This window comes from Muntiacus reevesi, chromosome 8 (assembly GCF_963930625.1).
Source record: "Muntiacus reevesi chromosome 8, mMunRee1.1, whole genome shotgun sequence".
In the NCBI taxonomy this organism is placed as follows: Eukaryota; Metazoa; Chordata; class Mammalia; order Artiodactyla; family Cervidae; genus Muntiacus; species Muntiacus reevesi.
The window spans coordinates 57,606,953-57,751,131 of NC_089256.1; the positions used below are offsets into that span (position 1 = coordinate 57,606,953).

Genomic DNA, 144,179 nt, shown 5'->3' on the forward strand with positions numbered 1-144,179 from the left:
AGTGAGGACTAGAGCAAGTCACTTTACTCCCCCTCAGATCAGTTAGGTAACAATGCCTCCGTTTTAAGGGTTGTGAAAATTAAGGATTAGAACAGACAATGTTTGAAAAAGCATTAGGAAGTCAATAAAGGACTATATAACTATCCTGCTTCAATAAATGACTCATGATTTTCCTAATCCAAATGTTAATGATGATACTGTTTACACTATTTTACTCTAAGCCTTCTCAAATATGTTGATTAAGTGGGTAGTCAATAGCTAATAAGTGCATGAATAATTAAAACCTTTTATTAGACTTTTTTATCTGACATTTACTAAAAAAGAGGAAACTGGCTTATAGCTTATAAATGCATATATATATATATACATATATATATAATTGTGTCAAGATGGTCATATAAACAAAAATATCACTGTTGTCATACTAACAAACATTTATTGAGCACATACTATGTGACAAAGACTGAGCTAAGTACTCTATTCTCCATCATCTCATTTAATTATCAAGGAAGTGAAAGTGTTAGTCACTCAGTCATGTCCAACTCTTTGCAACCCCTTGGACTGTAGCCCCCCAGGCTCCTCTCTCCATGGAATTCTCCAGGCAAGAATACTGAAGTAGGTAGCCATTCCATTCTTCAGGGAATCTTCCCAACCTAGGGACTGAACCTGGGTCTCCTGCATTGCAGGTATATTTTTTACCATATGAACCATCAAGGAAGCCCGAATTACCAAAGGGACTATAATTTGGTATAATTACCTATATCAAATTACCAATAGCCCCAAATACCAAAGGTACTATTTTTATTCCCATTTTATAGAGGAAACTGAAGTCCAAGGCATCTAAGTAACTTGACTAAGGTCATACAACTATTAAATTTAAAAAGAAAACTTTTTAGATGTATACACAGTGTATTTGATATTACTTTGTACTACTGTTGTTGTTTAGTTGTTAAATTATGTCTGACTCTTCTGCAACCCCATAGACTGTTCAGTTCAGTTCAGTCGCTCAGTCATGTCCGACTCTTTGCAACCTCATGAATCGCAGCACGCCAGGCCTCCCTGTCCATCACCAACTCCTGGAGTTTGCTCAGCCTCCTGTCCATCGAGTCGGTGATGCCATCCAGCCATCTCATCCTCTGTCCCATTTTCTTCTGACTGTGGTATTTCCCAGGAAAGAATGCTAAAGTGGTTTGCCATTTCCTTCTCCAAGGGATCTTCCCAACCCAGGGATTAAACCCATATCTCCTGCACTGACAGGTGGTTTCTTTACGAGTGAGCCACCCTACTTTATACTGAATCTGTCAAAATAAAACTTTTGAAATGTCTTGAGTGACATGAAGTCGAGGTCACCAGCACAAAAGAACATAGGCAAAATGTTAATACACAAGTAGTGAATTTGTGTGAGTATGTATGCATGTTTGTCAGAAGGGATGGGAAAAAAGCAAAGAAGCATATGAAAATTCTAGTTAAAGAAAATCACTGGAGTTGCCTACAAGTTGTTGCTCTGCACTTCTTTACATGGAGAGACACTTGCCAGCTTACTAACTGATTTGCTAATCAACAAATATACTGAGCACTTACTATGTGCAAGGACAAGTGTTCAAGTCTAGGGAACAGAGAATACTTAGTCACAGAACCTCCTCACTGGACCACACAGACTCCTGGATAAATTGTGAGATAAATGCACTGTGATTATTTCTTATGTATATGTGTACTACCTAAGTAACTTTCCTCTGGGGTAATGCTCTTAAGTTCAGAGAAGGCAATGGCACCCCACCCCAGTACTCTTGCCTGGAGAATCCCAGGGACGGAGGAGCCTGGTGGGCTGCCGTCTATGGGATCACACATAGATGGACACGACTGAAGTGACTTAGCAGCAGCAGCAGCAATGCTCTTAAGTTAGTTCTTACCCGAACTGTCCTTTTACACAACTGCTCAAGAAAAGAAATAAGGGAGAATGTCCAACTTTGTAGAATATGAGGATAGCATTTGGAGAAGAAGGTGAGTTATTTAAATTGGTCAAGATGTTGGGACATAGGATACTTTTATCTTCAGTGGTACTTCAAGCTTTTGGGGGAAAAAAAATCCAATGTCCTGAAAGCTAAATAAAGGAAACTGGGCCTCTGATTCCCCAAGGTTCAGATTAAGGGCCCAACTCTTCTGTGGGGTTCGGGAGGGATGAGAGACTAGATTTCCATTTTAAGTAACCCTGGAGTTCAATCAATGTGTATTTCTTCTGAAGCTCTTTAAGATACCTGGGATAAGGCCAGAGGGGATGTACCCAGAGGGGATGTAGGTCGAGTCAGGAGAGCAGGGAATACCTATAGCTGATTTTCTTTGCACAGCATTTACTGCTGCAAATCACAGCTAAAGAAAGCAGCCAGTGGTGGCAGAGGTAACCCCCTGCTGGAGGCCTGGTCATCAGACTGTCTCTTTTCCCCCATGCAGGCAACATGGGCTTGGTTTGCATGTGCAGTATATGTGCACGTCCCCACCTCAGAAAGCAGAAGGTCTTGCAATTAGAGGCCATGACATTCATAGCTTAGCCCATCTAAGTACCAGTTCTTGCTACAGGCAGGTTATCTTACTCATGAGGCTGACTACACAGAGCTACCGCGTCACTCAGGTGACATGAAGGACATTCATCTGCAGTCTGTCATACAAATGGAGTAAGTCAGAAAGAGAAAAACAAATATCATATATTAACACATATATATGGAATTTAGAAAAATGACACTGATGAGCCTATTTGCAGGCCAGGAATAGAGACGCAGACATTGAGAGCAGATTTGTGGGCACAGCAGGGGAGGGAGAGGATGGGACGAATTGAGAGAGTAGCATTGTGTATACACTACCAACTGCAAAAACAGATAGCTAGTGAGAAGCTGCTATATTGCGCAGGGAGCTGTTTGTGCTTTGAGATGACCTAGAGGAGTGGGATGGGGGAGACAGGAGGGAAGCGCAAGAGTGAGGGATGTATGTACACATACAGCCGATTCACGCTGTTGTATAGCAGAAACCAACATAACTTTATAAAGCAATTATACTCCAATTTAGTAAATAAATAAGCACACTGGGAGCTGGTCAAATTTCTCAAACATGAAAGTGTAAATAATTTAAAATCTAAAAAGCTTTGAATACAGATGACCATACCCATCCACCATCAAAAACAAAAATGAAACTAATGCATGATGCACATAAAGCCATGGCTACACACCCTGTTGACATAGAACAGAACTCAGACTCACTCACTGATTTTCAAGATCCTCCGCAAGATATTTCTATCATTGCCTCTTTCCCTAGCTCCCTTTTGTCTCTTGCAGTCTTGTCAAATCAACTGCTCAATGACTCAGAAGCCCAGAATACGGGCTTGTTACACCTCCATTTATCAACTTGTTGGGCCATTTCCACCCCCTGGAATGCTTCCCCCTACACATCTGCATATCCAAACCTGTTTAAACACAGTCCTCTCGAGGAAGGGTACCATCTCTGATTTTTCCCTGTTTGCAAATCATCTCTACGTAATCTGAGCATCCCTAGCGTTTTTATTTGTACCTCGTACACTAAAAAACTTATATACCCATGAATATGCTGGTTCCTTGAGAAGGATTATGTCTCACTCCTCTTTGTTTCACTTACCAGGGAAATGATAATAGCTAATGGCTAAGATTTACTGAGCACTTAACATGTGTGATCTCTTTTAATCCTCACAGTTAACTGAGGATGCTAATACTATATTTTCCTCACTTTGCAAATAAGGAAATGGGGTACACAGTGGTTACTAAAGTTGCCCAGGTACACAGTTATTAAGGGGTGAAATCAAGTTGAAAACCAGGAATTTCCAGTATAAATCTACGGTTTTTAACACCCATACTTCTACTTACTGCAAATTCTTAGCATAGGAAGTACTCAGTAAATGCTGTTGAGTGAATGAACACATGGATGAATGGAGAAATGTGAGTCTTTAAGCATGAATACTCCCATTCTATGTATAGGACTTCAAGTTCTATTTCAGGTCATGGACACTCAAGGAATACTTGCAGAGCTAATAATTGAAAGAATCAGTACTAAAGCAGATGTAGGGGGCTACTTAGTCTAGAAGGTTCTCAAAGGGGAGTCATTTGCTCCTTCTTTTAACATTTACTCACCACACTTTATTCTTTCAGCATTTATCAAATAGCTGCCAAATACTAGGAAGATGACATGGCCTGCTGCCTGCTAAGTCGCCTCATTTGTGTCTGACTCTCTGCTACCCCATGGTCTGTATCACACCAGGCTCCTCTGTCCATGGGATTCTCCAGGCGAGAATATTGGAGTGGGTTGCCAGGCCCTCCCCAGGGGACCCTCCCATTCTAAGATGACATTGAATAAAGAATAAATCAGACATGAGTCCTGGTCTATGGATGCTTATGTTTTGGTAAGTGAGAATCGACTGGTGTTTTTCAAGTCTGAAAAAGACCAGACATTGGCAGAGTAAAGGTAACCCAAGCCCAGGGAATGACCAACGAGACATTCAGAGGTGACCAGGAAGGTAAGCCTGGTGCCGAAGGGGCAGGGGCTTCCCCTTAAAGAGGACATGCAGCTGAAGATCATGAAGTGCCTGATGACTCACCCATCAAAATAGGAAACTCTGTCTGTAAGGAAGGTGGTGGCATCCAGGCGGCTGAAACCACGAAGATCCTACACAAATACTCACCACAGGCGACTTCATCCTTGCTGCTTGGGCTAGTGTCTGAGGAGTGGAGGACCCATTCGCTGGCCAGGGCTGGAGGCAGGGCAGCAGTGTGGTGAGAGGCCCCAGGCTCTTAGAGTCACTGTCTGATTCTGAACAAAGACTCCCTCATGCAGCAGCTCTGCAGATTCGGGCATTCAGGAAAGCCGATAATCACAACACCTTTTCCACTACGTTGTTGGGAAGATTGAAGAGCTAATACCTGAAAAGAACATAGAACGAGCCTGGCTTACAAGGTTAGCTATTTTTATTACACTTCTATCATTGATTCTAATTGTTTTTATTGAACAAACAATTCAAACAATATATTTGAATCGAAGAACCCCTAGTGAATTTTCAAAGGAAGAGAGGATGTTTGTATTTTACTTGGGTATGAATCAGGAGTATAAATCACACATCCAATACCTTATAACTACTTCATTCCTAAGATGACAGTACTCTCATTGCCCCAGGGGTTCGCTTCTCTAAACTGCCATGCAGTTTCTTATGTGGCAGAACTCCAAGTAGATGTTCCATGTTGTGAACTTTAACCCAAGACTTTAAGAGCAGCATAGGATAATTCTGCCAAAGTTACACAATTATATTTTCTTTTACTTTACCAGAACACTGCATCTATCGGAATCCACGTTCTATTTTTTGCTATTTAAATGTTACCCTAACCTAAAAAGTAGATATTTCTTTATTAAGGCAAGTGCTGATATAATCCCTATATTTGTTTTCCACTTAAAATATCAAATATATATCTTAAGACATATATATTATGGAAAATTTTTTTATTTGTGTAAGGAATTTACAAACAGATGCTGGACCTAACTCTACAGAAAAAAGAATTCTGATTTTATATTTCACAGTCTTTTCATATAAATATGTTTTAGTACAAACAACAGTTTTTAAATTTATGACCAGTGAATAAATTTTTTCAGGATGTTATTGTTTCTGTTTATTTTTGTTTACATATCGAACATTGCAACTTACCACCAGATGCTAGGGTCTTAGTTTGCCCTGTTTTCTACAAGATTCCTTAAATAAAAGAACACACCAGTAAAAGGGAAAGAGACTTCCCAAATTGCCTGAAGGGATAACTTAGTTGAATAGTCAAGGAATTAAAAAAAAAAATCTCAACTTCATTCCACACTAGCACCAGTCATAGAAAATATTTGGGGCTAATTTAGTAGGTGAGGCACAGGGGAAGGTTTGAGATAATCTAGAGAAGGTAGTGGCTATGGTGAAAATAGCAGACTTTGGTGTGAAGAGGACTAGGTCCCAGATCTTGACTATGCCACACTGGCTATGTGACTTCTGAGCCTCAGTTTATTCGCATAAAAAACAATCATAATAGCATCAACCTCACAAAGTTGTTGGGAGGCTTAGAGCTAATAAGTTATTTAAAGTGCTTGAAACAGAGTGTGTGTGCATGCTCAATCTCTAAGCTGTGTCGGACTCTTTGCAACTCCATGGACTGTAGCCCACCAGGCTTCTCTGACCATGGATTTCCCAGGCAAGAATACTGGCATATGTTGCCATTTCCTCCTCCAGGGTATCTTCTATACCCAGGGATTGAACCCACATCTCCTGCCTTGGCAGGTGGATTCTTTACCACTGGGCCACCTGGGAACATAGTAGATGCACAAATAGCTAACAGGTCTTATGATGAGGATTATTTTGATATATTTGCATGCAGATACAAGTAGATGGTGTTCACAGTGTATTTTGTTGTTGCTGTGTATTGATAATTTTCAAAGGTATGTTAGCCACTTCCATGAGATTGCCACAGTGGGATCTGAGAGAAGTTGGCTCATTCTTGTACTCCATAAAACTTTCTATAGAGCCTGACCCAAAGCACACTGGAGACAGCGTCACTATTTGTACATGCTCAGCATGTCACCACTGATAATGAAGATCAGAGCACTCTACTAGGAGTAGGGAGACCAGTGATTTCGTCCTGACTCCATCTCAAAAGGACTCTGTGATCTTGTGTCAAATGCCTCCTCTTTCTGGGCCTTTGCTTCTTAGTTTTAAGATGGAGAACTCAGATAAGATTTCTTCTGGGAATTTTCCAGTCCTAAAACTGGATTAGGCACCCAAATCTATAATTTTTCTTACCTAGCTATAGGTCCAAGAGGAAGAAAACCTGTGGAAATGACTAATCTGATGGGAGAGATTAAATGTCCATTGGTGTCTGGAAAACTATGATATTGACCTGAATTTCATATGTTCTCTTGAAAGTCAAAGGCGATTAGATCAAGTTCTTCTCTGTGACCAATGAAGAATTTTCACACAAGCTTTATCACAAATACCTAAGATTGTCATTTGAAAGTGTATCACTATCCCTGGCACTGTGTGCAGCAGCCAATATTTTTCTGTTCACTCTGCTGACTGAAGGCTTACATATGGGTTGGGATGTGGGGTATAGTCTGTGATCATGGATCCTATTTGCATCCATTATGGTCACCAACCTACACACAGCCCCAAATATCTTTGGTGAGTGCTATCTTGCTGTGATTAATCACTTCCTATAATTGACTCAATAAATAAGTCCAAGTTTAACACACCTAACTTCTAAATCTGATCAACCATAGAATGGGCCATCTTGGGAGACAGAAAGTTCCCAGCCTGGAGATATCTAAGAAGGAGCATGATGGACACTTTGTTAGGGGTATCATGTAGAAGATTCAGGTATGGAGTGGTCTCTGAAGTCCTTCTGAACCCAAAAATTTTATGATTTTTGGGTTCTACCTAATATTATCAGGCTAATCCTGGAAGGTGGGTTATATTAAAGAACAGAGCTATTTAACCCTACTGAAGAAGAGAGGCCAATGCTGTACACGGGATAACTGAGTCTTTTAACACTAAAGACATTAATATTCCAGGTTTCTGAGCCATAAATTATAAAATTTGATTAAGTACTAAAGGCAGCATTGTGCAAAAAATGTTCAGTAGAGGAAACTGACATGCCCAAACCTGGACTTGGCGCACAAGAGTGGGCATGATCACCTAGCTGGTATTTGCTGTGATGCTCAACTATTACTTGCCAGCCCACTTCTCCCTGGATCTTCTGAGAATCCCAGGAGCCGACTTGGTTTGTGCCCAGCTCAATGTCCATGCTTCAGAAAATTGCTCTCCTGTTTAATTCAGTCCTCCTTCCCTTGGCATGCTGCCTGCTCCAACTCAGAAGTTAAAAGGTTGCACTTCCTTAAAATGTAGCATTTCCCAACTGAATCTGCATCAATCAACCGATTAGTATAACTACACATGCATGGCTCAAGGCACAACACTGGCTAGTGATCACTGACTTTGCTTTCTACCAGGCTGTTCTTTCCTTGATCCAGCGGAGAACTGACCATTGGAGAAAAATGAGGCATGTGAAGATCTAAAAGGCAACTAGGAGAAGACCGTGTCGAATTGTCATAGCCATTGGAGGCAGTGTTTGCAGCATCCACTGAACTGGTAAGTCTTGGTTTGCACTGCGGGGTGTGGAGAGTGACTCAGGAGTTAAAGAATGGCTTGGAAAAGAAGTCACTGAAGAGGTTTCCTGCTCTAACTCTTTTCTTGGGCTCTCTGCACGGCCTGTGCCCCCCCTGTAAATTTTTCTGATTTGCATGCCTTACCTTGGGTTTGCATTGATTTGCTGGCTGGATGAAGGTGTGCGGTCCAACACTGGCAGGCCTGGCCGCTTGGTCTGTGTGGATCAAGAGGGTTCTGAATCTTTACAGGACTCACCCTGGCCTCAGGCAGGATCCAAGACGAAGGGGAGTGGCCCATCCCTGGATGGACTGTACCTGACAGGCCAGGTCCATGCTTGTTCGTGCAAGGCAGGTGTTAAGGCTTGGCTTGCTCCTCTGTTCTGTCTTAGGAATCACAAATGGGTGGTAACATCACTAGCTGGAGAGCAGTCAGGGCTCATGTTCCTGCTCCTGCCTACTCCTGTCTGGAGTTGCTCTAGCCTTCTGTGTTTGGGGGAGAAAAAAAAAAAACTGTTTGGCTCAAAACAAAAATATAGGTCTCATTAGCTACCCTCCTTCCAAAGAATACAACCCAACCTTTCTCTTTCTCCTCTCTCCTATTCCTTGTCCTCTGTCTTCCTTTCAGTTGTTTTGGTTATTACAATCATTCAAGGGGATTTAAATGTTTAACATGGTCACCAGAGAAGCCCAAACATAAAGGTTTTGAATCTGTTGGGGAGAAAGGGGAAGTGAGACTGGCTATGGGGTGAGGGTGACATCAGAGAAGCCGAGCTCTATTCCCTACAGTGTGGTTGGGATTTTTTATTCCAAGAAGAAAATTAAACAACAGAGCTTTCTAGGAAAAAAAGAAAAAGAAAAAATTGCTTCTTCTACATTCTTTTCTCAACCCCGTCAGAAACACGCATGTACATTTGATACCTGGAGACCCATTTCATTTTGTGCAGAGGCCTGATGCTGTTGAAAACTAGAACTAAAACTATAATTAATGAAACAATAGTCTTCAAATAGTCTTAAACCTACTGTGTTGGTCCTCTGAACATCACACCAGAGTTTGAAGGGAGAAGTACGAATATTACCCCGGGTTTCTGGGAAAAACAGGGCCCCAAAGTGAAATGACTTACCCGGGGTCATACACCTGACGGATAGAAACATCAAAACAGCATCACTTTGGGACTTCCCTGGTGGTCCAGTGGTTAAGACTGTGTGCTTCCAGTGTAGGGTGTGTGGGTTTGATCTCTGAATGAGGAACTAAGGTCCCACATGCTACATCACATAGCCAAAAAAAAAAAAAAAAGAAATTACTTTTTGGACTTTAGGTTCAGTATGATTTTTTTTACTACATCTTTCTGCCTCTCCCTACACAATAATCTTTAAAATTAAGTCTTTAAACTCTAGAGCTGAGTCCATGGAGTTACTAAAAAGGACTCAGGAAAAAAAGGAGCTTTCTGAAGGTTATATTGTCATCCTTCTTTCTCTGCTCAGTGTCTGGGAATCAAGGGAAGGGATTATTTTTTAAGACTGCTTTGAAAATTTGCTGGCCCACGATTACTTGACTAATGCCAATAACAAAATCCTGTATATCAAAACCATACTCTTTTCAGTTTTTCTTGGCTCATTACTTGTCTTAGTTGAGTGGCCAGCTATGCGCAAGTTTACGGGTAGGGAGGTTTTCTGGGAGCAATGACTGGTTATGTGGTTTCTGTTGAGATTCAGGAGCAAATTTAGGCAGATCCACTTGTGTTATCAGGGAGAGGGACCTGATACGGAGCACACTTTCAGCTGGTTGACCCAGGAGCTTTGTCTAGCAGAGTCTAGACTGATCACACCTGGACCACACCTGGACCACGCCTCTCACTGGGGAGAGGAGTGCAGTTATTAATCAGAAGCTCTGATGCTGCTGTATCTGCCAGATGTGTGACCCTGGGTAAGGCATTTCACTGGAGCCCAGTGTCTGCTACTGTGGGCAGTCTGAGATCTTGAAGAAAACTAACAAATTTAGGGTGGCTAACCATGGGAGAAAATTTCCAGTTCCTACCAAGTAAGGCTAAGATTAAACGGCTCTTGCTGTCTTCTCTCTCAGTCATGATAAGCATCATTAAATCAATCATGAGTGGGACCTTGGAAAAGTCAAGGTATGGTGGCAGGTGCACTCAACTAGGAGCCTCTTTCTCTCCAGGTTCTATATGGTCTTAGACAAAGTGATCTGCCTTTATGGGTTTCAGTGTCCTCGTCTTAAAGATAGGGATTGAACTACATAGCCTTTGACATTTCCAATCCTGACATTCTTTGGCTCTATCTAGAATATCAGATTCTGGCCCAGACCTGCTTCACAGAGAATGTTAAAAGATCCTCAAGCTTCTTGCCTTTGGTTTGCCTCTCTCTTCTCGGGGTTACCAGGGTGACAGAGGACAGAAGCAGCACATTACCCCCCACAGTATTCAGAGGCCTTACTGTGATCACCCAACACTCACCTCCCAACTTCCCTAGGCCTTCCATCTGCCAGTGACCTTGTGGGTACCTGTGTATGTGCTTCATACACATGCTTCTGTCTGGTCCGACTCTTTGCAACCCCATGGACCGTAGCCTATCAGGCTCCTCTGTCCATGGGATTTGTCCAGAAAGAATACTGGAGTGGCTTGCTATGCCCTCCTCCAGGGGATCTTCCCAACCCAGGGATCAAACCTGCATCTCCTTTGTCTCCTGAATTGCAGCTGGATTCTTTACTGCTGAGCCACTGGGGAAGCCTTCCCGGTGACCTTAGGCTTGGGCAAATAAAACACACAGACATGACAGGAATCCCTTTATGCCGAGGGCTCTCACTTTAGAGAGGAGAAAGGGAGTCACAGGGAGGGTGAGAAAGTCAGTTCCTTAGGGGGACTAGGATCCAGCCCAGACACACTGACATCCCAGTTGAGTGCTTATTTCATGGCACCATCATGCTGGGTATTTTCCTCTTTAAAGCTCTCACTTGGATATGATAGTATCTTCTGTTCATGACTTTTAGAATCCTGAGGAAATACTTTTTAACTTAAATCAAGTTCAAGTAACTATCTGCCCTGCATTTCTATGCTATGTCCATTCTAACTCCTTCTTCTTGTCTCTTCCCCATTATTAGCGTTATAATCATATGTGATTCCAATAATTTATCTTGTGGTTTTTTAAAGAAAAAAAAATGTTAGGTAAGAAAGAAGTGAACAATAAATAATTAACAATTAAATAATTTCTTATCTGAATACCTGTTCGGTGTACAAAATTAGAAATCAAGTAAATGAAAGTAAGTTAAAACCTCTCACTCTCCCATTACTCAGAAATATTCACTATGAACGGTTCGATGAGTTTCCTTCCAGTGTTTCTTCTATACATACACATGCATACTCTCTATTTTTATCTTTTCATTGGTATTTCAAAGAGGTTTTCTTTGGTTTCCTATCAGTTGTGTAAGAGCTAATTCCTGTAATTCCATATTACTTTTCTTTCCTAGTTGAATCTGGATTGATACAGAGCATGGTGTTGAAACTCCTAAAATCTGTCAGGTTTGGATTTTAGCATTGACTTCCACACCTGGACATATTTCAGAAATAAATTTTGAAGCTTCAGACAGTATGTTTCAAAACAGCTCCAGGGTTTGTTTTTTTTTTTTTCCTAAAAGGTCAGTTATTGACTAATACAGTTAACATTTATTGAACATCTGCTATACATATCAGACACTGTGCTAAATGACTTACATATATTTTGTTGCTTAATCTTAACTCACTGCAGGTAAATATACTATTGTTCCCATTTCATAGATGAGGAAACTGGGGCTTAGGGAAGTGCTATGGCCCAACATTGCATAGCTAGTAAGTAGCAGTCATGATTCAAGTCCAGGCAGTTCGGTTGCAGAATTCATACTCTGAACTCAAAGTTAAGTCACTCTCCAACACACCAAGCTGGAGGGGAGTCACCTATGGATAGGAAGGCAGGGTCTGGGGCAGTCAGTCATACTGTCAGAATATATAACCTTGTGAGACTGACTTGCCGGGAAAGGCAGCAGGTGTGCTGGGTGAGCACTGGACACCGAGTCAAACAAGCATGGCCTCCATCCCTGCTCTTCCAACTCTCCAGTCATGTGACCCCGGACACGTCACTCTCCAGTCTGAGCATCAACTCTCACCTGTAAGAATGGGTACCAGGATCTGTCTTAGAGGTGGTGGTAAGGATGAAGAATGATAACTTGTAAAAGCTCCTGACATGTTTCCAGGCATATAGTAAATGCTCTTGGAGCTTAGTTGAATCTGATTCTGATCAAAAAGTTTCAAGTTGAGACCTAATTTTTAATCTTGGATCCAACACACTTGGTATGTGATTTTGAACAAGATGCTGGGAACTTTCTAGGCTCAAGGGCCTCATCTTTCAAGGAGATGGTTAGACTAGATGATCTCTATGATCTTGTCTAGGATCCTGGGCCTACAACTGGTCTTAAGAGGAAGGAATATGGCAGATGGTGTCTCTCCTTCTCAAATCAATATGAAATGAGGCCAGAGTCTAACAGTATGTTACTTCTTAGCCCCTCTGACCAGTGGATGTTCTTGACTAGATCCAAGCTCTCGGAGCTTTCTGAAGTGTCTGATGGAAATCTCAAATATTTCTTAGAAGAAAAGGGTGAGGCCTTTGGTTGCCAGAATGCTGGTTCTTTTATTAGCCCTTCTAGGAAAAGAGAGGCCACAGCTTTATAGGTTTCCCAATGATGAAAGAAAAGAACTCTCTGACTTGCTCCAAAGAATACAGTTGGGAAATCATAGAACCAAATGATTTCCTGGGTCCCTTATGCTCAGTCATTCTGTGATTCAGCTGTAAGCCAGCCAGCCAGCCAGCTGCGTTCTAACTGAAGGTGCTGGGCATCATGGACTGTGGAGAAGTGATGTGGCTTTCACTCTAAAGATGCCTGAATCTGCCTCCACCCAGGAGCATAAAGCAAGAGTTAAAGAGGATAGACAAGTTTTTTCAGGATTCCACAGATAGGATATCAAGGTTTTCACCTATCTCCCTGGCCATTCCACATTCATCTTGGCTGGTGAACTTCTTCCAAACCTCTGACCGGAAAATGTCCTAAGGCACCTTTTCTTGTTTGTGCTCGCTTCCCTGAGGATCTTATTCAGTTTCGCAGTTTTCATAAAATCTGAACAGCAACAACTCCTAAATTTCTATTTTTCACTTTGATTTCTCTCTGGGACTCCAGACTCCAAATTCCAGCTGCCTAGTCAGTCATTAACCTTTGCCTGTATATTTGACTTCTCTGGCTGAACACCTCCAAGTTGGGGTTCCCTGTGTGCCCCTAGCTGTTTCAGATCTACTCCACCTTCAGCCCGTCTTTATTTTTTTGGTAAATAACGATTCCACTTGTTACAGTGGCTCAGGTCAAAATACCTAGAGCTGTGTTTGACTCCTATTTCTTCATGAGCTACAGCCAAACTATCAGTAATACTGTTGGCTCTGCGTTAAAAAAAAAAAATAGAATTTGAACACTTCTCACCATTTCCTTCTCCAAGCCACCATCATCTTTCTCCAGAATTATTATAATGCTTCCTAAATAGTGTCTATACTTCCACCTTGCCCATCTCAACAGAGCCTCCAGAGGGATTCTTCAATGGGTTTCCATCTCATCCAGAGTCACAGAAAGTCCTTCCAGTGCCCAATGAGATGTGCACAAATGTACTTCACTTTCCTCTCTGTCCTCCTCTCCCACTGCTCCGGCCTCTGCTCTGCTCCCATGACACCAGCCTCCACGCTGTTCCTCCAACACCACACACACACTGGTTCAGGGCCAAGGTCTTGCACCCTCTGCCTGCTGCTCTTACCCCATAACCAAATGGTCTGTCCCCTCATCTTTCAGCCTCTAGTAACCTGCTCAGAACATCTACACTAGCAGCCCCTCTCACTTTGCATCTTTCTCCTTCACACATGCCCTATACCTCTTCCCTGCTTTTTTCCCTTTTTATCTTTTATTATCATCCAAGCTAGTGTGCGTATTCTGGAGAAGGAAATGGCAACCCTCTCCAGTGTTTTTGCCTAGAGAATCCCATGGACTGGGGAGTCTGGCCAGCTGCAGGCCAAAGGGTCACAAAGAGTCAGACACGACTGAGCGACAAAACACACAACACAGTGTACGTGTTTACCTTGAATTTATTGTCTGTTTCACCCTGCTAGAAGACAGCAGAGCACAGTGTCCAGCGTTCAGTATATTTTAGATAATAGAGTGGGTGGCTGGCCAAAGACTTCGCGGAGGAGCGTGGGTTTAAGTGACGCTCTGAACCACAGGGAGGACCTGAGTGACCAGAGACCGAGAAAGGAGTGACTGGGAGAGAGGAACACTGGGCAAGGGCCAGATTCGGGGAGCATCAGCCTAAGGAAATTATTCTCTGTCAGTCTATTGTTTCTTGGTTTTATTTCTCCCAGAAGATCTATTGTCTGTCCTTTCATTTTTTTAATTTAAAAAAAATTTTCTGTCTGCGCTGGGTCTCCTTGTGGTACACAGGCTTTCTCTAATTGCCCCCAAAGCATGTACAATCTTAGTTTCCCAACCACGGATTGAATCTGAGTCCCCTGCATTGGAAGGCAGATTCTTAACCACTGGACCACCAAGGAAGCCCCTACTGTCTGTCTTTTAGTATGCAGCAAAAATCCCATAACTGTTTGGTATAATAGAAAACTCACGGATGGAATTCAGAGTCACAGAAGACCTGTATCTAGAAGTGTGACCCTGGACTAGCCACTTAACCTCTTTAAGCCTCGGCTTGCTCATCTCTCAAAGAAGTATCATACCACTGTCTTGGGTTCTGATATGGCTGCTGTGAAGATCACATGAGGTGATGGATGGGAAAGTGCTTTACACTCTGAAAGCAGGACGATTGCAGGGGATTAGTGGAATGCATGAGGGCATCGCTGAAATAATCACTCAAACTCACATGTAGATTAGCTGCCTCAGTGGCTAGGAAAGTGGGGAAGGGCTCCACACTGGTGATGAATTCAGAAGTCCTTTATCAAGGCTTTAAGATACGGGAGGGACACAGAAAAGGCGATTTGAAGATGTACCTTCTTGAAGACAAGGAGAGTGCTCAAATGAGGTGCTATTTATCCCCTGTGCTACTGTTAAATGACAATTTCATTTGTTACCCTTGCTCAGGCCAAAAGACTTGGAACCATGCTTGACTCCTGTTAGCCCTTATATACCAGGTTCTGGAAATTACTTTTCTATTTATCTTTACATACATTTGTGAGTAGGGTACTACTCCTCCTTTTTTCAGCGCTAAGAAAACCGAGACTCAGAGAAGTTAACTTGTCCAGGGTCACACAGGTATTTGGTGTCAGAGCCAAAAGAAACTAGCTTTGTTTAAAGAGCCTATGCTCTTTCCACGGGCTGCCTTTTCAGAGATCTAGATGCAGCTAATTCAGCAACCAGCAGTGCTGCCTTAGTCTCCTGAATTTGGTCAAGTGAATAATATACGAGTTTAACATCAGGGGTCCAGGCAGATAATAGACTAAGCTGTTAAACATAATTCAGAAAGTGAAAAAGAAGGTCCCTGAGCCACCTGTGAATCTAAACCCTTCTCTAGGCCACTTCCTTGTGCTATGAACGTGCTATGTGTGGCAGCAGTACATGGTAACAATCAAGAAGAGACCAGGATTTTGAGCTAATTTTTCAGTAGAGCATAAGAATAATATAGCCCATGGCAATGTCTTCTGGTCTAAGTATCAGAATTTTTTTTTTTAAGTGACAGTATTAGAAAAGACTTTTTAGATAGTTAACAATCCAGTCTAGATTTAACCCTTGACACTTCAAGCTAGGTAACATATGGGATTTAATCAATGCCCACTGAATATATACAGGCATCTTCATGCACATTTATGCCATGTATATAGTAGGTGTGATTTTGATAATTATCTATATAAATTCATGTGGATGGATAATGGACATACAGATGGATGGATACTGGGGCCTCAGGTCAGAGAAACACAAAAAAATGAAAAGAAAAGAAAAAAATCTGTTACAGTATATAGGATGCTCTTAGAATTAATGTTTGCTTTACCAATGTATGCTTCCGAAAGTATATTAAGCACCTACTGGGTGCTGGTGGAAGGAAGTGAGAGGCATGTCTCTTTGCCGGCCTCAGGTAACAAAAAGGAACATATGGAGATTATTTTAAAGAAGTTATTTTTATAGATAAGAACTACTTGAATTTGGAGGCTAAGGAGGACCATTTTCTGATTGGTGTGAAGCACCAATTAAAGTATTAGGGGTGAAAGAGGCCTAACACTGTTAGGGGCAGCCAGTGCACTTGGACAATTTAGACCATAAAACTGAGTTGCATAAAGTAGGGTTACACAGTGATTCATAGACAGACTTCTAAAAAAATAAGAACAACCCCCTCTCTAGCCACCAGTGCTTTCTGAAGGTGATATGGAAAACTTCCTTCAGTGCAAGGAAATAGAAAACCTGGTGAGATGGTGTAAGGTCAAGACCATGGGCTTTGGTTTGAACTCAACCAGGCTTTGAACCACCCCCTCATCTGCTTATTAGCTCTTTGATCTCAGGGAGGCTATTTCCACTTGGAACCTCTGGGTCTGACTTATGAAATGAAGACCCTGCCTAGGTCTCCTGTCACTATAAAATTAGATTATGTCATAGGGGCTCCCTCCTCCCCACACCCTCTCCCCCAGCCTCTAACTTCCTCAGGCAAGTGCCTAACCCTCAAGCAAGGCACTGACTGCCTTCTCCCTCCTCATCTACTGCATTCAGGTATTGGATCAGATGATTTCTAAGTCTCTCTTAAATGAGACTAAACTGTCTAGTGCTTTTCACCAGATGGGATAGCCAGACAGGATATCAGTCTATTTTCTACGCATTTATGTTAATGAGCCATTTACTGGGCTTTACCGTATTTAATCCTCAAAAGAATACCTGTGAAGTAGCAGTTGCTTTCCTCTTTTATAAATCAGCAAACCAAGGCCAGAGGCACCAGGAGAGACATCTTAGACCTCTGGTCTGGCATCCGGCTTGCTGGAAAGACTCTTTTGAAAGGCATGACAACAGCTTTAAAAAACGAACCCCTTCATTATATTGTTGGTCTTGAAAATCAAGTGAAAACTTGCAAGTTTCACTCTATCTATTACCCGCTATACCCGCCCCCCACCCCCACACCCCTGCATTAAAAACTCTAGCCATTTTATCTCTCCTTTTTTTCTGGTCTTTTTTCAATGTTGCCCTTCGAGATTGAGATCATGACTCTCTTAGAGCCTTCATCAAATCTGGAAGGCAACAGGACTGAACACAGAGTCTTTCCTCTTCCCTACCTGATTCTCCAACTGAACATGCACAAACAAAGTTGGTGCTCGGGAATCCAGCCCTTGCTGCCTCAGGCCATGGGGCTAGCTGTGAAGTTTTACCAGCTCTTGCTTGATCGGCTTTCTTTGGCATTTGGCATACTTGTCACCGGATCCATGGTACAGCCAGTCTTTTTCTCTAGCCACTAATTTACACTTCCCCAGAGGGCCTAGAACTATGCCTACACAAAGGGTACTGGAGCTGGAGTGGCACCACTAACCAGTGCAGACCCAGATTACGTCAAGAATTTCAACGATTGCACCAAATTGCTGGCCAGCCTTGAGGGTTTGGTCAGCCTCATTCCTAGTCTTTCCCCTCAAAGATTCACAAGGCCCAGGTGTAACTAATTCTTAATAATGCAATTAAAGTTTTGGAAACTGAGCCGGGTTTCGTATTTAAATGTTGACTTTCACCACACAGGAAAGGTTGGCCAAATGCAAGGAGTGATTGGAAGCTTTTGGCAAAGAGATGAATTGGCTTTTTCCATTTTTAGAGACACCTCTTGGGCTCACACACGGGTAATACTCCAGCCTCAGGGGTTCCCAGGGACCAGAGAGTAGACAAAACATGAACTCAAAACTCAACATGCTTGTAGGGAATCATTAGTATTCTCAAAAAAAAAAAAAAAAAAAAAAGACGTAGAGGCAGAGTTGAAATATTTCCTCTTTGAAAATGCAATAACACCTACCTCTCAGGGGCATTGTGGAGATGAAATTAGAATATATACAGAAAGAGAACGAACTTTCAGTTGCCAGGAAGGAAGAATGGGGGGTAGAGACAGTTAAGGAGTTTGGGATCTACATGTGCATGTGTGCATGCTCAGTCATGTCCAAGTCTTTGCAACCTTAAGGACTGTAGCCTGCCAGGGTCCTCTGTCCATGGAATTTTCCAAGCAAGAATACTGGAGTAGGTTGCCATTTCCTCCTCCAAGGGATCTTCCCGACCCAAGAATTGGACCCATAATTCCCTTGGCAGGTGGGTTCTTTATCACAGAGCCCCCTGGGAAACCCCCTGCCATCTACATGTACACACTGCTCTATTTTAAACGGATAACCAACAAAGTTCTGCGGCATAGCACAGGGAACTCTGCTCAATGTTATGTGGCAGCCTGGATGGGAAAGGAGCTTGGGGAAGAATGGATACATGTATACGTATGGCTGAGTCCCTTTGCTCTTCACCTGAAACCATCACAGCCTTGTTAACCAGCTATGCGTGCATGCTCAGTCGCTAAGTAATGTCCAACTCTTTGCGACCCCAGGTACAGCAGCCTGCCAGGCTCACCTGAACTCCAATATAAAATTTAAAAAAAAAAAAACCTTTTTTAAAAAAAGAAAAGCCTAGCATGGGGCCTGCTTAGAAATGGGAACACTGAATATATTTAGTTGCTTACACTACAACATGGGAAAGGGCACTGGCCTGAGGAGAAAAGACTGGGCTTTGCCTCTCACAGTACATCTCACTAGCCCAGCTGGTGCCTTCCCGCCCTGGCTCCCAATTTCCTCATCTTTCTAATTGGAATAATAATCACGTCATACTTCACAGGGTCACAAGGACAAGCATATTAAAGACTGACTGAGAAAGTTGTTTACAAACTAGACAGCTTTCTAGGCAAAATAACGCATTATTAAGTTATACCTAATCTCTGTGCTTTTGTTTCAGTTCTCCTCTGTCTGAAATGCCCCCCTTCCCCACACCCCTTCTTCTGAACCTGGCTGTTGAAGTCCTTTCATTCATAAGGCAGGAGAGCATGAGACTTCCATCACTAGGGTTCAAATCCCTATCTCTGCTGTGTGTTAGCTATTTGACCATAGGGAAGGTACTGTCTGTGCTTCAGTATCCTGTCTCTAAAGTGACGATAATAGCACCACCCAATTATGGAAGATCGTTGTGAGGACTGAAGGCTTCCCTGGCAATCTAGTGTTAAGATTTCACCTTCCAATGCAGGAGGTGTGGGTTTGATCCCTGGTCGAGGAGCCAAGATCTCGTATGACTCGTGGCCAAAAAATCAGAACATAAACAACAGAAGTATTATAAAAAAATCCAATAAAGACTTTTTAAAAATGGTAAACAGTAAAAAAAATCTTAAAAAAAAAAGATTGCTGTGAGGATTAAACACACTCACAAATGTAAAGTACTTACACCAGTATGTACTAAGTCCCACGTATGTGTTAATTCTTACTATTTCAGAAATTTATTATTTCAATATTTATTTCAAGGATGTGTTCATGATTTTACATTACTTTATTATTATGTTCAAACTCCATCCCTCCAAGAAACATTTTTAGATCTCTCAGTTTGAAACAATCATGCCCCCATATATTTAACCAAGGACACTGGTTGTAACTCAGAGATGGCCCTCGACATGACTAGTGTCCAGTACGTCTCTCTCCTGCACTGGCCTAATAGCCCTGAGTGACAGAGGCTTTTCGACTCTATACGCACGGTTGATGCACAATATTCATCTAATCAGATGGAAGGTATACAAATGGGTACAGATGAATAAGCCTAAATAGACTGGACAAAAGCTAATCACAACTATAACATGATACCTGTATTTAAAGACTGAACACAGTTGTAACCTTTAGCATCACACCTGACGTATAGCATGTGCTCTGTAAATGTATTTCCTTGGAAGAATGGAAAGATAACTAAAGGTGCATTAAATCTGATGGAAGGTTTCCATTTATCGGGTTCCTCTGATTCAAAACACGTGTTAGATGAGTAAGTTATTGCAGGTGTGAGAGTGAGATTAAGATACATAACAAGAAAAGTAAAAGTAGCTCCTGACCTTCAGGGACTCACATTCGGGAGGAGGGATGGTCCAGTTCCTAAATAATTGCAGGGACCACAGGTGCAAAGCTGAGTAGGATGGAGCTACACAGGAATGTGGCTTTAGCAGCTTGGTACCCACTCTAAGACATGGACCCTCTCGATAGCAAATTGCCAGGCATGTTCGTTTGGGATGACTGTCTTTTCAGTAAGTAGGGAACCAGCAGAGACAGAGATATGACAGCATGAGTCAAACCTATAGAATTATGTCTTACACAGTTTCTCAGTCTACATCAGTTTGATGTCAGATGTTGACAGAACATTGTAAAATAAAAAATGTGATGCTCCAAAAAGAAGACCCAGTCTCTTATTAACTCCATTTCTACCAATGGCTTCACTTAAGTTCCCAATGTTGCTTCCAATTGAGAAATGAGTTTGGACTGGAGTATTTCTAAGACATGTTCCACCTTTACTATTTTTTATTCTATTTTTCAATACCTGGTCTGATATGAAAACCTATTTTTTCTCCTAGCTTCAAATACTAGCTCTATTTTGATGGATCCCAAATTGATATCTCCAAACCAGACATCTCTTTTGAGATCAGATCTTAAATATCCACCTGCTTACTTTGCCAACTACTCCAGAGACATCTGAAATATACTACATTCAAAACAGAGTTCTTGATTTCCAGCAATTATCTCCCAGCAAGCTCCCCCTTTGCAGTATTTTTAATTCAGTAAATAGAAACATATCCACCCAATTACTTAAACCAGACCCTTGGGATTCATTCTTGATACCCTTCTCTCCTTTACCACCCACTCCTACTCAACCCAATCTGTCTTTCAATCTTGTCAATTCTACCATCAAAGTATGTGTCAAACCTTCCCATACCTCACCACCTACACTGCTACTTCTACAGTCCCAGCTGTCTTCATCTCTCACTGGGATTCTGACCATAGCCTCTTCAAGAATCTCCTTGTGCTTCTTTCTAATTCACCTTCCACACAAGAGCTGGGGTGCTCTTCTTAAAATATAAGCCATATCATGACATCACCTTGCCTGAAAATATTAAGTAACTTCTCACCACATTTAATCTCTAAATTTCTGACCATCATCTACAAAGACCTACATAGCATAGCTCCTGATTCTCCCTCCAAATCCATCTTTACTACTCTCTCTGTGCCATGCTGGCCTCTTTCAGATCTCCAAATGTGCCATGGTTCTACTCCCTTTAGGACTGTTGATCTCTGTTCCCTCTTCCCAGTATACTTTCCTCCTCATTCTTGACCTGGCTAACCTATCCTCTTTTTTCAGATCTCAGCTTAAAGTTGACCTTAATAGAAAGGCTTGTACATTAGGTAAGTTCCCTCCTTCTCCCATGCCAGAGCACCTTACCTATGCCTGTATTTCAGCTATCATAATTTATAATGTATACTCATCTGTGAATTTGCTTGTATAATGATTGTCTCCTTGACTAGACTACAAGCTTTTCTTAGGGCACGTCTGCAGTTGTTATTTGTGTGTGCAAAGTGTAGCCTAGTACTTAGCATAGGTGCTCAATTCATTACTTTTGTAGCTGTAAATTGATAAGACCTGAAAATATCAACACATATTTATTCCATGTTGAAAAATGTCCAACCAAATGAATAATAAAATAAAGGAATACAGTTGAATATTTTCTGTTTCTCCATCTTCTCAGTTTCTAGTTCCTAGAATCTTATAGCACTCCTTCATTTTCTTCTGAGCCTTCCCAGCTTTAAATGTTGAAAAGGGAAGTATCTTTATGTTACTTTGCTCTCTCCCAGGGCCATCCCCCTCCCCCACCTCCTACCCACCACACACACACACATTGAGCTTTGTGCAGGAATGCAACTTCACAGGTATGCTTGGGTTAGAGGTGTTGGGAAAAGGAAGGGTAGAAAGGAAAAAAAAGGAACCATATGGGGGAGGTGGCTGCCCTTGAACAACTTGGACATCGTCCCAGCCCTCCCACGTTGGAGGTTTTTTTTTTTTTTAATGCCATATACATCCAGTATTCTCTTCTTCCCACCTCTAGGAATCCAAAAATAAGTTAGCTGTTCATCATGGGTTTGGTGCTGGCAAAACTGGCAAATATGGGCAGATGAGGTCCTAATTCTAGGAAATTTCTCTTGCCACACATCCTGGCCCTTTTGAAGATTGTCATTTTATTTCCCCTGAGTTCACTCGGTATTTCATTCCTTTTAGGTACCTACTGTCATAGATTATAAGAAGTTGGGTCTAGACTTTTGAGTAGTTTTTTTTTTTTTTTTCTTTTTTAATTCTAACAAAGGTCTGTTGCTTATCTTACACGCTGCTTGATGTGTTACTGGAGCGAAGCCCTTACCTTCTCTCTAGTACCCATGCTCATGTTTTGTTTCCTCCTCTTTATCAAGACCAACTTGTTCCTAAATCTTTTTTATATTCATTGTCACATCCATGAACTCTGCTCTACGTTTGTTGTGGAGGCAGAAGGGATAGAGAGATGCATGGATTCTCTTACAGGACAGAGGTGGTCCAAGGTTCTCTCTGTCATTTGCTTTGGGCCTTTGGTAGAAAGTTATCCTACCTCCCTGTTTCAGTAACTCACCCATCAACTCAAGAACTTAAAAACCGTTATAGAAATCCAACTTGTTGCTCCTAGAAAACAGCCCTGATGGATTTGTGCTTTGTTAACACCTTTCTCTAAGATTGAAGTTAGCTCAAAACAAAAGACTTATTCCATTTGGGTGCAAGGGAGGGGTAGGGAGGGGCCAAGGTAGAAAGAGGAGGAAGAGGAAGAAGGTATCGAAAAGGAGGATCTAATACTGGATTTCAGTTCCCATTACTGGGAAATGGGTCATTTCCAATTCTGCATTTCAAGAACATAAAGACTTTCTGATGATCTTTTTTATTCTCTATGGATGAGTATGAATCCTCTGCAGTAATTTATGTCTTCCTGTACTGAAAGAGTTAAATTATTTCGGGAAGTGAAATAACCATATTTAAGGATGGTTAAAAGTCAAGGCAGGACACTGCACACACATTGTTCCCCAGATATAATCTGAATCAGAAAATCGGTTATGGAATAACCTGATGGCTTCACTTCACTGTGATGGTTCACTCATTAGTTTGTCCATTCACTCAACAGTCAACAACTACTTTGAATTATGCATTATAATTTCCAAAGTACTTTCCCCTCCATGGTACTTGACTCTCATGGGAATCCTGTGATGTTGTCCCTGAACAGAAATTACCATTTTAGAGAACAAGAAACTGAGACTCACAGAAGTTAGTCAGTTGTGGGACTTTAACTGGAACCCAGATCATCAGATTTCACATCAAATTCTCTTTCAGTTCTACCTACTTGAATTCAATCAACATTTCCTAAGTGAGTACCATGTGTTGGACGTAAGTTCAATACAGCAAAAATGAGGTATTCTTGTCTTGTCTTCTAGCCTATCAAAGGCAGTGATCAAGCCCTGGGTGTGGAGTGGAGGTAAGTGTTTGGGTTCTTGGAGAATGCTAAGAGTCTGGGGTAGAAAATTGTTATAGGAGATAAGACTGGGAAGAAGTCTGAGGGCCTAAAGTGCTTGGTTATTGATTTACCATCACCATGGTCAAGTCTTCTCAATGTAGATTTCCAAATTATGACCTTTATTAATGTCATTATTAATCTTTTTCTGTCCTATTTTCTTTTGAGCATTCTGCCAGCATTTCAGTGCCAGTGCCACCAAAGGGTGAGGTGCAAGCTGCCGCTTCATGCGCCTTCCAACTAATTGAAGATTGTTGAAATTGTATCAGGAATTCTTATGCCATCTTTATAACCAACTCATCCTTGCCTGGCCATAGAAAGGAAATGGTTACGACTTCTGGACATGGGTCCAACCCTCAGGCAGGGTGAGCCTTGGCAACTAGCGTACTATGCAAAGTGGTCAGGGTGCAGGACTGGTACCTGGTTTTATAACTTGTTAGTGTATTACCCAAAGGTCCAGGATGCCCAGTGGCTTGGGGTAAACTTAGACTTAGTTGAGAAGGCATCTGGATCTATTAGGTGTTTAAATCCTGTTAGATATGGTATTGGGTTCTGGATTCCAGGCTGTGGACATTACTTAAGGCTGTGTGCTCTGGAATAGCATGAGGCTGTGTTCATGGTAGAACTGGTCAGGCATGCAAATATGTAAAAATCACAGCCTAGGCAAAGTTCTGGCCTGCAGGCTGAGCTGACCTGGTGTTGGGGGTGGTGAAGCTGCATGTGCTTCAGGCTCTTGTGGATTTTTCTGCATTGGGTACTGGGTGCATTGCATAGTGCTTCCACCATTGCTGGATGGTATACTGAGGCAGCTGAGTGATATTTTGTCCTCATCAATACTGAATGAAAAACTCAGAGGCTGAAGCTGTCCAAGGAGGCAGTCAGTGCCTAGCACTGGTTTGGAGTGGGAGGTAGACACAGCATCTGAGAAGAAGCCAGAGAGTTTTATTTGGCTCAGAATCAGGAGACTGGGGCCCAACCTGGCATGGGGACTATCTTTTGCATGACCTAGAATAGCTTTTGCACCATTCTTGGCCTTTGCTTTCTCAGTAGACTATGTGTCCCCTAGACCCAAAGTCCCCTATTATATTCATATTTATTTTCCCAGTATACAGTGAAAATAGTGTCTATTCCACAAAAGACTCCCAATGAACTGTGTGCTGTGTGAATGAGTGAATGAATGCGCTTGAGTATGAGGAATTAGATCAGTGGTCTAAGGGAAGAGGGCTTAAGAGAACCGTGGTCCTTACCTCACCTCCTAGATCCTGCCATCTCCCCCCATGGCCTTTTCTGAGAACCAGAGATTCAAACAATGGTAATCATCCACCCCCCAGAAGTTCCTAACAACCCTGTGATTCTCTGAAGAAAAAAAACTTGATAGAGTTTGTTCTTAAATTGTTTTCCTTAGAATTCACTAGTCAAACAGGTTATAAGATCTCCCGTAGTCCCAGGAGGATCTCAAAGAAGGTCTCTTTGCCAGGAGATCTCCTGGGTGGCCTCAGAGAGACAGTGAAGCAACCGGGAAACCCTTTGACATTTGCAAAGGCTGTGAAACACCAACAAACCAGATATGCACACCAAGACCCAGGGGCGGAGATAGATCAAAGATTTACAGGATCCATTCAACCTCTTTATGGTCAATGTGCTCAGAAAGGGTGATGTTTTGTTGGTGTGGAGACAAGTGTCTCCCAGAGTGAAAGGTCTTCTCCAGGACTGAGTGGGCAGTTCTCACTTTTGCTCTAGGCCCCAAAGATGTGGGAGGCTTCCACTTTAGGTCAAACATTCAAAACTGAATTGCAGGACTAATTTCTTGCTTTTAAAAGTCTTCACTCAGGGCTTTTCATGGTCTTGAGTATGTGCTTATGAGATAGATAGCTATCAAACTGACATATAAACATTATACAATTTGGAAGACAAAAAATAAAGGAGAAAAAAGTATCCATGATCCTACTACCTTGAGAGCCAATGTAAATAGTTTTTTTGTTTTGGGTTTTTTTTTTTTTTGTAATTGTGTACTTTTATTTATATCTAGTTTATTTTTTATGTATCGTATTTTTAAACAGAGTTATAAATACACTGAGCTTCCCAGGTGGTACTAGTGGTAAAGAAACTGCCTGCCACTGTAGGATACATAAGAGACAGAGATTCTACCTCAGGGTCAGAAAGATCCCCTGGAGGAGGGCATGGCAATCCACTCTTTCCTGGAGAATCCCATGGACAGAGGAGCCTGGAGAGCCACAGTCCATAGAGTCACAGAGTCAGACACGACCAAAGTGACTTAGCATGTACCCACGCATAAATACACTACATATACATTCTATCTCTTTTCACTTTATCTGTTACCACAAGTATTTTCCAATCCTGTTTTTTTTTTAATTAGCTGCATTTATATTTAACCATTCTGTGTTCAATCCCTTTCCTCTAACCCATCATAATGGGACATACAGATTGTTCAACCTTTTTGTTGCTAGATATAATGCTTGGATGCATATATTCATTCAAAGATTTCTTTTCCCCCTATATGTTGAATTGTGCCTTGAAGATAGATTCCTAGAAGTAGAATTACTGGGTCAAAGGGCATGACTACATTTATGATTCTTGAGACATGAAATAGATTGCTGAGAGCCATGCTACCCAAATTGGACTGTGAGAGCATTTAGTCTCGCCTCATTTCACCAAGAAGTATTTAAATATCAGCCTCCATAGTGAGTATAGGTGTCGGTCCAAGGATCTTATAATCACGTGGCAGAGAGGTTGATGCAAGTGGGAGAAGGTGAGAAAACAGGGAAAGAAGGAAGAGACGCTTAAAATGCAGTGCAGTATCGGAACTGGACACCACTGATAACTGACAGAAATAAATGTGGCAATTCTGAAATAATGTATTAATATACTAATGCAATAGTAGTCCTCAGTTTACTAAAGAGAATACTGCAGCAAAAACACTTTATTCAGGGTAGGTTGGTTGATGGGAATCAACTCTACCACTAATTCGTGGGGTGGTCTTGGCAAACCATTTCTCTCTCTGGCTTTTTCTAGTTTAGGTAAGGGGGTCATAGTCAGATAATGAAGACAAACTCCAGAGTTATGGGGTCCAGCCAGCACTCTTCTCTAGAGCCAGAGTTTAACTACGATGAGATTCACAGATCTTTTGGAGTTGTACAATGAGATGGCAGACATTCTGGAAGGTCCTGGAGCTCCCCCAACCTCAGTGGTCAATCCCTAAATATTGTGTGTCCTGTATGGACTGAAGGCTAGATCTTTCAGGACCTTGTTTCCATGGAGGGTTTTCAGAGAGAAATGTAGAATAAGTAGATTAATGAGGTGGCCTGAGTCATCCACCACCATGACAACACTTGGTCTTTGGTGCTTTCTCTAGTGTTCTGACAGTTCTGTGTCCAGATGGTGACATACAGAAATTAGCTAAATTGCTTTTAATTTAGTAAACTGAAGAATACATGCAGGTTCCCTCATTTTCCTGACTGTATTTTGGAGGCATGACTGAGTGAGAAGAAAATCTCCTAGATTTCAAGAGACCTAGCTCATTTTTGGAAGTTTCTCATATTGAAGGAAAAAAAAAAAAAGATATATCTCCTAAATATTTTTTAAACAGAAATACTGAGTAGAAAAATGCTGTAACCATTTTCTCGTAATCATTAACATTTTATATTACAATGGAACATTTGTAACAACTAATGAAACAACACTGCTAAAATATTATTAACTAAAGTCTGTCAATTATTCAGATTTGTCTGGGTTTACCTTATCTTTTCTGTTCTATGACCCCACCAAGGACTCTACATTATACTGTCACATTGTGTGAGGTTACTCTTGGCTGTAGCAATTTCTCAGACTTCCCTGGATAGTTTTGAGGAATACTGGTGATGTCTTTTGTAGGGTGCCCTTCTGTGAAATCTGTCTGATACATTTCTCATAAATAGTCTGGATTATTGGAGACAGACCACAGAGTTAAAGAGCCATGTTCAGATTCCTCATATCAAAGGTACACAGTCAACATGGCTTATAATTGATGTTGACCTTGATGAGGTGGCTGGTGTAGTGTTTGCCAGATTTCTTCATGTAAAATTATTCCCTCCCCCGTCCCTTCCTAAACTGTACTCTTTGGAAGGAAGCTGTTACCCATAGCTCACATTTGAGGAGTGAGCAGTTACATACCCGCCTATTCCCATCCTTGACAGCAGTGTATCTACACAAATTCTTTGGAATTCTTCTGCAAGAGATTTGTCTCTTTTCTCCCATTTGTTAATTTATTTAGTAATTAATTTAGATCAGTGTGGATTAATGGATATTTCTTTTATACTTTGGGTTGTGATCCAATATTATTTGATTTCTTTTTCTTGCTCCAAATTTTCCAGCTTTGGCCACTGGGAGTTCTTCAGGTGACTCTGGTCTCTTTGAAGTACCCCCATGGATGCAGTTTTTGTCTGTTTTTCAGCAATTCCTTATTTACAGTGCTATATCATGTTCTATTCTAATGTCGTATATACTTCGTGCCCCAGCCCTGGCCTGGAACCAGCCATTTCTCCGAGGAGCCTTGCTTTCTGTTGCTTCAGAAAGTGATTGGAAATCAAGAAGGGGCACCAGGTGGGCCCTTAGCTATTGCAGCATCATTGTTTCTAGGCCAAAAATATATTAAAGTTTACATTTTTAACACCAACATACACACAATTACAATGCAATCGCACTACTCATAAGATAATTACAGGTTTATTAACAGTGATAAGTCACAGTACCATAGGAAGCTGTGGGGACTCCTATAGGGCATCTTACACTGGGACCCACATGCAGACTGTCATGGTCCTCTTAAGACTGATGTAGAACCTCAGTGGAGATCATCTCAGGAGTCCAAAAGTGGGGACTTCTCTGAAAGTCACAGAAAATGTAAGACCACAGAAAATGGCTCTTTGGCAGGTCTGCCCACCCCATAGCCTCTTCTCATGATAAGCTATGGAAAAACAGTAGATTTAGAACCAGGACATCAAAGTTCTGGATCTGACTCAGCCTGATCCAGTGTATGTGGAAAATACATTCTGTGTGGGCCTCAGTTTCCAATGATACAAAATCAGTTGTGTGGGATTGAACAATTGCTGAGGACAGAGGGCTTCCCTGGTAGCTCAGCTGGTAAAGAAGCTACCTGCAATGCAGGAAATGCCAGTTCAATTCCTGGGTCGGGAAGATCCGCTGGCGAAGGGATTGGCTATGCATTCCAGTATTCTTTGGCTTCCCTGGTGGCTCAGCTGGTAAAGAATCCACCTGCAATGCGGGAGACCTGGGCTCAATCCTTGGGTCAGGAAGATCCCCTGGAGAAGGGAAAGGCTACCCACTCCAGTACTCTGACCTGGAAAATTCCACGGAATGTATAATCCATAGGGTCGCAAAGAGTCAAGACTCCACTGCGGGACTCACTTTCACTTCCCAGTGCTAGCCGATTAGAACCTTCAATAGTTTTCCATTGAGAGAATGTAACTGGCTCCATCTCTCCTTGTAAACAGGCATCAATATTTCAAAAAGTTTAAATGGAGGCATGGTGGTGGTGGGGAGGTCACTGTTAATAAATAGAAGTTACCTTTAAAATTATTCCCTGAAGATACCAAGGTCCGTTAAAGGCCTTTTGCTTAAGACAATCAGGCCTGAGAAACTTTAGACCTTTCTTTTTAAAGAATGGAGATCATAGAAGTATAGGAAATATAGAAAGTTATCTTTTTCATTGCCTTTAAGTTTGTTATGCTAAAGGAAGACTTTTTTTTTGTAAAGTCAAACTCCTCATCTGTTATTTCCTCTGACTTCAAATAATTGCTTTTAATGCAGTGATGGCTGAGCCACCTCTCAGTTTCTTACCAGGAATTTCTATCTAGGTTTTTTATTTTTTCTCTTCCTTCTGTATGAATATCATGACGTATTTTTTACATCCACATGGGACCCAGTGGCTTAAAGTGTGCCTGGTTTACAAGTGTCAACTCCTTCCTGTCATTGACTAGGATGGATTCCAAAAACAAACAGAAGTAGTGGTGGGGCGGGACAGACTGTGGTGCAGAAAAGACACTTGGGAACTGTCACATCTGATTAGGAATGCAGGAGATCAAAGGTACAAGGTCTTAGAACTGGCACTTCCAGCTCTTAACATTTGAAATCTTCAGTTGGCTTTTGGACCTATTCAGCATAATCTCAGACTTTGGTCTACAATTGTTTAAAAATTGATAGAGGTGAGGATTCTGGGACTGCCTTCTTTACTTAGAAGTTTACATTTTAACTCTTTCTCCCACCCCAGGGACACAAGTATACTCAGCTCCTTTCCATTCCCCTCTCCATCTTAAAGTTACAGATATATATATTTAGACATACAGGTATCAAATTTAGAACTGATAGATACCCTGCAAACACTTGGCTTATACCTTCACACAGTTAAGGAAACTGAGTCCTGACAAGTGGTTCTGTTCCACATCAGATAAGGAGTTCCTGGCAGAACTGTAATTAGAAACCAAGGTCTTCTGGCAACAAATCCAGTTTTGTTTTGCTTCTTCCCCTACCTCACACTGTGCCCCCGCAGAGTTACAGTTTTCTGTGTGTGTCTCTGTATGTACATGTGTTACATAGACGTTGACATGGATGAAACATGCACGGGGGCATCTGTGGTCTGACCTCAGGGAACAGTTTAATGACTCGGATTTCAGGCAGCTCAAAGGGTTCTGCGGGTGGAGGCTGAAATAAACAAGAAAAGCCACTGTGGAGATGTGAATGGAAAAGTACCGAGTACTCCCTCCCTCCCCCTCCGCACATTTTTCTGCTCTCCAGCTCTCCCTGCCATCAAGCCGGCTTCAAATAGGCTTTGGCATGGTCAGGTGTGCAGAGGGCGGTGTGGAGAAGGAGAAAAAAAAAAAAAAATGCAGGCACAACACGCAAATCAAGTTTCTCCACTTCTAGCCTTAGGTAGTAAAGACAGCTAAGTACTGCAGCCGGCCGCTGGTGGCAGGGTGGGCCAGCCACCCTGAGTTTACAAACACTCCAGTGCCTTCCTCCCTCCAACCCCCTCCTGGTCCAGCTGTTGCTTTCCCTCATGCTAAGGTTTCAAAGGAAGTGAAAACCCTGCTATTCAAACCAGTGATCGAATGCAATAAACAAATGATTATGCACCCCCAATCACTTCTCTATTTTAAGCTCCCGATATTTATTTCCATTTTAAATTAGTGAGAAAAGTATGGAAAAAATCAGTGTTTTGGGGGTAAACTCTGAGCTAGGCTGAAAAGGTTTCTAAAGGAAAAAAAACCTCTCAGAATAATACAGGCTGAAAGCAGGCAGCATATGGATCAAAATAAACGTTGACACTTCTTTTTCTGAAGGTAGTGACTGGAAATCATCTTTTTAAAAAAAAGTCTCAAAACTTTCTGCTCAGTTTCTCTAAATCATACCAAGAAAATGCTTTTTTCTCTCCAAGGATAATATAAGGTGCTTGTTTACAATAGCTCTAAGTGAAGGATTTGAAATAAAATGAATGGGTACATAAAATCTCCCATACCCATCAAAAGTAGTTGTTGAGTACCACGGTACAGCTGACAAGCACCACCAAGTCCAAATGACCGTCAAAACTCAATACTCATCGTGACTTGGAGTTTGTTTTGAAAACCAGTTTACAATTCACACAGAGCCCAAAGCAGCCTTGCTTTCCTCAATTCTGTCGGAAAACAAGACACCCACCTCAAAGCCCAGGTAGTCAGATCTCCCTGATTCTCTAACACAGGACCATAGAACCACAAAGACCTGTTTTCAGTTGTGTCTCGGGGTCCCGCATGCCTCCAGTGATGGCCCTCCTGTCCTCTTGAAAGAAGGAAGCCTCGAGGAGTTGAGTGATTGATCCGCAAAGTTCCTTCCAGTCCTAAAATCTATAATTCTCTTATGTGACAGTTTCAAGACCTACCAAGGTGCCAGAAGTTCCTGACAGGTGAAACCAATTTCCTCTTGGGAGTCCCCTTAGAAAGAGGACAAGACAGTGTTTACTCCAAGGAATAGTTTCCTTTTCAGCTGTGACTGTATTGTGGGGAAGTTTGTGAGGGAACTGGATGCAAAATCTGTTCCTTTCCTTAAACAGATGTAATATTAAGACCAAGCTATTTTATTTTGCAACAAAGTTTATATTTATCCAGAAGCTGTGATTAAGAACCTATTACTATGCCCAAACCACCAGGCAAATGGGCTGACTTGATCCCCTACTCTGAGTATTAATAGCCAGAAGCCATTAAATCATAGGACTGGTCTGATACATAACCCTCCAAGTTCACAAGAATCACACATAAAGACCCCAGACATGAAATCTCTCTTTAGGGTTTCTTATGGATGATTTGAAAGAATTTGAATATATTCAAGTCAATCCTTTTTTTAATCCTATCACTGCTGGGGTGACGGAGGTTCACAGAGTGATGCCAACTGGTTACTAATGGGGAGAAATCAAGAAATGAGAGAAGGCAGGACATTATGGAAGAAATTCGATGGGTATAAAGTTTCATAAAGTTACTTTCTTAGTAACTGAAAAGAGATTGAGAGGTGGGTGCACAGTTTTCCTCACCATTCATTTGGAAAAGAGAAGGGGACCTACAAAAATGTAAATCCTTACTTTTAAAATATTTTCAATAATTTTTTTTTTCTTTTAACATCTCCTGGTTAATTTCTTTCAATTTGGGGGCGAGGGGTAAGTATTAGAAATGTGGGACTCTGGCACTTGGCCCCAGAAAGGGTCTGAGGACCCTGGTGGTGGGATTAATTATCTATAAACCAGGCCTGGTGGGGTCTTCCTTCAAGGATTTCTCGCAGAGAATCAAGAGGGCTGAGGCACTAGGAGGGTGAATTCATTCCCAGCCCCCACTCTGGTTGGTTCTACGGCTAGAGAGAGCAGATCTCCCTCTGCTCTGCAGCGCCCCCACGGGGCCAAGATTGGAATGGCAACAGAACGCGAGAGGGACAGGCTGTTTAAAGTGGTGGTGGGGAGGAACCCATGAGGCTGGATAGCAACTTTGACAAGAAAAGGGACCCCACATCACAAAAGTTATCACAATGCAGAATCAGTAGCAGGGCAGAACCACACAATTCACATTCCAAACCACACAGATACACCTGAGAAACATACTCATAAAAAATACAAAAATTATCACCCATAGAAATACACAAAGACGATCGCTTCAGCAAAATCGGTGTCATTTAGAATCCGGTGGGATTCCTTTCAAACTCTTTGGAAATCAGGGGGAAGGGGACAATTTAAAAAACAAAATGAATCTGCACTTAACGATAACGTGTGTCTTCGGGGGTAAAATGTTCATTTCGACAACGGTGACAGGATTAGGCCTATGTATATTTTTCAAAAATCCTTCACAAGACAGGCTTTTCTGCAGAAGCTGCAGTAATCCATCTGTCAATAAGTATTAAAATATTCAGATTTCAAAAGGACAGACACACTTAGGCATTTTTCCTAAGCTCCAGCCCTTGTGGAAAATAATAGACCCCTTTGGATCTCTCCTGGTTCTAAAAACTCCCACACGGCCTTTTCAAAAGGGGGGCTGCGCTGACATTTTCAGCAACAGATCTAAACTTCTTACAGACTTCTGGGAAACAGATCCCCAAATATCCAGGAAACAGTCAGTAATCTCTCTGCTCACTTCTCCACTATAAACCCAAATCTGGAGGTAGATTATTTGGGGAGATATCTTTATTGAAAATTAACATGTGCAGAAATTTTGTGGAACCTTTAAGAACTCGTCTGTAATTTAATGAGTCCCTCCTGAAGGACTTTCATAGCCAAGCTCAGAACAGCCTGACCTTTGAAAGCTGCTTCTGGTCCAAACATTTTGGTTAATACTTGAGAATCTGAAATATTATTTTCCCCTCACACCCTTCTTTTAAGAGAGAGACATAAAAGAAACAAGAGTCTCCCTCATTCAGGGATGAGTAGGAGGGAAAAAACCCAACCAACATTTAAATAGGGAAACTGGCAGTTCTGAATAAACAAACCAAGGCCCACAGTGAAATGATTCTGCACTGCATTTGCTTTAAAAAGAAAGGAAGGAAGAAAGAAAGAAAGATTTCCCCCCTTTTCCTCTCCTCCTAACTCAGCTCTAAAGCTAAGAGGAGTGTGCTGCGTGAAGCGCGTTGTAGTTGTAGCACAGTCTGTTTTAAATCCACGCAGTATCTGTGATACTGCATCGCAGGCCTTTAGAATTCCCTCCGGCTGGTCTCTTTAAACACAGACAGGAGAGATTTTTAACAACGACCTTGAAACGAGCTGGGAGGGAGCGGGGGGAACCAAGACCTAAAGAAAAAGCAAAACACAAACATGATTTGGCTCACAGAATTTTGTAGAACACACGCGTACGCGTACACATACACACACGTTTCTTGCAGCAAGAATTTTCCTAAGAGTCAACAATAACAGAAAGAGTAAACCCACCACTTGCTGTCCTGGAAAGAAACAAACCCAAACAAATCCTTTGAACATTTCTCTCAAGTGCAGGAGAGCCGTTCTCTCAGTAAAAGTCCAAGGGGAAAAGGAAAATTTAAAACCCTCCCCCGCCCCCCCGAAAAAAGTGGGGGTTGGAATTGTTACATACGACCAAAAATTCAAGCTTCTTTCTACACTATCAGTATTAAAATAACACGTCTTCCTTAATTCGCTTGAGAGATTTCGTAGGGGTAAAACAAAACAAAATCCAACCGATGCGGGATCCTACGATTTACGTAACATCACAAAGTTGCAAAAGGCAAAAATTAGAAGCAAAAATACGAAAACCATCATAATACAACCACCCCAAATCCCAAACCACCACACCAACAAAGAAAAAAAAAAAAATCCCAAACTGTCCCAAATAAAAATAAAGCAAATGAACCCACCGAAAACTGCTTGGCAAATATTTTTCTCGTGGTGCCTAATATTCTAGCTGGAAAGAGCTGTGGTGTTTATTGTTTTTTTGCTCTTACTCGCCCCGAAACCTACTATATATAACAGACTTTTCCCAAAGGTTCGAACCTCTCGCTTCCTTTTGTGTTTTGAGCTCGGAGGAGCTGAGTTTATGGGGAAGAGAGGAGAAATGAGCCCCAGACCCCGGGAAAGCGAAGCGCACTCCCCTTCTTATGTCACCGAATAGCAAATTAGTTCTCAGAATTCCAGAGGCCGAGCTTTGCTACAGCGAAGACGCCGACGTCACAGAGGGGGCGCCCACGTGACGGTGGCGGAGCAGGCTGTACCACCGACCGGGGGCCGGGGAGGGAGGGCCACCGTCCGGCCCCTCGACCCTCGCGCCGAAACCTCCAAACCCGAGACGTCCAGCCTGTGAGGACCCCGAAACCTGCCTGACAGTGAGAAAATATTTTGGCTTGGAGGGCTTTTTATGGCCCGGAGGAGGCAAAAGTCGCAGAGAGCTGACACCGAGTCCTCCCCTGCCACGTAGCAGTGGTAAAGTCCCCAGCTCAAATTCCGAGAATTGAGCTCTGTTGATTCTTAGAACTGGGGTTCTTAGAAGTGGTGATGCAAGAAGTTTCTAGGAAAGGCCGGACACCAGGTGATTATTGCTGTTGCTGCCGCCGCTGCTGCTGCCGCCGCCGCTGTTGCCGCTGGTGCCGCTGCCGCCGCCGCTGCTCATGATCATTATTTTACCTTTTAATTCTTTTTTTCTGCTCTTGCCAAATGCTTTGGCTCCAAGTTTCCTATGTGTATCTATTGATGTAAATGTATATATTTATTTATTGTAGCTGTCAGGTGTTAAAATAAATGCCGAAGATTAGTCCCACGTCTCTCCCACTCTAGGATGTAGATTTTTATATTTTTATTATTTTATTCTTGTTGTCTTTGAGTGAATTGGCCGGTTTGGGGAGGCTTTTGCCACCCTCCCTTGTGTTGTTTTGGTTTTTGAGGAGGAGGTGGAGGAGAGGAAGGAGGGGAATTAGGGGGCGGCCGGAGCAGAAAGGACGAGACAGTGCTTGGGGGGTGATTCGGGCAAGTCTGGGGGCTGTCTGGCCCCAGACGGCGGAGAGGACGCGCGCTCGCGCTCTCGCTCTTTATGCTGCTGCTTGCGTACGGCTTGTGATCTCGCTGGATTCGTGCGGCTGTGTTTTCTTCCCTCTTTTCTCGCTTGCAAACTGCCTTCCTTGCTCCCTCGCTCCAGCCTCGCCTTCCCTCCCTCCCTCTTCTTTCCCTCGCCTCTCCTTCCTTCCCCTCTCCCGTCCTTCTTGGTCACTCCGGGAGGCGAGGAGGGAGGCTGCCCTTTCGCTCGCCCCGCTGGCTCCCTTCCACCGGCCTCGGTCCTCTAGATTCCCCACCCCCACCTCCAAGCCGAGATTTTGGAGGAGAAATGCAAGCGAACTCCTCGTGGTTATTTATTTTTTTTCCCTTCATAAACCCAGATGAAGTATGGGTTCTACTGTTTCCTTTCTGAGCCGCGATCTTCCTAACGAGATCCGAGCGTTTTGGTGTCCCCTTCCCCTGCGTTTTGGGGGAGGTTTAGCTTGCCTGGGGGCGGGGATGTTGAATAGTTTGGAAATTATTCTTTCTTGGTTGCAGTCTAGGGAGTCGGGAACCCCCGCGCGCTCCCTCTCCCGGTCCTGGGGAGAGAGGCTTGGGGCGGGATGGGGATTTGGGGGTGGGGGTGGGAAAGGGGTGCGCGTTTGCACCTGCGGTGCTGTTCGGAGTGCGGGGACTCCGGGAACCTTCGCAGGACGGCCCAGCCAAGCGGGAAGGTGGCGGGATTTCTGGCGGTCGCGGTGTTTGTATTTTGGGCGCTGCGTGACTCGGTGTTAGCTCCCAATGGCTGTTTCCCCGCTTTCCTAAATTTTAATTTTTCCCATGGTGCAAGCTTTGTGAAAACAAACAAAACCAAAACTGCGGGTCGGAGAGTAGCGGCGTCAGGCATCAGATTCCCGAGGTCCTTGCACAGGGCAAGGGAAAAAGCAAACAGCCCCAGCCCGCGTTCCTACGTGCAAGACCCGGGAGGAGAGAAGGGCACTTTGTGGCCCTGGCTGGGGGACCTGGCGCGGGAGGAGGGGGCGCGGGCGCGAAGGGGAGATCTTTGTGAGTGATTTTGCAGAAATGGATTGCGAGGCTGGTCGGATTTGCAACCTGTAGCTCTCCTCGAGGGAGTAGGAATGGGGGAAGGCGCGGCGGCGGCGGCCGGGGGCGGGAGCCGGTAGGGAGTCGGAGCCTCGGAAATCGGCTGCGCTGGGGAGCCGCGGGAGCGAGGGGGCCACTCCGCTGCCGGATGTAGTGACCGTGGTAAATGTCTTGAGAACTGTAGATTGCGTTGCCGTTATGCTGCCGTGTTATTGGAACTCTGGCCAAAAATGGAACTCGTGTTGCAATAATTGAGTTTTAAAAGCTATCCCATGGAAAAGAAGTACACAATCCTACAAATTAAAAAAAAGAGAGAGAAAAAAAAAAAAGCTTGAAAAAGATCCTGTTTATGTTGTACCCTTTCTCGAAAGGTTTGTCTTGGTGGTGGGGGTCCTGACAGCTGAGCCGAAGGAATGGCCCCAAACTGGGCGCTCAAAGTCGAGAACTGTTACTGGGTCCCTGACCTCTTCTCTGAGCTCGCTATCCCCTCCAGGAAACTGATTTAATCCTTTCGGGTTTTTTGTTCAATCAGTTTATAGTTTCCAGGAGAAAATCCTGTAATGCTTTACCCCCTCCCCTTTTAAAGTACAGTGAATGTCAGCAGATGCATGTTTTTACTGTCAAAAAGAAGAAAAAAAAATGGGGCAGGAGAGAAGGAACCAGGGAAAGGGCTGTTTAAGAAATACAGTTTGTGGCTCAGAGCGATGCCACTGGCTTCCTCTACAGAGACTGCCAGTTTCCCTTTTTCTTTGCAAGGTGTGTGTGGTTTTGATAAATAACTTAAGAAAAAAATTAAGAGGGGGGCCGGCAAGATCCGTCAGGAGACAGGTATCTATTTTGCTCACTATTTACTACCAAGAGCCTTTGGCACTTGAACAGAACCTCGTAAATCTGCAGCCCAAGTTGAAGTTCATCTGGCCCTAGTCCACACGCTATTCCTGGAGGTAGCAAACATGAGCTCAAAGGAACGAGGTGAAATCACATTCTCGCTTTAAAATATATGCTTTTTCTTTTAAAGGAGAAAAGATAATGTGTCTCTGGAGGAGGAGGAAATGGAAAGGGAGTACCAGGAGATGGGCATTCCCTTCCTAAAATGACTGTAGTCGAGTTTTCAGGCCAAAATAGAAGCCTTTGGATGGGAAATAGTCCCCTCTCTCCCCGTTTATAAATAGAAGTTTCCAATATCCTACTTGGAAGACTTTCCAATAGTGCAGGCCCAAGCATTGACTGATTTTAAGGGTCTGTTGATAGTGACGATAAGGCTATCTGTAAAAACCGAGGAACTTGAAGGAGAAAGCAGATAGAAGTGGGAATTCTCCAACTGGTTATTTCCTCTATGCTCAGTTTCTAAGGGTTCTACCCCTTGCTTTCTTGAAAAACAAATGTCCCGTTTTTATTCTGGGTTTGGGACAGGAATGGGACTCTAAACTCTTCAGCTGTCGTTAGCTGAGCCTTAAAGAGTTCCAGTTATTGGTTGAGTAAATGGTAGCCATGACTAGATGTCAAAATTCTTCCTTCCCTCTCTCCTTTGCTGGGTAGCCACACTCACAACCCACTTTGTTGTGAAAAAAAATCAGAGATTCAGAGGAGGTGGTGCGGCAGCGCCACCCCTCGGTGGATGAAACTATCTATTTGCAAAAGTCAAATATTTGAAAAATATTGTGAAATGACCTTATGAAGATCTTTTTTTTTTCCTTTAGGAAGGAGAGATAAAGCTAGCTAAAAAAAAAAAAGTTGATTTCTCAAAAGGAGGGAGAAAAACGGTTTTCCAGCTAGGATGGTGTCAAAATAGGCGAAGTAGTTCGAGTGTGCAGTGTATTTGTGTGTGTGGTGGGGGGAGGGTTGCCTGGTTGGCTTTAAGTAGGCGAGTTTTCCAGGCGGCAGTAGCCACCCCCCCACCCCCCCGGACTTGACTTCTCTGGGCACCCGAATTCTGCTGCCTGTCTGATATTGAGATAAGGAGGAATGTTTTGGTGTTAAAAAAAAAAAAATACTGACTGGAAGTCCTGTAGTTTTTGCTGGCGGTGGAGATGGTGTCTGTGGGGGGTTGGTTGGGGAGGGAGGGTTGTGGATTGCCAGGGGCAGTGGCAGGTTGATCTGTAGCCGGTTTGGAGACCTCTGGGAGTTAAAGTAGTGTGGCGCGTGCCAGTTTCCTGCACTGCGCAACAAGTGGGAAAGCTGCCGCAGTGATCGGAGCGAGAGTGCTGGGTTGTGGGAAAGCTGGCCGGTTTCTCCTCGCCCCACTGGAAGCCAGAACGGCTCCTCCCTACCCTGCCCGCCTCCCACTCCGAGACCACAGCCCCACCAGAAGACCAACTCGTCCCCATTCTCCCATCCCCGATTTAGCCAAGTGCTATAAGACTGGGTGGGACCCTTCTTCTGCCCTTGGCCTCCAGGGTCCTTTTTCTCCGTGGGAATCAGTTTATTCCCGACTTTTTTGGTGGTCGACAGGAACCTCTGCCAATACTGCCGGGTGCCATCCTGCTCTTTGAAGACAAGTGCATTCTTTCTGTTCCCAATACATTTAGGGCTGGAAAAATCTACGTATAATACACGCACGCAGCTTCAGATATTGCATTGTGGTTGCTAGAGGTGTGAGCATGGGGAAAAACGAATTACCTTCTGTAAATTAAAATGTTTTCCTGCTTTGTCCTATGGAGGCAATCCCCTCCCCCTGATACATCACAGCAGAAAGGTGGGGGGCAGTCAGGGGTGGAAAGCTGTGGTCGCGCGGCGGTTTTCGGACGGACTGAGCCCGCCACCTAGTGGTAGGTCTTGGCCGAGTTCCCCGCTTTGGGCATTAGACCGCTTCACCTTCGGGTCCCCAGATATCTCAACCAGGTGCTAGGACTAATGGAGGGCACCCTCCAATGAGGATGACACCCGACCTCCAAAGTTTTGGTAAGGCGGATGAAAATTAGAAGGCCTGAGGATGCTTACCCCATCCAATGTCGCTCAGCGACGGGCAGATATCTGCATCTGCTTAGAGAACCAAAAAGCACCCCCTTTTGAAAACACTGTCTCCCAGTCCCTGTGGCCTTTCCCGGGGCAAAGTCTACAGTGGAGGGATAGCACAAGGGCGCTAGGACATACAGCTCTTTAAGGCTTGATGTGAGGGTTAATGGTGAGTTAGTAACCTAACCGGAACCAGATTTTAAGCTTCTGAATTCCAGGTCAGTGACTTAAAGTCAAAGGCGAGTTTGTCTCCGCCCCTTCGAGGTAGCTGAGAAAAAGCAGCAGAAGTCAGAGGGAGCCATAATTTTAACCTCTTAGGTAACCGTAATGGGAAAGGGCTCCTTACCCAGGTTTTTCCGAGGAACTTGTTTAGAAAGTATGGCCCAAGATTTTCAGTAACAGACTTTGAAAAGCCCACTGAAGCGCTGAGGGGTTGGAGCCTCAGATCTTGGGGAGGGGGTTGTGCGTGTGTTAGGGCGTGATTAAAGCCCCGTCCCTAAACTTGCAGAGATTGCACCTCACTGTGTCGGAGGCTCACATTTGGATCCTGAAATAGCTCTGACCACTCCCACCCCGCCCCACTTACAAACTTTGATTAGTGGATTGGCGAGAAATCAGTTGTGTGCGTGGGTCCTATGGACAGGCAGAGTGTAATCCGCAACAGCTTCTCAGTAAAGTTTTCTCGCTTGGAGTTCACAATTTAAGATGGCAAACGCGCATCCGCGTCCTGGCGGCCCCTAGCGACCACTGGCGCGCACACCCGCGGGAGAAGCCGTAGATTCCACCGCCCTGGTCAGCAGGAATCAAGTTCTGCCTCTCCCACTGCGGGAGCTGTTGCAGGCCGCGTTGGAGAAACGCGCTTCTGTTCGGGTTGGAAACGAACCTGGGGACGTGTTTGAAGAGCGGTCAAGTTTGACTCATCGTTTTCCAAGGACAGTTAGTGCCTTCCATCTTCATTAACGTGAATAAAGACCTTGGCTGACTTCTATCCAGATCGGATTTTTAAAGGCATTGTTTGCTCGGGGAGATCATGCTTCTGTCCTCCCCCGCCAGCCTTTTTGCAAAGGCCGAGCCCGCTCCAGCCAGGATGGCCAAAATATCTTTGCTTGTGGTCTCTTGGCATTGACTGCTGGCCCTTTCTGGAAGGCAGTCGCGAGCTGGGAGCCCGGGGAGTGTCCCTTCTGCAGCTCCTCTTCAGATCTTGATGATAAAACACATCCCTCTATTTTATTGCATTTCCTAGAAGCTTGCAGGCTTGCAAGAGCGCTGTTGGCAGGAAGTATGATAGAAATGAAAGTCAGGACATCATGTCCCTGAACACCTCCTCGGTCACCCAAAGCGACTGCAGAGGCCACCGCGTTATCAAATTCACTTTCATCTACGGTGTCCGAACCCTCTCGCCCCCCAGACAAAAAGCGCGAGGGGCTGTTTCTCCCTCAGCAAAAACAACTGGGCGGTTTGACCCTACCCCCACCCCCGCCCCAACCGCCAGACCCCCGAGACGCGACCCGGGCGGCTCCTTAGCTGAGACGCTGCGGAGAAAGGGGGCGAGGCGGCCAGAGCCCTGATGCGGGTTCCACTGCGGCGGCTCCGGCCTTATTAAAATGCCTCGTCCCTGCCTCTAAAGAGTGCTTGGCACTTCCAAGTTCTCCTCTGGATTTCTCAACGAGTTATTGGAGTTATTAGATTACCAATAATCCAAAACCCGACCGGGATAGAGAAGGGGGGAGGGGAAAAGGCTTTCTCCAAATCCGGAGACTCAATCTAAACTAGGTCAATGGGAAGGAGGGGCGGGGCGACAAGGAGGAGTCGGTTTTAAGTCTTGATGGAGGGCTCCCTCTAGTGTCAGGCAGCGGTAAAACAGGATTAGGTTTGGGCTCCCGGAACCACGGGGACTCCTAATTTCCAACAAATGCATTTACTGAATTTTAGCTTCCCTTCCTAGATTCTCACCCCATCCCGCATTAAATTGCAGCCTTCGCTTTCACCTTTATTCTACCGGGCGAAGGGATGAGAAAGTGGGATTTTATGAGGCCAAAGAGGCCCAGTCTTTACTGGCCCCGCCCCCGCTGCTGAGGCGCTGCGCGGCGCAGTGTGACGCTACCCGCCAGTTTTAGGACTGGGCTGCGGCCTAAGAGGCTGCATCTTTCGCGTCCCCTACTCCCTACCCCCGGGTCCCGCAGGTGCCTCTCGGAGTCCGATGCTGAGACCGATTAGGAGATGGCGCCCGAGAGTTCTAAGTCCCAGGAAGGCCCGGGGAGGGCAAGGCAACCTTGGAGCGCGCCCATGAACACGCTAGAGTTTGAGTCCAGGCTTGTGCCGAATCCTGACCTTTTTAATCTATGGTTTCAGAGAAATCGGATTCGGAAATTTCGAAATCTAGCCAGGTTCGGCCTGGCAGCTTCTATTCTGGGCGGAAATCGAGCCGAGCTGGGTTCTCCTTCTTGCCAACGTAGGCGGAAGGGGCTTTCGGTTTAGTTTTCCTCCAGCTCGGCTGGGGCGCGCTGGATGGAGACCCTCAGCTCTAGGGACTCCATCTTTTTTGACCTTGAGGCCTCAACCGGCCACTCCCTTTCAAACGAGGGGACGGGGGCGGAGGGGCACGCAAAGAGAGAGAAAAAGATGCACCAGGCAAACAAACGCCGTAATGGGGCAACTTGAAGTCAAGCCTGGGATAGAACGCGAAATCCTGGCTTTTAGAGCCGGCTGTGCTGCTAACTTGCCTGACTTTCCCTGTTTATAAAATTGTTGTGGGGGAAGGGTTGGGCTAGGTGAACCCTAATAGACTCCTGGACCTGGCACGGACGAGGGATTTAGGGGAAAGTGCGCCGTATTCCCCGCGAGCCTCCCCGGGCGGCCCCCCCTCGCCGGGTGAATCCCCGGCGGCCCGAGCGGCGCAGGCAGCGATCCTGGCTGCCGTCGGGCCGGCAGCTTCCTGGAAAGTTACTTCTCGTTGGAGCCGGCGATAGGCAGAGAGTGTTCTGTGAAATCCGCTGAGTTGAGATCGACTGTGTTCCGGGAATGAGAGGGCTGTGCCATTCCCCTCACTGCCCCCTGCCTTGACGGCGTAACAGGAAAAAAAAAAAAGGCACACATAATGTTAGCTACCGAGGTGCACGAAAAGTTTTATTTGAATGTAACCAAATTCACGGCTATCGCCGGGGCTCCGCCGCGCCTGCGGGGGGCTTCGAGGTGGACGCGCCGCGGTGCAGGCAACTCGCCCGGGGGTGGGCGGTCCCTAGCAGACAGGTACGGAGTGACGGGGGTGGGCCAATCTGCCGATCTGCGCCGGCTTGCCCGGCAGCGGGGCTCGAGTTTGTGCCCTTGTGTGTGAGCAAGAGAAGAGGGCCACCTCTGGAGGTGGGAGGAAAAGGATGGGATCTTTCGTATAGGCTGGCTTCGCCCTTCCCACCCCTTCTCTCTCTGTCTTTCTGTTGTCTTCTTTACCTTTGCCCCCCACCCCCTTTTTAAAGGGAAATTCCCTCGTTTTTCATCAAACCCTTTAAAGGGTCTGCCTTCTCAAGGTGCCTCATTTACACAGGGAAAACGCCAAAGGAGACGAGTGTATGGAGGTGAAAAAGACCAGTCTAACTTTCACTTGGCGGTCACTGCGGCTGGGGCTGGGATGGCGTCGGGAAAGGTCTGGGCTCTTGCAGATGTCAGCTTCTTCTTGACACCTCTGCTCTCTTGGTTGTTTCTGTGGAAGGAGTCTTGTGCTGACATTGGTGGGATGGCTGAAACTAGTAGGCAGGGTTTCTTCTGGGTTTTGCTTGGAATTAGTTCTGAGATCCTGGGCAAGACTTATCCCCTGGAGCCTCACTGTCCTCCCAGTAAATGGGGCCTGTTATAAGGATCAAACACAATAATGGATGCGAAACAGCTGAGTGGTCTGTGAAAAGCAAATCAAATGCCAGTGGTGCTCCCACACCTGCAGCATCTAGTGGGCGCCCACACCCACCATGACCTATATACTCACTGTTTTGGGGTGTTCCTAAGATAAAGCTAGCTTGGAAAGGAGTGGACTTAATAAAGACAGGGGCCTTGGTGTATGTGCATTATTTGGTCAAGCCAGGCCGAGAGGTTTACAGTGGAAAGTGCCCAGCCTACAGCCTGACTGACAGTCCACCCAGGGGGATTGTTTTGTTTGTTTGTTTCATTCCGCATCAGGAGTGAGTCATTGGCACTTATCAAGGTGAAATGGCAAATCTGCACTTCCTGTGGTTCCTAGAGTCTGTGTGACTGGAAATCCACAAGCGAGAGGGTGGTTTAAGCTGCTTACAGGACAGCCTTAAGTATTCCAGAGTTGTTGAGGGATCTCTTCCATAGGGCAAGAGGAGAAGGTTTATAAATAAACCTCACATGTGTCTGCAGCATTCCTTTTCCAAGGAGACAATCATTGAACTTTGGTTAGGACCCATTCCATGTATCTCTCTTTGCCAACCCAAGTTGCCAACCCAAGTTGGATGGGGAGAGGAGGAAATAGGTTCTTTTGTCTTTTTCTATCATCTCCCTTCCCCCTTTTCCTTCCCTGCCTCCACTCATTCACATGCACACATTAACCTTGAAGCTGATGAGGTTGAGTGACTGGCACTTGGGACCACAGAGAAATGTCAGAGTGTTTGGTTACAGACTCAAGGAAACCTCTCATTTTAGAGTGCTCATTTGGTAAGACTCAGCAGCCTGGAATGGGGGCAAAGTGTCTGTGTGGGGGAAGGAACTTAAAAATGAGATTCACCCACATCAGGGTGCTGTCTTGCATGTTCTACAGCACGTAGGCTGATTTGGAAAGGGGACAAGAATTTGAGCCAGAAGACCTAGGGCTGGGTCACTCACCATTTATGTGGCCCAATATGACCTCCTTGGCCTCGGGTCCCTTTACTTGGAAAATAGCTCTGAAAAGCTGCATTTTAAAAAGAGACGAGTTGGGGGAGGGTTCAGATATTGTTTTGTTTCTGCAGCCCACTTGTGATCATAAATGAGCCTTTCACCTAGACTTTAAATGATTTTGTTTTAGAGAAACCAGTTTGGAGAGGGTCAGTATTTCTTGAGTGCTCCCTAGCCAGTTCTCAGCTAAACCACACAGTTAAATCTCTCACCAGCAGGGGGAAGCACAAACTTGGTAGTTTGTGGCACTATATCTGATCTTAGACCCAGGAGAGATGGGATTGGAAACTTTGAAAAAGAACAAAAGAGTAGATAAACCATCTCAGGTTGGATTCTGCAGATTCCTTATTTAGCCTTAAGTGCTTCAGACAGTCAGGAGATACTGCCTGGCTGTTTGTCCTGGGCAAGCCACTTGAACCCAAGTCTCAATTTTGTCCTCTGTGAACTAAGGATAAAGATATTGATCTTGTTGGTCTTATGGAATTATTCTAAGTTTTAAAGATAGTATTTTGGCAGGTTTTGAAAATCATCCAGAGTTTTTAGGCCACTGAAGGATCATTTCATTAATATTGAAAGAATCACTTTTCTTATTTTTTTTCTTTCCCATAAACTCAAGGACCTTTGGATGGCATACATTTTTTTACTTTGAAAAAGGAAGTAAATGTGTATATGTGTATGTAATTAATGTATGAAATCGTATTCTGAGTACTCAAGGTAAAAACATTTTTATCGCATAGCTTCGGGTGCCTGTTGTTTCCGTCAGAGCCGAGCTGGATAAAGTGTTTGCTCACTTGTGGTAAAACCGCACCAGCTGGTAGACTGCAGCTATCAGAGTAAAACTAAATATATGTGTCCTAAAATAAGACTATAGTGGACAATCTTACATTCATTAAATCAATTTCTGCTTGTTTTTTCTCTTCCCTGCAGGTTTTAAGCAAAATTTTGGACTGTGAATCAAGGCACTGGGTAAGTAAATTGAATTATACACTTTACAGTATTGTGGACAAACTGTTTCTTCTGAATTTACCAGTGCCTGTGTCTCTGTGAACGGTGCCACTTTTCTTTAGATGAGATAAAGGACAGCTGATTGCCTCTCCATCGCACCCCCCCCCCCACCCCTTTGCCCCTGCATTTGACTATCTTAACAGTGTCATGTGACCAGGGCTTCCCTTACTTGTTGCTTGGTTCACATCAATTTTGCTGCCTACTATGCACCAGCAGTTCTGACAGTTGCATTCTGACAATTCTGAAGTTTAACAGGGGAGAGACAGATGGTGGCTAGGATGATGAGATGAGATACTGATGAGAATAGTGATGATTTTTGAGAATCTAGTGTGGACCAGGCACATATCTCTAAGTTTTCCCACCACAGAGGAATTAGTACTCCCCATTTGGGAAAACTGAAGCCCAGAAATCGTAAAACAACCTGTTCCAAGTTACACAGCTTGCAAGAGGTATGGCCCACGTGCTAACCTTCAAAGCATGCTTTCTCTCCCCTGTCACTCACTCACTGCCTCTCAATGCTGGCGGCGTGTTTGGTATGTGGGAAAAACGTTCGACAAATACTCATTCCCTTCCTCTTTCCCCTATAGGGTTTTCTATTAACAAGTCAGGCAAAGATGATAATCTCCTAGTACAGACATGAAGAGAAATGCCTAGAGGTGGGCCATGAATTGTTCAAAAGCAAACACAAGGGAGCAGGCTGAGTCATCTGCTCTCACACTCCTGGTGAGAAGGAAACAGGTTCTAGAGGACTAACAGGATTTTGACCTTTTCTTTCAGGTGAAGAAAAAATGGCCTCACCGGCTGACAGCTGTATCCAGTTCACCCGCCATGCCAGTGACGTTCTTCTCAACCTTAATCGCCTCCGGAGCCGTGACATCTTGACTGATGTGGTTATAGTGGTGAGCCGGGAGCAGTTCAGAGCCCATAAGACGGTCCTCATGGCCTGCAGGTAAGGGGTCTGGAAGTGGAAGGCAGATGATGGATATAAGGGGAGCGATGGTTCTGGCTGCCAGGGTGGAGGGTGGGGGCCTCTTGCAGTGTTTGGGGCCACATCTCATTTGTCTCTAGGTCCCTAGCACATGGCCTGGCAGAGTGGGTTCCCAGGCAGCAAATGAATGAATACACTTTTAGAAAAGAAAGCGTCTCCATTCTGTGGGAATAGAGGGAGAAGAAATCAGAGACTGTCTCCAGAAGAGATGTGTTTGGGGCAAACAGAATGACTTTAGTGAACCAGTGGGAAAAAAATGAAAAGTGAAAGTGAGTTTTTAAATATTTCTAGCAAGTTAATTTGAGATCTTTTGCTCTTTTTTTCTGTGATTGTATTTATTTATACTATGATTATATTTCCGTGGGTGTTTCAGAGAATATGTGAGTTGGTGAAAGTGAGCTGGCTAATTCGTCATATTTGTCAAGTATTTCAAATGTTCAGAGCAGTTTTACATTCCATCACCTCCCTGGATTTTCAAAGTGGCCTGTATTATGGATGGCACAATTAACTCTATTTTATAGATGATAAGATGAAGACGTTTATAGGTGAGCTGATGTAGAGTCATGAATCTTGATTGTAAGTAGAGGACATATAGAACATCTACAACAAGCACCTTTTAAAAAAAAGTGGAAAGGTTTATAGAGAGTTAAAATAATAGATGACACTAACCAAATGCTTACTGTGCTCAGGCATCAATTTGTCCCCTTTACATTTTCATTCTTGCCACAACTGTGTAAGGGAAACACTGTCATTCCTGATTGCAGATAAGGAAACCAAGGTGCAGAGAAGTGAAGTCCCTTACCCAAGGTTTCATAGCTACTTACTAAAGTCTAGTAAGTCTAGCTCATTTCTGGCAACACGCTCGGGAAGAGTAGAATCCAGATGACAGTTCAGAATTCTGGTCTCTCACTGCATGCTTCTTCCTGAACCTGGCATCATGGTACCAGGAGGTATAGCTTGACACTGACTTGGCTCTCCTGGGAGTATTGACCTTGTGATGGACTTTTATAAAATAATCTATGGACTTTTAGAAAACAATCTATGGACTTTTAGAAAATCAGTAAACTGTAGAAATAGGTATCATTTTATTTGTCGTCAGTACCCAATTTGCTTCTAAAAAATACAGTAAGATTTTTAGAATAAGGATAATGTGGTGGAGCAAGAAAGGAAATGCTTATCCCAAAGATGTAAGCTAAAAATAGTTACTGCCAATGAGTGCTAAATTTAACTTTGGTAATCTGTGCAGTGAAGACCAAAAGTAATACAGGTTCTGTGACTTTGAGAAAGTTACTTGACCTCTTTGATCTTAGTTCCCCCATTTGTAATGGGAGAGAAGGATAGAATCTATCTTATAAGGTTGTGAGAAACACAGGAGAGTAGATGTAAAGTGCTTAATGACTCTCTGACATTGAGTAAACTCTCCATAAATAGCAGCTGTTGTTAACTGGCATGGAAGGTCCAGAGCTAGGTCCAGGATAAAGGGGCTGAGCGCCTCTGCTAACCATAATTGATGACTGTAATTGATTGTTTGAAACAATTGATAGTTTCTGTAATTGCTGTCTGCTATAGTGAGACATTCCTTTGTTTTACAGTGGCCTGTTCTACAGCATCTTCACAGACCAGTTGAAATGCAACCTCAGTGTGATCAATCTGGATCCTGAGATCAACCCAGAGGGGTTCTGCATCCTCCTGGACTTCATGTACACATCTCGGCTCAATCTGCGGGAGGGCAACATCATGGCCGTGATGGCCACAGCTATGTACCTTCAGATGGAGCATGTTGTGGACACTTGCCGGAAGTTCATCAAGGCCAGGTGAGCTGCCACCCGGATGGAGGCCTTGGAGATGGAAGGGATCACAAAAGATCAGTAACCCTTGATAATGCATGCACGTAGAAAAAATAATCCTCTGTGATACATCATAGCCTACTTTCCATTGCTTCTGCATACTCCTGCTATTCAGATATGCCACGTGCATCCCCTCTTCTTGCTTCCTTCCATTCATTTGATTGACCCTTTCCTCCCACCCATCCTGTTGATCACGCCTGGATGCCAACTTCTTCATTGATGTTTGTGCAGTTATCACTTTGCTCTTTCTGCAGCTCTTCAGTTGTGTCCCAAAGCCCTTTGTGTTCCCGTTAGACTTTGCTTCTATTTCACTATTTGCATGCATGTTTTAGTTCTCCTTTAGGCTTCCATTGTAACTATTTACATACTTAGTTCCCCCACCAGACTGTGGGCTGCTGTACTCATCTCTTATGTCACTCTGCTCCTAAACGAGAGAACATTTATTGAATTACATTTCGTTCACTGGGTCTAACCCCTACCTGGGGTCTGGTGAGATAGGACCATCATTGAAAGATGAGAAACCTGAGAGCCAAAAAAGTGAAGAGCTTTGCTAAGTAGAACAGACACTTAGGCCTTGACTTCTGTAGAATCATTTGATTCAGCTTCTCTAGGGTGATCGCAGCCCTTCTCCAACAGAAAGGTTTCCAGCCTCTGTTTGAACACCTCCAGGAGCAAGGAACTCCTTGTTCCCAGAACCATGCAGTTCTACCTTGGACAGTTTGAAAGTTGAAATCTGGCTTCTTTCACCTTCATTCCTTGGTTCTAGCTCTGTTAACTGCACTCAGATGGAGCTGGCCCATTCTTCGCCCATGTAATGTCCCTTCAAGTATAGGCAGCTTGAGCTCTTTGTCTCCTGTGGGTGATAATGGTGGCAAGATCATTTATAAGTGCTTTCCCTGGGTCCAGCCTGGTGCTGGGAGCGTTCAGTAACTAGCTGCAGGTCACATAGCTGCTGAGCGGCACCACAGAGACTAGAAACCCGGTCCTGTTGCTGCAGAGTCAGGGCTTCCCACTCTGGCACGTGCTGCCTCTTCTCCAAAAGGAAACTTCCCTAAGGCTCCAGGCATCGTACAGGGTGAGTTCCTTCTTCACAAGCACCAGTTTGATAATGACCCTCCAAACATGTGACACCAGCATCAAATAAATACTCGCCTCCCTGAAGCTCAGGTTTCACATATGTAAAATGGAAACAATAATGCCTTCTCAACCTTCCTTGCAGGATTCTGTAGGGATGAAATGAAATAAGGGCTCCAAAAGCTTTCCATTTTATAATAGGGGAATAATTAGAGATTCACATGTATACGTACATATGGGACTTACACAGAATCACCTCTGAACAGGCACTTGGCTTCTCTGGGCTAGATTGCTAGACTTTTAGCAGAACTGCCTTGTAACTGCAAGTGTTTCCCTAGTCCAGGGCCACGTTGCCTGTGTCTAGCTGACTCTCATGCCTGTGTGGGTTTCATAGGCCAGTGTCACTTGGAAGGTTCTGATTAGAAGGCCGGGGTCTTCTCTCTCTTTCCCTCCTGCAGTGAAGCAGAGATGGTTCCTGCCATCAAGCCTCCCCGTGAAGACTTCCTCAACAGCCGCATGCTGATGCCCCAGGACATCATGGCCTATCGGGGCCGGGAGGTGGTGGAGAACAGCCTGCCGCTGAGGAACGCCCCCGGGTGTGAGAGCAGAGCCTTTGCCCCCAGCTTGTACAACGGCCTGTCCACACCGCCAGCCTCATACCCTGTGTACGGCCACCTTCCAGTCAGCAGCTTCCTCTTCTCTGATGAGGAGCTCCGGGATGCCCGGATGCCTCTCGCCAACCCCTTCCCCAAGGATCGGGCCCTCCCCTGCGACAGTGCCAGGCCAGTGCCCAGTGAGTACAGTCGGCCGGCCATGGAGATCTCCCCCGGCGTGTGCCACAGCACCATCTACTCGCCCAAGGAGGCGGCTCCCGAGGAGGCGCGGAGTGACATGCACTACAGTGTGGCCGAGGGCCCCAAGCCTGCTGCGCCCTCAGCCCGGAGCGCCCCATACTTCCCCTGTGACAAGGCCGGCAAGGAGGAAGAGCGGCCCTCCTCGGAGGATGAGATTGCCCTGCATTTCGAGCCCCCCAATGCACCCCTGAACAGGAAAGGTCTGGTTAGCCCACAAAGTCCCCAGAAGTCTGACTGCCAGCCCAACTCACCCACGGAGTCCTGTAGCAGCAAGAACGCCTGCATTCTCCAGACCTCTGGGTCCCCGCCGGCCAAAAGCCCCACCGACCCCAAAGCCTGCAACTGGAAGAAGTACAAGTTCATCGTGCTCAACAGCCTCAACCAGAACGCCAAGCCGGAGGGGCCTGAGCAGGCAGAGCTGGGCCGCCTTTCCCCTCGGGCCTACGCTGCCCCAACAGCCTGCCAGCCACCCATGGAGCCTGAGACCCTTGACCTCCAGTCCCCAACGAAGCTCAGCACCAGTGGGGAGGACTCCACCATCCCACAGGCCAGCCGGCTCAATAGCATCGTCAACAGGTGATTTCAGAGGCAGTCGGGACTTGGGGCCGGGGCTTATCTGAGCAGGGTTCTGGGCTCACTTCTGATGGATGCAGAGACTGTGTTCTCTTGTCTGAAATGCTCCAGTATACTGGAGGTGTGAGCTAAAGCCTATTGACTGAATTTGCCTAAGTAAGGAAGGTCCTTAAGCTTCAGTATATTTTCATAGTGAGAGAATTTCCCCTCCATGGTAGATGAGCATTCCAAGAATCCCAAGCTCCTGCGGTCTTGGTCTCGGTATGGCACAGGGCATCCTCCTGCTGTTTTGGACAGAGGGTGGCCGTGGACTGCAGCATCGGGGGTGGGGAGAGGCTGAGCCTGGGAGTGAGGTTTGGGCTGCGTGTGACCCGCATCAGTGATCGCGGTGTGTCTGCTGTTTACAGGGAGGCTTGGGGATAAGTAACTCTGTGGTTCCTGATCTTAAGTGGCCTCTGGACTGCCCTGAGCACAGGGAAGAGGGGTGCATGGAGGCCAAGTGGAGGCTCTGCCCTGCTCCATCTGCTGAGGCTCTTTCCTCCTGCCCACAGGTCCCTGACTGGCTCCCCCCGAAGCAGCAGCGAGAGCCACTCACCGCTCTACCTGCACCCCCCCAAGTGCACGTCCTGCGGCTCGCAGTCCCCGCAGCATGCGGAGATGTGCCTGCATGCCGCTGGCCCCACGTTCCCCGAGGAGCTGGGAGAGACCCAATCTGAGTACTCAGATTCCAGCTGCGGTGAGTCCCTTCCCTGCCCTGGCCTCTGCTCCAGAGGTTTGTGTGTCCATTCACTGATTGGAAGGAGCCCCTGACTGGAAGTCCATTGGCATTTAAATCACCAGCCCAGATTCCCACTCTTGGAGACCTCATGTAGGGAATGAGACTGACCAAAGCAAGGCATGAAGAATCTGAGTTATTCTTGGGGAATAGAGAAGGACCACACAGCTCACTCAGCTTCCTTCCAGCGAAACTAGCAATGGGGCTGGCTACCACTAGCTTCCAAAGCCTTCTCAGGCCCTCTGGACGCAAACTGATTGTATGCATGTTAGTTCACCTTACTTAGACTGTACATTCTTGAAGGAGAAGCATCTGGCCTTATTCATGCTCGTATTTTCCACAGGGCCTAATGAGTCTAGTGCGGAGTAGGCACTCAGTTAATATTAGCTGAATTTGATTCACTGAGCAGATGGTTAATTGACATTTTTGGAAAGCTTGTGATTGGCACCCCCAGTTTTCCCCTCTTCCCCCAGCTCTGGCTCCAGTAGGGTGGCCCAGTAATACTTCTTTTAGGGGTAAGTCACCATGATATGTCATTTCCAAATTGTTAAGACAAAAAGAAAAAGATGGGTTCCTTACACTGAGAGGCTTGGCACAGAGCCATGGGCCAACAGTTGGAAGAGCAGGGACTGTCCCATCCTGGCTCCCCGGCTGTTCGCTCTGCACTCCAGTTCCTTTTCTCTGGGCCTCTGTTTCTACTTCCACCATCATCTTTTGTCTCCCTATCTCAGAAGTGCTTGGGAGACATGAAGTCTAGATGGGTGCAAGGTTGACCACAGTCATCATTAATTCCTCCTTCGATGACCTCAAAGTATTTTTGACTCTGATTCGTATCTTACATTCCTGTGATGCTTGATGTTATACAACGTGCTCCTTTGAGGTAGGCAGGACAGGGGTTTGTTATCCTGATTTTGGAGATAGAGACACAGACAGAGGCTGTCTCACCTGAGGGCTTCTGTGCATGAATGTAAGCTGGTGCAGGCCACGTGGGTACCTTGGGTGTGAGTTTCCTTTTCTACCTTAATATTTGAATCCGTCTCCTTTCTCGGTTCCATGACCGAGACCCTAAACACTAAGAAAGAATTCTCACAGGCCCTTTGCTCTGGGCTCCCATGAACAATGGGCAGATGGGGCATTGGGGGCTCAGTTTGGCCCTGGGAGTGGCTCCAGAGGAGAGAGGCCATGGGGCCCCACCTCCCTTTCTTGAGGTGCTGACCCTGGTGTTCCTCTCATCCTCCAACAGAGAATGGGGCCTTCTTCTGCAATGAGTGTGACTGCCGCTTTTCTGAGGAGGCTTCCCTCAAGAGGCACACGCTGCAGACCCACAGTGACAAACCCTACAAGTGTGACCGCTGCCAGGCCTCCTTCCGCTACAAGGGCAACCTTGCCAGCCACAAGACCGTCCACACGGGTATGGCTCTGTGACCCATCCCCAAGCTCGCTAGGGTTCCCCGGGGCAGGATGGGGCAAGGATTCTAGGGAAAGCAGTGTGGGGCTTTGGAGCCTGGTGGGGTGAGGTAGGGAACAGGGATTGTCCTGGCCTGAGTGTAGGCCTGGCCCTGTCCCTTCTCGGCTTAGTGACCCAGCCACTCTGTATTCCCTGTCTTTCCTTTGAGATGCTCTGTGTTGCTTCTCCACCTTCACTGGGGTCAGAAGTGTTCATCCCACTGTACAGGGGATGAACCTTGGCTGAGAGAGGCAGAGCTAGGTTGGTTTTTATAAACCAGAAAAATGCTAAAGCCTCTCAGGTCTCTCCAAGGGTTTGTTCCTTATCAGCTCACATTCCTTCACCAGGTAGCATCCCATAACCTGATTGTTGTCCAAAGTTGCCTCTCTCCTGGCTTTTTAAATGGGCCCATTATCCCAGAAACTTTCCATGAAGGAAGATGTGGCCCTTCTATTGATTTCCTCTGTTTGAGCATCTTCTCCAACGCAGGCCCCACCTCTCTTGCAAATAGAATCCAGCTGTAGTTGCAGCTAGCAGAAAGGAAAAGCATGTTTTTTTCTCAACGACAGAAACTAGAGCAGCCTGAGTGTTATTTCTCTGAGGAATGGGTTGACTGAATCAGCCTTACCCAAGGGAGGAGCTAGCAGAGCCTTCCTGGGTCATCTCAACTCACCCCTCCGGTGCCAGAGAGGGAAACTGAGGCCCAGAAAAGGCGAGTAACATGTCCACATCCCGAAGTAAGATCATCCTGATGACAAAGCTGGTTCCTGGGACCTCAGGCCCTCCCTGACCCATGCCTGACATTGTTTCTCCTCCTCCACGTCACCGCCTGCTTCTTGACCCTGGTCATGGGTGAGGTGTGCTGGTGTGTGTGTGTGAGAGAGGGGTGGCAGGTAGGGATGGCAGGCCCCTGACACCTCTCTCTGACCCCTTCCAAGGGAAGGAAAGCCGAAGTGGCACAAGGAAAGGCCAGTTGCTTTGCAATCCAGGGCTCAGGGACTGTGGAGACTTCCTCTGATTATGGCTCTCCTGTTCTTTTCTCTGCAACAGGTGAGAAACCCTATCGTTGTAACATTTGCGGGGCCCAGTTCAACCGACCGGCCAACCTGAAAACCCACACCCGAATTCACTCTGGAGAGAAGCCCTACAAATGCGAAACATGCGGAGCCAGATTTGTCCAGGTGAGCAGGGGGCGTGGGCCAAGGACCCCCACCCAGTGTGCTGATAAGAGGCTTCCGGGGGCCTGCAGCCCACCTCGACCAAGCCTCTCAGTTCGTTTGCTCTGCGCCCTTCCGTGCAGGTGGCCCACCTCCGTGCCCATGTGCTCATCCACACTGGCGAGAAGCCCTATCCCTGTGAAATCTGTGGCACCCGATTCCGGCACCTTCAGACCCTGAAGAGCCACCTGCGAATCCACACAGGAGAGAAACCTTACCATGTACGTGAGCCTCTTGGGGCCACTGGCTGGCCTGGGAGGCGCGGGGAGGTGGAGGGCTGGGGCCACAGGACTGTTCGCTTCAATCTCAGGCGAGCAGTGGGATGACCACTGAACTAAGACCAGATTTAGGTCTGATTTTCAAAGACAACCAGCTTGAGGTTGGCCTGAGTCTTAGTTTGTCATTGTTGTTGTGCAGTTGCTGAGTCATGTCCAACTCTTTGTGACCCCATAGATTGAAGCGTGCCAGGCTTCCCTGTTCTTCACTACATCCCAGAGTTTGCTCAAATTCATGTTTATTGAGTCAGTGACGCTATCTAACCAGATGATCCTCTGACGCCCCCTTCTCCTTTTACTTTCAATCTTTCCCAGCATCAGGGTCTTTTGCAGTGAGTAAGCTCTTCACACCAAATGGCCAAGGTATCAGAGCTTTAGCTTCAGCATCTGTCTTAGTTTGCTCATCTGTAAAATGAGGGTATTGGGCTAGGTAATCCAGTCCTTAAGAAAGAGGTCTGGACTGTGATTACATAGACATCAGAGTCATTCATTCCTTCTACAAACACTTACTGAGTGTTCCAGCTGGCCCTAAGCTGGGCTAAATGTCTACTTCAGAGGAGCTAAAGTGTTTGAAAAGGAGCAGTCACAGACTAGGAGGGGAACCAGAGAAATGTGGTGATATAAGGGGGAAAAAAAATAGAGAAAAGACAGTTACAGATGACCAGAAGCAAGAGGCCATGATCGGGCCACTGGAATCACAATGTTCTAGAGTGGAGTCTTGACTAACTATGGCTTATGGGTTAGTTGTTGAAATTCCATGAGCTAATAATGGTTTTTATACTTTCACATGGCTAAAAATATCAATGATATTTTATGACATGCAAATTATATAAAATTTAAATTTCAGCATCCATAAATAAGGTTTTGTTGGCACACAGCCAGGCTCACTTGTTGACGTATGTCTCTGGCTGCGTTCACGCTACAATGCAGAGCTAAGTAGTTATGTCAGAGAATGTCAGGCCCACCAAGTGTGAAATATTTACTGTCTGGCTCTCTACAGAAACAGCTTGCTGACCTCTGCCATAAAGTGGAAAGATACTGGCCAGGGAGCTGAGATAATCTGGGTTCTTATTTGGACTTCGGCAATCACCATTTTTAAGACTGTGGACAAACCCTGACCCTCTCACTGGGCCATAGTCTTCTTTCTCTATGAAATGGTGAGAATGAGGTAGATGAGCAGGTTTCCAATTTTGTTCTTTGAATCACTGAGGTTCTCAAACCCTGCAGGGCAGCACTGGAATGATATAGCAGCCTCTTTCCATTTCCAATTTCCATTTAATTTGAAAAAAAGAGTCCCATGTCCTACAAGCGTAGAAACTACTGTTATAGATGAGGCTGGCTTTGCTGAATTTATGACATCTCTGTAGGTAGTGATGGACACAAGGACGAATAAAGGAAGAATGGTTAACCCATATCAAACTGTTAACCTGAAAAGGTGGTTATTTTCACTCTCTTGTTTATCACTCCTTGAATGAGTATCTTCTCACTTGCTTTTGTTCTTGGGCAAATTAATTATATTCTCAGTACCTTAATTTCCTCATCTGAGCCTGATAATAGTGCTTACTTCTCACAGTTATGTTAAATTAATGGATTCACTGAAGTGTTCAGTACAGTGTTTGCTGCATAGTAAGAGTCCAGTACATACTTGCTGTTATAATTATTTGCTGGACATTTAGATACACAGGATATCAGAGTTGAGTGACCCTCAGAGTATATTGACTCAGTCCCTTACAGAAAGGAAAGCCAAGGCTCAGAGAGAAATGCCATGCTCAGGGCATATGGCAGTGGGTAGCACAGATATGAAGGGCCCTTGTCTCCTAAGATTGGGGCTCTTTCTACTCACTGCACACCTGTTTTACTTTTTTCTAAGTTTATTTCCGTTTTTACTTTAAGACATATTTTCTATATGAACATATTTTATTACATTTTTTTTAGAGAATAGTTTTAGATTTGTAGAAAAGTTGCAAAGATAGCACTGAGAATTACCATATGTATGCAATTTCCCCTTATTACTGCTGCTGCTAAGTCGCTTCAGTCGTGTCCGACTCTGTGCGACCCCATAGACGGCAGCCCACCAGGCTCCCCCGTCCCTGGGATTCTCCAGGCAAGAACACTGGAGTGGGTTGCCATTTCCTTCTCCAATGCATGAGAGGGAAAAGGGAAGGTGAAGTCGCTCAGTCGTGTCCGACTCTTAGCGACCCCATGGACTGCAGCCTCCCAGGCTCCTCCATCCATGGGAGTTTCCAGGCAAGAGTACTGGAGGGGGGTGCTATTGCCTTCTTCCCCCTTATTGCTAGGGTAAATTAACCATTAACTAATGAATCCATACTGGAATGTTATTATTAACTGGAATCCGTACTTTATTTTTACTTTCTTAGTTTTTACCTAGGCTCGCCAGGTGGTGCTAGTGGTAAAGAATCCTCAGGCCAATGCAGGAAAGGCAAGTTCAATCCCTGGGTCAGAAATATCCCCTAGAGAGGGGAATGACAACGCACTCCAGTATTCTTGCCTGGAGAATGCCATGGACAGAGGAGCCTGGTGGACTATAGTCCATGGGGTCACAAAGAGTCGGACACGACAGAAACGACTTAGCAGCAGCGTCAGTTTTTGCCTGAAACATTTTTCTGTTTCAGAATTACATCCGGGTACCACGTTACATTTAGTCACCCACTTTATTTTTAAAGAACTTTTCCACTAAAATTATTATCACCCATTCTTGGAATCAAAACAAGAAACAGCTTTAGTTGCTAATGCCTTGTTAGCTGATCTGAGGTCTATGTGTGCATATGTGCTCAGTCACTTCAGTTGTGTCCGACTCCTTGTGACCCTATGGACTGTAGCCTGCTAGGCCTCTCTGTCCTTGGGATTTTCCAGACAAGAAAACTGGAGTGGGTTGCCATGCCCACCTCCAGGGGATCTTCCTGACCCAGGGATCGAACCCCAGTCTCTTGCATTGGCAGGTGGGTTCTTTACCACTAGTGCCCCCTGAGAAGCCCTCTAAGATGCATACACTAAGTTAAAGGAATAGAACTGCCTCTTAAAAGCATATCTGAGATTTCCAGAATTTTCATTTGCAGAATTCAGACTGTTCTAATCCATTTGTCCAAATATATTCAGATATATTGCATAAATGCCTAAGAGGTATATTCACAGGTACTGGGCAGATTACAAAGTTTAGTGAGAAGTAGTCAACCACTGTCAAAGCATCTGAGAAGGATGGTAATGTTTGGGATGCCAAGGCTTTTTTGGCGTTAAGTGGCAAGGCTGGAAATCTTACAGAGGCCAAAGGGAAGAGGAATTATTTTCACCCCAGAGAGATTCAGGAAAACTTTAATAATTAGAAGAGTTTGCATCTGAACTGCATTTTTGGTTTAGACTTGAATTTGTTGAGTTAGAGCAGGGAAGTGAATCTCAAGCAGGGGAAAAGCATGACCAAGACTTTGGAAAGCAGGGAAGAGACATACATTTGCACAAAGTGTACTTGTCCTTAGCAGAAGCCAGCATTCCTGCGGGCTCTCACCTGCCCACAGGAGGGAAGGGAAGAACTGCCCCATCCCTGGAAGGGAGAATCTCCTTCTCAAGGTCTTCGAGTAATGACACGTTTCCTGAATGGATGACTTAACAGTTTGCCTCTGGTTCTCCCCCAGTGTGAGAAGTGTAACCTGCATTTCCGCCACAAAAGTCAGCTGCGTCTTCACTTGCGCCAGAAGCACGGCGCCATCACCAACACCAAGGTGCAATACCGCGTGTCAGCCACTGACCTGCCCCCGGAGCTCCCCAAAGCCTGCTGAAGCATGGAGTGTTGATGCTTTCCATTCGAGCCCCTTTTCGGAATCTACCCAAAGGATACTGTAACACTTTACAATGTTCATCCCATGATGTAGTGCCTCTTTCATCCACTAGTGCAAATCATAGCTGGCGGGGGCGGGGTGGGGGGAGGGGCGGGGGACGGGGCGCCAAGGCAGCTCCCCTTCCCCCACTGCCGTAAAACTTTAAGAAAATAATATTGCTTCTTCTCCTATGTGTACGGCAAACCATGTCAGCAAAAAGCAAAATCATTTTATATATCAAAGCGGGGGGAGTACGCAAACGTTCTGACTTGACTTAGTCTGCAAAATGAGGAATGTATATGTTTTGTGGGATCAGATGTTTCTTTTGTATGTAAATGTGCATTCTTTTAAAAGAAGAGACTTCGGTATGTTATCAAAGAGAGGGCTTTAATTTTTTTAACCAAAGGTGAAGGAATATATGGCAGAGTTGTAAATATATAAATATATATATATAAAATAAATATATATAAACCTAAAAAAGATATATTAAAAATATAAAACTGCGTTAAAGGCTCGATTTTGTATCTGCAGGCAGACACGGATCTGAGAATCTTTATTGAGAAAGAGCACTTAAGAGACTATTTTAAGTATTGCATCTGTATAAGTAAGAAAATATTTTGTCTAAAATGCCTCAGTGTATTTGTATTTTTTTGCAAGTGAAGGTTTACAATTTACAAAGTGTGTATTAAAACAAACAAACAAAAAGAACAAAAAAAAAAGCTTCAGAAGGAAAAAACGTGTAGTTTTGTTCTAGTTTTCGGTTTGTATATACCTGTACAATGTGTCCTACGGTGCCTTTTTTCATGGAAGTTTTCAACAGGGGACGACTGCGCCATCCCTTTTGGAAGTGTAGGCAGACACAGGGACTTGGAGTTGTCACTAACTAAGCTCTCTTTGGGAATGTTTGTCTCATCACATTCTGCGTCATGCTTGTGTTATAACTACTCCGGAGACAGGGTTTGGCTGTGTCTAAACTGCATTACCGCGTTGTAAAATATAGCTGTACAAATACAAGAATAAAATGTTGAAAAGTCAAGTCGGCTTGTTCTGGATTTTTTTCCTTGTGCTGGAGTCAGGACTTGAATAAGTCTGTTTCCCCAGCGCTTCGCCCGGGTGGGCGGTGCTCATGGAGGGAAAGACTGAGCCTGGGGTTTGCGGTGGGTTGCTGGGCACGGCCCACCTTCAGCTCTTGGCAGGAGGATGGACCACAGATGCCAGATTCTGCTCATGTGGCGCCCAGGTCGGGGATTTTGAATGGGCCTCTTGCCTCTTATCTCTGGCTGATTCCCTCCTCTTTCTGTTTTTTTTTTTTTTTTTAAACTGTCTTCAAAAAAATAAATAAAACTGTCTTCATTCACTTTATTTTTCACTCAGAGCTCTAGGCTGAACTTTAAATGAATGATCTCAGTTCTGGCCCTTCTGACACCAATGTGTGGGTCCTTTCCTCCTCTGGGTCTTGGAGAGTTTGCTCATTCTATGAAGCAAGAAGGCTCATCTTGCCTCCTGGCTTTGTAAACAGTTTCTCTCTCCTGGGGGTCCAAGGACAGTATGGAAAGCCTCAGCTTCAACTCTTGCCTTCCTCACCCCTGGTGCCTTTGGAGGATTTTTGCTGTCTGTTAGGTGATGGACAGACATCTATAGACTCAGAAGCTTTATGAATCCCTGTGAGCCAAGCCAAACCCCATCCCTGCAGAAGCACACTTTGCACGAAGAACTCTGGTGGAAGTCGGCTACCTCTTCCTGTGTGACAACCATTACGCCTCTGAGTCCCTTTCCCACCCACCCCTGAGGGAATCGGATTAACTAGATTGTTTACCATTCCATGATTCACCCTGGCTTACTTTGGCACCCGGTTTTATTTTACCTCAAACCCCCTCAGAAACCAAGTTTGACTGGCAGGAGCTAAGAATGGTGAAGACAAGTGTGGTCATGGCTGCCTGCCCAGAGGAGAAAGTCCTCACAGCTCCCTCCCGTTCCTGGGTGGTGGTGGCGGTGGGGGGCGGGGACGGGAGGGAGCCTTCCCTGGGCCCTCAGGCCACTTTCCGGACAGTGCCGTCCCTTGGCAATGCCCCTGCAGCAGGCTCCAAGCACGTGCTGGGAAGTCTGCGGGAGCTGACCACCCAAAGCCCAGGAGGGAACCTCAGAAAGTCACATCGCCCCTCTGCCAGCCACATGGCCGGCCTTGCAGCTCAGGTTTCCTTTGAAGATGACTTTAAAGGACTCGCCAGCTCAAAGCCTCGGCTCACCCCGCTCTTTGAAAGGGGGGAAAATGATCCCTCTGCTCCCACGACACTTGGCAGAAGAACTTACAAAACAGACAGCTTCAGGAATGACAATTCACAGGCTGGAGGGAGGCTGGCCCCAGGGCTGCTCGGCTCCCCAGGGGCCTCCGCGTTTGTTTACATATCATTACTGTTTAATAGAGAGAGGAGGAGGCTGGGGCAGACAGTGTGGGTGGCATTCAAGTTCAAACAGAAGAGAAGATCAAAGAGTAACTGCAGCCAATTGACAATCAATAACAGGTAAAAGGCAAACATCTCTAAGCAGTTGTGCTGGGGCAGAGGGAATACAGAATTTTTATTACCAAAGCGTGATTGTGGCACAACTTTTCACAAATGCCTAACTTTTAAATCAGGGTGTCTGATGCTTTTCTCTCAGCTGTGGGGTTTTGAGAGGAAAAGTTGCTAAGGACCAGAGTAGTGGTTGGAAGGTGGACCCGGAGAGATTGGTTAGAATCTACTTCGGAGCTGGAAAGGATGAAGGATGGTAAGGATCACCTCGCTGACATCTGTCCTCGACCCAGGAAGGGACTGGGGCAGAGAGTGGAGGGCAGGCTCCCGCCTCTGACCCCAACCGGAGGGAAAGAAGATCGGTCACAAAAGTTCCCATTGCAGAAATGAGAAAGCTGATGCAGGGATTTGTCCAGGGTAATGCAGCTAAGATGTGGCCAACTAATCTGAGTTCATACAATTGCTTGTTGGTGGACGTTCAATCACCTCTTTTTTTGGAAAAAATGGGCTGTTTCCTTTGGAATATAGGTTCATTTGCCTCTCTGTGTCACTCAGAGTAATATATCTATTAAACACGGTAATAACATCTGGCATTTGTGAGGTGTTTAGGATTTTCAAAGCACGTTGGTATCAGCAATCACATTCTATCTCATAACTACTCAGAGTAGAGGTATCGGGGGTGGGGAGTGGGGGGGATACACACACCTGCCTCAGAAACTCCAGAATAGCAGCAGTTTGAGAAGTTACAATGGAAAACCAGGGGCCATAATAACACATCAAACTGCACCTGCACACAGAATTAAAGAAAAAAAAACTGCTTTGTCCCAGCCCTGATGGAGGAGTCAAACCTTGGGTAGTCACATCTCATACCACATGACCTGCCTCGCTGATTTGTCTAAGGATGGACACGGGACCCCAGGGCAAAGTGCTGCCTGAGAGAGGCAATGATGAGTTGGGCCACTAGAATCTTGTGTCCTGGGGATTTACAGTGACATTTGGAAACAACCAGCCAGTCCAGTGTTTCTCCAGTTTCGGTGATATGTAATCCACCTTCATGATTTTGCTATTTCATCATACCTTGAACATTTATGTACTAGTTTTCTTCAAATCAACTCACTTTCACTAGATAGTTCTTCCAACATAAACAATAAAGAGTCATCATTCATAATAAAAATGTTCACTCTGTGCCTTCTAGAAACTATACATTCTATCAGAGATATGTTTGGAAAACACTAAGAGAATTGGGATAAGGAAAGAAAAGGAAAGTGATGCAGAGAAAAGCTGATCCCCTGGGGAGAAGGTGAGTGTCATTAATGGCACCACAATGCGACCCCTGAGCAAGGATTTTAACTAGAATGCCCTGCCACCACCAGGTTGATTTCTAGAATATTCCATCTCTTTTATAACCACTTCATAATAAGGTCTCTGCCTCTACTCCTATATCACCCATCACACTGGGCCTGGTTTGACTGAATCCCTGTTTCCTGGAACCAAAAGAGCACAGTTTACACATGTAACCAAGGTTTGAGGTGTGTGCCATCAGGGAGACCATTCAGTGCTCTCAGATCAAGTTCAGGGTTCTCAATAAGAGGCTAAGGAATGCTGTAATCCCTCCCATGTAAGATACAAAGCATTGTATACCCAGTGTACTGTAACCACATGGAAAGACTACGTTCCTCCAATCCCTCAAAGCAGTGGCAGGAGGCTTCTCAAAGGCACGCAGCTGCCGAGACCTGATGGGCACCAGCAACACAGTCTCCAGGGTCAGGCACCTTCACTGAAGGAGGAAAGGCTTCAGCATCACTAAGGAAATGGCCTTCCAGAAAGGCAGGCTGAGCAGGAGGGTCTTGGAGTCTAGGAAGAACACTCAGTGGGGTTTGGAACCCACAGAGAACTATCTTAACCCTAAGTCCCTGGACAGTGGAAACAGTGACAGACTTTATGGACTCCAAAATCACTGCAGAAGGTGACTACAGCCATGAAATTAAAAGACAACTTGCTCCTTGGAATAAAAGTTATGACCAACCTAGACAGCATATTAAAAAGGAGAGACATTACTTTGCCAACAAATGTCCGTCTAGTCAAGGCTATGGGTTTTCCAGTAGTCAAGTATGGATGTGAGAGTTGGACTATAAAGAAATCTGAGCGCAGAAGAATTGATGCTTTTGAACTGTGGTGTTGGAGAAGACTCTTGAGGGTCCCTTGGACTGCAAGGAGATCCAACCAGTCCATCCTAAAGGAAATCAGTCCTGAATATTCATTGGAAGGATTGATGCTGAAGCTGAAACTCCAATACTTTGGCCACCTGATGCGAAGAACTGACTCCTTGGAAAAGACCCTGCTGCTGGGAAAGATTGAAGGCAGGAGGAGAAGGGGACGACAGAGGATGAGACAACTCGATGGCATCACCGACTCAATGGACACATGAGTTTGAGTAAACTCCAGGAGCTGGCGATGGACAGGGAGGCCTGACATGCTGCAATCCATGGGGTCACAAAGAGTCAGACGTGACTGAGTGACTGAACTGAACTGAAGCCCCTGGAGTCTTGCCCCTTTATTAAATGATTCTGACTCATATAATCACAAGAGACTAACTTCTCCGTTAACACCTCTAAGAGATGAGTTTCCTGGGTCCCTCCTCCTTTAGTACTTGCAACAGGCAGGTTGATTAAATAACAAGCTTGCTTAGAATCAGAATCACAGAATAGCAAGCCTGTACGGGCCTTAGCAATTAGGATCTTAGTCTGAAGAAAGAAGTAAAAATGTTAGTCACTCAGTTGTGTCCTACTCTTTGTGACCCCAAGGACTGTAGCCCACCAGGCTTCTCTGTCCGTAGAATTTTCCAGGCAAGGACATGAGTGGGTTGCCATTGCCTTCTCCAGGGGATCTTTCCAACCCAGGAAATGAACTGAGGACTCCTGCATTGCAGACAGATTCTTTACTGTCTGAGCCACTAGGGAAGCTCGGGGTTCTAGGCTGTGTGCGTGCTAAGCCACGTCAGTCAGGGCAACTCTTTGAGACCCTATTGACTGAAGCCCTTCAGGCTCCTCTGTCCATGGGATTTCCCAGGCAAGAATATTGGGGTGGGTTGCCATGCCCTCCTCCAGGGGATCTTCCCAGGCCAGGGGTTGAACCTGTGTCTCCTGCATTGACATGTAGGTTCTTTACCACTATCACCACCTGGGAAGCCCAGATTTTAGTCTATGGGTGTCAAAACCAGGGGAAAGGCAATAAGTTTAAGGTCACACCCAAAATTTTTAACAAAGAGCTCTCCTGACACCCAGGTGGTTTATAACATGGTCCCAGCCTCCAGGAAATGTGCAGTCACTTGGAAAGACAAAACATGGTCTAACATGGAAGTAAACTCACAAAGAAACATGAGACATGCCATTGTGGCTAAAAAGTGATGTTTCTGACTCTTGGGGTGGGAGAGGGGTGCGGCTTTGAGGATTCCAAAATGCTGGGAATGGCAAGCTGCTCTTTAGGGCAGCACAGGGTAGCGGGCCTGTGGACCTGGGGCTGGATGGAAGCACTCCGGGGGCTGGTGAAGTCCTCCTCCTTTCTGTGGGATTGCAGTGCCTCCTTCCATCTGTGAAGATCTCCCTTCCTTGATGTCACCCATAGCAGCCATCTCTGGAGGTGGCTGGTTTGCTAGGGATGCCTTAATAAAGCACCAAAAACTAAGTGGCTTGGACTCAGAAGTGGGTTGTCCCACAACTCTGAGATCAAGGAGTTGGCAGGCTTGCTTCCTTTTGAGCTCAGTGAAAAGAAAGTGAAAGTCACTTAGTAGTGTCTGACTCTTTGCGATCCTGTGGACTATACAGTCCATAGAATTCTCCAGGCCAGAATACTGGAGTGGGTAGCCATTCCCTTCTCCAGGGGATCTTCCCAACTCAGGGATTGAACTCAGGTCTCCCGGATTGCAAGCAGATTCTTTACCAGCTGAACCACCAGGGAAGCCCAAGAATACTGCAGTGGGTAGCCTATCCCTTCTCCAGGGGATGTCCTAAACCAGAAATCAAACTGGGGTCTCCTGCAGCTCACTGAGGAAGGATTTTATTCCAGTCCTCTCCTTTTGCTTCCATTAGCTTAGTGGAAACACTTGTGACTCCGTGGCTTGTAGAAGCATCACCTTGATCTCTGTCTTCATCTTCACCTGGCATTCTCCCCGTGTGTGTGTGTGTACCTGTATCCGTATTTCCCTTTTTAATACAGACACCAATCACATGGGAGTAGCATCCACCATACTGACTTCATCTTCACTAATTATATCTGCCAAGACCCTGTTTCCAAATCAGGTCACATTTTGAGGTACTGAGGGTTAGGATTTCAACATAAGAATGGGGATGCTTACTTTAGCCTATGGGCCTCCCAAGTGGTGTTAGTGGTAAAGAACCCCATCTGCCAATGCAGGAGATGCAAGAGACATGGGTTTAATCCCTGGGTTGGGAAGATCCCCTGGAGAAGGAAATGGCAACCCACTCCACTATTCTTGCCTGGAAAATCCCATGGACAGAAGAGCCTGGTGGGCCACAGTGCATGGGGTCTCAAGTGTCGGGCATGACTGAGCGCATACAGCAATTGCATACAGCAATTCAGCACAGGACAGGAGTTATCCGTGGGAGGGGGTGGTGAGGTGCTCTCACCACGCGTCTTCTTTACACTTTCTCTTTACTGTCCGAGGTGAAGGGAACTAAGATTTGGAGGGACTTCTTGACTCCGGGCACAGGGCTTTGCAGGGTGGCCTCAGTCATGTCCCAGTAAAGCACTGCAGGAGGTGGGGAGGGGCGCATACCTGACCTCGCCCAGACAAGAGGTCTCTTGGTAGGAGTCGGGCAGTATCTCTTCTCTTTCCCCTCTCACCACCAGTCTTTCTTATCAATGGCGGCTGCAGGGGAGGGAGGGAAGTGTGCCTCATCTCAGAAGAGAACCAGGAAACAAAGTAACTAAGCTCAGTGAGTAAGGGACTTCCAGTATACAGAGGGGAGAAAGCTCTGAGAGCCATGAAATCTCTGCAGAATAGGGATCTCTGAGAATATGTATACAGATCTTTACAGGTTTGATAAAAGTCCCCTAACAGGAACAGGAGACTATTATATTTAGTGGTATTTTGAAAAGTCCTGGAGAGTTTGCGCTGACCCTGGTGGTGACCTAATCCAGACCTCTGCCATAGTGAGCGTGTAAATGTACTGCTGCCCGCTCCCTGGTGAGAGGTGAGAATCTCGACTCTCATTCAGCCCCTTCACCGTACATAAAAGGATGACAAGTGACAGTAAGCAAAGATTCTAGGAGGACTCAGACACACCTTTCCCAATAGCTAAACCAGTATTCTTTTCAGTAAAATCACTGCCATGATTTTCTATTTCTACAACCTGAGTGCAGCCACTAAATGATTGTCTTCGTCCTATGTCTTCCTATATGGCATCACTTTTTCAGTGTGGCCTGAGAGGAGCGAAACTTGAGCCAAGATTTATAAAGAGGAGGAACTCAATTGGATTGAATGAAGGATTTTCACATAGATGTCTAAGCATGGGATGGGCTTTGAGGTGAGCTTCTGGGCTCACTTCTGAGGGGACGAAGCAGAAAATGCACAGTGAGGTGGCAGTAACTTTGACTTGTGGGGAGAGTTGAACTAAATCGCTCTAAGGTCCTGTTCAAGCTTGAGGTTTTTCTAAGATCCCATCCCACTGGTTCTGATCATGGAAAGAGTCAAGAGCATGGGCCTGTTTATGAAACTCAAAAGAGGAAAGAGCATGACCATATGAGTCTGGGGTTATTTTGTGTAGAATGAACAGCTTCTGTACCCCTGAACTGAGCTGCATTCCAGGGGTGGCCTGTGTCCCTCCTTTTTTCTTGGGGGTTCACACACAGCATTTGTTGAGAGTGGGACTACACCTCATCGCCCTCTGTTCCTACCTGGAGCTCCCTCTCTTTTAGTCTCATGGGGAAATTCATCATTTTCCCAACATACCAGTCTTCAGTGTCCTTGTAAGCAGGGTTACAGTCTCTGCTTAACTTGTGTTATTTTCTTCTTCTACTTTCCCTCACCCTGGGAACTCTTTAAAGACCATGCATTCACGAATTTTCTCAGCCTGGAAAACCATGAGCATCTGTAGAGTTTTCTTGAATGGCAGACTGAAAGAGTGAGTATGTGATTAAGGGTTCCAGCTGGTTTCATAGCTCTTCTGGCACCCAGATTATATGAGGCAGTTCTATTAGTGCAGTCTAGCGAAGAGCCACAAGGTGGCAGGGTAGACCAAGCCGTGAAGGGCACAGGTGCCCTCCACTGTTTCCGGGGAAAGACTGTAAATGAGTATCTCAGTGGCAAGTCATGTCCACCTCTCTTCGACCCCATGGACTGTAGCCTGCCAGGTTCCTGTGTCCATGGAATTTTTCAGGCAGGAATACTGGAGTGGGTTGCCATTTCCTACTCCAGGGGGTATTCCCAGAGATCAAAAGATCTTCCCAGAGACAACCATGTCTCCTGGATCTCCTGCTTTGGCAGGAGGATTCTTTACCACTGTGCTACCTGGGAAGCCCCCACGATGTACATGAGTCTGTGCAGTTTTTTTCTAATTGGCCTCCTACGCTTTGTGCTTCTTCCTTTTCTATGACCCTCCTTCCTCAGCAAAGTTATCCAACAGAAATGGCTAGTGGCCTATGGGATGTGACTTGAGGTCCTTTGGCCCTCAAATCTCTCCTTCAGAGACCTGCTTGGGAGTGTAAATTTCCACTCAGAAAGTCATTCCTTTGAGTTTAGCTTTTGCAGCTCTTCTTGGAAAGGAGGGGGGGGGGGTCAAAGGAGATGACACTAGTAAGAATACTAACTTTAGAGATCACCAGGAGGTTTCATTTCCACGAGCTCACTTAATCTTCAATGCCATCTTGCCAGTCAAGAAAGAATCCATTTGGCAGATGAAGAATCTGAGGCTCAGAAAGGAGAACACATGAAGGTTAAGTGCTGGGCCGGGAGTGGAAACTTTGCCTTCCAACCTGCGGTCGGAGGCTGCTCACGTAGACAGTATCTTTGTGTGCTGGGTGATGAGGTAAAAATAAATTCTGCGTCATCGCGCTATCTTCATGTGCAAGGCTTCTCTGACTGTACATCACAGGCTAGGAGAGAGTTCAGGATCTCAGAACTAGAATTCTCTTCCATGTAAAATCACAATCTTTTAAGGAAGATGGAGAGGAAATGGAGAGGCATGGCATAGAACATGGCATGACATGACAACAGCAGGCTCATGTCAGAATGTGGCCCTGAACTTCGGGGGCCTGGTATCAGGTGTGGCCTGGCTGCCTAGCTGCTCCCTTTCCATGCCAAGGACCTGGTGAGGGACCCTAAATTGTGCCCTCCTAGTCATATTCAGTGACCCTGGGTAGGTGTGTGTGGGGGGGGTGGTGTGGCATCAGCCAATCCCTGCTGACGTGGACTTCACACAGTGCTGTCCCAGGCAAACAGCTCTGACCTTTACTCAAGGTCTTTGCTCTTGGTCAGGAAGCTTCTTCTGGTCCTCAGGTTCTGGTTCTAAATGAAAAGACAGTCCAGGATGGTCTCCCAAGCCACTTCAAGAAACCATGACTCTGACTTTTCCAGCCTATGTAACTGGGAGATGGGAGACAGTGATGGGTAATTTCTCTCGCTGGGGGCATGCTAGGACTAGAATTTCAGGCATCCAGACCCCAGAGTTCTAATTGCTGGAGGCTGGCCCCTTCTCATCTGTTGTTCCCAGTGTGTTCTGCATCCAGGAGACCAACACTTACACACCCAGGATTTGGGCTTCCCTGGTCAAGCCTTCTGTTACTGTCACAGTTCAAGAGGGGCTTACAAAAACTCTACTTAACAGTTGCCGTGGGGCTTAAAGTTCCTACATAATTACAATTCATAACTGCTAAGGCATAATCTTTCTTTTAAAAATAACTTATTGCTGTGTGTTTAATTTTGAAATTAATACAAGTGAAGTGCATAAAAATTTGGAAAACAGTGATGACAATAATAGTGATACTAAATAACATTTAATGAATAGTCACAATGTTCTAGGATCATTAAAAATTTATTTTTTTTTTTACTTTTAAATAATTATAGATTCATGATAAAGAATCTGTCTGCAATTTGGAAAACCTGGGTTTGATCCCTGGGTTGGGAAGATCCCCTGGAGAAGGGAATGGCTACCCACTCCAGTATTCTTGCCTGGAGAACTCCATGGAGAGAGGAGCCTGGTGGGTCCACAGTCCATGGGGTCTCAGAGTCGGACATAACTGAGTGACTTTCACTTTCACTTCTGAGTCGGACATAACTGAGTGACTTTCACTTTCACTTCTAGGATCTTAAAAAAATTTTTTTTTTACTTTTAAATAATTATAGATTCATAGGAAGTCACAAAAGTCGTACATAGAGGGCCTGTGTACCCTTCTCCCAGATTCCCCCAGTGGTAAAGTATTATGTAACTATAAAGGTGTTAGTCTCTCAGTTGTGTTGTGACCGAAGGGTGTAGCCCACCAGCCTCCTCTGTCCATGGAATTCTCTGGGCAAGAATACTGGAGTGGGTAGCCATTCCCTTCTCCAGGGGATCTTCCTGACCCAGGGACTGAATCTGGGTCTCCTGAATTGCAGGCAGATTCTTTACTGTCTGAGCCACCAGGCACAATATCAAAGTCAGGACGGTGACTCAGACGGTGTAACCATAGATCTTATTCATATTTTGCCAGTTTTACACGAATTGGTGCATGCACATGTGTGTGTATGTGTGTGTGTGGATAGCCATGTGCAATTTTATCTCCTGTATAGATTTATGGCCACCACAATCAGTATACACAACTGTGCTATCACCACAAAACTCCCTCGTGCTACACCTTCAGTTATCCTCTTTTTCTCTTCATCCCTAATCCCTGACAACTACTAATCTGTTCTCCATCTGTATAAATTCATCATTTTCAGAATGTTTCATAAATGGAACATACTAATAGCAATATAATATAGTGAAATGATAATAATAAATACCATTTGTGGAGCATTCACTATGTGCCAGGGGCATTCACTACGTGCTTTTAGCTTTGTATAAGTATGAACTCATTGATCCTCTCAATACCATTGCAAAATCTCCAGTACTATCCCTACTCTATGGACATGGAGACAGATAATCATCCAATTTTATGCTGCCAGTAACAGGCAGAACTGGAGCTAAATACAGATAATGGCTCTAGAATTTGAGGTTTTAACTGTAATATTACACCATCTCTCAAAATATATTCAATACAAAATTTAAAAGCCTAAATACAGAAAAGTACAATAAAGAAAGGGCAACAGCAGCCTCAGAAAATGTCAAAGGTTTGGTACCATTACAGACTGCATTCTCTCAGAACAATGCAATTAAGTTAAAAATCAATAACAAAATGAAAACCGGAAAAATCCCATTCATCTGTAAATTAAAAAAAAAAAAAAATCAACAAAACCCTAAAACAATTCATGGGTCAGAGAAGAAGAGAAGGAGCTTATTCTAGCAAGAGAGCCACATGTTCATGGATAGAATGTCATTGCAGTGAAGGTACGATTGTTTCAAGACCACAAAGCCACCTCTGTGCTGCCTCAGACTGAATCTAGAAGGGCAGGGACTGTGTTTTGTTCATCCCAATAGCCTCAGAGCTTCACTCTGCATTGTCAGGGAGTCAATCAATAACTGTCTATTTGTGGATTTAAAAATAGATCTCAGTACCTATAGTTCCTTGAATCCATAAGACAAAGCTGGAGGAAGCTACGGGACTACCAGAAGCAAAAGTACGGGGAAACACAGATGGGTCGGTAGGAACAATAACATTAAGGACCAGACATCTGCATTAGGGTTGGAGAGAGCACTTTGCTTTTCATGGTTCCTCTCAACACCAAAATCTCATCAGTGAACAGAGCTGGGGAGGTGGGCACTTCTGAGATTTGGAAATAGAAGATACTCAAGAATGAAAGTGATCCATCTGAGGTTATCACCAATTTGAGATAAGTATCCAGGTCTCTGTCTCCCCATAGAAAGGTTTATGCCAAGAGCAGACCCTTCACATTGCTGGAGACTATTTGCCTGAACTTTCGAGAATCCCGAAGTCGAAAACTCAAGAAATGTATACAAAGGCTTGCTGCCTTTTACTGGAATCACAGATTGCCGAAGCGTGACCTCATATCACAAATTAACCACTTTTTTTCAGCTTTTGATAGTCTATTTTTACACAGAGGCAGTATCGTAATGACGTCACAAGGTATGGTGTGGGCAGCAGCATGTGTGAGGCTCAAGGGGATGCTGCAGCTGAGGGGTTGATGGCTGGAGCCAGATGGGGTGTCTGAACACAGGCTCGGGAATAAGACTCTATGCTTTGTAAGTCATTATATACCAGACTAGAAATATATCGGTGCTATACAACACTTAAAATCGTTACACTCCCTTTTTAATTCAAACACATTTTATGGTCAAATAAAGTAAAATTTTTACCAATAATAACGACAAAATAGTGAAGGGCAGGGATAGGTAGGGAGAAGAGAATGTAGAACTTCGGCCTATTCTTTAATATATTGTTGTATTGCTTGACATTTTATAGTGAGTTTATTACTTTTAATAAATCTGGACCTAGGGACAAGCTTCTTTAAGATAAAAGCTTCTTTAAGATAAAATGTACATATTGGTAAGCCAGATTGTTTGGGTCCAAATCTTGGAACTGTCACTGATTAACCAAGTGCATGCGTGCAAGCTCAGTTGCTACTGTCGTGTCCAACTCTTTGTGAGCCTATGGAGTATAGCCCACCAGGCTCCTCTGCCCATGGGATTCTCCAAGCAAGAATACTGAAGTGGGTTGTCATATCCTCCTCCAGGGGATCTTCCTCCTAGAGAGGAACCTAGAGATCGAACCTGAGTCTCCTGCATCTCCTGCATTCCAGGCTGATTCTTTACAGCTGAGCCATTGGGGAAGACCAACAATTAAGTGACTGCCAATAAATAACTTAGACTTTTGATGCTTCAATTTCCTCATATGTAATATGGGGATAATAATTATATTATCAACCTCATAGAATTCTTGTGTGTTTAAATTAATTAACATATGTAAAGTACTAAGAAAAACTCATGATGCAAAGTAAGCACTCTGTCACTATTAACTTTTACTATAATTAAGGCTAATCAGGATTTTCCTTTCAACTAGATTTTAAGGTGAAGAAATAATCTGTTTTTTTTCTTGTTTCATTGTTTCCTTAGCTGTTTCCTGATGTCTCAGGTTTGTGACTTCTGCTGTTTCTTACATCATGTAAAGTCTCTTGGAAGAAAAACTTGGACTCCCATATGGAAACTGAAGCTACCCATGAGTTTGGTGGTGTACTCTGACCAGTTTACATCAATAGGTCCCCTTGGACATTGAAGCCATTCTGGATTGAAGCTTAGAGTTCCCTCGCCCTCTTGGTCTTGATTTAATTGTGCAGAGAGCAACACGGATTAAATAATTATAATGAATTTTGCAACTTTGGCTACTTTATCATCACAGAACTTACTCTCTAGTATAAATTATTTTTCAGATTCTTTTTTTCCCATCCTTACTGGAATCAGTTCACATTAAGATTTTCCTGTCCTCCTATGCATGATGCGTGCTCAATTATGTCTGATTCTTTGCGACCCCCAAAACTGTAATCTGCCAGGCTCCTCTGTCCATGGGATTTCCCCAGCAAGATACTGGAGTGAGTTGCCATTTCCTTCTCCAGGGGATCTTCCTGATCCAGGAATCAAATCCAAATCAAATCTCCTGAGACTCCTGCACGTGCATTTTTACCATTGAGCCACCTGGGAAGCTTCCCTGTCCTTCTATATTATCTTTTAAAAACTAAGTAGGGGACATTTCTCTCCTGACATGGCCCACATTCTGTCTGTGGAGTGTGTTTCTTTCTAAATAAATCCACTTCTTACCTATCGCTTTGTCTCTCACTGAATTTTTTCTGTGATGAGACATAAAGAACCTGAGCTTCATAAAGTCCTGAGACCACACACTCCAACACCACACAAAAATAAGCTCACAATGGATTAAAGACCCAAATGTAAGGCCAAGCACTGTAAAACTCTTAGAAGAAAATAGAGGCCGAACACTCTGACATAAGTCGCAGTAAGACTTTTCAATCCACCTCCTCGAGTAATGAAAAAAAAAAAAATACAATGGGCCCTAATTAAACTTAAAATCTATCGCACAGCAAAGGAAACCATAAACAAAATGAAAACACAACCCTCCAGAATAGAAGATATTTGCAAATGAAATAACTAACAAGGGATTAATCTCCAAAATATACAAACAGCTCATGCAGCTCAATTAAAAAAAACAAACCCAATCAAAAAATGTTCAGAAGATCTAAATAGATATTTCTCCAAAAATGACATATGATGTTTAAAAAGTACAACATCACTAATTATTAGGAAAATGCAAATCAGAACTATAATAAGGTATCACTGCACACTGATCAGAATGGCCATCATCAAAAACTCTACAAACAATAAATTTGTTTGTAGACCAAGTCTGGAGTTCAACACTGAAAGCTTTTCCTTCTGGAGAGAAGGAAACCCTCCTACACTGTTGGTGGGAATATAAGCTAATACAGCCGCAGTGGAGAACAATATAGAGGTCCCTTAAAAAACTAAAAATAGAGTTGCCATATGATCCAGCAATCCCACTCCTAGGCATATATCTGAAGAAAGCCATAATTTGCAAAGATACATGCACACCAATATTTTCCAAAGCACAATTTACAATAACCAAGACATGGAAATAGTCTAGATGTGCATCAGTGGCAGAGGAATGAATAAAGAAGATGTGGTACATATATACAATGAAATACTATTCAGCCATAAGAAAGAATGAAATTTTGCCATTTATAGCAACATGGATGGACTTAAAGATTGTCATACTGAATGAAGTAAGTCATACAGAGAAAGAGAAATATCATGATATTGCTTATATGCAGAATCTAAAAAAAGGTACAAATGAACTTATCTACAAAACAGAAATAGAGTTACAGATGTAAAAAATAACCTTATGAACCCCGTAAGTCTCAATAGTGGGTTCACATCAGTAACGGCAATCTTCGGAAATGCTACTAAAAGAGATATTTCTTTCTAAATCTATTGTCAACTTTATTAGTTATGTTATGTTAATAAGGAAGTACAAGCTCCCCTCCCCCCAAAGATCCTGATATGTTTCATGCTATTCAGTATGAACATGTAAAAAATAGAAAAAAAAAAAGATCATTTTTCCCCCTCTGGAAGTTACAGTTGGAATAAAACTGAAGTCAAAGTGAAAAAAAGAAAATAAACTTATGATTAACAGTGGATAAAGCAGGAGGGATAAGTTGGAAGATTGAGATTGACATGTACATACCACTATGTATAAAATAGACAACTAGTGAGAATCTATGGTGTAGCACAGGGAACTCTACTCAATACTCTGTAATGGCCTAGATGGGAAAATGAATCTAAAAGAGAGTGGATGTATGTATATGTATATGTATATGTATATGTATATGTATAACAGATTCACTTTGCTGTACATCTGAAACTAACATAACATTGTAGATCAACTCTACTCCAATAAACATTTTTTTAAAAATAATGCCACCGTGCAGAGTGAAACTGCCAGTGTGTGATGTGGCCACAGCTACATTAGTGATCTCTTACACTGCGGCTCCAGGAGCAACCCAGGGCTCTTTACAGACAAGTGAGGTTGTAATTGTGAGGTGTAATTTGGTTGTATCACAAGCATTTCTCCTTGAGAGAAAACAGGACTGTGGTACAGGAGGAAGACTTATATTGGTCTCTGCTTAGAGTCCTCCCACTCAAATTAAGACTCATTCTAGGCCTAAGGGGATTGCATCATTTGAGTAAAAGCAAGCAGGTAAACCCTGACAATCCTGCCCTCTTTTGGTTTTTTTCTTCATTGTCATTTGTTCTGAGAACAATGACACAGTATTTTCAAGAGAGTAGCTCCTGGCACATGGCTCTGGGCTGGGCCATGAGCTCCTCAAGTCATTCAGGGCCCAGGACTCCCAGGAACCCCCAGCCTGCCTGGCTGCTAACCCGACCGCTAAGAGCACCTCCTTCGAGGAGTGAGCCGCCCAGTCCTGAGCCCAGGAATTTCCTTGGCCAGATCATTTCCATTTCTGGGCAGAAGCAGTTTTAATTCAGCGTCACGAGATTTCAGGGAAGAGATGAGGCGCTCAATGAGGAAATCAGATATTTAAAAATAAAGAGTAGGCCTCCCCACACCCCGCCAAAAATTAAATAAATAAAGGGCCCCGCTAGTGCTCTCAGTCACGGTCTCTGAGTCAGAGTTTTGTGTTTCTGAGGTCTTCAGCACACAGCTGGTAGAGGGCACGACCCCCTCTGAGAGGCGTTCCAGTGGTGATTCCCATGACCCACCTGAGGTGAACAGCACTCAGGGCAAAGACCAAGTCTGGAGTTCAACGCTGAAAGCTTTCCTTCTGGCTCCTTTTGGTTCTGCAAGCTCTTCACTCTGTGATCCAATTTCCTAACTGAAGAACCGAAAGGTGACTACAGCCAGTGTACATGTGTGCTAAGTTGCTTCAGTTGTGTCTGACTCTTTGTGACCCCATGGACTATAGCCCACCAGGGCCCGCTGTCCATGGGATTCTCCAGGCAAGAATCCTGGAGTGGGTTGCCATGCCCTCCTCCAAGGGACCTTCCTGACCCAGGGATCGAATCTGCATCTCTTATGTCTCCTGTATTGACAGGTGGGTTCTTTACCACTAGTTCCACCTGGGAAGGCCAGACTATTGCTGGAAGAGCCCCTCTATCACAGCCTCCCCTGTGTGGGTGAGAAGACTGAACGCCACCGTAGGAAATGACAGAGTCTAAGGCCATGTAGACCTTGGGGCAGAGCTGGAGTCAGCCGCCAGGTCACCTTGTCTTTTTCCTGCTGAGGCTGCCTCTCTCCAGCAACTGTGCCTTCGTTTGGATTATGCAAATGTGGGGCCAGGTTCCCTGCTAGTCTCAAAGGTATTTAAATTGGGCATCAGGGAGCTGTGGGTACCCTAATGCCTGCCTCTTTCAGCACCAGTGGAGGCAGCAGTAGCCGTCAGCACAGAACCACGTTGCTCCCCCAGCAGCTACCTGGGATTAGGAACCAAATACGAGCTCAACAAGTCTATGAATTTCTGAATCTAAAATGTTATCACCATACTTCTCACAGCATGTGAAGTTATATTCTGTCTCACCAACTCTGGTGAGACTCTCAGCCCTGGTCTGTGAGCTCCCCAAGCAAAGGGACCACATGTCACCTCTTTCTCAATGTGTCACTTCCCTAATGTGTCAGGAGTGCAGTAGTACTGCAATAAAGACTCTGATGCTGAGAAAGATTGAAGGCAGGAGGTAAAGGGGGCAACAGAGGATCAGATGGTTGGATCGCATCACCGATTCAATGGACATGAGTTTGAGCAAACTTTGGGAGACAGTGAAGGACAGGGAAGCCTGGCATGCTGCAGTTCATGAGGTCACAGAGTCATACATGACTTAGTGACTGAACAACAACAAAATGAACATATGGGTTTGGGTTTGGTGGAGCTGAATCTGGCTCATGGATGGGCCACTTGGAGGTGTATAAAGCCCAGCCTTCTGATCTGGGTGAAGCAGGGGGTAATCCCTGCCTTGGCCAGAGCATAGGTCAAGCAGCTAGTGCTTGGCACATGGTAAATGATGGTTCCAGCACATCAGGGGTGTGGGTGCCATAGGCTCTGCATTTCCCACTCTTTCATTTCTCCGTGGTCCCCTAGGGTATCCCAGTCACCATAGTACATGAAGTGCAGAATGCCTGGAAGACTGGTAGGGGTGAAACAGAAACACCGAATCGTCCTTGCCTCCTGGAGACCTGGGAAGCCTGGGTGAGTGTGGTCTGGGGCTCAGCCCTTTACCCTGCTCACTGCCCTTGCATCACTGCCCAGCCCTGAATCCCCAGCCTAGCTCAGGGCCCTGGGACTCCCCTTTGGGACTTCCCTCTTACCCAGCCCTGGCCTCAGCTGCCATGGCAACAGGTACCAGGGTGATGAAGGAGGTTGCTGGGTCCTGTTTCCTTCTGGTCCTGACAAGGAAGATTTTCAGACCTCAGAGATTGCACTGCTCTGCACCTACCTGGCCATTTTCTGAGTTCTCGCTCAGGTTGAGCTCAAACTCCCAGCCCTGCCAACAGACCATGTGTACCAGCCTGACCACTTGTGAGTGGAAGAAAGTCTTCTATGAGAAGATGGAGGTGGCCAAGCCAGCCGACAGCTGGGAGCTCATCATAGACCCCAACCTCAAGCCCAATGAGCTGGCCCCTGGCTGGAAGCAGTATCTGGAACAGCATGCCTCAGGCAGGTAAGAGGTGGGGTGTGACGGGCTGTGGGGAGCCCTGTGGCACAGCCCTGGGGGCACCTTCCAAGAGACCCAGGCAGAGATGCGTGGAGCCCCATTGTAGGGTCAACTCAGGTTAGAGGTTAGAGGCCAGAGAAGGAACTGCTAGGTGGGTCCAACCAACTTTGATTCTAATCCCAGCTATGCCACTGACTCCCTGAGTGCTCCTAGCAAGTTGTATTCTGTCTCTAGTTCTGCATTTTCCATAGTAAAGAGCAGAGGAGGCCAAGTGGTCCATTGGGGAAAGCCTTAGCTCTCTCTGGTCCTAGGTCTGTGCAGTCAAGTCAATGACATCAGATTTGAATACAAAAACATTTATTGTTCACCTGCTAATTTCCAGAAACTGGCTTTGAAGCTAACAACTGTGAATTTGGGCAAATCCTTTTCCCTGTGTAGTTTCCATTTTCACATTTGCAAAACCAGAGAGTGGGCCTGAGGTAATCAATCAAATCTCTTCCAGCTCTTTTACCTATGGGTCTGTGACAGAAAGATCTTTGGGCAGGAGTTCAGTGGGTCCCCAGGGCACCACATCACATACGGTATAGGAGCTCCATGTCTTTCAAACAGCAAGCGGTCCTTGGGTCAAGAGGACACATCCATCTGAGGTCTACTTGCCTCTCCCTCTTCTGGGTCATGGTTGGGGTTGGGATCAAGAGAATGCCCTGCCCAACCTGCTTCAAGCTCATCTCCAGGGTTGATGTGGGACTCTTCCCTGGGTCCACTGAATTAAGGGCAGATGGTAACCCTAGGCTCCTGAGGAGGCCAGTAGGTGTCTGTGTCCTGAGGGTGTAAACACACAGAACCGGGACACACAGACTGGGCTGTTCACACATGCTTGCTTGCCTGTGAAGTTCCTTGTGGTGCTGGGGGTGGGAAAGAAGGAGGCAGGCTGTGGGTGGGGAGCTTGCACTTGTACTCCTTCCCCCAAACCTGCAAATGTTAGCGTGAACCTGACTGTAGGACAAAAGACAGAGAGGCAGGGGTTGATTGGCTCATTTCAACTTAAACCCACGCAAGACACATCTGATGGGCACCTATTATGGGCTGGGCCCCAGCTCTGTCTCTGACTAGCTGTGTGTGTGCAGAGGGCTCTCTTTCCATGAAATGAAAGGCTGACTAGATGATCCTAAGTTTCCCTTTTTCTGGCTCCAATGCTTTGAGATATAAGACCTGAGGTCTGGTTTGAGGGAGGGGAAAGAGGAAAGATCTCCAGATTGGCTTGATTTTAAAAGGTGCAGAAGAAGGAGACTGACAATGTGAAGCTCTGAGTTGGCAAGTGGGAGGGGTGGAAGGGCTGGAAACTCAGGTGCAGGGGCCCAGCAAATTGGAGGCTGAGCCCCACAGGCTTGTGGCTCCTCTCACCTTAGGGATCAGCTGGTCCTACTTCTGGCTCCCAGCTGGCCTCAGGCGGGGCTGGAGAAGCATCACCCTTGTGCATATTCTGCACAGAGGCTCACCCTACCTATAAGTGTTGGGACTCAGTAACCCTGCTGCACCGCAGCTCTGGCCGAGCACAGGGAGGCAGGATGGAGGGGCACACTCCCTGTTGGCTCACGACCAGTGAGGACGCTCTGGCCTGCCAACCCGGCCTCAGGCTGCCCTGGATCCTGTGCTGCGCTTGTGCTGTCTGTGGGCCCTGGGGTTTGGGGCCAGGCTTGGCCTCATCTCCATTACACAGCCTGGGCTGTGTGGTGCTTGGCATCACAGTAGGTGATGTGCAGGACCTGTTGGACTGAATTGAGTTCTTCATCAGAGGTCCTTCAGGGCCAATTACAGGGGTCTTGGAGAGGGTCAGCAGTGAGGGCAGACAACTCAGTGGACCCAAGACTGCCGTAAAGCCTCAGGAACAGGACCCTGGAAGAGCTTTATCTCAGGGATGGAAGGAATTGCCATTGGCAGTATTGAGTTCTCTGTCATTGAAGATGTGCAAGCACTGGGGAGAGCTGAGATGAAGCCTAAGCCATATGAGTCCCAGGCCACTTCTCTTGTATTTATTGAGGTTGAAACCCAAAGGGGCCTGGTTAGACAAAGCAGCCAGTGTGTATATAAATGTGATGTGTATATGTGTGTGGAGGGCCTGTGTGTACATAAATGTGCGAGTGTGTATATGTGTGCGGAGGGGTATGCAAACCAAGATGCACCTTCCTAACCTCAGCTGCAACCCTGGATTGGGATCTAAGGATGATCTGTCAAGGGATAGGACAGTGCGCTTTGTGAAGGTGCATGGACAAAACTCTATAGTCTTCCCCCTGCTGGCCCACCTCACCCATCTGCCTGCCTGTCCCGTGAATTCTCTGTGTTCTGTGTTTGAGACAGCTAGAGGCAAGTCTTTGCCCCAGAGCAGACAGGATGCATGAGTGAGATGTGTGATCATCACCTTTATCAGAGTCATGAGAGGTCTGAGCAGGAGGATTCTTATTGGACACAATTATCCTGCATTTCACAGATGAGAAATAAGGTCCAAACTGGCAGGAGTGACCCTGGGCAGCATCCAGACCCATGTCTGGCCAAGGGAGGGTACACAGGAGGTAGGCTGGAGAGCAATGCTGGAAGCCAGATGGCTCCAGTGTCTGGCTTATGAGGATGCTGTCCTAGGCCCAGGGGAGTTCTCCAAGAGGAGGCGGAGACGCCGGCTCAGGCACTAATGTACCCAGGGGGCAGTAAACACTCCACCTTGACTTCCGGGCACAGGCGCCCAGGGCCCTTCCTTCCCAGGCTCCTCCAGGAGGGCTGGCTGGAAGGAAGGCCCGCCTTGACCATCCCTGTCTCTCTACCCCGCAGGTTCCACTGCACCTGGTGCTGGCACACCTGGCAGTCAGCCAACGTGGTCATCCTCTTCCACATGTACCTGGACCGCACCCAGCGGGCCGGCTCGGTGCGCATGCGTGTCTTCAAGCAGCTGTGCTACGAGTGTGGCACGGCGCGGCTGGACGAGTCGAGCATGCTGGAGGAGAACATCGAGAGCCTGGTGGACAACCTCATCACCAGCCTGCGCGAGCAGTGCTACGACGAGGACGGCGGCCAGTACCGCATCCACGTGGCCAGCCGCCCAGACAGCGGGCCGCACCGCAGCGAGTTCTGCGAGGCCTGCCAGGAGGGCATCGTGCACTGGAAGCCCAGCGAGAAGCTGCTGGAGGAGGAGGCGACCTTCTCTGGTGCCTCTAAGTCAAGGGCCCGGGAGGGATCCGGCTACAACTTCTTCTCCCTTCGCTGGTGCCTCTTCTGGGCCTCCCTCTGTTTGCTCATTGTCTACCTGCAGTTCTCCTTCCGGAGATCGACCTTCCTTTAGTGCAGCTGGTTGAGGGTCGGGGAGGGCTCGTGGGAGTGAGAGCTGGGAGGCAGGGGGTGCAGTTCTGGTCCTGCTTCTGCTACAGATTCAGTTTATCATGCTGGACAGCCCAGTTACCTCTCTGGACTTCAGTTTATTACCCTGCAGAATGAAAGTTCCTCCAGGAGGTATTTAATAATCCTTCCATTAAAACTCACAGTGATGGGGGCATGGGGAGAAGGGTCTAAGGTAGATTTAGAACTCTCACGGTCTGGTGTTAGTACTTAATCTCACTGGGGGCAGCCCCTCCTTCCACCTCCATCTCCACCCCTTCTGACACTTCATTTCCATATCCCATATCCCCTTAGGACCCCTTAGGTCCAGTCTTGTCCCTGCCTGATTCTCAAGTTCATCTTCAGTTGCTTCTGAGCATCCCACCATGTTCCCTTTGGGGCAGGCTGTGGCTCCAGCCGAGGCATCTTCAGTCAATATTCAATGTGTCTTTACCCTGTCCCTCTCCTGGAAAGCCAGCTCCCACCATTCTGAAAGGCTCCATTTTTTTTTTTTTTTGACTCTGATGCTAGAGCCTGCTTGGCTGGAATTATTTAGAACTGCACTGTCCAGTACTGTTAGTCACTAGCTATATGTGGCTAAGTTTAAATTAACTAAAATAAAATGAAAAATTCAGTTACTCAGTTGTACCAGCCATATGTCAAGGACTTAGTGGCTAGTGGTACTGTGCAGATATAGAACATGTTCACAGAAACTTCTACTGAATAGTACTTGTCTAGAATTTGAAATTCCCATGTCAGAGTATGTGGTCTCATAAAATAAGAGGTGGGTACAGGTTTAAAGTATCTGCAGTCTGAAGCCGTCTGGGGACAGGGACATGTGGTGGAGTACAGATACACAAATAAACAAATATCCTCTGTGCTCTGTCAGTTGTCTGGAATTCTTGAATCCCAGTGTTACCTAAATTTATTTCCTGGGAAGGAGGTGCGTTGTAAATGTTCACCGCAAGTGATGGCTCTGTGTGTGTGTGTGTGTGTGTGTGTGTGTGTGTGTGTGTGTGTGTGTGTGTTGGTTTGGGACTTGGGAGAATGTATTCCCGTGCTCTGTAGAAATATGCGAGCCGTGGTACCACTGTTTACATGTGATGCAGTATGGTGTGTGATATTGCCATCCTGTATGGAAATACCTTGTAGAAGATTCTACAGCTGTTCTAAATGCCAGGGATGCTGAGGGAAAGGGCAGGTGAGGCAGATCTGGGGATGTGAATCCTCCAGGTCACAGTGGGGCTGTGTACCTCCGTTTAGAGCAGGCAATGACCAGGGGGACACACAGTGGAGACAATGCCTGTCTGCCAGCCCCTCCCCCTTGCCCAGTCAACAAGATTGCCCCCTGATGGAGAATGCATTTGCTTTATATAGCTGCGACTTGGATGATTTGACTAGGTAATTTGATTCATGATCTGATATCAGATAACCCTGTGCTTATTATTATCTGGAATAGGAAAAGAAACTCTCCCATTCACACTCCGAGTTGTTCAGGGACATTCACACCTTTCTATAGCTCACCTTTGGAGCTTCTGCCCCAAGTGGGGCCTGAAAACTGAAGATGGGAGTTCAAGGTAACGTGTTTGTCTGCATGTGATTCCAGAGATGGGCTGCTGTGGACACTGTTGTCACCTGTACATTTATGTGCAGGCTGGCTTTACCCTTGTCTGGCTTTGACAGAGGGCTCCTGGTGACTTGTCCAGGTTTCTCCATAGACCTGCAGGAGCAGAGAGCTAGGCTGTCTGGGAAAATCTACATCTCTTCGACGGGGTGCAGTGGAGGCACAGGAAAAGTTCATGCTGGTGCATTTGTAAACTAGCGGGCATGTGGGGTTGTATTCACCTCTTCCAGTCACAGAGGAGGCTCAGCTGGGCCTGGGCCTCTGCAGAGCACGTGCCTCAGGGGTTTTGCTCAACCACAGACACGAGGTGTCTTCTGGGAAGATGAACGGGGCAGTCCAGGAATCATGAAGTTTCCTGAGGTCTCCAACTGTTCCCAGCTTGATAAAGCAGCTCCAGCAGCATCTCTCACTGAAGTCGTGGTGTGTGAGGTTAGGGCTAGACTGCTGAGATTGCGTCAGGGGGAGAGTCAGGCCTCAGGTGGGTCAGCAAAGGCGGAACCTCTGAGGTGGGCCTGGGGGTTGAAGAGCCACTAAAAATGGAGTGGGGGTGAGGGGACTAGAGTAGGTGGAATGAGACGAGATCTGGGGAAAATTCTAGAAGATGAACATCTTCTCCTTTAGCAATCCCTTCTTTTCAGTATTATAAGTACACCTGTATCTTCTTCATATTTAACTCAAATGAAACTTCCCCAACCTCACATCCCCTCTAACTACTACCAGGTATTTTTAAAAATTCCCTCAAAGACATGTTTCTCAAAGAGTAGATTATATTTATCTCTACTTCTTTGTCCTCCTTAATTCTTGGGAGTCTCATTTCCATGTCCTTAGAACTGTCACCCTGCACCCCATTGCCAAACCATCTCTGTCTCACTGCAGCCTTTTGCTCTCCCTCCTTGAAGGTTCCAGGTCAGCATTTGCCCCTTAGTCTCCTACTTCTGTTTCCTCTTTGCTGCTATGACATTCTTTCTCTCAGCATCCCTTACATTCCCTGGAATTCTCTTGCTCTGCTGATTTTCTGTTATATACACCCCCCATGATTTAGGTTTTCATTACATAGGAACTTCTGGTTCTTATCAATTCTCTTAACTATTTCTACCGAACTCCAGATCTCCAGATCAATTGACCTGTCCACCAGAAGTTGCCTTAGCATGACCAAAGCTGATCTCATCATTCTGCCATCCAAATTTGTTCCTCTTATTTTAGAAATCTGGGAGTTATCTCCTGACCTCTTGTACCACCCTTCCCCACCCTGGACAAATTGGTCACCATGCCCTGTTGATTGCTCTTCCCAACTACCTCCAGGGTTGATACTCTTCCTTTTCTTCCTGTTTACTGCTACCTGAACTCATCATTTGTATGCTTTGCCTCTGTAGTCTCCTTCATTATCATCATGGCTGTAGCCTCCCCCACAGCCCATAGCCCACCCTGCATATCACCACTATCCTGGGGTAATTTTCTGATAACCTACATGGTTGAGTCACTCTCTTGCTTACATTCTTTCCTGCTAATGGATGAAACTCTCATTAGCCAGCCACACCTCATTTCCAGATAGTAATAATACATACAATTTATTGAGAAGGACTCAAGAAACACTTGCTGTTATAATCACTTACTGTGTGTGAGGCACTGTGCTAAGCCCGGGAGATGTCAGGACCTCACCCCTTGAAGCTACCTCTGCTACATCATTTCACATATTGTCACCATCTGCATGTGCGCCTGTCTCCCACTGTCACTTGTATTTCATCTGTCTATCTCCGGGACCTGACACAAAGCCACTGCTTAATCAGAATGGTCGACTGACTAACTTCTTGTCTTGTTGCTGCAGTATTCTCTAGCACACCCTTGTTCCTACCAAGAAAAATCCTGTGTGTTTCATGTATCGTGATACCCCAGCTGGAAGTGAAGGGAATGCAGACTTCATGTCAGCTAGTATTTCTAATCTCCCCTTAGTAACAGCCCATGAAATAGGCACTATGACTATCCACACTTACAGGGGGAAAACTGAGGCTTAGTGAGATGTCCAGTTTGTGAGCTGGTTAGTTTGTCTGTTACAGGACCCAGGATTCCAAGAAATAAAGAACTAAATAAGCCTGTTTGGGCTCAATATATTATATTTATTATATATATTGAGACTCAACTCAGATCCTGGACAAAGACCACAGCACTTTGCCAGAGGGCAGAGGCACCTACGAACATTCGGATGACAGCTGGACCTGAAGTTTGGAGGAGCGGGAGTGGGCTGGGGTGGGGAGTCAAGAGTCAGAGTTCTAAAACCTGGAAGCAGAAATGTCTGAAAACTGTGCAAAAATTGTCTGCTAGTGTGGCTGACAAGAGGTTTAGGAGAGAACTTTCTCAGATACTTGGTGTGAAATTAACCCTGTGGGCACAGACGTTTGTCCCTGTGATGTGGAGTGGATATTTGTTCCTCATCTCTCATGAAGCCCATGTGGCCTGTCAAAAGAGGCTGTCTTCTTATTCTTGTTTTCTTTGTTAATTCTTTTATACCCTGTAACAGCATCTGTGTTATAGGTGTTACAAGAAGTCAGTGCCCTGTAACCCCTGTGTGTCTCTTTGTACTATTTTCACACCACTAAGTCAGTATATCTGGCTTTCGTTAATTGCTGGTTGGCAGTTGCTTGCAGAGTATCTGATGAAGAAGATGGTGAGGCGTGGAAAGGAATTTGTGCTAAGACTCAGGATCTCTAAGCACTAGTCGAACAGCACAGTGGAGTGAGTCAACGCAGACCCATTACCAACCCAGGAAAAACTGCATGGAGGATATCCTATGGTTATACACCTGTTATCCTTCCATTTTCATCCGTAAGTCAACATCTGTCTGCTCTGGTCTGTTTTACTCCTGGTAGTCCTAAGTTCTAGGGTCACAAAGACAATTAGACATAGTCGCTGACTTGGAGGGCTCACCACGTGTGCTAGTCACTGGTAGGAAAGGAACAATTTTAGTCATACCTGGGGATAAGGAGTTAGGGATGGTTTCTTAGACCAGTCACTCAAGGGTATATTTTGTAGAAGTGGTCAGGGAGTCAAGGGTGGGTCTCAGAGGGAGCTAAGGGCATCCCGTGCTGAGTGAACAAAAAAGAGCACCCATGGACTTCCCTGGTTATTCAGTGGTTGAGAATCCACTTGCCAATGCAGCGGACACAAGTTCAATCCCTGCTCCAGGAAGATTCCACATGCCTATTTGGGCAACTAAGCCCATGCATCACAACTACAAAGGCTGAACTCTAGAGCCCGTGAGCCACAACTACTGAGGCCTGAATGCCTGGAGCGCATGCTCCCTAACAAGAGAAGCCACCTCAGTGAGAGGCCTGCACACTGCGGCTGGAGAGGAGCCTACACTTGCCGCAGCTAGAGAAAAGCCCGGTCGGAGCAACAAAGACCCAGCACAGCCAAAAACAAGTAAATAAGTTAGAAAAAGATAAAGGGAGACCTAGAGACAGAGCTTATTTTATGCTCAGCAAGAATAAGCAACCAGCTACCAGAAGAGGGCAGAATGGAGCCCAAGAGGAATCGGGGCACAGTGGCTAGAAAGAGGCAGAAAAGCAACGAGGGCTGGAGTTGGGCAAAAACAGCTCTTTCGGTTCAAGTAAGGAGTGAGAGCAAGGAGCATGAGAGACATTTTATTATCATTTTTAGAACTTTTCATTAAAAACAAATATAAAAAAAAATAGTGCTGAACCACAATCCTATCCTTGTGTCTTCTAGAAACAGTTGAAAGCCTACATATTTTATCGTAGGTGCTTCTACGTATTAAAGTAGCATTCAGTTTTCCTCCTCGTTCTGATCTTTCTCCATCCATGTTTTCTCCTCACTCAAGGAGCTAGAATAGTCTCATTTCTTATCTTTAGATACAGCAATAGATGATATCTTCAGGTGCACTGTACATAATGAGAATCTGGGCTGCAAGTCACAAAAGTAACAACTTTGCTCAAACAACACCAAAACCTTTGTTTATGCAATGCTGAAAATAAAGTCAATTAACTAATTTAATAATCAGTGAAAGTAGCAGCTTGTTTCTGGTCCTAATTGTTCATGTTTTTTGAATGCAGTTGAGAACAACTAGAGTATAGCTGATTTTCCATGTTGCTTTTTTATTCCTTTTTGTTTGTTGCTACATTGAAGGTTAATTACGTTCTTATGATTTAAATATGCATATATCTACATTCATTATATACATTTAGTAGATTCATTAAGTAAGAATAAATGTCCCTATGAAGTAAAATATATAAAACTTTGGATTATGTATGCATATGTGTTTGTGTTCATATATCAAAGTGTTTCCATAAAAGATGAGAAAGAGAAAAACTGAAACCCCTGGGAGCCAGCCTGGTATTTACAGATGGCCCTAGTACTCTCCTGTTGAGCAGAACTCCACAGAGCAGCAGTCTCAGACTAGACTACTCTGCTATGATGCTTGATCAAGGCAAGCATAAGGGGACTTCCCTGATGGTCCAGGGGCTAAGACTTCATGCTTCCAATGTAGGGGGCCTGGGTTCGATCCCTGCTCAGAAAACTAGACTTTGCATGCCACAACTAAGAACCTGAACGTGGCATTGAAGATTCTGTGTGCTACAACTAAGACTCAGCATAGTCAAATAAATTAAAACAACAACAAAAACAGAAGACCACTCTGTAGTCTCAATTGAATATAAATAAGAGCACAAACATGGTCTAAAACACAAAAATGACTAACAACTTCCTCTTCTGGCCAATATAATATTGGCTGCTATCTTACCAGTCACGACTTTCCCCGTGTTCCTGTCTGTCTTCTCACTGTCTAGATAGGAACCATTGAGATATCTAATCATAAATTTTTCTCCACTTTCTGCCAACATTTAAACCAGAGCAAAGTCTTTTACCTGATCCTCCCCCTACCTGACACCAGTCTCAATGCTAGAGTGTGTCCTTTGTAAACTGTCTTGCTGAGATGCTTCATGGTTGCCGAGGGCATTCTCACTCTTTGCAATGAGCCAAATAATTCAACTTTGTTCAGTGACACATGTGTTTCTGATGGTCTTTTGGCTGTGGAACATCAACAAAGAGATGATTTATCTCTTCTTTATCCATGAGACACACAGATATCTCAATGAACTTAAAAAATAAAACTGTGCAGAAAAAGATTTTTTCCTGTGAGAAACTTAACTGAGAAAACTAAACAGCTCAGTCCAGTTCAGTCGCTCAGTCGTGTCGACCCCACGGACTGCAGCATGTCAGGCCTCCCTGTCCATCACCAACTCCCGGAGTTTACTCAGACTCATGTCCATTGAGTCAGTGATGCCATTGAACCATCTCATCATCTGTCATCTGGTTCTCCTCTCGCTTTCAGTCTTTCCCAGCATCAGGGTCTTTTCAGATGAGTTAGCTCTTTGCATCAGGTGGCCAGAGTATTGGAGTTTCAGCTTCAGCATCAGTCCTTCCAATGAACATTCAGGACTGATCTCCTTCAGGATGGACTGATTGTATCCCCTTACACTCCAAGGGACTCTCAAGAGTCTTCTCCAACACCACAGTTCAAAACATCAATTCTTTGGTGCTCAGCTTTCTTTATAGTCCAACTCTCATATCCATACATGACTACTGGAAAAACTATAACCTTGACTAGAGGGACCTTTGTTGGCAAAGTAATGTCTCTGCTTTCGAATATGCTGTCTAGGTTGGTCATAGCTTTTCTTCCAAGGAGTAAGTGTCTTTCAATTTCATGGCTGCAGTCACCATCTGCAGTGGTTTTGGAGCCCAAAAAACTAAAGTCAGCCACTGTTTCCACTGTTTCCTCAACCATTTGCCATGAGGTATGGAAGCGGATGCCATGATCTTTGTTTTCTGAATGTTGAGTTTTAAGCCAATTTTTTTTCTCTCTCTTCTTTCACTTTCATCAAGAGGCTCTCTAGTTCTTCGCTTTCGCCCATAAGGGTGGTGTCATCTGCATATCTGAGGTTATTGATATTTCTCCCAGCAATCTTGATTCCAGGTTGTACTTCATCCAGTCCGACATTTCTCATGATGTATCCTGCATATAAGTTAAATAAGCAGGGTGACAATATACAGCCTTGGTGTACTCCTTTCCCTATTTGGAACCAGTCTATTGTTCTATGTCCAGTTCTAACTGTTACCTCTTGACCTGCATACAGGTTTCTCAAGAGGCAGGTCAGGTGGTCTGGTATTCCCATCTCTTGAAGAATTTTCCACAGTTTGTTGTGATCCATACAGCCAAAGGCTTTGGCACAGACAATAAAACAGAAGTAGATGTATTTCTGGAACTCTGCTTTTTCAATGATCCAACAGATATTGGCAACTTGATCTCTGGTTCCTCTGCCTTTTCTAAATTCAGCTTGAACATCTGGAAATTTACAGTTCACACATTGTTGAAGCCTGGCTTGGAGAATTTTGAGCATTACTTTACGAGAATGTGAGATGAGTGCAATTGTGCAGTAGTTTGAGCATTCTTTGGCATTGCCTTTCTTTGGGATTGGAGTGAAAACTGACCTTTTCCAGTCCTGTGGCCACTGCTGAGTTTTCCAAATTTGCTGACATATTGAGTGCAGCACTTTCACAGCATCATATTTTAGGATTTGAAATAGCTCAACTGGAATTCCATCACCTCCACTAGCTTTGTTTGTAGAGATGCTTCCTAAGGCCCACTTGCCTTCACATTCCAGGATGTCTGACTCTAGGTAGTGATCAAACCATCGTGATTATCTGGGTCTTGAAGATCTTTTTTGCATAGTTTTTCTGTGTATTTTTGCTACCTCTTGTTAATATCTTCTGCTTCTGTTAGGTCCATACCATTTCTGTCCTTTACTGAGCCCATCTTTGCATGAGATGTTCCCTTGGAATCTCTAATTTTCTTGAAGAGATCTCTAGTCTTTACTATTCTATTGTTTTCCTCTATTTCTTTGCATTGATCACTGAGGAAGGCTTTCTTATCTCTTCTTGCTATTCTTTGGGACTCTGCATTCAAATGGGTATATCTTTCCTTTTCTCCTTTGCCTTTTACCTCTCTTCTTTTCACAGCTGTTTGTAAGGCCTCCTCAGCAACCACCTTGAACATCTTTTTCTTGGGGATGGTCTTGATTTCTGCCTCCTGTACAATGTTATGAACCTCTGTCCATAGTTTTTCAGGCACTCTATCAGATCTAATCCCTTGAATTTATTTGTCACTTCCACTGTATAATCATAAGCTCTTTGATTTAGGTCTTACCTGAATGGCCTAGTGGTTTTCCCTACTTTCTTCCAATTTACGTCTGAATTTTGCAATAAGAAGTTCATGATCTGAGCCACAGTCAGCTTCTGGTCTTGTTTTTGCTGACTGTATAGAGCTTCTCCATCTTTGGCTGCAAAGAATATAATCAATCTGATTTTGGTGTTGGTCATCTGATGATGTCCATGTGTAGAGTCTTCTCTTGTGTTGTTGGAAGAGGGTGTTTACTATGATCAGTGCATTCTCTTGGCAAAACTCTATTAGCCTTTGCCCTGTTTCATTCCATACTCCAAGGCCAAATTTGCCTGTTACTCCAGGTATTTGTTGACTTCGTACTTTTGCATTCCAGTCTCCTATAATGAAAAAGACATATTTTTTGGGTGTTAGTTCTAAAAGGTCTTATAGGTCTTCACAGAACAGGTCAACTTCAGCTTTAGCATTACTGGTCGGGGCATAGACTTGGATTACTGTGATATTGAATGGTTTGCCTTGGAAATGAACGGAGCTAATTCTGTTGTTTTTTAGATTGCATTCAGGTACTGCATTTTGGACTCTTTGGTTGACTATGATGGCTACTCCATTTCTTCTAAGGGATTCTTACCCACAGTAGTAGACAAAGTGGTCATCTTAGTTAAATTCACCCATTCCAGTTGATTTTAGTTTGCTGATTCCTAAAATGTCAATGTTCACTCTTGCCATCTCCTGTTTGACCACTTCCAATTTGCTTTGATTCATGAACCTAGCATTCCAGGTTCCTATGCAATATTGCTCTTTACGACACTGGACTTTACTTCCATCAACAACTGGGTGTTGTTTTTGCTTTGGCTCTGTCTCCTCATTCTTTCTGGAGTTATTTCTCCATTGGGCTCCAGTAGCATATTGGGCACCTACTGACCCAGGGAATTCATCTTTCAGTGTCCTATCATTTTGCCTTTTCATACTGTTCATGGGGTTCTCAAGGAAAGAATACTCAAGTGCTTTGCCACTCTCTTCTCCGGTGGATCACATAAAATTTAAGAATTTGGAAACTGAAAATGGGTGTTTCTAAGTCTTAGAATAAAAATGAAATAGAATACACTTGTAGTTTAGTTAGAAAAGCAACACTACAAAAAGCATTTGTAGTTTAGAGAGAAAAGCATCACATATAAAATTATTTGTTTGATCACTTCTTAACTCTTTTCTTGGCATTTAAAAGATTTTCTTATTTGGGGGATAGTTGCTTTGCAGGGGCTTCTTTTGTGGCTCAGCAATAAGGAATCCACCTGCCAATGCAGGTGATGAAGTTTCAGTTCTTGGGTCGGGAAAATCCTCTGGAGGAGGAAATGGCAACCCACTCCAGTATTGTTGCCTGGGAAATCCCGTGGACAGAGGAACTTGGTGGGATACAGTCCATGGGATCGCAAAAGAGTCAGACATGACTTAGTGATGAAACAAGAACAACAGTAACTGCTTTACAATGTTGTGTTAGTTGCTGCTGCACAGTATGAATCAGCTGTAAGTCCCGTGTATCCCCTCCTTTCCCCCTCCCTCCCACTTCTTAATTCTTTAAAAACTTATTTTACAGTACTGTTCAACTTTTAAAAATCATTTTCCCCAGAAAGTTTTACAACAAATGTCTACTCTTCTGAGTATATTTATATTTTTAGGAAATATTACTACATTTTCATCCACATTCTTGTATCTATTGCAAGAAAGGCTCAAAAGCTCTTATTTCTTTTGGTTGGTGGGGAAGAACTTCACATACCTTCTTTCCTGTCAACTTGGATTTCCAGTTTTGTTAGAATAGGCTAGTATTCTGTAACTAAGTTAATAAAATAGTTTACAGCGCATCCATTTTTGTTCAAGAATTATGTTAGACATACGTGTTATGTTTCATAATATTAATTGAAGAATCTACTCTTAAATATATGCAGACTACATCATGAGAAGTGCTGGGCTGGATGAAGCATAAGCTGGAATCAAGATTGCTGGGAGAAATATCAATAACCTCAGATAGGCAGATGACACCATCCTTATGGCAGAAAGTGAAGAGGAATTAAAGAGCCTCTTGATGAAAGTGAAAGAGGAGAGCGAAAAAGTTGGTTTAAAACTCAACATTCAGAAAACAAAGATCATGGCATCTGGTCCCATCACTTCATGGCAAATAGATGGGGAAACAGTGGAAACAGTGGCAGACTTTAGTTTTTTGGGGCTCCAAAATCACTGCAGATGGTGATTGCAGTCATGAAATTAAAAGACGCTTACTCCTTGGAAGAAAAATTATGACCAAACTAGACAGCATATTCGAAAGCAGAGACATTACTTTGCCAACAAAATCCATATAGTCAAGGCTATGGTTTTTCCAGTAGTCATGTATGGATATGAGAGTTGGACTATAAAGAATTGGACCGTAAGAATTGATGCTTTTGAACTGTGGTGTTGGAGAAGACTCTTGAGAGTCCCTTGGAGTGTAAGGGGATACAACCAGTCCATCCTAAAGGAGATCAGTCCTGCGTGTTCATTGGAAGGACTGATGCTGAAGCTGAAACTCCAATACTCTGGCCACCTGATGCAAAGAGTTGACTCATTTGAAAAGACCCTGATGTTCAGAAAGATTGAGGGCAGGAGGAGAAGGGGACCACAGAGGATGAGATGGTTCAATGGCATCACTGACTCAATGGACATGAGTTTGAGTAAACTCCGGGAGTTGGTGATGGACAGGGAGGCCTGGAGTGCTGCAGTCCATGGGGTTGCAAAGAGTTGGACACGACGGAGTGACTGAACTGAACTCTTAAATATTATAGACTTACTCATTGTCACCATATTTATTCTAGCCCACTGTACTTTTGAATTCTTTATTCTGATTTATTCTCTTCCTTTTTATGTTTGTGAGTAATATTTTCAGGGAGAGAAAGAGTAGGTGATTGACCTTGTATTGTTCTTATCCCCCATAAATATATAGGTCAAATTTTAAATTTTATTATCACAATCTTTTATCTTTTTTTCTCTCAAAACTTGGTATGTATTTTTTCAGTGTCTTCTGGAATTTACTGAGATAGGAAGAAAAACCATTATCAACATAGATTTCCTTCCTTTTGCATTGCCTAATGTAATATAAAAAATTGATGCAATAGCCTTACAAATCTTGTAGAGACTGTAAGTTAGAGAGATTTTGCTCTGTTTATTTTATTGTTTCCTGTAGTAACTTTGTCCATAGGAGAGAGAGAGGCATTTACTCTGATTCTTTGGACTGTTTTCGTGTATCTCCCCATGTATCAGCCTGAAGCCAAACTCCATTCTCTCCCTATTTCACATTTATGTCAGTGAGGAATTTGGAATGCTTGAAAGGTTTGCAAAATAGGGGCATGGGTTGAGTTCACCATCTTGAACATCAAGTTACTACTTTCTAAGTTGCATTTTAAAAAGTCTACTCTTGTAAACTACTTTGAATAGTCATCAGAACAAGATTGTTGTTGTTTAGTGAGAAGTTGTGTCCGATTCTTTTGTGACCTCATGGACTGTAGCCTGTCAGGCTCCGCTGTCTGTGGGATACTGGATTGTGTTGACATTTCCTTTTCTAGAAGGTCTCCCCAATCCAGGGATTGAACTGTGTCTGCTGCATTGGAAGGTGGATTCTTTACACTTATCCATCAGCGAAGCCTCTTAGAACAAGATGGTTAGAAATAAATTACTGATATAGATTTAGATGAATATTAAGTGATCTTTAAATGATTATGTTTTAATAGTAAGTATACTCTTTGGATTTGGGGCCCACACAGATAGTCCAGGATGATCTCATCTTGACATCTGTAATTTAATTATATCAGCAAAGACCTCCCCCCGCCCCCAAATAAAGTTACAGTCACAGGGTATGCAGTTAAGACGTGGACATATTTTTTGGGGAGCCACCATTCAACCCACCAGTTAGTAAACACTGCTGTTTCAAAAAGCAGGGATATAAGTTGCTTAACAAGTGTAGGCCCCTGGCTTGAAAACAGCAATGAGACCCTCTAGAACTATAGAAAGCAGAGGAGAGAAGTGAACAGCAACGCCCCAGTGGCAGGGTCTGTGGCTTGCGCCCCACTAGGCTCTCACAGTAGAGGGAGGGATGCGGCCTGGGAGTTCCAAGTCCAGGCAGAGGGCAAGCAGGTGGGCCATGGCCCAAGGCAGAGCCTTCAAACTGGTTTATGACTCAGCAGTGGGTCACATAGTTAACTTAATGGGTCATAACTGGCATTAAAGAAAGAAAGAATTAGGAAAGAATAAAAAATACCAGCGTGAACTGTAAAGGTTAAGTACTGTTTTGAGAAACTTGTGTGCAGGTGTGTACATGCACTGCCCTGTAATGTAAAATGCATTTCTTATGTAAGATGCAGTCAAAAGTTGGAAAGAGATGGTGTAAGAGATGCCAAGTTGGCATTTTACAGCATCATGGGGAGAGCAGTGGGCACAAGAATCATGTGTCCTTTGTTCTGGGCGCAACGTTGCCAGTGATCTGGAGACAAGAGAACTCTGTCCAAACACAGCAGCGACAACGTGAACAGGAGGGAATTTTCAATGCAGGTGAGACCTTCTTGAAGGCACCTTGCAAAGCTAGTGAGATTTCACTGCTATGAAGATTCAAAAAGTGACAAGGCCTGAGACCATCTGTAAACTGACATCAATTATGAGTGTAGGTTCATGAGGTTGGAGGACATTCAGGTTACATGTCAAGAGGACAGTTTGTATGAGAAACTGCAGTTTTCAAACTTCCTTTCCCCCTTAAACTTTCTGTTTCTATGAAACTTTGTTGCAGAATGCTGTTCAATGGAATAGAATTCCTGCCCCACGTCCTCTCCCCCCACTTCTGGAGTCCCGTGCCTGCCTGCATAGGGGAGCCTAATTATGCGTACCTAATTTGGGAAGCCTACGGGATTAACATGGATTATAAAGGGTCTGAAGTTCCCTCTAGTGCTAATTGTTTGATTCGAGGTCTTAGACAATAACCTGAATAATTTACTAGATTGCAACCTCTTTTCAAAGCCAAACAGTGAGTTTGGGTCATCTCTGAATCAGTAGCACAGTGTCTAGCACAGAGTGTTCAATAATCAAATGTTTAAACAAAGAGATTCTTGTCTGAATACTTCTTTATGATCCTAGCACCGAGCAGAGTGTTCTCTGTATTGTGGGTGCTTTAAAAAGTTAGTGAAGGAAGTAAATGAAGGAATGAACAGAACATTTTAGATAAAGCTGCATTCTACCAGTTGAGCCAGCAGAGGGCAGGCGAGCTCAGTTTAACAACAGCTTCCCGAGCCAGAGCTGAAGCCATACGCTTCCATGGCCTTGAGGAGCAGGTTGGATCCTATCATGCGATTAGGAAATGCACAATCAGAAAAGGATGTAGACGCAAAAGCATGAAGGCCCAACACATTAATCCGCAAAGCTTCCTCTCTAGGGTCATATTCCTGTCAGGGAATAAGGCTTTGCTTCGGGCTGTCGGGGAGACACATAGGTAACAAGATAGGAACTGCCAGTGCAGACGATTTTGACTGCCCGGGTGGAAGGGGTTCAAAAAACTTCACAGAAAAAAGACAGAACTGAGAGAATCAGAGGATCTGACTCTCTAATACTAGTTGTGTGGTTTGGCGAGAGACCTTTCCTTTCTCTTGACTTCAGTTTTCCGATGTGTGAAGCCTGGGGAGGCACTGGATGCTTCTGGTCTGTGAATGGGTCCACTTCTGGCTCCAGTCCTGCCGTTGCCCTCAATTCTTGGGGCTGTGCCAGGAAAGTCGATGAAATAGGTGCTTTGTTCCTGATGGGGTCAAGTCAAGCCCACTGTGCTTGTGTATCGCCAGGTCAAAGGTGGGGAAGAGGAGAAAGAGAAGAGAGAGAAAGGATAGGATGGGATGAGACGAGAGGGGAGCGGTGGTGGGCAGTGGTTGGTGATCCCATCATTTCCTCGGTCATTCTGATTGCAGACCACAATTCAGCTCTCAAAAGATGCAGGTCTAGGAGTCAGAATTTTGCATTGAGTCCTAGGCATCTGTCTGTGCTTTTAAAATATTTCCCAGGCAATTCTGGTATGAAGCCAGGGTTAAGATCCACTAGTCTAGATGAATACTCGCAGCTTGAGTATTCCAGTCTGCAGGAATGCTCTCACTCCATGGGGGCATTTCTGTGTTCATATACCCCTGTCATGCCATTTCAAGGTGGGGATTGTGGTTATCTCAGCATCACATTGAAGGAGAACTTCACCATCTATTGTATACTGTTCCAGGGACAGGGCAACTGGTTTCCGGTTTCTCATTTCTCAGACCCAGCTTGGCCAGACCTAGCCTCCCCTGACGACTACACTGGGAAGGCTCATGGAAGACCTGAAATTCAGCACCTAGTTTTTAGGAGGAAGATAGGTGAAGAGAACTGGGAGACGTCCTCTGGGTGGCACAGCCGGGGACAGAGCACAGCTCAGTTTAATTTCACTGGGGAGCCCTGCGCAGGAGTCATAGATCAGCAAGAGGGATACTACTGGGGACACTAGTGAGCTCACAAAGAGAAAGGAATCTGGGAGCATAATTAGGGGCAATGTGTCCTTCTTTCTCTCTCTCTCTCAAAGTGAGAGGAAATGTTGGGGTGGCAGAAAGGGCCCCACATCAGCCCAGCTATGCATTGACTATGAAACCTGAGGTCTCCATGCCCTTGCTTGGTTGATATTAACACACAATCAAATGCTAAACAAATAAGCAGAGGCGAGTCAACTGTGCTACTCTCTTCTGTTGTGTGCTTGGCACTTATATGGTTTCCTCTGTGATTGGTGGATGAGTCCTCTCTAAACCTTCCAGGGAAGTCCTATATCTTTCCAATGAGTATTCTAGAACATTCGTATGACAACTTCAGTTAGTTCTAAGTAGATAGGAAAAGTTACATTGAACAGCAATTAGGGGTTTTTCTTTGCTGAATCTCAGAGATGACTAAGAAATCAATGGATATGTGTTCCTGAAAGTATTAGCTACCTAGGGTTTGGGGTCAAGTGAGATAGTCCTCAGGTACCTGAGGTTCACTTAAGTTTCATTCTAGCTACAGAATTCACAGAGACCTCACATATAAGAAGAAGAAATCTGTCTTCCACTCAATCAACATTTTTCGGCAACTACTCTGTGCTTCACATTTTTATGGTCTCTGAGGAAAATGCAAATATGACCAAAATAAAATTTCTGCCCCCGGTGGATCTGTTCTGCGGTGAATCTAGGCTCATGGATGACACATACAGACACTCAGGGAACAGAAATACAGTGATCTAACATGGTCTCTACTAGAGGAGAGGTGCAAAAGATGCACCCTTGGGGGCAGGAGGGGGCCATATTGATTCTAAGTGAGACGTCTTAAAATAAGCCACATGATGTTAACAGTCAGAGATGGATCCAAGGTATTCCAAGTGGTGGAGGAGCATGCACACAGGAATGGATGCAGGAGACAGAGTGTGTGCAGCGAAGAGCAGGTGGTTGGGGTCAATGGGAAGGTTGGGAGGTGAGGAGTGACAAGGAGCAAGACCGACCAGACTAGTTAGGGTCTGAGGAAACATGACCGCCAGGTTGATGTGTTTGCATTTGAACTAATCGGCACGAGGGAATCACTGAGGGCTTCTGAGCTGGAAAGTGATGGGATAGAGACCAGATAGGAGAGTACTACAGGAGAACAGACCTAAGCTGTCACCACTCACCCACCCATGAAAAAATTTACCCCTGGACTTCAATTAGTGACCCTTTCACTCTTCTTGTCTAATGTAATCACTTTAGGCAAGACAGTGAAAGTGTTAGTCGCTCAGTCATGTCAGAATCTTTGCAACCCCATGGACTATATAACCTGCCAGATTCCTCTCCAGGCAAGATACTGGAGTGGGTAGTCATTCCCTTCTCCAGGGACTCTTCCTGATCCAGGGATTGAACCCAGTTTTCCTACATTACAGGCAGTTTTCTTTATCTTATGAGCTACCAGGAACGCTCCTTGTGGAAGTTTGTGAAAGCCAACTTGGCGGAATAATCTGGCTCTTCCACCACCAGCAATTTCAGGGACATGAGCTGGGACTCTTCCAGTTGAAATCTAGCTTCACAGAAGTCCTTAGAGAATCACAAGTTCTTATTTTCATGCCCCATGGTGGTAGGATTGGTCTGGAAGGAAAGGTCCTTAGGATATTCTCACCCAAGCACACTTGCCCTTGGGCAAAAGGAGTCTATGTGCTCCCTATAGCCTGCCTGCATCCCCAACAACACTTCCCAATAAGTCTGCCCTCTACAAGATGAATCACCCACTCCAAGTTGATCTCCCAGCTTTACTTAAGTCAAAACTGTCCTTTAGGCAGCTCTAAGCAAGAAAATAATTCAACATATAAATTCACATTAAAGTGTTAATAACTGTGAAGTTTTAAGGTGCTATATCTTCAAGGAAAAGTACATGAGAGAAGAGACTATTTTCTAGGAGTCTGATGCTTGTAGAGTAATTCTAATAGATGGATTTCAGCACTAGTCTGTTGCATTTCTTGAGAGATCTTTTTGGACCATCAGATGGGTGTCCCCAGAGGAAGGCCTGACTGTCTAGCCAGGTCAGAGCACCAGTGAGAACACTCCAGCTTTCAGAGGTTGACTTATTGACTATTAACCCTTGGTGCTGGCTGACGGCCTCCCTCTGGGCAGCAACAACAAAAACAGGACATTCTTTTCATCATGTCTTATGGATAACTAAGCACTGTCACTTACACTGTCTGACCTCGATCTCAAATCATGTTTTAGCAAAAGCAAGGATTATCAGGCCCATTTTAAGCAAGAGAAAACTGAAGACTTATGTCTAAGACCTCAGACATCCAGGCCAGGACTTTTCCACTATTCCATCTTGCTTCTCCCCACCACCTGTAATTCTCACTCTCTTCTGACTGAGAAATAAAATGGTTTTTCACTTATAAAATGCCCAAGAGGAGATTTTGTCAGAAATCCATTTTCTGTACTCTCAGGAATTTGTGGAACTTGAAAACATTTTAGGGAATGTCTAGATCACTTGTTACCAATTGTTCTCATTTCCTTAACTCGAAATCCAAACAAACCTTCAGCATGTCTTGTCAACTCTACTTCAAAATAAACTTCAAACCTAACCAGTGCTCAGCTCCTTCATAGCTGTCCCTCTTGCCCATAAACCATCTTCTCTTGCCTGAACTAGCCTGGGCAGTAAGGTCCCCAAAACAAGCACAAACCATCTTCCCTTCTGTAGAAAGAAGCCCTAGGGGTTGGCTACAGAAGGTTCATGTTGGAGGTATGAAATGACTTTATGCCAGGAAAACTGGCTTAGGTGTTTAAGGGAGAACGTGTCCCTTTCATCTTGGCTCCTCTTTTCTCTTAAATGGTTCTTAGACTCCTAAGTCATCTCCCCGACTCTGCTGTTCTACAGTTAATTCTTTACTTCAGCAGAAGGAATTACTTTAAAAAAAAAATCAAATTAGGTCAATCCCTTGCTCAAAATCCTCCAATGGTTTTCTTACCATGATCTTCAAGGCTCTACGTGATCTGACCCCTGTCTGTCTTGTTTTAATTTTAATCAATTTGAGCATATATTAATTAATTGATGTTCTCTGCTTGTTTTTATCACTAGGACTTTGTCTATATAGTTCACTACTAAAGTATCATACAACCTCTCAAGCAGAGCAGATTCTTGGCACTTATTTGTAGAAAGAATTGGAGTAAATAAATTTTCCAGATGGAGAAACTGAGGTGCAGGTGGGAAGGGGCAGGTCAGTAGCAGAAGCAAGATGCAAGAGCTAATTTTCCTCCTTATAGGCCTGTGAAATGCCCACTGCATCTGGCTTCTCCCCTCATATTACATAAAAGACAGCTCCTTTTCCAATATGAAGTTCTCAAGTTGAGAAAGGAACAGCATGGTACAGTATGCTCTAGTTTGCCTCTTACTTTTCTCAGACTTAAGTTTGTTGATAGTCAGGGCTAGAAAGACTCACAAAGATTACCTATCAACCCTTCTATTTTGCAGATGAGGAAACTAAGGCCCAGAGAAGAAGCCCGTAGCTGGACAGCAGCAGAACCGGAACCCAGGTCTCTGGACTCCAAGCATAGTTACTCTCTGCTTCCCTGCACTGCTTAATATTGAACATCTGAGTGCTCACAGATTTTCTTGTCTCTTATTAAAATGAGTTTTGCTTCTCATATTGACAGGTAGTCTCCCCCTAATGCACATTTCACAGGGAAGTGGGGAATGAGATCCTGGCTGGAGAGTAGCACCTGAAAGAGTCCTGGATGCCTCCCTCAAAGTAGTTGTATCCTGGCTGCAAACATTTCTGAGTCAGGGGAGCAGGGAAGCGACTTTGCCACTTCCTGCCTCTGTGCCTGTTTGCGAGGCACTTGTGCTCTCAGGGACTCCTCTGGGAGATGGGGCTAGTGTGCCCTGACATACTGGGTGAGAAAGTACTTGGTGAACAACAGAAGGCTGAATAAGGATAAGAGGAATCATTTCTGGTGATCAAGGAAGTGGGGTCCTCAGTACAAACACAAAGAGTCTCCCCCTTCCAGCCTTTGGAACTTGGGAGTGAGGCCTTGGGAATTTGGCTGTAAAGAGCTCGGCTTGGGGAAGTTTCAAGTGTCTTCGTGCTAAATTAAGCTTTATGCAAAATTTGGTCATGAGTGGGGGACTTAAGGAAGAATTTGCATCCCCTTTTGTCTTGGTTCTTCTTCTTTCTTAAGTGGCTTCTAGACTCCTAATAATTTAAGGATTATAAAACTAATCAAAACAAAAAGCCCAGAAGTCATCTTATCCACAGACTCAACACTTCAGCGAGGATATGAGAAAAGTAACCCAGACTAACTGATCTGAAGTGACTACTTAAACCGCTAAAAATCATAAACATTTTTTAAGAGAAAGTGCTAAGAAGGAAAGAAGAAGAAATGGTAAGAGGACCTTAAGAGAGGAAGAGATTAATGTCTGACTCTTTGAGACTCCATGGACTGCAGCACTCCAGGTGTCCCTGTCTTTCACTCTCTCCTGGAGTTTGCTCAAACTCATGTCCATTGAGTCAGTGATGTTAACCAATGATTTCATCCTCTGTGGCCCCCTTCTACTTTTGCCTTCAATCTTTCCCAGCATCAGGGTCTTTTCCAATGAGTCAGCTCTTTGCATCAGGTAGTCGAAGTATTGGAGCTTCAGCTTCAGTATCAGTCCTTGCAATAAATATTCAGGGTTGTAAGAAGGCCAAAAACTGCATTCAAAAGCTTATCTCCTTTTGTGAGATAAGACTTTAATGCCTCACTTGTGCTTAGCCTTGTCTGGACTCACCAAGCCCTGGAAACTTTGGCACTTCTTCTCTTTGCTTGCAGATACAAAAGGAAAAGGTGACAACTAATCAAGCCATTCAGTACACCTCCCAGTCCCTCCTGCCTCTTAACGCTGTCTTGGTCTAGTATAGAGAATACGTATGTGATGCCTGGCTGGAGACAGGGTTAGTCATGTCCTTTGCTTCACTTGGTTTCTAGAGATACAGTAATTTATTTTAGCTTTTATGAGCTTGCAGCTTATAAACTCTAAGTCCCAGAAGAGCCTGCAGGGTTCATCTGGCCCTTCCCTGATAAGGAATTATTTCATGGAGAAAAAAAAAAGGAAAAAAGCTGCCAGAACTCTGATCAGGACAGCAAACATCTAACCAGACCACAGCTAGAATTAGACCAGCATTTCTCAAACTTCTTTTTTATTTGTGAGAGGAGCGGGGGAGTACTCTCAATGCTGTTCTTGCACAAAAGCATACAATAATGGTCACACGTGTTCAGGGGGTTCTTGGACTTCTGTATGTCCAGACTGGGAGCCGCTGACCTAAAACTGCTACTACTAGTCAGGAACCTATTAGGAAGCTCAGAGTTGAGTGAAAAGAACCCTGGCCTTAAAGTGTGGAGGACTGGTCCTGGCCCCAGCTGTGCACTATGTGAGTCAGAGAATTTCATTGCCCATTTCTAGCCTCAATGACTCAAACTCTGGGGTTTAGTAGATGGTTTCTGAGACTTCTTTATAGTTCCAAGTATCAAGGACAAAAATGAAATCAATTTTTCTTTTTTTCCTTTAGCATTTTTTGCAGGGGAGGGTCACAGTGGAAAGGCAGGTAGACTAAAAGTGTTTCAGCTGTTGAGAAACAGGGATAGTGGGTGAACTTAAGGTACTTTCTTCTCCATTATAAGAAGTGAAGTTCTTTTAGAGCCCCATGACTTCTTAATCTACAAGACTTTTCACAGAGATAACGGAGAAAGAGAATTCAATCTTTCTAAAATCCACATTCCATTTTCAAATCTGTTCTTAGAGGAATGCTCTGACATTCATTGTCACAAGGAATGCTCGTGACAGTCTCCACTTGTTACACTCGCATACTTTTGCATTTGCTTCTGAAATGTTTGAATATGATGATGGATAGAGTTGTCTGGTATATTTATGGGCATGCAGCTAGGTGTGATGGTGCATTTGCTTCTGCAGAGGCTGAGTGTTTGAGTGTGTGTAACTGAATGTGCACATGTGTGAGTGAAACTATGGAATGTGTATGTGCATAGCACTGAGTGAATATAAAAAATTGTGTAGATGGAGCGACTTGTGTGGAATTGCGTGGGCCTGTGCATGGACAGGATTTATTTTTTTTTAATAAGCTACTTTTGATTGTGCAGCCTCCTCTCACTTCTGTGATTGATTTCACGAGGGTAATGGTGCGTAAAAGCGCTGGTGAGATCTGGGGGCGCCTCCTCGTCTGACGTCAGAGAGAGAGTTTAAAAAGGGGGAGACGGAGGAGAGCACACAAGCCGCCTTAGGAGAGGCAAGGTTCCAGCCGTCGCTGCTGCCTGCGATCAGCTCCTAGAGTTTGACCAGCCGCCCTCTAGCTCGGCTTCGCCGCCGCCGCCGAGATGCTGTCTTGCCGCCTCCAGTGCGCGCTGGCCGCACTCTCCATCGTCCTGGCTCTTGGCAGCGTCACCGGCGCGCCCTCGGATCCCCGACTCCGTCAGTTTCTGCAGAAATCCCTGGCTGCTGCCGCTGGCAAGCAGGTAAGGAGACTCCCTCGACGTCTTCCTTCCCCTCACCCGAATCCCCTAACCTTCCCAAGCCTTGCCCCTGCTCCCTTGGGTGAATTTGAGGTGCTCCCAAAGTGCCGGTGCGTTTTTGGGTTCCTTAGCCACCAAAACTCTCGGGAAAACTTTCCAAGTCCAGAATACCTTTTTACCTTTTTTTTTTTCCTTTCCCGATCAGCGCAGTAGGTCACAGTTCAGGTGAGTTCTTTGGCATTCGAGACAATTCCAAGACCTTGGTTAACTGAGCTCAAAGGGATGATGGCATCTCTCCCGGGTGCTGACCGCGGGAGGTGCTGACCCAGGTGCTGAAAGCGCGGACCTCTGAAGCAGCTAGGCAGTACCTCCCTCCCATGCAGCGGGACTGGGGGCGGAAGGGCACTGTACAGCGAGAACATAACATGTTCCCGGTTGTGAAAGGTCTCATTCCCCAACAGGTGACTTAGTAAAAACGGTAAGAACAATTCTAGTTTGTAGCTCATGATATGGACATTGAATTAAACTGTTGGCTTATGTTTCACCTTTGCAAAACTAACAATCTATTTCCTTCTTTGTGTGTGTTTTAAACCTACAGAAGCAGAAAACTCTCCCAAACATTTGAGTTTTTAAAGCTTCTTTGTGTAACTTGGTGGTTGTAGCAACAGCCCTTGATTTTTTACATCCATAACTGATTTTAAGTGTCACAAAAAGTCCACAGCTGGGAAAATTGGGGTTTGGTTGTGGTTAAACCTGCATTTCAAACCAAGCTTTTCTGGTTTTTCTTCTTCACCATCCTAATTTTCATCCTCTTTCTTTCTGTCTTCCTTCCACCACATACAGGAACTGGCCAAGTACTTCTTGGCAGAGCTGCTGTCTGAACCCAACCAGACAGAGAATGATGCCCTGGAGCCTGAAGATTTGTCCCAGGCTGCTGAGCAGGATGAAATGAGGCTGGAGCTGCAGAGATCTGCTAACTCAAACCCGGCCATGGCACCCCGAGAACGCAAAGCTGGCTGCAAGAATTTCTTCTGGAAGACTTTCACATCCTGTTAACTTTATTAATGATTGTTGCCCATATAAGACCTCTGATTCCTCTTCTCCAAACCCCATCTCACCTCCCTAGCCCCTCCAATCCTCAGTAAGACCCTTGTGTTAGAAATTGAAGGCTGTAAATACAAAATAAAATTATGGTGAAATTATGAAAAATAAGATTTTGGTTTCTTATTGACTTAAATATCTGTTCAATGATAAATTACTTAATTTGTGATTTCAGTCAAGTTATTTGATATACGTGCTCCAAATCTCACAGATATAGTGTTTAAAATTCCCTGTGGTAACAAAAATTATGTTTTAGTTGGTAACTCTGATAATTTGAGTTATTTTAGATGTAAATAATTTCAAATGATTTTATGAATTCTAATTTTAATCCAGTGATAATTATTGGAAGGGGCTGCCACAAACACATATTGCATTTTAAATACACTTAAAATTATATGTAGAAGTGAGTATTAGTACTAATGGGTAAGCAGGCTGAAATATCCAACTAACCACAAAGCTGATATGTAAAATAAATAATATATTAAAATTGAAAGGGATAAACCACTTAGAAGTTGGAGGAAAGAAGCTGGTTTAAATAGCTAAAACAAAGTTCTGAGCTTTTAAAATGTATTTACAGTTTGTGAACATTTATCTAGAGAAAAACATTACTTTAAAATCTTTGTAACTGAACAAGGTTAAATGGCTGCTTCTGTTTAAAAGTAAGCTAATTTTTTTTCCTCAAGGGAAATATTAGTTTAATTATAAGATTCCAACATGAAAGCTATGGGTTTCAAGAAACACATGTGCTGGGTCACCTCAGTGACTGTTATACTCTTAAAGGTATTGGAGTATAATATCATAATCACAGAATAAGAGGAGAGATCTCAGATCTTCTTTTGATTTTATCAAAGTGAAAGTAAAATAAAAGTGCAAATGAGAATAAAAAATATTCGGTATACACTAACTATTATTATCAACACTATAATAAACTAAGCAGGTCTTCCCAGGTGACATAGTAGTAAAGAATCTGCCTGCCAATGCAGGAGGTGCAGGTTTGATCTCTGGGTTGGGAAGATGCCCTGGAGGAGGAAATGACAACCCACTCCAGTATTCTTGCTTGGGAAATCCTATGGACAGAGGAGCCTGGTGGCCTACAGTTCATGGGGTCACAAGTATTCGGACACGACTGAGCAACTGAGCATGCAACATACTAAGTGGTATTGCTCAAGACAGATAAAAACATTGCTAATTTAACTCACAGAAACCTTAAAAAGGTGTCTCTTTGGGGATGTGTGTTTTAACTATCAACTGTATTTCAAAATAACTGCTAAAAGAAGAAACTAAATATAAACACATAAAGTGTGATAGTTGCTCAATCGTGTCTGACTCTGCAACCCATGGACTGCAGTTTGCCTGGCTCCTCTATCCATGAATTTATCTAGGCAAGAATACTGGAGTGGGTAGCCATTTCCATCTCAAGGGGATCTTCCTGACCTATGGACTGAACCTGGGTCTCTTGCTTTGCAGGCAGATTATTTACTGAAGTGCAATAAACTCATAAAATCAGTATAAATCTATGGAGTACATACTTACTAGTGGAAGCATATAAACATCTAAGAGGAATTTCTTATTTTATAGAAAATATTTATGTTAGATAATACACATTTTAAATATATTAATGAATATTACTTAGTGGAAGTTAATTCCTAAACAGCTGATCAAACAAGAAATCCAAGCCACTTTATTAGTCTCTGTGAAAACAGAACATCCTTCCAGGTACTGGTGCACCTTTTATTTACAAGACTTTGAGGAGGGAATTAATGTGTCCACTTAAGGGGCATCTATCTGTGTTAAATACATTATGTTTGTTTGGTTACCAACCAACACATTTCAGTTCAGTTCAGTTGCTCAGTCATGTCCGACTCTTTGTGACCCCATGGACTGCAGCATGCCAGGCTTCCCTGTCCATTACCAATTCCCAGAGCTTACTCAAACTCATGTCCATCATGTCGGTGATGCCATCCAACTATCTCATCCTCTGTTGTCCCCTTCTCCTCCTGCCTTCAATCTTTCCCAGCATTGGGGTCTTTTCCGATGAGTCAGTTCTTCACATCAGGTGGCCAAAGTATTGGAGTTTCAGCTTCAGCATCAGTCCTTCCAATGAATATTCAGGACTGATTTTCTTTAGGATTGATTGGATTTCCTTACAGTCAGGAGACTTTCAAGAATCTTCTCCAACACTACAGTTCAAAAGCATCAATTCTTTGGTGCTCAGCTTTCCTTATAGTCCAACTCTCACATCCATACATGACTACTGGAAAACCCACAGCTTTGACCAGATGGACCTTTGTTGGCAAAGTAATGTCTCTGTTTTTGAATATGCTGTCTAGGTTGGTCATAACTTTTCTTCCAAGGAGCAAGTGTCTTTTAATTTCATGGTTGCAGTCACCATCTGCAGTGATTTTGCAGTCCAAGAAAATAAAGTCTCTCACTGTTTCCTTTGTTTCCCCACCTATTTGCTACAAAGTGATGGGACCAGATGCCATGATCTTAGTTTTCTGGAGGTTGAGTTTTAAGCCAGCTTTTTCACTCTCCTCTTTCACTTTCATCAAGAGGCTCTTTAGTTCTTCTTTACTTTCTGCCATAAGGGTGGTTTCATCTGCATATTTGAGGTTATTGATATTTCTCCCAGCAATCTTGATTCCAGCTTGTGCTTCATCCATCCTGGCATTTCACATGTACTTTGCATATAAGTTAAACAAGCAGGATGACAATATACAGCCTTGACATACTCCTTTCCTGATTTGGAAACAGTCTGTTGTTCCATGTCCAGTTCTAACTGTTGCTTCTTGACCTGCATACAGATTTCTCAGGAGGCAGGTCAGGTGGTCTGGTATTCCCATCTCTTTCAGAATTTTCCACAGTTTTTTGTGATCCTCACAGTCAAAGGGTTTGGCGTAGTCAATAAAGCAGAAATAGATGATTTTCTCAAACTTTCTTCCTTTTCCAGTGACCCAATAGATGTTGAAAATTTGATCTCTGGTTCCTCTACCTTTTGTAAAACCAGCTTGAACATCTGGAAGTTCACAGTTCACAACTCAGTAGAGTGATATAATCACATTACTATGATTAAAGCCCATAAGAGAACACAACTTAATTGTTTTCTGAGCAGTGCATAGATTCTATAAGTGCCAGGAGATTTTAAGTTTTTAGTTTCATCTTTTGTTGTCCATTCCCAACAGTAGTATGGAAATAATTGGTAATAATTATATAGCTATGTACCCACATATCTATATTTATTCTTTACTTAAAGATTAAATTGAATGAACACTTAATCAGAGTTAGATGTCTTTCAGTCTCAGTTTTGTCACCTGCAGAAGCAGAAAGTTGTAGGTACTTCCCTGGTGTTCCAGTGGTTGAGACTCCATCTTGCATCATGGGAGGCATGGATTTGACCCCTGGATTAGGAACTAGGATCCATATTTCCTGAAACAACTGGGCCAGTGTGCTGCAGCTAGAGTCATTGCATTGCAATGAAAGATCTCATGTGACACAATGAAGACCCCACAAGCCACAGCCAAGCAAATAAATTCTTTTTTTTTCTTTTTTAAGTAGGAGGTCACACTGGCAAAGGTATATCCCTTCCAGATGTGCCTGCCTTTTTGTGCTTTGATATTGACAGAAGAGTTAAGGGAGTACTGATTTTTGGTCATTTTAATCAAGATATGGAGCATAGTTTGTTTGTTTGTTTTAATACATAGAAGGCTTTACATTTTACTTCTCATTTAGTTCATTTGTGTTCCTCTTAAGTTTTATTCACTGGAAGAGTCTAACATTCTAGCTTGTTTATCATCTAACCACAATGAATCTCTCAGATTATATTTTTCTTCCTCTTAACACAACCACAGGCTTCAGCAGACCTAAACTATCTACTGTTTCTTTTAATGGGAGAGCTTGGGCAAGGTGCTCTTGTTTTCTGGACCTCAAGTTTCCCCATTTGAAAACAGGAATACTAATAAAATCAATCCCTTAGAGTAATGAGGATTCAGCAAGACTGTGTGTTTATAGTTCTTAGCCTGTAGTAAACACTTGGTAAGTTAAATGCCACAATTGGTGTTATTTCTGTTATCACATATGCTGTGTTTTCTAGCCTTTCTTCCTTTGCTTTTGCTATTTCCTGTCATTTTTGCAGGCCTGAATCTAAGCCAGCCTTTAAGACTTGTTTTATATGCTTCTTGTTCCATAAAAGTCTTGCTTTGAGCCCTCAATTGGGATAGTACCCTTCTCTGACTATTAATCTGCATCTCTTCCAAGGTGTTTACTTATCACTTTAACCCATTTTTAAAATATTAATATTTACATGAGTATATGTTAGAAAGCATTTGTGTATGAACATCCAATGACTAAATATATGTCAGATTCATATGTAAGGTGAAATCAGGCATTGCACATAGCAGGTTCTCAGTGTTCATTGAAGAATAAATGAATGATCCCTGAGCTTGTCTCATGTGAAACAAATCTCTATTACTAGGCAATGACATTTTTTCTTAAGAGTAGCACAGGAAAATGGCATTTGTGGTTAGTGTACATGATGTTGGTGTGACTCCAGAAAGACACAGTACATGGTTATAACTTTAATAGCCGCTGAGGTATGTGACTAGCAGACTCACTCATTTTGCATGCTGAAATTAGTCCAGTATTCTTTAAACATTTTAGACAGTTCCTCAAATAGGGCCTGCTTAACTGTCCACCAGCTATGGACTCAGTTATAGAGATTCAGATTCTTTAGCACTTTTATAACATTCGTTTATTTTAAGATCATGCAAATTCACACTTGGTCCTAATACAGGACCAGGTTTTTGGCCTTGGCTCAAACTATTCTCCAATAAAGAGATAATTCTGTTTTATGATGACACAAAAATATACCTTCAATTCTGAACAGTAGACATGAAAAGAGCCCTGAGATTTTCTCTTCCTTAGCACTCATTTTACTGGAGGCTGACATATGGAGATACTGCCCAGGATATGCAGTAAGTTGATGTAGAGTCTGAAAAAAGTCAGTTCCCTCTCTTATACCTCAGGGTTATTTTGATGATTTTCCTACACTGTCCCTCAAGGAATCTGACCTTCTAGATAGTTGTGTTCCATTAGTTCCATTAATTGTTGTGTTCCATTAGTCAATGTTGATTTTGTCCCTGGAACTTCTTCACCTTCCCCCAAACAACTGGTCTGCATCTGAGAAAAAAATAAGACAGTCTATATAAAATAGCTTCCCGTAGTTATAGAAAAAATGTTAGGCAGAAATGGAAAAGGTATGGATGAAGAAAAAGGAAATTCAAGGGAGAGAGTCTTTGACTAAATTAGACCCAAGAAGCAAAGACAGACCCAAGAAGCAAAGGACTTAGACTAAGTCCTTCCCCAGGAGGTGGTGGATGGACTGGTAGCCAGGAGATAGGGCTGTGCCTGGGAAGGTGGTCTTCAGAGACGTTATGATACACATCCATGGGACCCAGGAGGAGACAATTCTGTGACCTCTGCTTCTGCAGTAAGTGAGAATGAACGCCTTAATTCTAGGTGTTCAGTTTCTTGTTACCTAGCATGTGCCTCAGGGTCAAGGACTTGCTGGACACTGGGGGGAAAAGCTTGTATGGTATGCTTTCAGGGAACCGACATATTTCTTAAAAATGAGCAAATGCTATAATGGAGGTTTGTCTAGACTGCTGGGTTTCCCTGGTGGCTCGATTGGTAAAGAGTCTGCCTGCAATGTGGGAGACCCAGATTCGCTCCCTAGGTCGGGAAGATCCCCTGGAGAAGGAAATGGCAACCCATGCCAGTATTCTTGCCTGGAAAATCACTTGGACCGAGGAGCTTGGTGGGCCACAGTCCAAGGGGTTGCACAGAGTTGGACACAACTGAACATACACAAACCATCTAGAGTGCTAGGGATAAAAAGAGGTGCAGTAGCTTCCTTGCTTTGTTCTCTATAAATTATTCTCTTCATTAGTTTTAAATTATGGTTTGAAAGTTAAAGTGATTTTACCCTTGGTGGGATGAACAAATTATAATATATAATTTATATAATGATATAATACACGCTTTTGCAATATAATCTAGGTTAGCTTGAAAAGTGTTTATATTCCTCTTATATATGAAGAGCTTGAGGGAAAGAGAGATTATATAGCTTGCCCAAGGTGTCACTAACTAGTGAGTGATGGAGCTGGAAATAGGTGTCTGATTTCCAATCTAGGGTTCTTCCCAGAGTATTTTAGGGGAAAGAGGTGAATTAAAGGGAAACTATAACTTGCTGGGCAAATTAAGAGCAGATCAGCTTCAGATCATCTTAATTTGCCCTTCTATACATACACGAATGGGCATTACTACTCTTTTATTGTCAGAGGAAAAATGGATCTAGGCTCTGGGATAGGGATTTTATTCTGTTACTTCATTAGAAGCACTATTTCCAAGGAACTCCTCCTAATTTGTTTTTCCACATGTTTCATTTCATAGTCTTAGTTTTGCTAAAGGAATGAATAAACAAACAAATAAAATTAATAGCTCTAGACTTTAAGCACATCTTTTTTCCACTCAGTCTCACACACACAAATTTTAGTACTACCCATGCTGTGGGCATTTTTCACTTGAGGTAATTACAAATCCATCAGTCCTTCTTTAGTATACAGGTCGTGACATCTGCCTCACTTAACCCTGGGTAGTGGTTGTATATTCTTTCCTCTGGCCTTGCAGGTATATCCTGTGAAAAGCTGGCCTAAAGCTGGGATACAGAGAACTGAAAACTTTCATTGAGACTTATAAATGAGACAAGCTGTTATTAAGTAGCCTTTTATACCACTGAAGCTGATACATCCCTCAAGGTCTCAGATAAATATTCTAGGTCATGTAGGTGGCCACCTCATTCCTATTAGCTTCACGTGTCTCTGGAATATGGCCCATTAAGATGGTGAAATTGTTATCTAGAGATTAAATAGTTCATTAAAATTAATAATATTTCAAAGAAATTCAAGCTTTTAAAATAAGGTTCAAATAGTTAAGAAGGATAATGTGTTCCCAGTTAATGGCTATATAATTCTATCTTTCCTGTATAAAAAATGTGTAAAAGTACATTTTCATTTCCAATGCTACATTAAGGTCAAATGGCACACTCTACGAAAAAAACATTAAATTACCCTAGAATTGCTACACCCTGGTAAGGATTTATTTGACTGCAAAAGGCATATTATGAGACTCAAGATTTATGAATTTAACTAGAACTTTCTTCCTAGATCATTCTTCCTCATTTTTCCATCTACAATCTCCCCAAACACAGGGATGAAAGATGATGATTCTACCAAACTAATCACCAACAATCTTCTTCATCCTCCTTTTTACCTGTTATTATACATGTGTTCGCATGATGGACTCATAAGTAGGAGCACTCAAGTTCTATAACCTTCAAGAAATCTTCTGGAACCTCCTGGCTCTCATGCTCTTTTTCTTATATGATTTATGAAAACACTTATTCATGGATCTCCTATTGTGGATGGTTTCAATGGACAGATTTCTGGTGTTGTTGCTGCTGCCTTCTTCTTCCTCTTCTTCTCAGTTCTTCTCTAACACTCATTCTTCTCTTGGAGAGCAGCACCCCAGTTACCTTTTGTAATCCACCTTCTGTGCATGCTCAGCCATGTGGAAATGGGAATGACTCCACTTCTAGTCCAGGATGGAGACTAGAATGGATTAAGCCATTCAGAATATATCATCCCTTGGTGATAGCGATGGGTTGATGACTTGCACACATGACCAATCACAGTGAAATTTAAGACTGTTTTTGGGGTCATCTGGGATAAGAGATTCTGATGCACACTACATTTTGAGAATCATTGTTTTGTGACAATAAAGGAAAAAGTATGAAGCTTGGGTGGTAACAAGAAAGTCACCCAAGCTTCATACTTGGGTGAATGTGATGTTTAATTTTTAAATTTTTATATTTCATACCAAAATATTTCTCAAATAAATTCACGGATAAAGTGGAAGTCTCTTTTGATCTCATCATCAGGTATGTTCTTATTCCTTTCTCTTCTGTTGGAGCCAAGCACTCTTATGAATTTAATGTGTATTCTTCCTGTCCATGATTTTATATTTTTACTATACATGCCTGTGTATGCTTACTTGCTCAGTCATGTCCAACTCTTTGGGACCCTATGGACTATAGCCCGCCAGCCTCCTCTGTCCATGGGATTATCCAGGCAAGAATACTAGAGTGGGTTGCCATTTCCATGATCATAAATAATACATAGTATTGCTTTGTACTTTAACAGTCTTTATACATTGTAGCTTAGTTATAATCTTTGATATGTTTCAGTCATTTTAATTTCTGCATAATATTTCATTATACAAATATATCCAAATTATTTATGTTTTTCTCTATTGAGAAACATTTGATTTTTTCAAATTTGTTTGGGAGAGAAGCTGTTGATGTCTTTAGAATTTCCTCAGTACTCTGAGACTGGATTATCTGTCTTTACCAAAGAAGAAATCTAAAATCAAATAATTCTGCTGGTCTCATAGTCCCTTTCTGTCAGCCAAAAGAATTCCTTCCATGTTTCCAGGCAACTTTTGCATTGTAACTTGCTACACTTGAAAATCCATATAATTAAGTTCATCTACTTATTGCCTCTCTGTCCTTATTCATCTCATCAAGATTTGGCCTCACTAAAATTGCTTCTTTGGAAATGGTCTATAAAGAGAATACTCTGAATCTCAGCAGGTATTTCTAAATTCCCTTTATCCCAGTTAGCATAAGTTCCCATCATGTGGTTCTAAGGGAGACTGGGAGCTGAACCAATCAGACACTAGTGTGAAAAACTGAAATGTACTATTTCAATCTCTATCTGGAAGGAGCTGAATCAAGACTAACCTGGGGGCTGAGTAATATTTCATTGTGTATATGTACCACCTTTTCTTTATCCCATACTGCGTAGCACAGGGAACTCAAGTTACTTAAGGCACTGTGTGACCTGAAAGGGAAGGAATTTCAGAAAGGAGTTAAGGTTGATTCATTTTACTGTAGCAGAGACTAACACAACACCATAAAGCAACTATATTCTAATACAATTAATTTTTTAAAAATTAAAAAAAGAAAGACAATCAGAAAAAAAAAAAAAAAAGACTTAACCTGGGAGTTAGCTGGCAAAGGCTTTATCTGCCTGGGTGGATCAAATCACAAAGAAAATCAATTGTTCACTGGGGCCAGGCCAGGGGCCATTATGGCCTAAAGCTGTTTAACCTGCTACAAGCCTCTTTAGGAATCTGGTAAATTTGTATCTGTCGAATTTCATTACTGTTAACAGTTCTGTCCAGCTCCCCCACTCAGAGGTTCACCAATACTCTTCTGATCCAGGCCTGAGCAACATATGGTTGGACTTAAGAGAAAGAATCATAGTATTTCCTGGCTATACGCTAGCTAACTCATGGCTCAGAACTCGAACCTGTCCTTGGGACTATGTTCTAATTCCTCATTCGATCCCTGCACTTGCTCTACCATATCCTTATCCAGGTGTCACCCAGACTTAACTTTCTCTAGTGGTGGAGGACTCATTCCCTTCTGAGGTACTTTACAGCTAGACAGCGTTTAATCACTCCTTCAGGGGAAGTCCTCCAAATATTTGCAGAGACCACCCATGCTTTGGCCCCTAACTGCCCGCGCATGTTCTCTTCTTCCTCCTAGCCATCCCCAATTCTGTTATTTTGCAAATGACACATATTTTAATTCTTTCACCCATTTCTGCACACCTTTCAGTATGAGTTCTATCTTTTGTTTTTGTCTCCTGAGAATTAAAAAAAAAAAAAAAAAAAGATATTCTAAAGTTTCAAGAAAGAAAGATTTCTAAGAAAAGGGTTAAATCTACCAACTTTTCTTTTTTGGTGGACTCTGCCTCATGGTACCTTGGCTATATTGATTACGTGTTAGTTGAAAGCTAATTTGGGCTGGTTTTTTTATTTCATTACTGTCACCAAACCATGGGAAAACATTTTCTCAAATACTGAGAACTCCTTTTTTTTAATAGATGACAAAGGTGAGGATTAGGTAGGAAAAATATTATATTCAATGTTACATTCAGGGTAAAACTTAGCTCTCATGATTTTCTTACCAGTGCTGCCTTTATCATCTTCCCCAAGACACTTGTGGTGTCAGCTGGATATAAGTTGCTATTGTTTAATCGCTTTGAGACTCCATGGACTGCAGCACGCCAGGCTCCTCTGTCCTCCTCTCTCTCCTGGAGTTTGTTCAAATTCATGTCCATTGAGTTGGTGGTGCTATCTAACCATCACCTAAGTTAATGGTAGAATTTAAGACAATTTGGTGCTTGGGGAGGTAGAGTTAGGAAGTGGTGCTTAGGAAGGTTGTGTGGTCAACTTCTGCTAACCTAAGACACAATGAGCAGAACTGGGTAACTGGATTTCGCAATCTAGCTGGGCTTAGTTTTAAAACCAGTGCAGTGTCATGCAGTCTTCAAGAAGGACTGGTGAATAATATTTTCTTTCTATTTAGTTACAAGAAATACTGTTGAGTGCTGAGGCACCAACCAGATGCTATGGGTATTCAGAGACTCAGACCTTGACCTTGAGGAGCCCAGTACGGAGTGGAAAGTTGACAAGTTCAGGGGTGAGTGTAGGAAGTTCTACTGGTAAAGTGTGAAGCAGTTGTTGCCTGAGAGCAACCAAGAGAAAAAAACGTTCCCATGCAGGGAAACTGGAAGAGGGGAGCTTTTACAGTTGGTGGAGAGCTGATGCGTGTGACTGTGACTCCATACAGAGGGGACAAAAGCAAAAATACAGAGTGAGAAAATGCAGTGAGCATTTCAAGAATGATGAATCAGCTTTTTAAAAGACATTAGAAAATTATTTATTTATTTGGCTAAGTGGGGTCTCAGCTGTGGCACATGGGATCTTTCACTGTGGCACAGAGACTGCACTCTCTGGTTGCAGTGTGAGGGCTTAGGTGCTCCTCTCTGAGGCATGTGGGATCTTAGTTTTCCCAACCAGGAATTGAACATGCATCCCCTACATTGTAAGGCAGATTCTTAACCCACTGGACCACCAGAGAAGCCCCAAGAATGATGGATCAGCTTTAAGGTGTATTACTCTGATCTAGATTTTCCTTGGCCCTCAAACAACAGTTTGAGTTGTTGCTTGATCATAGTTGATGCAGAGAGTCAAGTCTTTCCCTGAGATGGATGGGGGAAGAATGAATCTCTTTAGAGATGGGGTGTGAATACTTTTCATTGTCTTTCAGGAACTAAAATGTATTTGCAGGAGTCAAAACAAAGAGGTTTTGCTATAGTCTGCAGCCCCAGAACAAAAACAAAATGTTTTTTGACAATTCAACCTTAAAGTGACTTTAAATAAAAGATGGAGAGCCATTTGGAAGGTTGATCCATTATTATATAGCCTTCTGTTTCTCTAAATTGGTAGCAACTTCAATATCTGGTTTGCCTTTTGTGTTTGTCTTAATTTTTATGGAAAGCTTATAACTTGATAGTATCGACAATACATTTATATTCAGGACAAAGCTTTAATCAGAATTTTAGGACAGAGGGAATATCTAGTAATTAGAGAAGAAGATCTTTGTTTTATACATGAAGATTATTGCTTTCTTTAAAAAATTGCATCTAATGGTGTGTTGCCCTTAATAGTTTTCTGAGCACTTCTGTAAGTATCAATTCATTCACTCAAGACAAAATGTACCGAGTGTCTCCTATGTGTGAAGCTCTTTTCTAGTGCTGGAACAGTAATTATGGCCTCATCTCTGCCCTGAAGGAGCTCATAGTCTTCTGGGAAAATCTGTCTTGTAAACAAAGTCATGATTAAGTATGATAGCAAATGCAGTTGCAGTTCATAGGCAAGAGTAAGTGAATGTGTCTGCAGAGGAGGCCATGCTTTAGCTAGGTCCTGAGGATGACTAGAAGATGAAAAGGGTTGGAAGATAATTCAGTCAAAGGACAAGCAGATACTAAACACATTGATTTGTGACTCAGTCTCACTTGTAGGCAAGTATAAGAAACCCATTTCATACTTGCTTGAATATGAACAGGAATGTATGATTGGGAACCATGGGCATGCCATAGACCCCAAGGGCAAGGTAATGTCAGGCCACATAATGGAGCTGAACAAGAACAGAAAAGGATTTCCCAGAACTGTAGGTGTCTAGTTTATAGCTCTCAGTCTACGTTTTTGGTACTTGACTCAGCTTGGGTCCAGAATCTACCCAGCCCTACCAAAAAAACAAGATTGGGAAGGTCACGTAGTACCAGCATGGTGTTCAAAGCTCTCCACTATGAGTGAAAGCTTCAAAGAAGGGAGCTTGAAAGTTGAAAGGAAAATCCAAAAGTTGTCTGCTATAAGTAGATTGGATGTTTTTAATAAGAATTGAGAATTGTGGTAGTGGTGGTGGTGATGGGGTGTGAGTGTGTGTGTGTGTGTGTGTCTGTGTGGGCATGCATGTTAATGGAGGTAAGATAATAGATGAAATTGGAGGGTTAGCATGAAGGACATCATGAAAGAGTTTTACTTTTGTTTTTCAGATAATTCAGTTCAGTTCAGTCGCTCAGTCGTGTCCGACTCTGTGACCACATGAATAGCAGCACGCCAGGTCTCCCTGTCCTTCACCAACTCCCAGATAATTAGGGACTATTAAATACACTGAGAGTAAAATGATCAGAACTGTGTTTTGGGTAGTTAACTAAAATGGTGATGTAGAGAATAAATTGGAAAGGGATAAACTGGAAAAAGAGAAGATAGGTTAGGGGCAGATGAAATAGTCTAGGTAAGAGAAAAATAGAGCCTTAACTAGACAGTGAGGGTGGGTAAAATGGGATGAAATGGAAAAAAAGACTTTAGGAGAAAGACAATCTAATATTTTAGCATATACAATGTGGCTGGGCATTTAGGTGGAAACTCTTGGCGTCCACTTTTTGTTTTTAATTGAAGTATAGTTGATTTGCAATGTTTCAGGTATGCAGCAAAATGATTCATAATATATGTGTATATATATATATTTTCTTTTTCCAGATTCTTTTCCATTATAGGTTATTATAAGATGTTGTGCTATACAGTAGGTCCCTGTCATTTAGTTTCCACTTTCTAAATGTAGGGGACAGAGTGGCATGGAAGGCCAGTCACCAAGACAATAGAGGAAGAGAAGGCTTAGGTGTATGGCTAGTATGTTGACTCTAGGTACTGAGGACCACCAAAGGGGAATGGTGAAGATAGACGTTTCAGGAGTGAGGTCTGGGCTCAAGATGAGATTTGGGAATCATAATTCATGAATGAAGCTGAGGGGTGAAATTTTCCAGGAGTAGTACGCAGAGTCAATGGAGAATTGGAGGGAAGATGGAACCCTGAGGGGAGCCCCTAGTGGGAGGCAGTAGAAGAGAGGAGGTTGAATGGACTGGACCAGAAAAGAAAGGTGTGCTGGAAGTAAAGGATACAGAAATTTTAAAAAATGGGAAAGCTGTTAATCATCATCCTGTGCTGTAGGTCAGGTAGATATTATTTACATTCATGGGGAGGAAATGGAAATTTGGAGACTTAAATGACTCATTCAATCATATAGGACTGATTAGTGTCAAAGGTGATTAGAACTGGGGTGTTTTGAATTTCAGCCCTAGGATCTTTCCACTCCAGAACATGACCACAGTACCTGGGCAGAGAAATGCTGGAGCACCCCCCCAGCTCTCCTGGGGAGAGTCGGAGAAGTGGTGGAACTGAAGAACACGTCCTGTAATTGCTGCCTTGTTGCATGCTTCAGAGACCAGGTTAGAGCAGGTGGGTGGCTTGGTGCAAGCACCAGCCTGGAGGCCAGCTTGGTCTTCAACCGAGGCAGTGATTTCAGCCAGGCTGGATCTCAGTTTCCTTCCCTATACAATTGGAGAAACATGAAAATGTACAGTCTCCCACTTTGAATTTTATGAGTCATTTTTTATGATACAACTTATTGGGTTTTTCCTCATCACAGAGGGAACACATCCTTATAAACTTTCAATTCTGTTTCTAAGCATGAGAGTGAGAGGGTGATGGGAGGTGCCAAGAAAGAACCATAGACATTTATCCCTATAGACAAAGATAATTCAGAATTTTACCCATTTCTATAAAACCCTGGGTAAATATGATGGGGGATACAGAAGAGTTCGGTGAGAAGGCAGAGACTGATGGAGTGTGAAGATTGAAGACAAATCAACTAGAGTGATAACATTAAAAAAAAAAAAAAAAAAAACCCGAAAGAAAAAACAAAAACTTAAAACCACACTAATTAAAAATAGCTGAAGCCCCAGAGATGCATTTAAAGGCAATCATACCGGATTGTTCATGTTAAGAACGATAAAGAAATGGCTATGCCAATTCACTTCATGTTTGGAGTGCCTTTAAAAAAATAGTAATAAACTGGTATTAGGAAAAAGCTTTTCCTCTTGCAAATTCTCCCCTACTTCAGAAAGGAAAAAAAAAAAAAAAAAAAACAGAAAACTCTCACATCATTTTCCTCTAGTCTTTGCGTGCTGAAAGGAAAGTAGAATGAAATTAAATTCTCTTTAAATGTTTTCCTTCCAGGCTGTAAAGCTGCTGGCATCATTTATCCCTGACCTGGCACTTATATAATCTGGGTGCCACGGGAGCTCTTGCAAGTCATTAAATAAAAAGAAGACATCAAATAATAGGAAAAGAAGGCAATTAAAATGCCGGACCCAATAAGATAGTCAGAAGACTTGATTTAAATATAAGTCCAAGACCCAGAATATTGAACATTCAGGAGTGAGGGGATTGAACTGGGAAGGATAAAGGGAATTAAAACAGTGCCTTTAGGAGTAGAAAGGGGGCCATGGCTCATTGATGTCCAAGTCATCTTTCTTTGTATAGAGGAAGAATGGACATGTCAACCCATGAACTCTGGTATTTCTAAGGCTCCCTGAAGCTTGAAAGGGAACTGGGTATTGGGCAGGGTGTATACAGAGGGTCTATACCCTAATGTGCAGATTCGTTGGGATGGAATCTGTTACATAAGAGGAAGACATCTTATTCTGTGACCTAAGGCTTCGAAGTTTGCCATCCTTTGTTTCTGTTCTGTCTGAGCCCTGGGGTCTTATGACTAAGGCTTTCTACTGGAAGGTGCACTAGCTCAGAGAAATGGCTCTGCAGGCTCCAAGATCCCAGATTAAGGCCTTTCCAGCCCAGATAGGGTCTGAAGTTACCATGGGAAGCACAGGATTCCCAGACACATTTTCCAGAGGGTCATCTGCATGGCCCCAGCACTGAGATAGTGCCCACTTATTTCAGAATCTCATGAAGCCCCTGGAACCACTTGTCACTCTGTTATTTGCTCTTGGTTGTTCCTGAGACATTGGCTCAAAACTGGGTATAGGAGTGGAGGGTCTGTCATGTGTTACACCAAGCTTGTTCTTTCCCAGTCTCTCCAGGGCAGGTGCTGAAATTGTCAATAGGCTTAATGGGCTTGAAAATCTAGCCAGAGTCTTCCAGGAACATCATAAACCCTTATAAAATGAAGGTGAGAGTTCCTAGTGCACAGACCTTCAGGGTACCACTGAGAGGATAATAGGTAGGAAGGCAGGGGTCCCCTAGTGTCAGGAGGAAATAATCTGCAAGTGGCAGACTTTTTTTTTTCCCTTCCTTCTCTGTTGATGAAACCAGTTCTGCCTAAGACTAACCGGTTTTTCTTTTCTCAAACCTTGGCCTGATAATGGCTCAACAAACTAGTATTCATGTCAATCGTTTTATGGCCAGGGGTGACACATCTTGTGCCCCCCTATCTCAAAAATGCATATTGTGGGAGAGGGGCCTGGGGAAACTCCCTCAGCCTTGAGATGCTTCTCTTATCTGATTAGAAGCTCACCAACAGACATAACATGCCTTGCTAAAAACTAGCAAGGGACACTTTTTCTGTTCCCTTCTGATGTCTATGTCAGAAGCTTTCCCTCTATCTGTTATACTTTAATAGAACTTTGCTACACAAAAGGCTCCAAGTAGCCAAGCCTCGTCTCTGACCCCAGATCAAAATCCTCTCTTCTGGAGGTCACCAATCCCAGAGTAACACACGGCTCACAGCAGCAACCTTTTACCACCACCTGCTTGAGGTCATGGCTCAAGGAATGTGTCTGTCTGCCAACAGGCCATGCTGGGTCTCCATCTGAATCTTACTTCTACTGGAATAACCTTTGGAGATGTTATAAGAGATTGTGTCTGCTGACTTCCTGACCTTGAGTCACACTGCTGAGCCCTCAGGTTAATTTTACTTTGGGAGGTGTCAGATCCATCACTTTTCTTGCTTCCTTGAATCCTTCCACCCACTTCCACATCTGACAGAGTCAAGGGCACTTGTGATAGGTTGAATGAGGCCTCCCAAAGAGACCCACATCCTAACCCTTGGAATCTGTGAATGTTACCTCATATGGCAAAAGGACTTTGCAGACCGACTAAGGATCTTGAGGTTGAAAGGGTGGACCCTAAATGTATTCACAAGCATCCTTATATAAGAGAGAGGGAGAGAACAATTTGAGACAGAATAAGGTAAGGAGCTAAGTAAGACACTAAGATGCTGGAGGAAGGAGGTTTAGCCAAGGTATGCCGCTCTAGAAACTGGAAAAGGCCAGGACCCAGATTCTCCCCTAGATCTTCTGAAAGGGGCACTTGCTTTCTGAGGTCTGGGCTCTGACCCAGTGAAATTGACCTTGGACTTCTCACCTCTAGAACTGTAAAAGAATAAATGCATGTTGTTTTAAAATTCTGAGTTTGTGATAATTTGGAACAGCAGACCTAGGAACAGGTTGACAGAAAAAAATTCTTTTTAGCCCTGGGAGTTAGGCATTCCACTTTGATTGTCTCAGCTTTTGTTTCTAATATAACTTATGGCAGGCACACAGTTTCTCCTTGCTTAAATACAGGCCAACATATTCCCTGACATCCACACCAGCTTGATTCAGGATGAATTTCATTGTAACAATGTCCTGATGCTTTTCATTAGCCTCAGTGATAACATTAAAGATGAAGGTCTGTCATGAACCCTTCTCTTCTTCCTGCCCATGGTTCCCGTTCTCTGAGCTGACATGGCTGTCAGTTCCTGTGGCTGTCCGTATCTTCTCCTGGGGGGACCAGCGTTCTGGAGGTCAGGAAGGCTAGACTCTACCTTAAACTTTAAAAAAATGGGTTCCAAGGATTCTTATGTCATCAAGCACATCTTGTCATCAAGCACATCTTGTCAACAAGGGAAGAAAGTGGACACTGAAGGGAAGAACACAGTCTGGACAGGAAGCAAGCCTTCAGCCTGAGCACTTCCTGTAATTAGGTAGGAATTCTAGCCTCTAGGCATTCTGGGAGGCTTTGGCTTATAGCCTCTCATTTCAAGTAGGCAGACTGGCCCAAAGTTGGAGTGAGCCAGGATGCCTGCCTGAAATTTGATGTCTTGGCATTTGAAAGACATCCTAGAGCTTGGAACTTCCCAGAGCTGGTCCTTTTTATGAAGCAACCCTGAGTGCAGAGTTTCTAAATTCTATGAGGCTGGTGGTCATGGAAAATAGACATCATCGTTGGTAGTGCTAACTTAGAGCAACTCTAAGATAACCAGGTAGACTTAGAGTAGCCCTAAGATAAGTCAGTTACAATCTTTATTATCCTTACTATCTTTATTATGCTTACTAATTTAAATAAGATTTATCCTTCAATTTTGTACAGTTTTCAACTCTAAGCTAAACTCTCTCCATTCCCTTCTCTCCTTGCCTCCCTTGTTCCTTTTCTTTTTCTCTCTCATAGTTCTTGCAGCATTGGAAACCTGGAGGAGATAAAATAGAAGAATGTGTTGGGTGGAGGGTCTTATGTCCTATCGCTTATGCACAGATCTTGAAACTGAGGTCAAAGCTCAGTTAGTGACAGAATCAACTGCTCAGACTTTAGAATAAAATAATCTTTCTTTTGCACTATGTGGTGACCCACTGCAGAGGTTACCACTGAAGAGACTTGTATTTTGTCATCAGTATGACCCTTCTGTGCTCCAAGAATTTGCTGGTATGGAAATCACTGGCTGGTCTAGTTTGCTCCCATGCAGCTCACAGAATAACCACCCATCCTTTGGTTCTGTTTACTCTAGCACCGCATGAGTGGCAGAACAAGATATCTCATTGGCTCTAGGGTGGGCTGCTGTCCATAGGGTCGCACAGAGCTGGACACGACTGAAGCGACTTAGCATACATGCATGCTAGGGTAATCAGTAAGGAATTAATGTTTCCTGAGTCTGAGAGGCCCTTTGCCTCAGTTGCTTGGGTAAATTTGAGAGTCCTGAGAGGCTTCATTGCTGCTTATTTTTCTATTTGAGAACCCACACTGGGTTAAAAGGGCACTGAACTTCATGCAGTGACAATAGCCATCACATTTAACCCTTCCAACCCAGGCAAATAAGTGTAACTGTTGTCCCCACTTTACAGGGGGGCTTAGGGAGGTGGTGACAGAGCCAGCCTGGAAACTTGCTGTGGTTCTCACATTAGATAAGAGTCATAAACCCTGGGTATCTCCTCCTGTTAGACCTGGGTAGGTCTAGGAGTGAGATCCAATACAGGCAACTTTTTGGAAGGTCTTGTTGGATAGGATCTGTAGGATATCAACCCAATTGGCATAATTATTAAATAAATAGTGAAAGGTAAATGTTTTAGGTGGAGAACAGATTGCAAGCCAGTTGGATACACTGGACTTGGCATAGAAATACGTGTCAGCTCTTCAAGGGTCATGGATAGAGGTATAAGTGCCTAGGTCTGGGGCCAGACAAAGGTCAATAGACAGAGAGGCCACATCTTGGCATTCACTGGTAGCATTCAATATTACTTGGTGGCAGGGAGATCCAATATGATTATCAGATGGTGCAGGAGTTGGAGGGCTGACCCAGTGAGGGAATAAACCCAGAGACATTTTGGAAGGAAAAAACATGACAGAATTTGATGACCAATTAGACAGAAGACCTTAAAGACAGTAATGAGTCAAGAGTGACTCTGCAATTTCTCATTGGAAAAAGTGAATACACACAGAGTTCTTTTACATCTCAAAACCGTACTAAGACAAGAAGTCTGCAGGAACCAAGTAGGGCATAGCTCAAGGATTTGAGGAGAATGTCAGAAAATATTGTTCTCAGGAATGGAATTTAACAGAAATGTATGACATCCATCAAGTATGGAATGCTTCCAGGAAATAACTCACTTGGAGATGACTTCTGAATGTTGTTAGTGAAACTATAGCTTTTTTCCCCCCTTCTAAGATATTCAAAAATATCTATTTCAGATGTAATTAATACAAGATGTGTGCTAATTCTGAGGCTTCAAATTGATCTTGTCTATCAGGAAAATGTGTTTAGGTATGCCCTGACTGATACAAGATGAAAGGTGTTTTTATGACTTGTTAGAGCAAATAATAAGAGAAAACAAGGGAGAGAAAGCTACCTAATGATTATAGACCTTCCTGTGAGAGAGAATCTGTACTTCAGATTGAGCGGCAGGAGTATCTAGTAACAGCCCAGGGATAATTTGTATTTGATAAAAAATATCTGAAAAGAGAGTATAATATCCTCCGCTCTGATTTTTATACTACTAAACAAATATCATTTTCATTCTTAGGTATCCTGATCCTAGAAATGGCACATCCTGGATAAAATAATGTTAATAATTATTAAAATTAGTGTCAGTTTAGGTTCTTAGACTTCTGTGAATTTGGGTACCTTCAGTCAGTCGCTACCCCTAGGTGAACTCATCCAATTGAATTCAGGTTTAAATTTATTCTATTATTACTAGTGTCTCAGCTTCCTACTGCTATGGTAACAAATTAGCACAATACATTGGCTAAAAGGTAGTGCTAGTGGTAAAGAGTCCACCTGCCAGTGCAGGAGGTGCAAGAGATGCAGGTTTAATCCCTGGGTTGGGAAGATCCCCTGGAGTAGGAAGTGGCAGCCCGCTCCATTACTCTCGCCTAGATAGAGGAGCCTGGCAAGCTACAGTCCATTGGGTCACAAAAGAGTAGGACAAGACCGAACACATATGGGCCTTTTATTCTATTGGCTAAAAGTAACACAAATTTATTATCTTATAGTTCTAAAAGTCAGAAGCCTGAAGTCAGTCTCATGGTGTCAACAGGGCTGTGTTCCCTCTAGAAGCTTTAGGGGAGAATCCATTTCATTGACTTTTTTCAGCTTTTAGAGACTTGCTACATTCCTTGTTTCATGACCCCATGCCACTTCAACTTCCTCTGCCATTGTCACATCTCCTTGTCCTTCATCTTGCCTTTCTCTTACGAGGACCCTTGTCTTTGGGTCCATCTGGATAATCTCCTCAATACAAGATCCTTAACACAATTGCATCAGGAAAGCCCCCTTTGCCACATCAGGTAATACATTCGTAGGTTCAGTAATTAGGACATAAATTTATTTGAGGAGAGCTGCTATTCTGCCAACCACAACTACTATTTCATATTTTACACAAAAAACTAAGGGTCAATCCTCGGTTGTATAATGTTCTTAACCAAGTTGTAGGTATACATTCCATGGTCTGGCTCTCTGAGATGGAAATTGACCGAACAGATGGAGGATGATCTTAAGATGGGTCATCGGAAATTCATTGTTCATGGCCAAATAGGAACCATGAATATAAATAAGACTGCACCCAAAGAAGAGTAAGCAGAATGCTGACATGTTTTGGATATTTGTCACACAATGAGCACTTGAAAGATGTTGACTTCCAGCCTTTGGATCCATTCAAGCCAAGGCTGAACTATTACTTGATAAGGACATTAAAAGGAAGTTCAAATGATGGCAGGACTCAATGACCTTTGTGATTCTTCTAATCTTGAACATCTATTGGTTTATTAAATTAATTGGGTGGGGAAGTTCCATTTTGTTCAGGAGCCACTGTTCCTTAGTAGTCATTACCCAATGTATATTTATAATGAGTCAAATAAAGCCCCAAAATCCACCAAACAAGAAGCAAAAGTCCCAGAGGACAAAATGGACTTCAGGCCCACAGCTTCCATTAAAGTTAATGAAAAGTTAATAATATCAGTTGAAGTGACATAGAAGAATTTTAAGAAACTTGGGCCACAGAAAGGCTCCAAATGGTATTGGCTGAATGCTAATTCAGATAACTCAACTCCACATAGAGTGGGGAGGATGAAGGACAGTGAGAGATTGTGTTAATGCTTTGCAAAACACTTCAATTCTAGCTGCAGCAACATTGCCTCTTAGCTTGAAGTGTTTGTCCCGATAAACCACTTCATTAGAAAGGAATGGTTTGAGCTACTTAATAACTTTACCACCCAGTCATGAAGGCCCTGAAAAAGGTGGCCTTGCCATTAAGTTGTTCTCATCCTGTCTGTAGAAATGCTTGGCCTCTGACCTCAATCTCTTCCTTTGCTTTTTGTACTTTTAACCCTTTACTAATATTTTCACTTTGGGGTGAGTTCTTGTCATTTTCTTGTTTGCATAATTTCTGCTTGTGCCTAAATGAAGGAACCAGGGGCTGGAAATGTGTGTGAGCAGGCAGTTGGTGGAGGGAGGGTTGATTCAGAGAGGGGAGTACCCCGGCTTTTGGCAAAATCTTAGACTCCGAGAATGCCAAAGCTAGAAGGAGTTTTGGAGATTTCTTATTTTATAGCTGAGCCAATCTCTTATTTTATAGCTGAGGCAAATGGGCCCAGAGAAGGACAGGGAATCACCCACGGTATCACCAGGACTAGTGAAAGACAGATGGGGTGAGACCTCATTCCCTTTCACTCTGTTTGGCTTGTTCTTTCTACTGATGGCATATTCCATCTTCTGGTAGTGGCCCATGGCTTCCCCACCCCTTTTGGTCTTGGGGAGTACTTCCTGGCACCATTCATCATGCAAGCTTAGGAAGAGCCATTCTTACACCCACTGCATGTGTGTGCTCATCACTCGGTGATGAACCAAGAAATGTGACGTCTTCAAAAGCTGAAAAAAGTCAAGGAAATGGATTTTCCCTGAGACCTTCTACAAGGAACACAGCCCTGTTGATACCATGCGACTGACTTCAGGCTTTAAACTTTGAGAACTTAAGATAATAAATTTGTGTTACTTTTAGCCAATAGAATAGAAGGTCCATGTGTGCTCAGTCATGTCTGGCATTTAGAGACCCCATGGACTGTAACCTACCAGGTTCCTCTGTTCATGGGATTTTTTTAAGGAAGAATACTGGAATGGGTTGCCATTTCCTACGCCAGGGCATCTTCTCAACTCAGGGATCAAACCTGAGTCTCTTGCATTGGAAGGTGGATTCTCTACCATTGAGCCACCTGAGAAGCCCACTCACCCACTTTCGCCCCTCAAATTGACTTCTCTCTCCCTACTTGATGTTAAAACGTAATTGACTAGCACTGTTACCTCTCTTGGTGGGAACAATTCACGCTTTCCTTCTGTGCACATGCTCTCCTCCACATAGCATGTCCTCTCACTCTGCAAAACATCCATTGTTTTCCCTGTTGGAAAGTGTTCTCATTCCCTCTGAATCTTCATAGCTTTTATTTTGTTTCTCTGGAAGGTTCTTACTGTTTATGAAATTGTATTTTCTATTTGTGCAAAAGTCTCAATGCACATGGTTGATGAATTTCCCAAGGGCGAGGTCTGAATCTGAGTCACCTTTGTATTCCCCACAATGAGATTTGGCACATAGAGAAAACAATGATCATAGTAACAAGCAAATACCAATGAAAGACTTATGCCAGAAGCTGTTTAAGCCATTTTACATTTATTCAATCATTTATCCTCACAACAACTACATTGAGGTCATTTTTTAAATCTCTATGGATGAGGACACTGAGGTATAGGAGGTTTGGGTATATTTTGTAAGGTTTCCCAGTAGTAAGTAATCTACTTACTAGTTAATCCCAGAATCAGAACCAGGGAATCTAGTTCCAGAGGCCAATCCTTAATTGCTACACAAAATAGCCTACATGTGTTTGTTGAAATATCTATTCACCTGTATCTACGTCTATGCTTACATCTGTGTCTGTCTATCTATCAACTTACAGCTATACCTGCATATACATCTATAACTATAAAGGTGTTGGAGATTGGGACTGATATATATATACTACTATATATAAAATAGATAACTAATAAGAACCTGCTGTATATATGTGTATGTATGTATATATATGTATGTGTATGTATACATATGTATATGTGTGTATGCATGTCTATGGCACAGGGAACTCTATTCAATACTCTGTAATGATCTACACAGGAGAAGAATCTAAAAATATTAGTGGATATATGTATGTGTATAACTGATTCACTTTGTCATGCACCTGAAACTAACACGCATTGTAAATCAATTACACTCCAATAAAAATGTTAAAAAATATGTAACTGTAAAGGTGTTAATAAATGGTATTCACTCAGATGACCACCCATTTAGTCATTTAAAGCTTGCGTTTTTGTCATGAACCAAAGCAGTGAGCATTGTGGTTGTTGAGGCATCAGAGCAGGCTGAGAAAGAATAGTACAGGGTCAAAAGCAGAGTCTTTCTCTTCAAATCATCTCAACTAAGATATTAATATATCTCAGATATACATCTCGGGAGTGAAAGTGAGAACAGTACTTTGTTTTTAATTACCTTTAGCTGCTCCTGGATTTCCTATTTACCTTGGGAGGATCAAGAACAAATACTAAAGGGTGCAGGTACATGTAGGCTGTAACCAAGCCATGTTTGCAGATGAACAAATATTAACATTATCTTGTTTTCCTGTCACCCCATCAAGATAGGTTCTGGGAGCTTTAATAATTAATCAAATTAGGGCCTAAAAAATCATTCCCCTTTTAGGAAGTTTGTTTCTGTTAGCTATCAATTAACATTGATGACTTCAGTTCTCCTCTCAGCATGGTTCACAAAATGGGAAATGGAAAAGCGCCACAGTATGTTAATGGAGACGTAATACACATCGCCTAATGAAGCATGAAGGCCTTGTTTATTCTGAACGCCGTAATTATTTAAGAGCTTTTAAAGTCGAAAGTCAAACCTTGACTCTCGCCTACCTTTTTCTCACAACTGGAGTGGTGCACTTAAGGTTTTCTCTCAACCCAGTGCAGGTAATCTGAAAATAAACAGCTCATTAAACGTTTCTATTTGCCTAGCTCTTTCATTACCATGAAAAGCTTTTGCCAGTCTGGACTCTGTCTCTGAGAGGGGCTTCTCAGCAACATTCAGAGCTGTGATTTACTGAGGGCCTACTATGCACAGGGCCTCGCAGGACGTGTCTTGCCTCTTTTACCCTGTGCATTCGCCTCACCATTCCATGAATCGCACATGCATTCTAGCTGTGTCTGAGGACGCATGTGTGTGTGCACGTGTGCTCAATCGCTTCACTTGTGTCCAACTCTGCAACCACATGGACAGCAGCCAGCCAGGCTCCTCTGTCCATGGGATTCTCTAAGCAACACTGGAGTGGGTTGCCATACCTTCCTCCAGGGATCTTCCCAATCCAAAGATCAAAGCCACATCTTCTGTGTCTCCCACACTGCAGGTAGATTCTTTACCATTGAGTCACCGGGATAGACCCTGAGGACACATAGGAATCAGCAATAGGACCTACTGCCTTTTGAGTCAGCAAAGCAGAGCGTCTATATGTGTGGGTCTGAGTTGGACTCTCTGGATTCAAATCCTGGCTGTGTGACCTTGGGCAAGTTACTGAACCTCTCTGTGACTCGTTTATCATGTATAAAATGAAGGTGATGACAAACATGAACCTCACCCACAGGCTTATTGCTTGGACCAAATGATATGCCTGTGCCAGGCACATTCAGAACTATGCCAGGCACACAGTAAGGGTTCCGGAAATGTTAGCTATTGCTATGACTTACCTCTTTGTACTGCAGTATGTGGTCTCTGAAAAATGTTAACACTCACTGTATATGTGGAAGAAGTTGAGGCCAAATACTGGTGGAGAAGAAAGATCAGCGAGCCAGGAATGGGGATTTTATTGTCTGTCTTGCGTCTGCGCTTACCTTGCTGGCTGGTATGCATGCGTGTGTGTGTGTGCTCAGTCGCTAAGATGTGCCTGACTCTTTGTGACCCCATGGACTGTAGTCTGCCAGAGTACTCTGTCCATGGGATTCCATGAACTGTAGCCCACCAGTCTCCTCTGTCTTTGGGATTTCCCAGGCAAGAACACTGGAATGGGTTGCCATTTGCTTCTCCAAGGGATCTTCCGGATCCAGGGATTGAAACCACATTTTCTGCTTTGGCAGGCAGGTTCTTTACCACTGAACCACCAGGGAAGCACATTCCCTGGCTGGCATCTGTGAGCATATGTGTTCTCTCTGTGGACTTTAGAGCCCTCATCTGTACAAGGAGGTGGGCCAGCTATTGCTCCAGCTTGGAAGATTACAAGCCATGTCAGCATGAGACAGGGAGTTGAAAGCTGCTGGGGTGTCGTATCCCTGGCGGGGAGAGAGTGCAGGATGTGCTCGTGTGTGCTCTAGGAGGTGACGGTCAAATAAGGCCTGTCCCTGTCCTCAAAGAACTTGTGACCTAGTGGAGCATCAAGGCACATAGGCGCCAGGAGCTAAGCAAGCAGGAGAGGCAGAGTCATTTGAAGTCAGCAGGAGAGTTTCCTGCAGTCAGTCATATGGGGCCTCAAAGGATCTCTACCTGAGAGATCCTGACAGGTAGAGAGTAAGTGTGCCGAGGGAAGATGATAGCATTAATAAAGGCACAGAGTGGTGACAAACAGGACGTGCACATTTGAGAAATGGTGTGTTGCACAGTGTGGTTCAAAACCAGGGACTATCTAGAAAAAATGTCATCTGGTTCAAAGGCTTTGGTTTGAATCTCAGCTTTACCTTATTGATCATGAGATTCATAGACAAGCCACTTGCTTTTCTCAAACTCATTTTCCACATCTGAAAGTAGGAATCAGAGGCCTGCCCAATTCACACTTATAAGGATTGGTATATGCAGGCCTATGAAATACTGAGAAGAGTGCCTGGCCCATATTAAGTGTGTGTTTATCACCAGGAGACAAAAATAAAGATAGATTGGGACCAACCTGTGTGGGACTTGGTCTATTCAAATGAGAAATATGGACTTTACTCTGTAAGTGATAGGGAGCCACAGGTCTTTCATGAGCAGGCCATTGAGATGAGCTCTGCTCAGAGGCAGGAAAGGTGTCCCCCAAAGCTGCCTAGATGAGCAGGTATAAGGGCTCATTGGTGGGGTGAGCAGCACTTCCAGTTACACGGCACTTTCCCACTGTGAGACGGAGAAGAAAGGCATCATTTTCATTTCACATATGAGCAAATGAAGCCTTAGAGACTCCAAATAATTTGCCTAAATTTGAACTGTCTATTGATGGCAGAAATGGGATTGGAATCGAAGTATTTCTGGTCCAGAGCTTTGTGCTCTAATGGGATATGGGATAAGCTGGGGGAGCAGGGAAAGATCCCATATCAAAGAGAGAGTTTTGGGCCTTTGCTAGTGCCTAAAAAGAGAAGGCAATGGCACCCCACTTCAGTACTCTTGCCTGGAAAATCCCATGGACGGGGGAGCCTGGTAGGCTGCAGTCCATGGGGTCGCGAAGAGTCGGACACGACTGAGCAACTTCACTTTCACTTTTCACTTTCATGCATTGGAGAAGGAAATGGCAACCCACTCCAGTGTTCTTGCCTGGAGAATCCCAGGGATGGAGGAGCCTGGTGGGCTGCCGTCTATGGGGTCGTACTGAGTCGGACACTACTGAAGCGACTTAGCAGCAGCAGGAGCAGCAAAGCCTAAAAGGAGCTACTCCCAAGCATTTAATCTTCGTCAAAATGCAAATATATGCAAGTTGTGGAGGAAGGGTCATTTTAGCCATATATCAGAGTACATGCAGGAGAGAGCCTGAAGACTCAACCCGGTATGATGTGGCCAGTGGGCAAGTAGATGTGGAGAGAAAGTCAACTGTGTGCAGATTGCTTAGGGCCCCCTGCACTCTGCAGGGTCCTCACCTTCATGCTGTCATCAGGACAGTGTTTTTTCTGTTCAGGATCTTTGATTCAGTGCTCCTCCTGTCCGCCTCAGGAAGGACATTGGCAAACCACACCCTAGTGGGTTTAAAAAATTCTGTCACCGCCTGAGCTGACTGCCCGAGGCAAGGGCTGAGGTCTCCGCGAGTGCAACACAGAACGTCCCTGGAGGCAGATTCCTTCTGCTGCCCTGACTTCCAGCACAGACTCTGAGTGCTCTGAAGGTCCCGACACTCACAGGCTCAAACACCGTCAAGCCCCTGGCCAGGGATCCAGGCAGTGAGAACAGACAGGTAGACTGACTTTCGGTTCCTTGAAGCCTGCTGGGACAATGAAATTCCACCAGGGGATGTTTCTGTCTTGTAAACAAGTGCTCTAGAATGCATCCCCGAGTTGAGGAGGTTTACATAGCACCTCCTGACAGGCTCTCTGGATCGCTCCAGACTGTGAGCACAAATTCACAGGGCTTTGCTCAGCTGCAGGGAGAGGAATGTGATGACTTTTTGGAAAATATTTTATTGTGCCTTGAATTGTATAATTCTTGTCTCTTTTCTTTTTCCCCCATCTGAAACTTAGAGCTGAGTGCTAGAATTTGGGGCACAGTGAATTCTGAGGTTTATTTGTTGCTGCTGCATGTCCTTCCTGCACCCTGGGGTCACTTCTCATCCCCTCAAGCACAACTGGTGATTCTTCATTGTTTCCAAGGCCTCAAGCCCCTTCACTTTCTGGCCTCGATCTTTCTCCTGCTGCATCTCTTATTCTTGTCCCCAGTATGCCTTAAGCTTCATATATATACTCTCAGTCTCATTTTCACAGCCCATCAGCCTTGTCTACCTCTTTGCCTTTCTCTCACCTCCTCTGCCTGGTAAGCCCTTTGGCAATGTTGGCTACCTACGAAAATCTCCCTCACCAAAGGCTGCATCCTCCTTGAAGCTTCTCAGATCGCTTCCCCAATTAAAATGATGCTCCATGCTCTCAGAGCCAGTACTTTGCACTCAGGCTATTGGTTTTAAAAAGAAGTCATTTATTTAATCAATCATTATTTAATCAATCATTCTATTTTCCCCAAAGCTACTATATTTAGAGCCCTGTGTTGGCCCTTGTGCAGGGGTATGGTGATGAATATTAAAGAGAGGCAGGCAAAATGTCAAGAGAGAAGAGTGTGATGATACAGTAGCTAATTGCACAAAGGATAATACTTTCCTTCAGCAGATGGTATATTTGTGAGAGGTAGGGTAGTATAAAGAAAAATTGTTTGGTCATTGTTCAAAAAAATCTGGATATTATTCACAGTAACTAGCTGTGGAGTTGAACTTCAGGTTCCTCTTCTATAAACAGGGGTAGTAATATCTCCCGGGAAGTATGTTGTGGGATTGAATTGAACAGAAAATACAATGTGCTTAGCTCACAGCATGAGCCCAAGTAACAAACCTTCATGTCTAACTTTGCTAAATGGTAAATGTTTGAGTAATTAGAATTTAGTCTACAAAAACATATCAGATGTTCTCTGAAATTAAGATGATAAAAATCCACTCACAATGAGAGTACAGGCAAGAAAAGCATCATGTAGAAGATGAATTTTTCAGGGGATAGTCTTGATCATTATTATTTACTACTGTCTAAAAGTTGTTAACCAACCAGTATTTACTAGCCTATCCTGTGACTAAGCTGGGCACAAATAAAAAACAAATACACAAAGTTGAAGTATTCTGAGAGGAAGAAATATTGACCTAGAAAAGCAGGTTCTGGGGATAGAAGGGAATTGGATTTCTAAGATGAAAAAACAAGGTGAGTATGGATTGGTAGGAAATTATTAAAGAAAAGAGTAAACAAACCTTTGAGATGAAAAATGTAACAAAACTTAAGCCAAACACAGAAAGACAAATACTGCTTGGTATCACTTTTATGTGGAATAAAAAAAAAAATCAAACTCAGAGAAGCATAAAGTAGACAGTGGTTGCTGGGGCTGTAGTTTGGTGAAAAGGTACAAACTTTCAGTTATACAGTGAATAAGATTTGAGGATCTAACATCAAACGGTTGATAGCATTGTACTGTATAATTGAATATTGCTAAGAAAATAGAACTTAAATGATCTCACCAAAATAGATGTGCTAAATAACTAGATGGCGGAAATTCTTCTACAGTGTGTACGCATATCAAATCAGCAGGATATACACTTTAAATGTCTTACCATTTTGTCAATTATACCTCACTAAAGCTGAAAAAGTACAACAAAACTCTTCACCTTAGTTCCTTTGATCATCAACATTTAGGGGATAGTACTTAAGGGGAAGAAGCCCAACACAAGGTGGCAACCACTATCTTTACTCTGTACGTGGGGGAAGTGACATCTTAGCTTATTTCTGCTCTAGAGCTTATTACCTCCAAATGTAATTTACTGTTTCTTCTCTCTTGTGGGACTGTGAGATCTTTGAAATCTTTAAAAAGATTTTATTTCTTTTTAAAAAAAAAAAAATTTGTTGGGATGCAGTTGTTTTACAATGTTGTGTTAGTTTCTGGTGTATAGCAAAATGAATTAGCTATATGTATACCTATATTCCCTCTTTTTAAGATTTCTTTCCCATTTAGGTCATTACAGAGTATCAAGTAGAGTTCCCTCTGCTATACAGCAGGATCTCATTAGCTATCTGTTTTATACCTAGTAGTGTATATATGTCAATCCCAATCTTCCAATTCATCCCACCCCTCTTTCTCCCCTGGTGTCCATACATTTGTTCTTTATGTCTGTGTCTCTATTCTGCTTTGCAAATAGGTTCATCTCTACCATTTTTCTAGATTCTACATTTATGCATTTATATAAATGAAATCCTATATATAGGGTTTCATTTCTGTCTGCTGTCCTGGGTCTTGCCCTGAGCCAACACCTATAAATGACAGTGGGGAGACAATGGGGGGATTAATAGGGGGAACAGAAAAAGGGGAGAGAAGGTAGAGAGAGTGAGATGATTAAATTAGGTAGAGTGTGGGAGAAACAAGACAATTTCCTCTCCCTTCTTCTTTTTGGAACTTCACCTGAAGTTAGGTTAAGTGGTTAGCTTTGAACAGAATTTGCAGACCCTTGCAGAGCGATAACCTCAGCGGTTCTCAAACATGAATGAGCAGAAAAGCCCCTTTGAGCCCAGGAATCTGCATTTGTACAAGCTCCCCACCTAATCCAATCCTGGAGCAGGGAGTCCCAGAACGGCACTTTAAGAAACATTGTGTTGGACTGTGAGACTCCTGAGAGCAGCTGCAGCATAAAGTACTACTGAATTACTCTCGTGGGCACAGCCACGGCAAAGAAGGGACAACTTATTGCACGTTTGGGCTTTTCATGGCCCAAATGCACTGATAGTCAACAAGAAAGGGTAGACATTTGCAACAAGGGTCTATCTTCCTAGTCAAATATATATGTACAATAAATGTATGCTAACTTATTCAAAACAAAATAAAGAAGAAATACTTATTACAATAAAAAAAGACAAAGAAAGAAATGCTGCATTACTCCCAGTTGCCTGGTCTACCATTCATGCAAAGAATATGTATTGAGGCCTATTATGTGCCTAGTGCTGTGTTAGAGGCTTTTGTGGAGCTTATAACTGACAGGAGAACAGTGCGGGGTTCTAAGATAACTTCAGTTCAGTTCAGTTCAGTCGCTCAGTTGTGTCCAACTCTTTGCAACCTCATGGACTGCAGCACACCTAAGATAACTTAGGACAGGCAAAAACCCTTTTTACTCATGAGGAAACGAGATCCAGAGAAGCACTATTCTCACTCCACGTCAGAACCTTTCTGACATAAATAAATAAAATATTTGACTATGTACACATAAAATACACATCAAGAATCTGCTTTTTTGTCTTGTCATTCTGGCCATTTCCCTTTGAGGAAAGAAGAGGAACCAACCAGAGGGCTTTTCATCGTTACTCACTGAAAGTGCCTTGACTGTGTTTTTTATTATGCTGCATATTCTATCTTATTATTCTTTACCACTGCACCACCTAGGAAGCCCTGCCCTCTGGGTGGATAACTTCAAGTATGAGACTGTTGCACTTCCGTGGTGGCTCAGATGGTAAAGAAACTGCCTGCTAATGCAGGAGATGTAAAAGATGCTGGTTTGATTCCTGGGTCAGGAAGATCCTCTGGAGGAGGGCATGGCAACCCACTCCAGTATTCTTACCTGGGAAATCTCATGGACAAAGAAGGCTGGCGGGTTACAGTCCACAGGGTCACAAAGAGTTGGACACAACTGAGCAACTAATGCTTTCATTTTCACTTCATGAGACTTATCAATCTTCCCTGCATCGAAGATTTAGTCTTAAGAGCAAAGATTTGAGGCCCAGAGTCTGGCTCCAACACCCTGGCTCTAGCACTTACTAGCTGTGTGATCTTAAATAGGTCACATAATCTTCACGACAAGGTCTTGTCATCTGTAAAATGGTGGTTAAAACCGTACCTGCCTAATAGGATTTGATCAGTGAATTCATGCAGAATATTAAATACAGATTCTGATATGTGTTCAACAAGTCTTGGTGCAGGTTTTTGCTGCTGCTGTTATTATGTCACTCTCTACATCTTTTCAAACAATGAGTCCCTTATAGAAGTTTCCCCTTGTGTGTGATGCCTCTCCCAGGGGCTTATTCTCTAGAGGAATATTCTTTGCTTCCTTTCAGCACACTTGCACTGACATGTATTTTGTACCCAGCAAGTTGTCAAGTGCCATGGAGGACACTGCTTTTAGGAAGCTCACAATCTGGTGGTGGAGGTAGGCACCTACACTACAGACCTTGGCTCATAGCAGAATACAGGCAGTGCTAAGACCAGGAATCAGGGTGGTGCTGTGAGGGGATAGGAAAGCTAGGGTGGGTCAGGGAAATGTCCACAGAAGAGGTGACATGTGCACTGGAGTGGGATGGCAGAACTGAGAACAAAGAGAGAAGCAGGCAAAGGACTTGGATCTTTAAGACAGAGACCATGGGAGGTTTGTAAGAAGGACCATTGGAGATTAAGACTGCTTTCAGACAAGAATGCCAGCAGCATTGAGGGATGGGGTGAAGTGGGCTTCTGTTCTCTGTACTATCCTACCTTTATTGATCACAAGTGTCAAAAAGGCAGTGGGAGGTGAAAGAACATGGCATCTTTGGGAAATGACTCAGAGTCTACTGCGCTGTCAAGGTTGGGCTGTGTGAAAAGAGGTGAGAGGAGATAAGGCTGGAGGGCTAGGCTGGGACCCAGAGACGGCTGGGTTAGGAAGTCCACTTCCTTCTGAAAACAGGGGAGGCTATTGGCAGTGTGAGAGGGAATGTTATATGACCACCCTGGGATAGTATGTTCAACACACACATAGACATTTGGACAGATCTATCAGTAGGCTGAGATTTTTAGAAAATCTATTTCGGAATCAAGAGGTTTAGGCCAGAATGCAGAAGATTTCAAATCCATGTTGAGGGACTTCCCTGGCAGTCCATTGGTTAAGACTTCATGCTTCCAATGCAAGGGCCATGGGTTCAATTCCTGATTGGAGAACTAAGATCCCACATGCCATGTTGCCATGAAGAATGAAAAAAAGGAATCAAATTCATGTTGAAAAGTTTGCACCTTATTCTGAAGAATGAAAAGTTTCATAAGGACCATGACAAGTGCTATCATGGCTGACTCAGTGCCCCACTCAGGCCTTTGCAACTCATACACGAGTCCCAGCTTCTGTGTGTTGGTCATAATATTCACAGCTGTGTCACATCACAGAAGAAGGGAAGTCTTTCCAGGGATAGACCTCAGCCCATGAGTAGCTGACACAGAGTACAGAAGGCTAGATAGTTCCCTTGTTTTGGGACTGGGGTAGGGATTAACTCTGTGGGTGATTTGTGCTACTGTGGGATTGAACATTCTGACTTTTCCCCCTGCCCTACTCTGCTTTCCTTACTGTCTTTACCCAGAGAGCCCTTCTCCCAATAAATCACTGGAACAAGAACCCCAGCCTCAGGCTCAGCTTCTAGGGAATTTGACTTCAGTAAGATATATGCTAACCTGTCTTGAAAAAGTGAAAGTGGCCCAGTCGTGTCTGACTCCTTGCAATCCCATGGACTGTAGTCTGCCAGGTTCCTCTGTCCATGGAATTCTCCAGACAAGAATACTGGAGTGAGTTGCCATTCACTTCTCCAGGGATCTTCCTGATCTAGGGATCAAACTCAGGTAGCCTGCATTACAAGCAGATTCCCTGAGCCTCCACGGAAGCCTGCTAACCTATCTTAGGAGGTGTTAACTCTCACAGCAGAGCTTAGGTAAATCAAAGAAAGAGATTAAAAACTGCATTTTCTTCAAATTCTAGTAGGAGTTTATAACAATGACTTATCCATCAGCATTGGTTATCCTGATCTGCCCATTTTTGTCTCTTCCCTTGGTCTTTCATTTGTCTTATCGTAGGCAGCACCTTTCACAATGCCTGCAAAGAGCTAAGAAACAAAATTTTCCTGGCTCTCTCTGGTCAATACTGCTAAGATTTTGAAGATTTTTCTGAGAAGTAAAGCAGCAGAAGTTAGTCATCTTGTACTCATTGAAAATCTGAGTCTAATTATGTACACACACGCACACCCACCAACACCTAACCTTTGTCAGCCTAACATTCTAGCACAGTGCTGATAAATATTTGTGTTTAATGACACTTAGGGGAAGCATTTTGATTTATAAACATTGACTGGTGAGTAATAATTTTGCCAAGAGCACAGCAAGAATTTTGCAATCTTGACTATTCCTAGGTTTGTGATGACATACAATTATTCCAAACTGCAGAAAGAAGTAGAGAGGAAATTCTTTAAAGAGCTTGTCACCAGGGTATCATTTCCTCAGAAATAGGGGTGGGAGCACCAAATGAATTACAGGGAAGTACAGCTTTGCATTTTAACAACCATTATTCTTGCTTTTACATAAGCAAGTGAGCCTTCTGAAACACTCAGTTTCTGCACTGGAGCAAAAGGAGCAACAGTGGGCTTTGCCCCGGTTCACCTCTGCCAGGGTTTTTTTTGTTTGTTTATTTTTCTTTAAGAGCATCTACTTTGTATAGACCAGGAAATAGATTCTTAGCTGTTGTGTGAACTTGAACAAGTTGCTAGCCTGCAAAAGGGGGCAGATGTGTGAAGTGGGGTGAGTGTAGGAGGCTGGACAGGTCAGGACACCAGGTTCTGTTGGTTGTGTCACTTTGGATGGCAGAGTTCCCATCCCAGGGTCTCAATGTTCATAGATCTAAAATGAGAATTATTGAGAGTCTGTAGCAGGGTTATGGTGAGGATAACTGAGGTGACCCGTGTAAACTAGCATTGCATCCTTCACAGAAAGAGCACTTGATTCATGTAGACTCTTCTCCAAGTGCCAGGGTCTGAGTCAAAGTCTCTAACTCCATGTCTCTTGGAGTCACAGAGCTTCTAGGAAAGCCTGCAGTGTAGTTGAAGGGTCCAGAGAGGGTCCCTTCTCGCTGTCACTCCTGTGCTATGGCTATTTGAGAGCCACAGCACCTTCTGTGAAATGTCCTTCATAGCTTCCTTCCCCCTCTGTGTGTTTAGCCTTCAACACTCCTGTGTTCAGAACCCTTATTTGTCCCTGAGTGGTGATGGCATTGTTTCAGTTATGCTTTCAGATGCATATTTCTTAACTCCCTAACCGGGGTATAAACTTCCTGAGCTTAGGGACTAGCCATATTCATCTCTGTAGCCACGTCCCAGCCTCAAGTTCACAAAATGAGCCCAGCATACAGTGAATGCCAACTGAGTATTGATGGATTGATGGGGTTGGACCACTTTCTGTAAATTAGACTCTTGACTTACAATATGAATTACTCAGTGATTTTATTTCCTTTAGACAGTTATTTCCTGTGGACCTGTTGTGTGCAAGGCCCAGTTCTAGGCCCAAGGAAAACAGTGTAAAGATAATAGATTAGACAAGGTCCCTATTCTTATTGGGGCTTCCCAGGTGGTGCTAGTGACACAATCAATGGCATTACTACATCTAAAAGGAGGAGAATGGTAGTCCTTTGTGACAGGGCTGTTGACTGCATCAGTGGCATCCATAAGTTGAGAACACTTTGACTCTGGGCAAAAATAAATGTTCAGGAAATGAGAATGACTGTTTTTATTGTAATTGCTATCATTCAGCAACTGGAAACTTTCAGAGGAGGGAACACCACTGATCCCCTCCATCTTCTCGCCCAGAGAGTGACTCTGGTGAAGGTTTCAGGAAAAGAGCATTAGACCAGATAACAGCCTGGACACCACGTCCCAGATGTGACACAGGAGTGAGCAGAGTAATCAATAATAACTGCTTTTGAACTGAGCGCTCACTGTGTGCCATGTGCTGTGATGGATACCAGACTTGCCTTTTCATATCAGTCTGTCAGCAACTTGTGGGGCAGATGAGGACACCGAGGTTCAGAGCAATTGGTCCCTGGTGGAGCTAAAACCATCAGATGTCATTTAGGGGGCTCCGAAGGGCTCTGGTGCCATAGTCCTTTATATCTCAGCATAGAGGAGAATTCAGCAAGAGCTAAGTGATAGGTAAGAAGTGACTTACTAGAATAGGATGTGTGTGATGTTTGCAAGCTGGTGGGTGAGAAATACTGTGCCTAAGAGCTTAGCGGACTACAGATTTAGAATCAAAGGAAAAGTGGGGAAAGGGAGAACTTCTTTGTCTTTCTTGAGTAGATGTCATGTTTCCATCATCGGTTCCTCCTCCAGGTTGTACAGGAGAGATTTTTTTTTTTTGTCTCTACCTGGTCAAGCTAGGTTCACAAATTATTGGTTTTTATGTGTGCAGAGAGCACACGTAAAACTAATTTATTGAGCTCACTGAGCGGTATGTGGGTCGCATGCCACCGCTGTTTCACTGTTTGGGGCTATGTCTTATGCTTCCACTGCATGGTTTTGTGCTAAGCAACAAAAGAAAGCCTACTTTCTTGAGTAGTCATTAACTTACAGGGGTTTCCCATACTTTTTCTACTTATAATCCCCTGGTGGGATAAATCTGTTTAATCATCTACTTTGTCCTTTTACTGTGTCCCTATCAGAATCTGACCCCAAAACCCATGCTCTTGAGGCAGGTCAAATACTTGTGGAATTAGTCCACCTCACTGGAGACAATCAGTCTGAGGACATCAGTCAGAGTGCCCACCCCTGAGTATGGGAGTACTAGATGGAGACTGGGGTTAGGTAAAGAGTGTGAGGGAAAGACGGAAGGTGTGGAGTCAGAGAAGGGAGAAATGTCCATCTCTCTTTCTCTGCATGCATACCTCCTGCCTGTGCACACACACACACACACACACACACACACACACACACACACACACACACACACACCATATCAGTGACACACAGCATATGACTTAGGGCCATGAAGCCTGGATTCAAGTCCTTGATCTTTAACCAACTGAAGTGTGACTTTGGGCCAGTCATGTACCTCTGAGTTCTGTCTTCTATAAAATGGAGAGTCAGATGTTTCCCAGCTTCCTCACAGCTAGTATGAGGCTCATATCTCACAGATAATGTACATGAGTGTTCTGTGTAAGCAGTAGAGCAGCACAAATGATATTTGATGTTTTTAAATCGTTTTATAACCCACACTACCTAGATTTTGGATTACCTCCCTCCCATGAGACTTCCCTCCCTTCCCAGGAAGGGATAATCATCCTCTTACCACTGATTCTGTCTCTTTGGATGCTGGTGTGGAGCCATGGAAGGACAAATTGCATTAATTTAGCTCCAAAAATATTTGAGCAGATCAATTTCCCGAGCGTTGTCAAGTGTCAAATGTGTGGACAATGAATTTTAGTGAAGAGTAATGGCCCACTTCTGTCAAGAGGCAATGAGGCAGGCGGTAGGGGTGGGAGAGCTGCTGGCCTCCATGAGCTGCTCTGCGGTTCACAGGCAGAGAAACATCCATCAAAAAGAGAAGAGATAGTGGAAAGGCTTAGTCGCCACGCTTTTCTTTGTTGGAACAGAGCAATCACTGTGTTGACTTTATTCTGGCCAGCTGTTCAGGTTGTTGACTCGGCAATTATTTTATCCCTCTCTTTGTTTGCTCTCACCTTAATGGGGTGATTAGGGCTACAGGCATTCATCAAATGCCCTGGGTACCTAGGAACTCGGCCTCCCTGGAGGACTGGTGGGGTGACATGCAAGAGGGGCCTAACACAGGGATGAGGGCATGGGGGTGAGTGTTAAGGATCTTACTGCTCCTTCCTGGGGAGGTTCGTGCATGGCTGTGTCTGTTCCTGCTATGTTTCTCTGGAGAACACACCACGAGGCAGCGTGAGGAGAGCCAGGTCTGCTACCCAAGCCACTCGGGCTGACTCATTGACCTCTCTGAGCCTCCTTCACCTCATCCACAAAATAACGATGATAACAATGTCTACTCCTCAAGGCTGAGTACTGTGCTTATAGCAAATACACCCATTTATTCCTTGAGTCCTTCAACATGTGTTAACTGAGCAACTACTTTGTGTCAGAGAGCATGCTGGGACTTGGGACTATAGCAGCGAAAATGGTGAAGATGCTTGTCCCCAGGGAGCTCACATTATGTACATAAAATGTATGGTAAGTCAGTTGGTGAAGAATGCCATCGAGGAAAAGCATATGATGGAAGCGCCAGGTGGAGTGGAGGCACCTATGTCACCAGGAAAGATGAGGTTAAAAAGGCCTGACACAGGTAAGGAGCAAGTCAAGCAAATAGCTGAGGAAAGAGTGTTCCCAGTAGAGGAAACCTCAAGCGCAAAGTGAGATAGTGTTTGCAAATACTTTATAAATAGTAAAGGATTGTCTCCACATGCGCTGTTATAACTCTTAAATCCAGTTAGTCTGATAGCAGAGACAGAACTCTTCCCCAAGTGTGTTCCTGCCTTAGTGTGGTACAAACCTCTCTGAAGGGTCATCACAAGTCTCAGCACCTCAGCAGTTCATGGAACTTCTTGGAGAAAGAGACAAGGCAATTAACAAGTCAATCAGATCACTTTTGCACTTCTCAAAGAAAAAAGAAGAAAAAAAAAACTAGCTACTGATTCTTTACTTTTCACTTTTCATCTGGTTGTGGTGGAATGGCAAAGTGTGCCTCCTTGGTAGAAAATGTACGTTTCTACTGACATTTAGAAATGGCTCTGAGAGCTTTGGAGAAAAGGTTCCCTAGGTGCGCAAAAACTTTCAATTATTCTGCTTGGAAAAATCATTTTTTAGAGATGCTTTTTGGTGTCAAGAGGCCTCAGCTGAGGCAGGTGGGAGAGTTAATGAGCGGAATTGATAATGACAGGTAGGAAAATTGGCTGCCAGTCAGGAAATGGCAGGAATGTCAGCAGGGAGAGTATATGGGAAGAGGGGAGAGGGAGGATGGGTTAGAGATGAGAAGTAAAGATGGGCTGCAGTTGGGAAAATACTCCAGTTACTGACATCAGACAGTGCCTGCTTGAGACTGGGGGACAGAGCTCAGAAACACATCATCATTTAGGACTTAAGAGACCGCAATGACTTTCTGATTTTATCATTTTTATGTTCGTTCTTACTTTACAACCTCAAATGAATTTAGGGCTGGTAAAGTGTCAGCCAAAATGGTTAAGTCTGGCATTCTCTGCTGAGCCCCAAGTTGAGCTGATAAGTCCCAGGTCTTTTTCTTTCAGCCTTTCTGTGGTTAGTAGCAAAGATAAGCTTGTCCTTCAGCCTTGCGCTAGTGAGCTTGAAAAATCCTCTGGCCCAATAATTACATTATACAAGGGAGAATGCTCACTGCCATGAGAACGGAAATGACTTTGCCCAGGACTCTCAGGAACTTGGTGGAAACGTCAGGACTATGGTTCACGTTAGGGAATTTTTCTATCATTTATAGTGCTCAAGAAGCCTACCCCATGTTCAGTACTTGTGATTTGTTGCATGGCCAGTTTATCAACATTTCACCCAGGAAACTTATAGAGACATATTTGCCCTCTGGCTAATAGTCAAATGACAGGTATACCTACACCTAGGAAAAATGGATTCTGAAATCTTTGGAGAAGCACGTCAGTCAAAGTTGGTGGGATGGTTGAAGTTGGAAGACACGGGTTCACATCCTGACTGATCACATCCTGGCTGTGGGCTTGGGATAAGATGTAGAATCATGGACACATGGGGCCAGGAAGGAGATTAATGGATATCCAAGCCAATTCTTCTTCCTTTCATAGACTCTTGTATCATACCTCTGAGAAGTCCTCTGGTCCTGTGATGGGGCAGGGTGTTGGAAAGTTCATTCTTACGCCAATCCAAATTCATAAATTCCTCTTAAAAAATTCCTCCAATATTATCGATACTTCTCTGGACCTCAGTTTTCTCTTATTAGAAAACTGGAGATTGTTACCAGCCTACTCTGCCTCCCTAATGGGGTATCAGTAAGGTTACATAACAAAATACAATTAAACGATTAAAAAAAAACAGTAGTGATATAGTCAAAAGTACACTGGAAATAATTGCTATTAGTATTGACTGTGAGACTGAAAAGTCGCTTTGAGCTTCAATTTCCTGCTCTATGAAATAGAGACAGAAATACTTGACCTTTTTCCTTGTCAGAAATTCTGTTAGGGTCCAACAAAGAAGGTTAGAAAGAGAAGCAACATGATGTAGCCAAAGGAACATTACACTGGGACCAGAAAACGTCAGATTGCTGCCATTTAATCACCATACATTTACACAGAAATCCTCCAATCTCTGTAAGACTTAATTTCCCAACTAGCAAGGTAGAATTAGTTATTTGTGCTTTTTGTTCATTTTTTTCCTGTGATTTTTTTGTAAGGTTGTGAAAAATCAGTTGAAATAATTGATCTGTGATTTGCACCATCACTCTGGGGCTCATGCAAGGTTCCTGAGCACATGCCTTCCCACTGCATCTCCTAACCTGCCCTACTCCTCCAGGGACACAGTCTTTACACCGATGCACCATGTGATCAAGAGAGGGAGATTTTTGCTGGTGTCTGACTACCAAGCCCTGGGGGTGCTTAAGGCTGAACACTTGATTTTCGCAGGACAAAAGGCAGTACTTCATTTTGGCTATACTCTTGATGAATTAAAAAAATACAGTATAGTCCAGTCACTTTTCCCTCTGGACCTCAACCACCATCTCGCCTATCACTATGAAGACCTTTCATTCAGCAATAGGCCAAGATTCAGACTCCAGCTTAGATACACTCTTTGGTTAAAAATGTCAGAGCTAGATGCAACCTTTGATCATCTGGTCTACCTCCTTGATTGTGTAGGATAGGGGAATCTTAAGGCTCAAGGGAATTCCTGCCTTAGGCTAAGTAGTAGTTATTGTCATAGCCAGGCCTGA

The 144,179-nt window shown here is 43.9% G+C and overlaps 3 protein-coding genes and 1 long non-coding RNA gene across 7 annotated transcripts; 3 read left to right on the forward strand and 1 right to left on the reverse strand.

Annotated features, from left to right (window-relative positions):
* Nucleotides 1–28,584: 28,584 nt before the first annotated feature.
* Nucleotides 28,585–35,175, reverse strand: LOC136173386 (uncharacterized). Its single transcript, XR_010664213.1, has 3 exons — nt 34,743–35,175; nt 30,401–34,164; nt 28,585–29,418 (listed from the first exon to the last, which is right to left on the reverse strand). It is a non-coding gene; the product is annotated as an uncharacterized lncRNA (long non-coding RNA).
* Nucleotides 35,176–35,301: 126 nt separating this feature from the next.
* On the forward strand, nt 35,302–59,714 carry BCL6 (BCL6 transcription repressor). Of its 4 annotated transcripts, none has more exons than XM_065942964.1 (10): nt 35,302–35,410; nt 45,721–45,759; nt 46,576–46,747; nt 48,379–48,600; nt 50,166–51,137; nt 51,686–51,870; nt 53,153–53,320; nt 54,407–54,537; nt 54,657–54,794; nt 58,496–59,714. In XM_065942964.1, the coding sequence occupies exons 3-10, from the start codon at nt 46,587–46,589 to the stop codon at nt 58,637–58,639; spliced, it is 2,121 nt and encodes a 706-aa protein (XP_065799036.1). In that variant the 5' UTR covers nt 35,302–35,410; nt 45,721–45,759; nt 46,576–46,586; the 3' UTR covers nt 58,640–59,714. The 4 variants fall into 4 exon arrangements, with proteins under 4 accessions (XP_065799036.1, XP_065799039.1, XP_065799038.1 ...); XM_065942967.1 differs by lacking the exon at nt 35,302–35,410 and adding an exon at nt 37,041–37,116; XM_065942966.1 differs by lacking the exon at nt 35,302–35,410 and adding an exon at nt 41,356–43,158.
* A 17,677-nt stretch (nt 59,715–77,391) lies between these two features.
* RTP2 (receptor transporter protein 2) lies at nt 77,392–80,880 on the forward strand. The gene is made up of 2 exons (XM_065943436.1): nt 77,392–77,555; nt 80,373–80,880. Exons 1-2 carry the CDS (start codon nt 77,392–77,394, stop codon nt 80,878–80,880), a joined length of 672 nt encoding a protein of 223 aa, XP_065799508.1.
* A 21,664-nt stretch (nt 80,881–102,544) lies between these two features.
* SST (somatostatin) lies at nt 102,545–103,922 on the forward strand. The gene is made up of 2 exons (XM_065943459.1): nt 102,545–102,768; nt 103,609–103,922. Exons 1-2 carry the CDS (start codon nt 102,631–102,633, stop codon nt 103,819–103,821), a joined length of 351 nt encoding a protein of 116 aa, XP_065799531.1. The 5' UTR covers nt 102,545–102,630; the 3' UTR covers nt 103,822–103,922.
* Nucleotides 103,923–144,179: the final 40,257 nt, after the last annotated feature.

Bases quoted from the DNA above. Each gene is read 5' to 3' on its own strand.
- BCL6 (XM_065942964.1), top strand. From the start codon at position 46,587: ATGGCCTCACCGGCTGACAGCTGTATCCAGTTCACCCGCCATGCCAGT. The intron at 46,748-48,378 runs GTAAGGGGTCTG...TTTGTTTTACAG, and splicing joins ACGGTCCTCATGGCCTGCAG to TGGCCTGTTCTACAGCATCT. The intron at 54,538-54,656 runs GTGAGCAGGGGG...CCTTCCGTGCAG, and splicing joins GCGGAGCCAGATTTGTCCAG to GTGGCCCACCTCCGTGCCCA.
- RTP2 (XM_065943436.1), top strand. From the start codon at position 77,392: ATGTGTACCAGCCTGACCACTTGTGAGTGGAAGAAAGTCTTCTATGAG. The intron at 77,556-80,372 runs GTAAGAGGTGGG...TCTACCCCGCAG, and splicing joins GAACAGCATGCCTCAGGCAG to GTTCCACTGCACCTGGTGCT.
- SST (XM_065943459.1), top strand. From the start codon at position 102,631: ATGCTGTCTTGCCGCCTCCAGTGCGCGCTGGCCGCACTCTCCATCGTC. The intron at 102,769-103,608 runs GTAAGGAGACTC...CACCACATACAG, and splicing joins CTGCTGCCGCTGGCAAGCAG to GAACTGGCCAAGTACTTCTT.